The sequence below is a fragment of the Pelobates fuscus genome, chromosome 2, assembly GCF_036172605.1.
Source record: "Pelobates fuscus isolate aPelFus1 chromosome 2, aPelFus1.pri, whole genome shotgun sequence".
NCBI lineage: Eukaryota > Metazoa > Chordata > Amphibia > Anura > Pelobatidae > Pelobates > Pelobates fuscus.
This window is the reverse complement of record NC_086318.1, coordinates 418,880,959-419,025,137: the sequence shown is the minus strand read 5'-3', so window position 1 is coordinate 419,025,137 and position 144,179 is coordinate 418,880,959. Positions and strand designations below refer to the sequence as shown.

General features: G+C 45.3%; 1 protein-coding gene across 1 annotated transcript; it reads right to left on the bottom strand.

Annotated features, from left to right (window-relative positions):
• Positions 1-90,094: 90,094 nt before the first annotated feature.
• On the bottom strand, positions 90,095-143,902 carry ANKEF1 (ankyrin repeat and EF-hand domain containing 1). Its single transcript, XM_063441508.1, has 10 exons — positions 143,841-143,902; positions 109,780-110,156; positions 108,230-108,429; positions 106,331-106,480; positions 101,333-101,456; positions 98,740-99,562; positions 97,110-97,336; positions 93,036-93,238; positions 91,444-91,566; positions 90,095-90,558 (listed from the first exon to the last, which is right to left on the bottom strand). The coding sequence occupies exons 2-10, from the start codon at positions 110,135-110,137 to the stop codon at positions 90,397-90,399; spliced, it is 2,370 nt and encodes a 789-aa protein (XP_063297578.1). The 5' UTR covers positions 110,138-110,156; positions 143,841-143,902; the 3' UTR covers positions 90,095-90,396.
• Positions 143,903-144,179: the final 277 nt, after the last annotated feature.

Here is a 144,179-nt window from a genome sequence, read left to right as displayed (position 1 = left end):
TCCTGGGACATTTTAAGCATTCTGGCTTTCAGTGTGCCATTTATGCGTTCTACCTTACCACTACTTTGTGGGTGATAGGGTGTGTGAAAGGCAAGGGTCATCCCCCAGTGCTGCCCAGACTTCCCATAACTTCCGGAACTCAATACAGGCAGACAATTTCTGTGAGAAGATGCTTCGCCGTAGTCTTGGCTGTGAGGTTAGTAACTGGAAAAGCTTCTGGCCATCCTGAAAACATATCCACTATGACTAGTGCGTACTCATACCGTCCACTTTTTGGCATTTGGATATGATCAATCTGGATTCTCTGGAAAGGATAATGTGGTTTGGCCAGGTGGTTAGGAGCAGCCATGATAACCTTCCCAGGGTTGCATTTGGCGCAGATAGTACAAGATCTGCAATAATTTCGTGTCAGAGTAGTGATACAAGGTGCTTCAAAGTATTTGTCAATCAAAGAGTTCATCAGGTGTTTGGACAAAATGGGCTGGTCCGTGGGCCCACTTGACAACTGCTGGATACATGTTCCTGGGTAAACAGAACTTGAGGTTGATAGAGTAAACATGTTTTGAAGGGTTGCCCCTTTGTCCTTCCAGCTCTGTTTCTCTTGAGGGGTCGCTGCGGCTTGTTGTTCTCTCAGAAGTTTGAGATCCGTAGGTAGGGTTTGCATGGTGTAAATAGGGGTCTCTTCGGTGGCCACTCTTCGGTCCACTTTCCAGTCTTGCCGTGCCGCCTCCTTCGCGGCCTGGTCAGCCAGGTGGTTGCCCTGGGCTTCTTCTGAGTTCAACCTACCGTGGGCCTTTACCTTCAGTACAGCCACCTCTTCAGGGAGCAGCAGGGTATCCATCAATTCTTCGATAGCTGCACCATGTTTCACGGAAGTACCAGTAGCTGTAAGAAAACCCCTGGTTTTCCAAATTAGACCAAAGTCACACACGTGTGCCTTCTGACAACTTACATGCCACGGTGAGGGCTGTTAGCTCGGCCTCTTGAGCTGATTTTGACGGTGGGAGTGCAGAGGCCTGAAGTACTTGGCTTTCTTTAGTAACTGCATACCCAATATGGTATTGTCCTTGTTCATCAGCAAATCTAGAACCATCCACAAACAAGGTGCAGTCTGGGTTAGGCAGGGCGGTCTCATGCACGGTTGGTAAGTGAGTGGTTTCCATCTTTTCCATCATTTGTTCAAAACAATCGTGAGGAGCCTCTGGGTCTTGCCCTGCGGGCGGAAGATCCTCATATATCTCAGTGTGGTACCGAGGGTAACTGACTGTATTGCAGTTAACAATCTTTTTGGTGATTCCTGCCGATGCAAGTTGTTCTTGAGATGCAGTGCTCCATGATTTGGCCATTGGGCCTAGATCCTTCAATGAGAGGTCAGGGGACTTGGTAAGTGAGACATGAGGAACAGCCTCTTCCCAATGATGATAGAGATGTGATACTTCCATTGGTAGATAAACTAAGAGTACCATGTTGCCTTTGGAGTCACAGAATAAGTCTGTTAGCGTGATGCGTATTTCCACTAGACAGAACAGCTCTTCTTCGTAGTATGAGTTGGGGCCTGGAGTGTCTTTGTACCACAGGGTGCAGTGTAGAAGGTTCTCAGGTTGCTCATCATGTGGGACTGTGGGAGTAGGTATTTGAAATTCCATGCGGACATCAGGATTAATGTCCAAGCTGTACCAGTAGTGGGGTACTCCCCCCTTGGGAAGTGGCAGAAGAGTGGCCGGATTCAGAGTATAACATTGTTGAAGTGTAACATTATCAGGCAGTAGAAGAGAAGTCTGTAAACACAGGTGTCGTTGTGAAGAAAGGTGTTTAGGCTGGACTTGTTGCAAGATGGCAGAAATGTCATGTGGAGCAAGGACAGTCAGTTGGTGTCCAAGTACAAAGTCATTGGTTTTATCTAATAATGCACGGGCAGCAAAAACTGCATGGAGGCAGGAAGGACTACCCCTAGCCACGGGGTCAAGCATGCAGGAGAAGTAGCCAATTGGCCTCTGACAAAAGCCTTGTGATTGAGTAAGGACCCCAGAAGCATGGCCCATCTTTTCTGAAACAAACAGCTTAAAGGGCAATTGGTAGTTGGGAAGGCCCAGGGCAGGTGCGGAAGAAATTGCCTTTTGCAGGGCAGCATAGCAGTCCATTGCTTGGGATGATAGTGAAAATGGTTCGCTTTTCAGGTCATCATAGAGAGGTTGCATGAGTTGAGAAGCTTCCTGTATCCAGGCTCTGCAATAAGTAATCAGGCCCAAGAAGGCATGAAGAGTTTGGTGTGTAGATGGAGTAGCCAAGTTTAAGATAGCAAGGATTCTATTCCTGGTGAGATGACGGGTGCCATGGGAAAGACAATGTCCCAAGAAGACCACAGAGGGCCGGCACCACTGTAACTTTGACTTGGAGGCTTTGCAACCCTCGTCAGCTAGGAAGCACAGAAGAGCCTCAGAGTCACGTTCAGCAGTTGGAAGATCATCAGCGCAGAGTAGTAAATCATCAACATACTGGAGCAACACCACATCTGTGTGAGATTTTTGACAGGGTTCCAAAACAGGAGACATAGCCTTAGCAAATTGTGTAGGAGAATTTTGCGCACCCTGTGGCATGACAGCCACGTATACTGCTGGCGGTCATGAGTAAAAGCGAGGTGCTGACAGGAGGGATCCAAAGGTACACTGAAAAAGGCATTCGCAAGGTCAACCACCAGTTGGTGGGACCTGTGACAGCAATGTATGTGGATTAGGGACAACTGCAGTATCACGAACAGTGACGTCATTAACAGCACGTAAGTCTTGGACCATACGGTACTGATCAGGTTGGCCCTTTTCAGTTTTCTTCTTGACAGGAAACAAGGGTGCGTTACACTGGGATACACATTTCATGAGGGCCCCTTTTGCCAAGAGGCTATCAACTTGATTGCCTGTGCAGGTTTCAACGGGTACTGAGGTCGACGTGGTGGGGCAGCTTCTTGTAGAAGGGTGACCACAACAGGTGGAACACGGAGGCGGCCAATATCATCAGGGCCTGTAGACCACAGTTTAGCAGGGACCCTGTCCAGAGCACTGGGGGCATCTGTGACCCTTGCACTCTCTGTGGGGGATGTGAGATGCAACAGGAGGGGGAGGGAACAAAGGACAGAGGTGTCTTTGCATGATAGGGGTGTGAGTAGTTGGACTTGACTGTCTGCAGTGAATGTAATTGAGGCCTGAAGGCGAGACAAGACATCAGCACCTAGAAGGTTAATTGGACAAGTGGAGGAAACAACGAAACGTGAAACAATGTCAGAACCCACACGTAGGAGCTTAGTCAGTGGGTTGCTACGGGGGGTGCCATCAACACTTCACAGGATACATCGGTGTCAGACAGGCAAGAAGGGTCTGGCAGGTCTTGTTCTCTAAGAACACTGCGGGCTGCACCTGTGTCAACTAAAAAGGTAGTAGGATGTCCCTCAAGAGGCAGAACAACGGTAGCAAGAGGCCCCCCTATCCCCTGTAGACACTGCCATGACAGGGGTGTCAGACACAGGTTTGCCAGTTACCTATTGTAATAGATCTAAGTGGGCCTAGTCAGGGCCAGTGTAGTGGTGTGTGGATGTAGAAGGCTGGGGGACTGGGCGGGTAGTTTTGCTCTGGCTAGGCATAAAGCGCTCGTCATGCTGTAAATCATCTGTGTCATACCCGTCAGCAGGAGCTGGAGGATAAGTACGGGTATCAGGGGGAGGAGGGGGGGGCTTGGGAATACTCAGGAGGCGGGAAATATGGAACATTCACAGGTGGTGGTGATGGGGGGAAGTAACCAGGCGGAAAATAGCCATAGGCCGCTGCAGAAGGATTAGGGTATCTGTTGAGAGGTGGCCTACTCACTCTGGGATTTGGGCAATCTCTCCTAAAGTGGTCAATCTGATGACAATTATAGCAAGTTCTAGCCGGGGCCCGGGGGGCAGGTTGCATAACATGGATGGCTGTGTGGGGTAACCTGGGGGAACGGTGACAGGCCTGGTAATGGGACCTGAGGCAGCAAACATCACAGGATTATTTCTTCTCTGTGTGGGCTGTAACACTGACTCTAAACCCTTAGCAACTAGTAAAAGAGTATCTAAAGGGATTATGCGATATTCCGGGCGAGAGAGAATTAACCTTTTACGTATGTTTTCCTTCAAACCAGCTACAAAGGCAGCAGACAGCATTTGAGTATGAGCTTTATTGTGTACACTGAACCCAAGGTCAGAGAAAGTCTGAGTTAACCGTGAGTGATATTTCTCTAAGGATTCAAGTTTGTCTTGTACAATGTCATTTATACAGGTAGCCTGATCGGCCAATTTGTCCTGGGCCCAGGCACGGAGTTGTTCACAAAAGGTAATACCTGACTGGAAGTCCATGTCAGTGGTGAGCGGAGCATCATTGAAACTCCTTTCCATGATTGGCCAATATGCATCACCAATCACAGTGCTATGTGTCATTTTACACAGCGTGGGAAAATTCCAAAGCTCAGGGGTGCCCCCTTATTTTTAGTTTTAGGGTCCCCACCCACCGCTCAGGGGTGGGGGCCGGGGGGGGGGGGACAGTAGGTCCCCCCTTATTTTTAGTTTTAGGGCCCCCACCCACCGCTCAGGGGTGGGGGCCGGGGGGGGACAGTAGGCCCCCCCCTTATTGTTAATTTTAGGGCCCCCACCCACCGCTCAGGGGTGGGGGCCGGGGGGGACATAGGTCCCCCCCTTATTGTATGATATGGATGATGGGAGAGGATGGATGATATGGATGATGGGAGTGGATGGATTTGGGGATGGATTTGGATGATGGGAGTGAATGGATGATATGGATGATGGGAGTGGATGGATTTGGGGATGGATGTGGATGATGGGAGTGAATGGATGATATGGATGATGGGAGTGGATGGATTTGGGGATGTATATGGATGAAAGGAATAGATAGAAATGGATAGATAGAAAGAATTAGATAGATAGAAATAGATAGATATAGATAAATAGAAAGAAGTAGAAATAGAGTGTGTATGTGTTTAATAATATTTATTTATAGTGTGAGTGTATGTTTAACAATATGTGTGTTTGTATGCAAACACTACAGGGAGTGCAGAATTATTAGGCAAATGAGTATTTTGACCACATCATCCTCTTTATGCATGTTGTCTTACTCCAAGCTGTATAGGCTCGAAAGCCTACTACCAATTAAGCATATTAGGTGATGTGCATCTCTGTAATGAGAAGGGGTGTGGTCTAATGACATCAACACCCTATATCAGGTGTGCATAATTATTAGGCAACCTCCTTTCCTTTGGCAAAATGGGTCAAAAGAAGGACTTGACAGGCTCAGAAAAGTCAAAAATAGTGAGATATCTTGCAGAGGGATGCAGCACTCTTAAAATTGCAAAGCTTCTGAAGCGTGATCATCGAACAATCAAGCGTTTCATTCAAAATAGTCAACAGGGTCGCAAGAAGCGTGTGGAGAAACCAAGGCGCAAAATAACTGCCCATGAACTGAGAAAAGTCAAGCGTGCAGCTGCCAAGATGCCACTTGCCACCAGTTTGGCCATATTTCAGAGCTGCAACATCACTGGAGTGCCCGAAAGCACAAGGTGTGCAATACTCAGAGACATGGCCAAGGTAAGAAAGGCTGAAAGACGACCACCACTGAACAAGACACACAAGCTGAAACGTCAAGACTGGGCCAAGAAATATCTCAAGACAGATTTTTCTAAGGTTTTATGGACTGATGAAATGAGAGTGAGTCTTGATGGGCCAGATGGATGGGCCCGTGGCTGGCAGGGCCGGTGCTAGGATTTTTAGTTACACAGGCATTTTGGCGCCCCCAACCCTCATAAAAAAAAAAAAAATGCATCTTCACCTGTGTGTCTTTCCTCCCAAGCCACAGGCACACAGGCATCATTTTTCAGTCACACAGTCAAAGTCATACAGGTACACTGTCATACAAAGACAGCAATAATCATACAGAGACATACAGACACATACAGTCAGAGACATACAAGCAGAGACATACATGCATACAGAGACATGCAGGCATATAAAGACATACATGCATACAGAGGCATACCGTCATACAGACACATACATACAGACAGGCATACAGAAACATACATACAAAGACATTCAGGCACATGCATACAGACATACAGGCATAAAGAAACATACATACAGAGATATACAGGCATGCAGACACATACATACATACATACATACAGGCATACAAAGACATACACACATACAGATACATGCATGCATACAGAGACATAACGTCATACAGACACATACATATAGACAGGCATACAGACACATACATACATACAGAGGCATACCGTCATACAGACACATACATACATACAGAAACATGCATACAAAGACATACAGGCATACAGAGACACACAGACACACACATACGTACATACAGAGACATAAAGGCATACAGTTACATACATGCATACAGAGACATATATACAGACATTCAGAGACAAACATACATCCAGTTACATACATGCATACAGAGACATACAGAAACATACGTACAAGACATACAGGCATACGGACACATACATACATACAGAGGCATACCGTCATACAGATTCATACAGACAGGCATACAGAAAAATACATACTCACACACACACAAACTCACAGACACATACTCGAACACACACACACTGACAGACACACATACTCACATGCGCACACACACACTGACATACTCACACACACCGACAGACACACTCACTCACACACAAACTCATAGACACACTTACACACACACTGACAGACACACATACTGACAGACACACACACACTCACTCACACACACACACACACTGACAGACACACACAAACTCACAGACACACATACACACTGACATACACACTCACATACACCGACAGACACACTCACTCGCACACAAACTCATAGACACACTTACACACACACTGACAGACACACACACTGACAGACACACACACACTCACTCACACACACACACACACTGACAGACACACACAAACTCACAGACACACATACACACTGACATACACACTCACATACACCGACAGACACACTCACTCGCACACAAACTCATAGACACACTTACACACACACTGACAGACACACACACTGACAGACACACACACACTCACTCACACACATACACACTGACACTCACATGCTCACACACAGTAATTAATAAAGTAATTAATAATAAATTACATTTAAATGTCCCACCCAGCCTCCCTACCTGGAGGGCTGGCGTGGGTCTCTCATTGGTGGTCCAGTGAGGCTGCTGGGAGGCGTGCGGCTGAAGTTGATTAGGAGGCGGTGACGGAGCTCTGATCTCTCTGACCGGTTCCCTCGCAGGCTGTTTTCTGATGCCGCGGGAGCCGGAATATGACGTCATTGTAGCGGAGGGCAATATTAAAATCCCCGATATCCGCTGGTTCCACAGGTACGTCCACAGTCAGCGCTGAAAAGTAAGGCAAGTTCCCAAATCCTCCCAATAACCGGACGAAACACAGTCTGGGAGTCAACTAACTGGCTTTATTCACAGCTGGCATATTTATACAGTTCCCCATGCAAGGGGTTTCCATGCAGTAAATCCAGGGGATTTCTCCCATCATGCAATGTAATTTTCCCAACAGGTTGTGCTGCACGAGAAGGATACTCCCACTAAAATGGACGATTAAGTGGATTATCCCCTCATGCAGCAGAACTGACAATCTGTATTAAAATACGGTTTTCACATTTTATTCGGTAGAACGTTCGGCAGGTAGCTGGGACCTGAGCGCATCTTTTGGGAGAATACCGCTCAGCTCCCAGCTGAACTGACCGAACGCCGCATAAAATACACTTAACCATCGAGTTCGGTTTAAAACTACCGAACACCGATGGGGAACACAATGCGATGAGAGCGGAACTCCCGAACGCTCGGGAAGTCCAGCGGTGTTCGTATCATTGAGTAGCCGTTTTCAGTACCAGGCGCTCGACGACCGAACACCGCTGGAGAGACAAAGGATCCAAGATGGCCGACCGCCGCATGGTCGGTAGTCGAACGACGGCCACCTAGGAGAGCCTTTAATTACCGATTGCAACAATGTTGCAATCAGTTAACGAGCGCCACACGACTTCTAAGTGTGTGGTCCACCTGGGGAGCCCGTGTTCGGTTGGCGAACGGCCCGGATGGCCGCAATTCGTCAAACGAAGGGTTTGCATGCTGGTAGCTTAGGGCTGCCAGCATGCGAACGGTGATATACAATACACACATAATATAGAAGATACAGTCCCCCCTTACATCCTATGGACAACCTCTACGTATCATAGTCCAGAAGTGGCTAGGTTTGCCACAATGCTCCCCCAGAACCAAGCCGGCATACACAGTCTGATCCCAACGGATCGGCTTGGGGATGTCCGGGGGAGTACTCACAGATCATTTTTCAAGTTCAGTTTGTCTGGATAACCCGTCGGCGTTACCGTTTTGCTTCCCTGGGCGATAATGGATCGTAAAGTCAAAGGGCTGTAGCGCCAAGCTCCAGCGCAACAGTCTGGCATTGTCCCCAGCCACACGGTTCAGCCATACCAACGGGTTATGATCTGTGAGTAGGGAAAAGGGTTGTCCATACAAATAAGGTTGCAACTTTTGGAGGGCCCACACCACGGCCAGGCATTCCTTTTCAATGGCGGCGTAGCTTACTTCCCGGGGTAACAACTTTCGGCTTAGGTAAGCTACGGGATGTTCTCCGCCATCTGCTCCTACTTGGCTTAGCACTGCTCCCAATCCAAACATTGAAGCGTCTGTGTGAACAAGAAATCTTTTAGTTGGATCAGGAGCGGCAAGTACAGGAGCATTAGTCAAAGCAGTTTTGAGTTGTTGGAATGCCTGCTCACACTCTGGGGCCCAGACAACCTGTCGGGGAAGGTTCTTGCGGGTCAAGTCAGTCAGGGGTTTGGCCAGGGCACTGTAATTGGGCACGAATTTTCTATAGTACTGTAACGGACCGTTTCACTTACAAGAGGATAAAACCCAGTTTAGGCGATAATCCCCTTTCCAGATGCACAGGCAGCTACTGCAAACACCATTCTCCCGACTGGAACCACACGAACACTGGAACAGCTGAACAAGAAAAGCAGACATCGGCTTACACTCTTGGCAGTCAGCATACAATCCCATTCCCCCAAAGACCGAGACGACACATCGCTTTGAGGGTTAAGCAAGAACTCTAGACTGGGACACCCAGTCTGGCTTTTATTTCCAACTCACACAACAGGCCACACCCAGGGGGAGGCATAAAAGAACCAATGACATAGATGTTACCTCCCACACATCCCCTCCCCTTAGTGTGACACATAATCCCATTATGCATACAGAGTAAAATATACTTTTACACAACTTTCATAACTTTAAAACCATACATCACATTCACATAAAAATACATATCCACAATCAATCCATTCAGGGGAACAACATATTAAAAAATGGCATGAATCCGACCAGGGGTTTAAAAGTTACTAAAAGTATCTTTTGTTCCTTCTGGCTCAAACAGTAAAAGTAAAACATCCCCACAATGCATCCTGGCTTCCTCCCTTCTGCCCTGGAGATAATTGGAGAAGTAATCCAATTATCTAGGACTAGAGTCAGACTCCATTAACCACATGGTTGCAAAAAGACAGTAAAAGACATAAACTTACATACTGATACATTTAACACATAAAACCCACATTTCTACATATCCCCAGTTTAACTGAACACATAAATACCTACATAATATTTAAGACAGTATTACTGTGATATGTTACAAAGTCTTAAAGGGACATTAGTCCCAAAAGTCCCAATATGTCCATCGCTGATTTTAAAGGGCCAGTAGCAGCAATATAAATTATTACATGCCCAAATATAGTGTTTATAGAGCAATATGTCCATGGGCCGTAGTCGCAGGGCAGGAGGCTAGCAGCCAGGCCTCTCCAGTTCACAGTGGCGAAGCTGGTTTCGCCACATTTCTCCCCTTTGCCAATTAGACTAACAGGGTACCTGACTTTCTGCCGGTCAGTGCCCTGGTTAGTCCAGCAACCCACCCACGAAACAGAAATAACAGAGCAGCCCACCCACACTAACCGGTTACTACATCTGGGTGAGGAAGGATTTTGTCCAAGTTCTGGTGTTTCACCACTGCTGGGTGGGAGACGGGTAGCCTGCCTTGGTGGGTTGCTGAGGGGGCAAAGACCAGCGGTACTCTGTCCTGTTGCCAGCACTACCACGGGAGTAGTCTGGTGGGCGCCTGGTTGCTGGAGACTGGCTGTCTCCCCTTTAGGTGCACAGCTCGACTGCCGGAGGGGGAGACCGACTGTCTCCCCTTTGGATCCATCACACTGAGGCTGGGGAACAGGACCGACCGGGCCTATCCCTTGTGCTGTAAGTGCAGAGACTACGGTCCCATCTGCACAGTTGTGGGGCTTAACATCTCCCCTTGGTGGGTTAGGTTGCCGTGGGAGAGAGGGTGTAACAAGTTCCTCTCTCTGGATGGCAAACTGCCGCTGGGGAGAAAGGATGGCACCTTCTGCTCCCTGGGGTACACACTGCCGCTGGGGAGGAAGGACGACACCATCAGCTCCCTGAGACACACCCTGCCGCTGGGGAGGGAGGACACTGCTCTCCTCTCCCTTTACTTCACACTGCCTTCCTGGCATATCACTTTGCTGCTGGGGGGCAGGAACAGCAACCTCTGCCCCCTGTAACTCAGCCTGCCGTTGGGGAGGAAGGACGACACCTTCATCTCCCTGGGGTACACACTGCCGCTGGAGAGGAAGGACTGCACCTTCTGCTCCCTGAGGTACACACTGCCGCTGGGGAGGAAGGACGACACCTTCATCTCCCTGGGGTACACACTGCCGCTGGGGAGGGAGGACGCTGCTCTCCTCTCCCTTCACTTCACACTGCCTTCCTGGCACATCACTTTGCTGCTGGGGGGCAGGAACAACAACCTCTGCCCCCTGTAACTCAGCCTGCCGCTGGGGAGGATGGACGACACCATCAGCTCCCGGAGACACACACTGCCGCTGGGGAGAAAGGACTGCACCTTCTGCTCCCTGGGACACACACTGCCGCTGGGGAGGGAGGACGCTGCTCTCCTCTCCCTTCACTTCACACTGCCTTCTTGGCATATCACTTTGCTGCTGGGGGGCAGGAACAACAACCTCTGCCCCCTGTGACTCAGCCTGCCGCTGGGGAGGAAGGACGACACCTTCATCTCCCTGGGGTACACACTGCCGCTGGGGATCTGGGCCTGCTGCCCACCATCCCGTTGGGCCCGGTGGAGAGAACTCGGTCCCATCTCCACCTGCCTGTTGTGGTTCCTCACAGGACCCAGCTTGTTGGGTCCTCTGCGTCATTAGCAGCATGAGGTGTGCATGTACCTCGTCGTAGATCCGGCCTACCATATGCTCCGCTTGGGCTGGTGAGAAAAAAGCCATCCTTCTCCTATATTCCCTGATAAACTCGGATTCCTCCTCCTCCCTCGGAGGTGCTGCAGCAGCTGCGACTCTGTCTCCTTCCATTTTCTTATTTCCTTTGTAGCTAGGGTCGCTGTACGGATACTAGCGTTGCCCTCAATTTGTAATCCAGAAATGGTGTTGTCTGTAGCTGTCCCTCTGGTTGTAGGAACGATCCCACCGCTGCCACCAATTGTAACGGACCGTTTCACTTACAAGAGGATAAAACCCAGTTTAGGCGATAATCCCCTTTCCAGATGCACAGGCAGCTACTGCAAACACCATTCTCCCGACTGGAACCACACGAACACTGGAACAGCTGAACAAGAAAAGCAGACATCGGCTTACACTCTTGGCAGTCAGCATACAATCCCATTCCCCCAAAGACCGAGACGACACATCGCTTTGAGGGTTAAGCAAGAACTCTAGACTGGGACACCCAGTCTGGCTTTTATTTCCAACTCACACAACAGGCCACACCCAGGGGGAGGCATAAAAGAACCAATGACATAGATGTTACCTCCCACACATCCCCTCCCCTTAGTGTGACACATAATCCCATTATGCATACAGAGTAAAATATACTTTTACACAACTTTCATAACTTTAAAACCATACATCACATTCACATAAAAATACATATCCACAATCAATCCATTCAGGGGAACAACATATTAAAAAATGGCATGAATCCGACCAGGGGTTTAAAAGTTACTAAAAGTATCTTTTGTTCCTTCTGGCTCAAACAGTAAAAGTAAAACATCCCCACAATGCATCCTGGCTTCCTCCCTTCTGCCCTGGAGATAATTGGAGAAGTAATCCAATTATCTAGGACTAGAGTCAGACTCCATTAACCACATGGTTGCAAAAAGACAGTAAAAGACATAAACTTACATACTGATACATTTAACACATAAAACCCACATTTCTACATATCCCCAGTTTAACTGAACACATAAATACCTACATAATATTTAAGACAGTATTACTGTGATATGTTACAAAGTCTTAAAGGGACATTAGTCCCAAAAGTCCCAATATGTCCATCGCTGATTTTAAAGGGCCAGTAGCAGCAATATAAATTATTACATGCCCAAATATAGTGTTTATAGAGCAATATGTCCATGGGCCGTAGTCGCAGGGCAGGAGGCTAGCAGCCAGGCCTCTCCAGTTCACAGTGGCGAAGCTGGTTTCGCCACAAGTACCCTGCGGTACCTAGGAATGCTAACACTTGAGTTTTGGTCCTGGGGGTAGGCCACTTGGCCACAGCTTCAATTTTAGCCGGCTCGGGTTTCTGCTGTCCACACCCCACCCGGTGACCCAAATACTGCACCTCTGCCATCCCAATATTGCACTTTCTGGGTTTCAGGGTTAGCCCTGCCTCCCCGATACGATCTAGGATGGCCCCTATATGCTGTAAGTGTTCCTCCCAGGTCTGGCTAAATATGTCAATGTCGTCTAAGTACGCACATGCATAACCTTGGAAACCGTCCAGTAGCCGATATACCATCCGCTGAAAGGTTGCCGGGGCGTTTTTCATCCCGAATGGCATGACCCGAAACTGGTACAGGCCAAACGGGGTGACAAAGGCCGACTTGGGGATGGTATCATCGGCTAGGGGAATTTGCCAGTATCCCTTACACAAATCGATGGTAGTGAGATACTGGCCACGGGCCATCTTATCTAGCAGCTCGTCTATCCGAGGCATCGGGTAGGCATCAGACACGGTTTTGTCATTTAGCCTCTGGTAGTCGACGCAGAACCGCATCGTGCTGTCCTTCTTAGGTACTAGCACTACCGGTGATGCCCAGGGGCTATCAGAAGGCTCGATAACCCCTAGCTGCAACATTTCGTCCAGCTCAGTCTTCATATGTGCCCTCACTGATTCGGGGACACGATATGGAGCCTGCCGCATCGGCAGCTGTCCCTGGGTTTCAACTCGGTGGGTGGCCAGCGGAGTGTACCCAGGCAAATTGGAGAAGGTAGCCCCCTTAGCTACAATTAGCGCCTGTACCTGGGCACGCTCTTGAGGGCTTAGCCGCTCCCCCAGTTGAACCCCCTTGGAGGGCTCTGTCTGGGTCTCTGGTTCTAAGGGGTAGGGGTAGGGGTAGATTCTCTTGATCCTCCGAGGCAGAGGCGCATATCGCCGTCACATCCTCTATCCTCTCATGGTAGGGTTTGAGCATGTTCACGTGGAGCATGCGTCTTTTCCCTACCCCTGAGCAGGGGCCAATCACATAGGTGGTGTCACACTTCTGTTCCACCACCTGGTATGGGCCCTGCCAGATGGCCTGCAGCTTGTCTGTGCCGACGGGTTTTAAAATCAAAACCTTTTGTCCTACTTGAAAGCTGCGGTCTCTGGCCCCCCTATTGTACCAGCGGCGCTGGCGTTGTTGGGCTGCCTGGAGATTGGTGCGTACGGCCTGAGTGAGTGCCTCCAGTCGATCCCTAAACTCCAGCACGTAAGATACAATAGGGGTCCCATCGGGACTACTCTCCCCCTCCCAGTGCTCCCGAATTAAGTCTAGCGGGCCCCGTACCCTCCTCCCGAACAGCAGTTCAAACGGGGAAAACCCTGTGGACTCTTGGGGTACTTCCCTGTACGCGAACAGTAGATGGGGTAGGAACCTTTCCCAGTCTCTATGGGCCTCTCCAAATGTGCGGAGCATCTGTTTCAGCGTACCATTAAACCTTTCGCATAGGCCATTGGACTGGGGGTGGTACGCTGAATTTACTATTGGCTTAATGCCACAGAGTTTCCATAATTGTTGGGTGACCTCGGCGGTAAACTGGGTGCCCCTATCGGAGATAATCTCTTGGGGGAACCCTACTCGGGAGAATACCTTCATTAGGGCCTCGGCCACTGTTTCGGCATGAATGTTGGAGAGGGCTATAGCCTCGGGATAGCGGGTGGCATAGTCTACTACCGTTAAGATGTACTTTTTCCCGGAGGGGCTAGGGGTTGGCAAGGGCCCCACTATATCTACGGCCACCCGACTAAAGGGTTCTTCTATGATGGGAAGGGGCAGAGTTTGGCTTTATGTCGGTCGCCCCGCTTGCCGACCCGCTGGCAGATGTCACATGACGTGCAGTACTGTCTCACATCCTTAGAAATCCCTGGCCAGAAGAAAGCGTGGGTTAACCTATATCGAGTACGGGTCATCCCTAGATGGCCAGACAGGGGAATGTCGTGTGCAATCCTAAGCAATTCCTGCCTATACTTCTGGGGTACCACTAACTGTTTCGTCGTTACTGTGACTGACCCTCCAATTTCGCGTTCAGCAATGCGATACAGTAGCCCTTTCTCCCACATGTATCGCTCCCCCTCTGACCCTGCCTGGTCAGTGTGTACCCGGTCCCTGTATATCTGTAGCGTGGGATCTGATTTTACCTCGGCCTCAAACTTAGTCGGGGTATCCCAGGATAAACGTGTCGGGTGGGGGTCTTGGTCTCTTACCTGAGCCTCAGAGTGCGTTGGTGGAGCCATGGTGCGAGCCTGTTGCCGTGTGGTTACTGGGTGGGCTTTCGCAGTGGGTAGTCGGTATACAGCTCCCCCGGCTACCCGGACGGCCACAGATCCGCCAGTATGCGTTCCCTCGGATACCAAATGGGGTGCTATCAGGGTTAAGGTAGCTCCCGAATCCCGCAGTCCCTGAACCTCTTTCCCCTCAAGGGTTACCAGCTGCCGGTGATGCTGCCGGTTATCGGTGGCTCGGACCGACATTACCTCATGCAATATACCCAGGGGTTCCTCCGCATGAACACTCCACAACTCCTGAGTGGTTGGTTCCCTCTGATAATGGTGAGCAGCCACCCTGGGCACTGGGTTTGGACGCCCCTGATTCCAGGTGGGCTTGCCACGATTTTGGGTACATTCCCGGGCCATATGCCCCCATTGTTTACAGGAGTGGCATTGGATGTTGGCCCGCCCGTTGTATCTGGAAGGTGGAGGTACATTCCCTTGGGAAGGACGAAACGGGGCAGCTGTGTGCGCTGGAGGTGGTATAGCGCTAGGTAGTCCTGTGGGTCGGGAGTAGCTTTTGGCTATAGGCCCCTGGTGCCTCCGTGCATCAAAGTGTTGGTCGGCCAATCTAGCCGCTTCAGTTAGGGTGAGGGGTTTCCTGTCCCGCACCCATTCTTGTGCCCCGGGGATAGTCCATTAAAAAACTGCTCCAGCAACATCAGCTGGCGCAATTCCTCCATGGTGGTGGCTTCGCTGGCCTGTATCCACCCTTGGGAGGCTTGATCTAGTTTGTGTGCCCATTCCGCGTGCGAATCTCGCTCTGGTTTGCGCAAGTGTCTGAACTTGCGCCGGTATGCCTCTGGAGTAATGGCATACCTCTCTAAGATTGCTCGCTTCACCTTCTCATAATCCTTGCTGTCCTCACTGGGCACAGCACGGTAGGCTTCGGCTGCCCGACCTGCTAGCTTGCTTGCTAGCAGTTGCACCCATACTGTCCGCTCTAACTCATGTAAATCACACAGTCTCTCAAAGTCCTGCAAGTACCCATCAATCTCATCCTTTTCCTCGCAAAATGCTTTGAAGGCCTGGTACGGGATCTTGGGCTTTACCGGGTTGTAGAGGGACCCTGTGGTGGACTCTGTTCGAGTCAGTGTGTGCTGTGGGCTGTGTGCCATTACGTATTCCTGCACATTTGCCATCACCAGATGCATCATGGCCTCCGATATAGGCTGCAGCAAAAATGCTAGCCTGGTCCTCATCTCTCTCTCATAGAGAGTTTCTTCCATGACTGCTGGGGGTGTAGCGCTGCGGGCTTGGTCTCCCTCCATCAGCTCGGCAATTAGTACCGCCTTGGTTTTGCTGCTGGCTACTTTACCCCTGGCTTCCAGTAGTTCCTTTAACGTCTGTTTCTTTAGTTTAGAATAATCCGTCTCCATTCACTTCGGCAGTCGGTTCTTTCGTTGGATTCTGCTTGCCATTCCCTTTTCTCATTCGGCAGTTGCAATTTGCACGAATTGCGCTTTCGGCTGTAAGTTCGGATCCCGTCGCTTGCCACTTATTGTAGCGGAGGGCAATATTAAAATCCCCGATATCCGCTGGTTCCACAGGTACGTCCACAGTCAGCGCTGAAAAGTAAGGCAAGTTCCCAAATCCTCCCAATAACCGGACGAAACACAGTCTGGGAGTCAACTAACTGGCTTTATTCACAGCTGGCATATTTATACAGTTCCCCATGCAAGGGGTTTCCATACAGTAAATCCAGGGGATTTCTCCCATCATGCAATGTAATTTTCCCAACAGGCTGTGCTGCACGAGAAGGATACTCCCACTAAAATGGACGATTAAGTGGATTATCCCCTCGTGCAGCAGAACTGACAATCTGTATTAAAATACGGTTTTCACATTTTATTCGGTAGATTGAAATGACCGAACGTTCGGCAGGTAGCTGGGACCTGAGCGCATCTTTTGGGAGAATACCGCTCAGCTCCCAGCTGAACTGACCGAACGCCGCATAAAATACACTTAACCATCGAGTTCGGTTTAAAACTACCGAACACCGATGGGGAACACAATGCGATGAGAGCGGAACTCCCGAACGCTCGGGAAGTCCAGCGGTGTTCGTATCATTGAGTAGCCGTTTTCAGTACCAGGCGCTCGACGACCGAACACCGCTGGAGAGACAAAGGATCCAAGATGGCCGACCGCCGCATGGTCGGTAGTCGAACGACGGCCACCTAGGAGAGCCTTTAATTACCGATTGCAACAATGTTGCAATCAGTTAACGAGCGCCACACGACTTCTAAGTGTGTGGTCCACCTGGGGAGCCCGTGTTTGGTTGGCGAACGGCCCGGATGGCCGCAATTCGTCAAACGAAGGGTTTGCATGCTGGTAGCTTAGGGCTGCCAGCATGCGAACGGTGATATACAATACACACATAATATAGAAGATACAGTCCCCCCTTACATCCTATGGACAACCTCTACGTATCATAGTCCAGAAGTGGCTAGGTTTGCCACAATGCTCCCCCAGAACCAAGCCGGCATACACAGTCTGATCCCAACGGATCGGCTCCGGGATGTCCGGGGGAGTACTCACAGATCATTTTTCAAGTTCAGTTTGTCTGGTTAACCCGTCGGCGTTACCGTTTTGCTTCCCTGGGCGATAATGGATCGTAAAGTCAAAGGGCTGTAGCGCCAAGCTCCAGCGCAACAGTCTGGCATTGTCCCCAGCCACACGGTTCAGCCATACCAACGGGTTATGATCTGTGAGTAGGGAAAAGGGTTGTCCATACAAATAAGGTTGCAACTTTTGGAGGGCCCACACCACGGCCAGGCATTCCTTTTCAATGGCGGCGTAGCTTACTTCCCGGGGTAACAACTTTCGGCTTAGGTAAGCTACGGGATGTTCTCCGCCATCTGCTCCTACTTGGCTTAGCACTGCTCCCAATCCAAACATTGAAGCGTCTGTGTGAACAAGAAATCTTTTAGTTGGATCAGGAGCGGCAAGTACAGGAGCATTAGTCAAAGCAGTTTTGAGTTGTTGGAATGCCTGCTCACACTCTGGGGCCCAGACAACCTGTCGGGGAAGGTTCTTGCGGGTCAAGTCAGTCAGGGGTTTGGCCAGGGCACTGTAATTGGGCACGAATTTTCTATAGTACCCTGCGGTACCTAGGAATGCTAACACTTGAGTTTTGGTCCTGGGGGTAGGCCACTTGGCCACAGCTTCAATTTTAGCCGGCTCGGGTTTCTGCTGTCCACACCCCACCCGGTGACCCAAATACTGCACCTCTGCCATCCCAATATTGCACTTTCTGGGTTTCAGGGTTAGCCCTGCCTCCCCGATACGATCTAGGATGGCCCCTATATGCTGTAAGTGTTCCTCCCAGGTCTGGCTAAATATGTCAATGTCGTCTAAGTACGCACATGCATAACCTTGGAAACCGTCCAGTAGCCGATATACCATCCGCTGAAAGGTTGCCGGGGCGTTTTTCATCCCGAATGGCATGACCCGAAACTGGTACAGGCCAAACGGGGTGACAAAGGCCGACTTGGGGATGGTATCATCGGCTAGGGGAATTTGCCAGTATCCCTTACACAAATCGATGGTAGTGAGATACTGGCCACGGGCCATCTTATCTAGCAGCTCGTCTATCCGAGGCATCGGGTAGGCATCAGACACGGTTTTGTCATTTAGCCTCTGGTAGTCGACGCAGAACCGCATCGTGCTGTCCTTCTTAGGTACTAGCACTACCGGTGATGCCCAGGGGCTATCAGAAGGCTCGATAACCCCTAGCTGCAACATTTCGTCCAGCTCAGTCTTCATATGTGCCCTCACTGATTCGGGGACACGATATGGAGCCTGCCGCATCGGCAGCTGTCCCTGGGTTTCAACTCGGTGGGTGGCCAGCGGAGTGTACCCAGGCAAATTGGAGAAGGTAGCCCCCTTAGCTACAATTAGCGCCTGTACCTGGGCACGCTCTTGAGGGCTTAGCCGCTCCCCCAGTTGAACCCCCTTGGAGGGCTCTGTCTGGGTCTCTGGTTCTAAGGGGTAGGGGTAGGGGTAGATTCTCTTGATCCTCCGAGGCAGAGGCGCATATCGCCGTCACATCCTCTATCCTCTCATGGTAGGGTTTGAGCATGTTCACGTGGAGCATGCGTCTTTTCCCTACCCCTGAGCAGGGGCCAATCACATAGGTGGTGTCACACTTCTGTTCCACCACCTGGTATGGGCCCTGCCAGATGGCCTGCAGCTTGTCTGTGCGGACGGGTTTTAAAATCAAAACCTTTTGTCCTACTTGAAAGCTGCGGTCTCTGGCCCCCCTATTGTACCAGCGGCGCTGGCGTTGTTGGGCTGCCTGGAGATTGGTGCGTACGGCCTGAGTGAGTGCCTCCAGTCGATCCCTAAACTCCAGCACGTAAGATACAATAGGGGTCCCATCGGGACTACTCTCCCCCTCCCAGTGCTCCCGAATTAAGTCTAGCGGGCCCCGTACCCTCCTCCCGAACAGCAGTTCAAACGGGGAAAACCCTGTGGACTCTTGGGGTACTTCCCTGTACGCGAACAGTAGATGGGGTAGGAACCTTTCCCAGTCTCTATGGGCCTCTCCAAATGTGCGGAGCATCTGTTTCAGCGTACCATTAAACCTTTCGCATAGGCCATTGGACTGGGGGTGGTACGCTGAATTTACTATTGGCTTAATGCCACAGAGTTTCCATAATTGTTGGGTGACCTCGGCGGTAAACTGGGTGCCCCTATCGGAGATAATCTCTTGGGGGAACCCTACTCGGGAGAATACCTTCATTAGGGCCTCGGCCACTGTTTCGGCATGAATGTTGGAGAGGGCTATAGCCTCGGGATAGCGGGTGGCATAGTCTACTACCGTTAAGATGTACTTTTTCCCGGAGGGGCTAGGGGTTGGCAAGGGCCCCACTATATCTACGGCCACCCGACTAAAGGGTTCTTCTATGATGGGAAGGGGCAGAGTTTGGCTTTATGTCGGTCGCCCCGCTTGCCGACCCGCTGGCAGATGTCACATGACGTGCAGTACTGTCTCACATCCTTAGAAATCCCTGGCCAGAAGAAAGCGTGGGTTAACCTATATCGAGTACGGGTCATCCCTAGATGGCCAGACAGGGGAATGTCGTGTGCAATCCTAAGCAATTCCTGCCTATACTTCTGGGGTACCACTAACTGTTTCGTCGTTACTGTGACTGACCCTCCAATTTCGCGTTCAGCAATGCGATACAGTAGCCCTTTCTCCCACATGTATCGCTCCCCCTCTGACCCTGCCTGGTCAGTGTGTACCCGGTCCCTGTATATCTGTAGCGTGGGATCTGATTTTACCTCGGCCTCAAACTTAGTCGGGGTATCCCAGGATAAACGTGTCGGGTGGGGGTCTTGGTCTCTTACCTGAGCCTCAGAGTGCGTTGGTGGAGCCATGGTGCGAGCCTGTTGCCGTGTGGTTACTGGGTGGGCTTTCGCAGTGGGTAGTCGGTATACAGCTCCCCCGGCTACCCGGACGGCCACAGATCCGCCAGTATGCGTTCCCTCGGATACCAAATGGGGTGCTATCAGGGTTAAGGTAGCTCCCGAATCCCGCAGTCCCTGAACCTCTTTCCCCTCAAGGGTTACCAGCTGCCGGTGATGCTGCCGGTTATCGGTGGCTCGGACCGACATTACCTCATGCAATATACCCAGGGGTTCCTCCGCATGAACACTCCACAACTCCTGAGTGGTTGGTTCCCTCTGATAATGGTGAGCAGCCACCCTGGGCACTGGGTTTGGACGCCCCTGATTCCAGGTGGGCTTGCCACGATTTTGGGTACATTCCCGGGCCATATGCCCCCATTGTTTACAGGAGTGGCATTGGATGTTGGCCCGCCCGTTGTATCTGGAAGGTGGAGGTACATTCCCTTGGGAAGGACGAAACGGGGCAGCTGTGTGCGCTGGAGGTGGTATAGCGCTAGGTAGTCCTGTGGGTCGGGAGTAGCTTTTGGCTATAGGCCCCTGGTGCCTCCGTGCATCAAAGTGTTGGTCGGCCAATCTAGCCGCTTCAGTTAGGGTGAGGGGTTTCCTGTCCCGCACCCATTCTTGTGCCCCGGGGATAGTCCATTAAAAAACTGCTCCAGCAACATCAGCTGGCGCAATTCCTCCATGGTGGTGGCTTCGCTGGCCTGTATCCACCCTTGGGAGGCTTGATCTAGTTTGTGTGCCCATTCCGCGTGCGAATCTCGCTCTGGTTTGCGCAAGTGTCTGAACTTGCGCCGGTATGCCTCTGGAGTAATGGCATACCTCTCTAAGATTGCTCGCTTCACCTTCTCATAATCCTTGCTGTCCTCACTGGGCACAGCACGGTAGGCTTCGGCTGCCCGAACTGCTAGCTTGCTTGCTAGCAGTTGCACCCATACTGTCCGCTCTAACTCATGTAAATCACACAGTCTCTCAAAGTCCTGCAAGTACCCATCAATCTCATCCTTTTCCTCGCAAAATGCTTTGAAGGCCTGGTACGGGATCTTGGGCTTTACCGGGTTGTAGAGGGACCCTGTGGTGGACTCTGTTCGAGTCAGTGTGTGCTGTGGGCTGTGTGCCATTACGTATTCCTGCACATTTGCCATCACCAGATGCATCATGGCCTCTGATATAGGCTGCAGCAAAAATGCTAGCCTGGTCCTCATCTCTCTCTCATAGAGAGTTTCTTCCATGACTGCTGGGGGTGTAGCGCTGCGGGCTTGGTCTCCCTCCATCAGCTCGGCAATTAGTACCGCCTTGGTTTTGCTGCTGGCTACTTTACCCCTGGCTTCCAGTAGTTCCTTTAACGTCTGTTTCTTTAGTTTAGAATAATCCGTCTCCATTCACTTCGGCAGTCGGTTCTTTCGTTGGATTCTGCTTGCCATTCCCTTTTCTCATTCGGCAGTTGCAATTTGCACGAATTGCGCTTTCGGCTGTAAGTTCGGATCCCGTCGCTTGCCACTTATTGTAGCGGAGGGCAATATTAAAATCCCCGATATCCGCTGGTTCCACAGGTACGTCCACAGTCAGCGCTGAAAAGTAAGGCAAGTTCCCAAATCCTCCCAATAACCGGACGAAACACAGTCTGGGAGTCAACTAACTGGCTTTATTCACAGCTGGCATATTTATACAGTTCCCCATGCAAGGGGTTTCCATACAGTAAATCCAGGGGATTTCTCCCATCATGCAATGTAATTTTCCCAACAGGCTGTGCTGCACGAGAAGGATACTCCCACTAAAATGGACGATTAAGTGGATTATCCCCTCGTGCAGCAGAACTGACAATCTGTATTAAAATACGGTTTTCACATTTTATTCGGTAGATTGAAATGACCGAACGTTCGGCAGGTAGCTGGGACCTGAGCGCATCTTTTGGGAGAATACCGCTCAGCTCCCAGCTGAACTGACCGAACGCCGCATAAAATACACTTAACCATCGAGTTCGGTTTAAAACTACCGAACACCGATGGGGAACACAATGCGATGAGAGCGGAACTCCCGAACGCTCGGGAAGTCCAGCGGTGTTCGTATCATTGAGTAGCCGTTTTCAGTACCAGGCGCTCGACGACCGAACACCGCTGGAGAGACAAAGGATCCAAGATGGCCGACCGCCGCATGGTCGGTAGTCGAACGACGGCCACCTAGGAGAGCCTTTAATTACCGATTGCAACAATGTTGCAATCGGTTAACGAGCGCCACACGACTTCTAAGTGTGTGGTCCACCTGGGGAGCCCGTGTTCGGTTGGCGAACGGCCCGGATGGCCGCAATTCGTCAAACGAAGGGTTTGCATGCTGGTAGCTTAGGGCTGCCAGCATGCGAACGGTGATATACAATACACACATAATATAGAAGATACAGTCCCCCCTTACATCCTATGGACAACCTCTACGTATCATAGTCCAGAAGTGGCTAGGTTTGCCACAGTCATATTCCGGCTCCCGCGGCATCAGCAAAAGGCGCGCGAGGGAGCCGGTCAGAGAGATCAGAGAGCTCCCTCGCCGCCTCCTAATCAACTTCAGCCGCACGCCTCCCAGCAGCTCCGGGGATCCAGGAGGTGACCAGGCAGGAGGGAGCACTTCCCTCCTGCCGGTCACTGGAATTTTGCGCCCCCAGAGCCGGTGCGCCCTAAGGCGGCCACCTGTGCCGCCTTATGGACGCGCCGGCCCTGGTGGCTGGATTGGTAAAGGGCAGAGAGCTCCAGTCCGACTCAGACGCCAGCAAGGTGGAGGTGGAGTACTGGTTTGGGCTGGTATCATCAAAGATGAGCTTGTGGAGCCTTTTCGGGTTGAGGATGGAGTCAAGCTCAACTCCCAGTCCTACTGCCAGTTTCTGGAAGACACCTTCTTCAAGCAGTGGTACAGGAAGAAGTCTGCATCCTTCAAGAAAAACATGATTTTCATGCAGGACAATGCTCCATCACACGCGTCCAAGTACTCTACAGCGTGGCTGGCAAGAAAGGGTATAAAAGAAGAAAATCTAATGACATGGCCTCCTTGTTCACCTGATCTGAACCCCATTGAGAACCTGTGGTCCATCATCAAATGTGAGATTTACAAGGAGGCAGGGGCGGACTGACCACTCGGGCATATCGGTCATGGACCGAGGGCCCGAGGCAGCCAGGGGCCCGGCAGCAAAGCCATGCTCCAGCTGGAGAGATCAGAGATCTCTCCAACTGGAACGGCAAAAAAATAAAAAAAGTATTTTCCTTTATTAGGTTGCTGGGGCCCCTGATGCAGCGCAGGGCCCCAGCAACCTACCGCTCTTTAAATCACCCCCCTCTCACCCTCACCCGAGACCTGGCAGCTTCACCTCCTCTCTGCCAGGTCTCCTCCTTCCTGTCCCATGCGGCTCTGTGTGATGGGAGAGGCGGAGCCAGGAAGTGACATCACTTCCTGTATTCTCCTCTCACACAGAGCCCGATCACAGCCACCAGGGGAGGGAGCAGCAGCCTGGGAGAGAAGAGGGAGCAGAGAGACAGGTAGGCACTAATCACCCCCCCCTGTCACTAGTCACCCCCACTCTGTCACTAGTCACCCCCCTGTCACTGTCACCCTCCCTCTGTCACTAGTCACCCCCCCTCTTTCACTGGTCACCCCCCCTCTGTCATTGGTCACCCCCCCCCGTCACTAGTCACCCCCCCTGTCACGGTCACCCCTCCCTCTGTCACTAGTCACCCCCCCTTTCACTGTCACCCCCCCTCTGTCACTGTCACCCCCCTCTGTCACTGTCACCCCCCCTCTGTCACTGTCACCCCCGCTCTGTCACTGTCACCCCCGCTATGTCACTGTCACCCTCCTGTCACTGTCACCCCTCCCTCTGTCACTAGTCACCCCCCTCTGTCACTGTCACCCCCCTCTGTCACTAGTCACCCCTCCCTCTGTCACTGGTCACACCCCTGTCACTGGTTACCCCCCCTCTGTCACTGTCACCCCTCCCTCTGTCACTGTCACCCCCCCTCTGTCACTGTCACCCCACCTCTGTCACTGTCACCCCCCCTCTGTCACTGTCACCCCCCCTCTGTCACTGTCACCCCCCCTCTGTCACTGTCACCCCCCTCTGTCACTGTCACCCCCCCTCTGTCACTGTCACCCCTGCTCTGTCACTGTCACCCCTGCTCTGTCACTGTCACCCCTCCCCCTGTCACTGTCACCCCTCCCCCTGTCACTGTCACCCCTCCCCTGTCACTGTCACCCCTCCCTCTGTCACTAGTCACCCCCCTCTGTCACTAGTCACCCCCCTCTGTCACTAGTCACCCCCTCTCTCTGTCACTGTGTCACCCCCTCCCTCACTGCCACAAGTCACCACTCCCTCCGTCACTGTGTCACTAATCACTCACTCCCTCCGTCACTGTGTCACTAATCACTCCCTCCCTGTGTCACTGTGTCACCCCCACCCTCCCTCTGTCACTAGTCACCCCACCCTCTGTCACCCCTTCCCTCCCTCTGTCATTGTGTCACCCCCTCCCTCTGTCATTAGTCACCCCTCCCTCTGTCATTAGTCACCCCTCCCTCTGTCACTAGTCACCCCCTCTCTCTGTCATTAGTCACCCCTTCCCTCCCTCACTCTGTCCTTAGTCACCCCCTCCCTCCGTCACTAGTCACCCCATCCCTCCCTCTGTCACTAGTCACCCCTCCCTCTGTCACTGTGTCACCCCCACCCTCCCTCTGTCACTAGTCACCTCTCCCTCTGTCACTAGTCACCCCCTCCCTTACTCTGTCACTAGTCACCCCCTCCCTCACTCTGTCACTAGTCACCCCATCCCTCACTCTGTCACTAGTCACCCCCTCACTCTAGTGACAGTGAGGGAGGGGGAGGGTGTGACTAGTGATAGAGGGAGGAGATGACTAGTGACAGAGTGAGGGAGGCATAGGGTGACTAGTGACAGAGGGAGGGAGGGGGTGACTAGTGACAGAGGGAGGGAGGGGGTGACTAGTGACAGAGGGAGGGAGGGGGTGACTAGTGACAGAGTGAGGGAGGGGTGACTAGTGACAGAGTGAGGGAGGGAGGGGGTGACTAGGGACAGAGGGAGGGTGTGACTAGTGACAGTCACCCTCTCCCTCCCTCTGTCACTAGTCAACCCTTCCCTCCATTACTCTGTCACTAGTCACCCCCTCACTCACTCTGTCACTAGTCACCCCCTCTAGTCACCCCCTCACTCTGTCACTAGTCACCCCCTCACTCACTCTGTCACTGTCACTAGTCACCCCTTCCCTTCCTTACTCTGTCACTAGTCACCCCCTCCCTCACTCTGTCAGTAGTCACCCCCTCACTCTAGTGACAGAGTGAGTGAGGGGATGACTGGTGACAGAGTGAGGGAGGGAGGTGGTGACTAGTGACAGAGTAAGGGGGACAGTCACCCCCTCCCTCACTCTGTCACTAGTCACCCCCTCCCTCCCTGACTCTGCCTCCAGGTACCCCCTCACTCTGCCACCTGTCACCCTCTCCCTCACACACTCTGTCACCTGTCACATATGCATTCACACTGACACTACATCCAGACATGCACAAGTGCATTCACACAGACTCAAATACAAACATGCATTAATACACAGGTCTTCACAATATACACATCCAAAGGAATGCTGTATTATATGAGAGTTGTATTTAAAGGGACACTATAGTCACCCAGACCACTTCAGCTCAATGAAGTGGTCTGGGTGCCAGGTCCCTCAGGTTTTAACCCTTCAGATGTAAACATAGCAGTTTCAGAGAAACTGCTATGTTTACTTAGCAGGGTTAATCAAACCTCTAGTGGGTGTCATCCTGACGTGCAGAACGTCTATAGGAAAGCATTGAGAAATGCTTTCCTATGGACTGTTTGAAAGCGCACTTGCCGCGCATGCGCATTTCGCTCCACTCATGAGCTGACGTCGGCGGGGGAGGAGAGGTCACCAGCGCCGAGGGGGCCCGGTGCTGGATAAAGGTAAGCTGCTGAAGGGGTTTTAACCCCTTCAGCGCAACGGGAGGGGGACCCTGAGGGTGGGAGCACCCTTAGGGCACTATAGTGTCAGGAAAACAAAGCGGTTTTCCTGACACTATAGTGATCCTTTAACATTTATTTAATGCACATATATTTGTGCATTCAAAGGGCCTGGGATCTAATTTTGCCCGGGGGCCCCAAAGGCTCTCAGTCCGCCCCTGCAAGGAGGGAAAACAGTACACCTCTCTGAACAGTGTCTGGGAGGCTGTGGTTGCTGCTGCACGCAATGTTGATGGTGAACAGATCAAAACACTGACAGAATCCATGGATGGCAGGCTTTTGAGTGTCCTTGCAAAGAAAGGTGGCTATATTGGTCACTGATTTGTTTTTGTATGTCAGAAATGTATATTTGTGAATGTTGAGATGTTATATTGGTTTCACTGGTAAAAATAAATAATTGAAATGGGTATATATTTGTTTTTTGTTAAGTTGCCTAATAATTATGCACAGTAATAGTCACCTGCACACACAGATATCCCCCTAAAATAGCTAAAACTAAAAACAAACTAAAAACTACTTCCAAAAATATTCAGCTTTGATATTAATGAGTTTTTTGGGTTCATTGAGAACATGGTTGTTGTTCAATAATAAAATTAATCCTCAAAAATACAACTTGCCTAATAATTCTGCACTCCCTGTATATATAGAGAAATCTCTATATATAGTGTTTGCATGCAAAGTTTGGAGTAGGAGGGGGGCGGGTATAGAAAGCGAGCTGAGCTGTCAGTCAGACAGCTCAGCTCGCGAACGCGCATTCCGTGCACATGCGCGGTAAAGCGCTGAGTTTCTTCATAGGGTGCTGTCAATGCCGCTCTACGTTGAACGCGATTGGTGCAGCGTGAAGCCGCGCATGCGCACCACATCGCGTTGACGCTTCTCTCTGAGAAGCGTCCTATTGGGCCCCGCGATTTCGTCATTTTGACGAAAAAGGGGGCGCGGCATGGCTGGGAGCTCGGCGCTGGAATGGAGGTAAGTTTTTAATATAAAAACGCTCCGAAAATTATTTTAAATAAATTAAAGTTCATATAAAAGCAAGAAGGAAGGCTGGGGGACCTGTCTTTCTTGATTTTATATGTTGACTATAGAGTCCCTTCACTAAAAATTAGGTTAATATTTCATGTCCACAACATTTACGTTAGGGTTAATCCAGCCTCTAGTGGCTGTCTCATTGACAACCGCTAGAGGCACTTCCGTGCTTCTCACTGTGAAAATCACAGTGAGAAGACGCCGACGTCCATAAGAAAACATTGAGAAATGCTTTCCTATGGACTGATTGAATGCGCGCGCAGCTCTTGCATCATTCGGACGATGATGACGGAAGAGGAAGGGGAGTACCCAGCGCAGAGGGAGCCCGGTGTTAGAGAAAGGTAAGTGTTTAACCCCTTCCTCCCCCTTCAGCCCGGCGGGAATGGGACCCTGAGGGTGGGGGACCTAAAGACCCTATAGAGCCAGTTTGTTTTCCTGGCACTATAGTGGTCCTTTAAAAATACAACTAACAGGAAACAGAACATCACATGCAAAATACATGACCATATGTTACAGCTGTTTTTCAATGTTTTATTCAGTGTTTTTTAAATTCCAGAGAAAGTACAGATCCCCAGTTTTGTCAGTCACCTCCCTGACTGCCATCCATTCCTCACTTTAGTCTGGAACGCTCTGGCTATTACAGAGCACTCACTCAATATTACGCTCCCTCGTGCCTGGAGTGAGTATGATTCACAAGTAACATTTGGCACTATATATAATGTCCTTTATACTGTCTCTCTCCCATGCTTTCTCCTATTAGAGGATCTTGATGCATTGTATGTGATCTTGCTTTGACTGGAATTTGATACATAGTTATTTTTTCTTATTGTTTTACAGTTTCAGTATAGTCTCTGGTGCAACGACCGGCAAGCTTGAAGGGCCTCTCTAGTCGGACGTTGCAGTTCTTTAACAGTGCAACCAGGCCTGTCTCAGATCAGCAGTACTGGTAGACAGTGAGTGCAGCCAGGTCACTTCCTTCTTAGCTAACAGAGAGAGATGCATGGCGAGGCAGAGGAAGGAGGGGGATAGATCCCACTGGGCCCCAGGGTGAACATCGTTCTGCACTCAAAAGGAAGAAAGCAGGGGGTGGCTAAAATATGTAAATTATGACTTGTGTGTGTTTTTGTCAGCATGTGTATCTGTGTTTGTGTCAGTGTGTGTATATCTGTGTGTGTACATCTGTGTGTGTGTTAATGTGTATGTGTATCTGTGTCAGTATGTGTGTGTGTGGCAGTGTATGTGTGTATGTCCATACTTCCAAGCATTCAAACGCCAGCTAAATGTATACAGATACACCCCTGCTTTTAAACACCGATTCTACACACAAAGCACCCCTGCATTTAAACACCAAAACTACATGCAAACACACCACTGCATTCAAACACCAACAGTGCACACAAACGCAAAACTGCATTCAAACACCAGCATTACATTCAACAACACCCCTGTACTAAAATGGCAACAGAACATACACCCTACATTCACATACATGTACTCCATACAAAAACATGGGTACATTTAAACGCACAAACACTGCTCACCCCCCAAAACTGCTCACTTCTCGCACCAGGGCCCTCTCTACTTCCACCACTGTGTATAGTTTCAGCTTTTATTCCATTTTTAATTTTATTTAAAATGTTTATTTCATTAGACTTGTGTGAGTTATATTGCTATATCGTGTAACTGTTCCATTGTTTTGTCGCGTGGCAGGATATTGCGCCCTTCGCATACAATGTTGAAATTAAATATTGATGGATTAACATAAGAATTTTCATTCAATGATGAAGGAACATTTTTTTTCCTTAGCAATCCAATGTCAAAGTAATACTTGTTTTTTTTTTAATAACTGGCAGAAAAGGGAATGGGAATCATTTACCATAACATGTTTCCTATGTGATGATTAAATTAATTAAATATACTTTTTTAATTTTCAGATCTTGCTTGAGGCATGGAGCTGATAAAGGAAAAAAGGACAAGTTATGCAGCAAAGTGCTTTGTAAAATGTCATTTATATCTACAGAGGGTGTTTATTCCTCTCCCCTCTTCCTACGTTATTAGTGCCTTGATGTTTGCCCTTAGATGGGTTCCAGTTAGGTTCTTCTGGGGTTAAGCAGATTATTCCTATGTCTGTCTAGAACAGAAGGAGTTGTTATGCTACCATGGGTTTTTTGCAGAAACAGAAGGCTAGTGTAGGCTCTTGTTTCTCACAGGTTTATCTGCAAAGGTGAGAATTCAAAGAGTATTTTAAATGTAAGGCCGAAGTAGCCAAACTGAAAGCATAGCTAACTTTTGCAGTTTGACTATTTTTTTTAAATTAAATTTGAAATTCACTTTGAATTATTACTTTAGTGAATAACCCTGATTTTGTGAGAATATGGAAGACTCTGATTCCCTCTTAGGGCCGGCACTACCATAAGGCGGCACAGGTGGCCGCCTTTGGGCGCACTGTCCCTGGGGGTGCAACATTCTGTTTACCGGCTGCGGAAGCCCATTACTCCTGTGTAGCATGGCTGAGCCACAGACCAGGTTAAAAGAGCTTCTGTAACCTCCACCCAGGTCTCACAGGAAGTGAGCGCCAAACTGCTTCCTGTCAGACTGGGGAGAGGCTCCTGAAGCTCCTCTATCCCAGTCTGCGGCTCAGCCATGCTACACAGGAGGGGATTGAGGAGACACTCTGGGGGGGAGGGGTTGGGAAGTTGAAAGGGGGCAAGACACACGGGGGGAGGAAATGAGACAAATGGGGGAAGAACTGGGGGAATAAGACACATTGGGGGGCTGAAGGAATGAAATACATAAGGGGGCTGAGGGAATGAAATACATTGGTCAGGGTGAATAAATCACATTGCAGAGGGAAGGGGGAATGAAACACAACGGATGGGCTGTGGGAATGAGACACATGTGTCACTGGTTGAATGAGACACATGGGGGACTAGGGGATTGAGACACATGGGAGACTGGGGGAATGCGACACATAGAGCGGGGCAGGGGGAAGAAGACACATGGGGCAGAGATAATGAGACACATGGGGCGGCTGGTGAAATGAGACACAAGGGGAGGCTGTGAGTATTAGACACATGGGGCAGGGGGAATGAGACACATGGGGGGCAGGGGGAATTATTATTATTATTATTATTATTATTGCCATTTATATAGCGCCAACAGATTCCGTAGCGCTTTACAATATTTTGAGAGGGGGGGGATGTAACAATAAATAAGACAATTACAAGAAAACTTACAGGAATAATAGGTTGAAGAGGACCCTGCTCAAATGAGCTTACAGTCTATAGGAGGTGGGGTATTAGAAACATTAGGATAGGAAATATCAAGTAGGAGTGAAGCAGAGCTGGAGGAGAGAGCAAAGCACTATCCCATAGGGACAGGTATGTAAGGGAGAGATTACTCTGGGAGGCCATACGCTTTCCTGAAGAGATGGGATTTAAGGCCCTTCTTAAATGATTGAAGACTAGGGGAGAGTCTGATGGCAGTAGGCAAGTTATTCCATAGGAGAGGAGCCGCCCGTGAGAAGTCCTGCAAGCGTGAGTTGGCCGTACGGGTGCGAGCAGCGGTCAGGAGGTGGTCGCGGGCAGAGCGGAGGGTACGAGGAGGGGCATACCTCTGGATCAGTGAAGAGATATAAGAGGGGCTGGAATTGTTCAGTGCTTTAAATGTATGGGTTAGCACTTTGAATTGACTCCTATAGGATACAGGGAGCCAATGTAAGGACTGGCAGAGGGGCGAGGTGTGAGAGGACCGACTGGATAGGAAAATCAGTCTAGCTGCAGCATTCATTACAGACTGTAGCGGGGCAGTACGGCTTTTGGGGAGACCAATCAGGAGAGGGTTACAGTAATCCATGCGGGAAATTACTAGAGCATGGACAAGCTCCTTGGTAGCATCTTGCGTAAGAAAGGGGCGGATGCGGGCTATGTTTTTGAGTTGGAACCTACAGGACTTGGCAACAAACTGGATGTGAGACTCAAAGGTGAGACCAGAGTCAAGTATGACGCCAAGACAGCGCGCTTGTAGGGATGGACTTATGTGGATATCACTGACTTGAAGGGAGAGTGAGAGAGGAGGATCAGTATTAGGAGGAGGAAAGACAAGGAGTTCAGTTTTAGAGAGGTTAAGTTTGAGAAAGCGTGACGACATCCAGTCAGAGATGGAATGAAACAGATGTAGGGCTTGGGGAATGACACACATAGTGGGGAGGAAATAAGACACATAAATGGAGGGGCTGGGGGAGGAAATGAGACACATGGAGGTGCTGGGGGGCATTAGACACATGGAGAGGCTAGGGGGAGAAAATGAAGCACATGGAATGGAGGGGCTGGGACACACACAAAGAAACATAGGGAGGCTGGTGGAGAAAGAGACAAGATACAGGGGGAAAGTAACACAAAGAGGGCATGGGAAGGGGAGAAAGAGACACACAAAAGTGGCTGGTGAGAGGAAGAGACACACAGAGGGTCTGGAGAGGAACACAAAAACACAGAGGGACTGGGGGAGGGGCTAACTTTTAAATGGCCCGCAAAGGATGTTATAACTATCCAAATGGCCCTTGGCCCATACCCAAGAGAAAAGTGTGTTTTTTGCCCAGCATAGAAACCTCAAGTTGGGAACCATAAAATCACAGATGTTGCTTATGATGTTTGGATGTGAAAACTAAAGATACAATCTTTACCGATGACTTTGTAGAAGACAGTTGTTACTGTTTTCATGGCTATCCAATTCTCAAATACAACTTTCCAATATATCACTGGATGGATAACCTAAGATCAAAATGAAGATGGAAGAATATTTTGTGTCCATTTGGGCCAAAATGTGGCCCTCACCTGAGTCAGGCCAGCTTTTAGACACACGTTAACACTTTTGAAAATTGATTATCACATTCTATTAGTTGGAGAGTTCCTTTCACTTATTTCAACCACATGTATTACATATTTAATTTACATGGGCCTCTTTAATCGCTCGTGTAGCTTTATCTATCCTCGGAAAGTGACCCAACATAACATTTCCCTATGTTGTTCCTACACGCTCATACATTTATCTATGTTTCCAAATCCCCTATTAATTATTGATGTCAGTCTCCTGTTATACCAGAGACCAGTCAGGTGCAGGGCTTGATTAATACAAATATATACGGAGCTGCAGCTCCAGGCTCTTGCCCTTAAATAGCCACATGAACTGGGAAAAATGCTTGTCCATTTTAATTATGAAATATAAAGGGCGGAATGTACAGTAGAATATAGACACATACAGGATTATTTACTAAAGTGAGAATTCAGAGTGAATTCAAAGTATCTCTGCCCCTGAAACACTTCATTAAGCTGTAGTAGTTCACACCTAGTTCTACACCACAAACATACGGAAACAGCAGAGGATAGACTAACCACTGCCAGGTCCACCATGTTTCCTGGGCCCATATTACATACAATGTGTAAATTGTTGCCTTGTAGTATGTAAAATGTAAATCATGTAAATAATATATGAAGAATTCTGCTTTAGATTATACATTCTCAGGTTGTCCATCCAGATGAAGAAGTTGTGTTTATATGGCAACGCAGTTCGCAGTTTATATGGCAACCCGTAGAATGCTGGAGGGTGTCCAGACAGCTTGGTCTCACCTAAATTTATCCAGCAGTACTGCCAGAGTACGTTACCTGTATGTAAATAGAAACTTTTTACCCCAGACGAAATCTGAGAACCGACCCATTCACTTTGTGTCCCCAGAAATCAGAGGGTTTCTTTTGTCATAAATCTCTGTTAACTTGGAGATTTGTTTCAGACTGAACCGCAATTTGGCCGAATTTGGGCGGATCTGGTGTTTGGTCAAATTGTACCAGAATTATGGGCTACTAACCTAACCGTGCAATGTTGATCATATTCAGTGGAAAGGGGTATTCATATTCTGAATTCCATCCGTGTGGTGCCAAAAAGAAATTATTAATGGGAAAAAAGATGATGGATGGCTAGTCGATAGTCATTAAATGTTGATTTTATGTACAGGTCACGTGGAAGTGAGATATAGAGGGGAAAATAGGAGGCGCAAAAAGTAGAAACCTATATTTCTATTTATTTTATTAAATATATAACATAGATTTGTTTTAATGCTCCCAGTGTTTTCTGTTCTATTGCTCACCTCTCACTTGATATGTGATCCAAATAGCAGGAAAATGTTCCAGTTCTGAGAAATATTTTTATTATTATATTATGTATAAATTTAGCAGCACACTGATTGGCCCATTTTTGCTAATTTTTGGTTTACGCTCCTGAATCAAAATTCGGCAGAGTCAAACTGTCATTCAGCTGAATTTCAGTTGTCCAAAAAAATGTTCTATCAACGTAAAAAAATTAGTAGTGCCCAAATTTCTCGCCTTCCACAAGTGTGATAAATAAATGACACATTTTGAGAATATAGCAGCATAATTGCAGTGGTGTTACTATGCAAGTCCTATACCATGCACTCAAGCTCACACAGAGCCTCACTTGGAAGTGCCAGGTTTCCTAGACATAACTTACTTGTTATATTGGTGCTTGCATTGTATTTAGAATACAAAAATTGCATAGTCATAGTTGTCACATCATGCCATGTTCTGCGGAGATGTCTGGCCTTGGCTTCTGGTATCCAGTACTCTTTTTACAATTCTTGTTTAGTTTCCTTGTTTTTTCTGGTTTTCTATTCCATGTCTGGTTTTCTTTATGCTGGGTTTTCTGGGTTCATTCCTTGATTCCGTTCCTGGAATTCCCAGTCGTGTTTGTTTTATGTTGCCACACCCTTTCCTTTTCCATTAATCATTTGTTTCAGTTGGTTCCTGCAGGCAGTTGTTCCAAGTCCTCTGTCCCTTTCTTGCAGGTAAGTGCTGTGTGTGTTTTATTATTGTTTACTTAGTCATGCATATCTAGGCAGATAGGCTGCGTACATCTTGGCTATTTATGTATTTCTAAATCTCCAATGTTTTGCATATATAGTACTTAGTTATGTCTCCTCTTGTTTTGCCTTGCATATCTGGTCTTGTTTTATTTTGTATTGTTTTCCCAGTTCATGTACAGTCCTGTCCTGCCCTGTTCTTGTTTTCCTCATGCCTTGTGTACATGTTCTGGGTTATGCTTTCTGTCCTGCTCCGGTTCTGGGTTATCCTAGTTTTGTCTTGTTTTCTTGTTTGGTGTCTACTCTAGTCTTTCCTTGTTTCTGTACTGGATAAATATCTGCTGCAGAGCCTCCCTATCCAGTTCCTGGGAGGTCTGCATATCTAGCTCCTAGCTCTTGGTATCCGCAGAAGCTGCATCAGGGTCCTGGTATGTGGCCGCACAAACGCTGGTGCTCAACACCAGGGGGTGTGCGGTTACCCAGCACCAGGCCCTGATAATCCACTTCCACACTGAAGACTTCCATATCATAATCAGGCACTCAGGGTTCCCGTTTTCCGTACCGCCACCCGTGACACTAGTCTAGCAGGGTTCATATCAGCATATTCCACATGTGATAACTCCCACAGAGTTTAAGCATCCGTGTGATAGGCATAAGGCTATCCTAACTATAAGATAAGGCCAGGGACTAATGAAAGTATTTAGAAAATTGGGCAGACTAGATGGGCCGAATGGTTCTTATCCACCGTCACATTCTATGTTTCTATGTTTCTATGGTCCACAAACATGGAGATGCGATATGTGTTTGGGAAAACATGGTGCAGTTTACAGTTCTAGACATAACCCATTTGTCATATTTCACTATATTTGCATATATTATCAAATTTCCCATTTAAATGTTATTTCATACAGTTCAAAAATAACTATAGGGCCAAGGTTAGCCTCCCTTTTCTCTTTATCTGTTATCCCCATATCTGCCTTTCCTGTATCTGCCTTCAGACCTCCGCTATTGCCTCCTCTTTTCAGCTCCTCCTTGACTTTCCCCAGCTTTGATTTCATACATAAATCCCTACACTTATCTTACTTTTAATCAAGACTCCTTATGTTTAGTACACATGGGAGGTGGATACATTGAGAGTGAGAGTGTGAGGGAATGTTTGTACTTGCTGTTGTAAATGTGATGTATAAAGCTGGGAACTGAAGGTGCACAGCAATGAGCATGTTCCACCCCCTCTCTCCCCCCCCCCCCCCCCCCTTCAATGTTCCCCAGCATAAGTGAATGGGTGACATCACATAGCAGTTATTGGAGCAAACTGAGCATGTGTGAGGACTATACTCAGACTGGGCATTTTCCACAAACGAGCCTGACATGCCTAGCATCACCCAAGTAGCCTTGTCTACTGACAATACGCAAAAACATGTATTTTAAATATTTTAAAATTTTTAAATGGTTTGTGCAGCAACTTGAGCACATTGTCCTACTTGCGCTAATAACAATGGCATTTCATATGACAGCACTTATCCTCTGATCCTCAAAAATAAACCACAGATTTCTGGATTAGGTTTATAAATTAGATGCAGTGCTTAGAGATATGGCTTTGCAATGAAGAAGCTGAGCCTGTCCGAGAATGATGTGTGTTCCAGTCCACATGAACCTTGGAGCTACCTGCACGCTAGGGATTTGAGTTTAAGCAAGGCACAGTACATGCTCAGTACAGTACACATAAATGCAATATAAATTACCTAGATATAATAGACACACACATTCAATATTGTGACTTGAGAGACGTGTCACAGCCTATGAATTGGAACATAGATAGTACTTTAGCATTCTTTAGTAATTTAAATACATGTTCTGTGCTATAAATTCAAGCACTAGATAACAATATAAAACAGGGTTTATTTAGTTCATAGGGTCGGAATAATATTTAATCTTTGAAAAAATATAACATTATTAGAATGTATCCCTCGGTTCCCATAAAAATGCAGAAAACCTTACTGGCATAGAGCCAGCTACTAAAATGAGCAAGTCTTTAAACACATAAATACTACAGGGGGTGAGGGGTGTGCAAAGAGCCCATCTGGATATCAAACAGTTAATAGTTTTATATTATTATGCAATAAGCACTGGGTAAGAGGCAGCAAGATTTTAGATAGAAAAATATATATTTATCTAGTACAGGAGCATAATGTGTGTGGGATGCTGGCCTCCCACATACTGCAGAACAAATACTGTATATGCTAAATATCTGCTCACATCGCTAGTGTAGTTGTGTATCCCCTCAGCCTTAATGATAAGGTAGAGAGATGTGGGGATGATGTGACAATAAAAAACTGCCTTATACGTGAATGCGCTGTATGAGACTGTCAGGAGCAGAGGGGATAAAAGCAGAGACTGGTATATGTGATTGTGCATTTTTATTGATTGGCAAACGGAACACAGTATACCATTTAATGAGTCACACAGGGGAGTACCGCTGTGTCTGTTAACATGGCAGCTTTTAAAGAGCAGGGAAACAATGACTCATTTTTGGTTCCATTCCTTTAAGGATTATTTTTTTATTGTGTTTTATTCTGAAGAAAGGGATTGTTTATGCAATAAAAAATCAGATTTGGATATTTTCACACACTGGGATGTATTCACCGAAATGTGTTTTATAGTACTCTAGAAACAGCAGTGAGAACATTAAAACAAAATAGCTGCATTTGGAAAAACATCTGCAAACGTTGCAAACATTGATTATTTTAAAATAAAATGTGAAAAATAAATAAAAAAAATGTAATGTTCATGCATAAAGAAATACATTCTGTAAATCTCTTGTAAATGTTCATAAAGACTGTGTTAAAATTTCACTGAAATTCCAGTTCAGTCATAAGATATCATAGGACAAATTAGGGCGTGAGGAGCAGGAACGGACCCCACAGAATAAGATGGTGGTGGCCATGAGGGACATGTCGAGGCAAGTAAAACACACCTTTACTTGCACCCTGCGGCCACCTCACCATTGTTCGGCTGTCCTTACATCACTGTTCGTTTATCGAACCCCCTCTCTGTGTGGCCCCTTGTTCGCACCTTCTAACAACCGACCACCCCTGGCGGTTAACCACAAATTGATCATTAAGGAAAGTGTTTCCCCTGTGTGGCGACCGTTCGTATAACCGACCACCTGTTCGTGCGAGAACCCCGTAAGATGACCGGTTGTTGCCTTGTTTTCTCTGGAACTGTTTTGGAACCTCGTGGCCGACCTGTCAAAACTTCATTAGAATGGCGTTCACAAACCAACTAACGGATCTGAGTGATATTTTAACAAGGTATGTGCTCAGATCCAAGCTATTTGGTGATATGACATTCGTGGGGTTCCGAAGTTACTAAAATATAGTTTTGGGGTGTTTTAGAATATTGTTTATCTTTCTGTACCTGAGAGATAATTGAGTTATAGCTTTATCTCATGCGATTATCTTTCAGGCACAGAGGGTCCTGGGATGAAAAGCCCTGTATTATTGTATGGGAGACCCCATTAAGGGGGTCTGTGCATAAAAGCTGTGTCTGGCCAAAATAAAATCAGTTGACTCCCAGAACTATGTGTCCTCTAGTTGCTGGGGGGAAAAGATCTTGGAGTGTTATTCTGCTTATTTCAGCTACGATGAAGGAATAATGGGGATACCTATGCTGGGTATTGGAGCTCTGCTCAGGGCCAGATTAAGAGCCCAGTGGGCCTGGTGCTGACAATTCTGATGGGCCTAATTACAAAATCTTATTGACCAAAAACACTAAAACAGTCCTACCTCCTAAGCGTCATGTATCTGATGGAGATGGTGCTGGAGGGAAACTCATAGGATGCAGCTATGAGAAAACACATACCCTATGCTAATCTCATGCTTTCATTTTTCAAGTAAACCCATACCCCCTAACAGCAGTGTCCAGTAAAGCAGGAAGTCTATGGATGGGGTAAAAGGGTGGGCCTCTGACACAAATCACAAAAAAAGAACTGCCGAAAGGGGCAAACATACCTTGTCCCCAACATACCAGTCCTTAGTGTCTGTGTCCCCATTTCTCCCAGTGTCCCAGAGACATGGGGACACTGAGATACTAGGGAACTCTGGGAGACCTGGGGACACTGAGACTCTTGGGGACACTAGGAGACATGGAGACATGGGGACACTGGGTGACTTTGAGACACGAGGAGACACTGGGAGACATGGGGCACTGAGACACTGTGATATGTAGGGGACACTGGAGACTTGATAAAGACCTGGGCCTGGTGTCCAATAAACCTGGTGTCCAATAAACCTGCTTAAATCTATCACAGTGAGTGCCTGAGATTTTTTTATTTTAAATTAGGGGACACTGAGACACTTGTGGGCACTGTGAGACATGGGGACACTGTGAGACTAGGGAATTCTGAGAGACTGTGGTACATAGGGGACACTGGAGACCTGATAAAGACCTGGGTACAGGTCAAAACATTGTGGTGTCCAATAAACCTGCTTAAATCTATCACAGTGAGTGCCTGAGATTTTTTTATTTTATACTAGGGGACACTGAGACACTAGGAAACATGGGGACACTGGGAGACATTGGGACACTGAGACACTGGGAGACTAGGAAACACTGAGACACTAGGGACACTGGCACACTATGGACCAAGGACACTGGTGTTCATGGGGATACTGAGATACTAGGGACACTGGCTGGGATACATGGGGACACTGGGAGTGCCCCATGTCTCCCTGTGTCCACCAGTGTCCCCATGTCTCTGTGTCCCCATGTCACCCAGTGTACACCCTAGTGTTTGTATCCCCATGTCTCCCAGTGTCTCTTAGAGTCTGTGTCCCCATGTCTTTCAGTGTCCCGATGTCACTAGGACACTGGGTAACACTTAGAGACATAGGGACACCGTGAGACATAGGGACACTGAGAGACTAGGGGACTCTGGGAGACTAAGGACACCGACACTAGGGACACTGAGAGACACCAGGAACACTTGGAGACATGGGGACACTGAGAGACACCAGGGACACTGGTAGACATGGAGACACTGAGACAGTAGGGCCACTGGCTGGGAGACATGGGGACACTGAGAGACTAGGGGCCACTGGGAGACATGGGGCCACTGTGTCCCTAGTGTCTCAGGGTTCCCATGTTCCCCAGTGTCCCAATGTCTCAACGTCCCCAAGTCTTCCACCGTCCCCATGTCTTGCAGGCTCGGAGCTGCTGTCTGGACTCTCTGTGCAGAACTGCTCCCCCACGGATCAGTGAGTAGAGAGAGGCAGGGAGGGAGTTGCTGTAACTTCTTATCCATGCAAACAGTCCCCTACTGACCGGCACTGGTATTGCAGAATAATCTCTTAAATCAATGGGCCTATTCCATGGGCCTGGGCCTGGGCCTGGAGCTCCATCAACCCCTATGTTAATCTGGCCCTGGCTCTGCTACAAAGAATGTCTTCAATTGAGCATATTTCCCTCATATAGTAAATACAGTTACATCATATATTTCTAAAATAAAGATATTTCAAAATGCTATAGCAGTCTTTATCATTCTCTAGAAAGCTAACGTAATGCCAATATTAAAATTGTAGAGTATTTTTACTTCTCCCCAAACCCTGACTGTAGGATTGATATGACCCATTGAAACTTACTTTACTGTTTTAAAGCAGGGGGAGCTTACGTTTTCTGCAGATTATGGGCATTATATCAATAACTAGTGGCTTTGGGGGCGGAGCCTAATGCCGCACGGGAGCAGACGCCATTTCCCCGAGCTCCGTGTTGTTGTAACCTAATCCGGGGTAAATCGCAGCCATCCTACTACATAGACGGCAACAAGATACACCATCACCCGCGGCACACCCGGCGGACTCCGCAGATGCCATTCTTTTTGCCACCGGGCTCCAAAACTAGACGCCGAGGTGGCAGGGCCTACCTCGCGGGCGGGAAACAGCGAGACGTCGCAGGAGGGCTCCTGCAGTGGCACACACTAGATCCGGAGGAATAAATCCTCGTCACTCCACCTAGAGGTGAGATGGGACGCAAGGTACAAAAAATACCCCAATCAACCCCAAAACCTCAGCGGGACATAGGCCAACTACTGCAAATGCCAAACACAGCTAGGGCCCAGACCCCCCCGGGAGGCCTCACCCCCACCATCACCACCAGAAGATGGGGACCCACTAGACAGCCCTCCACAGAGCCCCCAACCCCTGGAGCCTTGTCAGGGCCCTCAGGACAACACACCTGCCTCCAAAAGCGACATCCAAGCGATGCTGACAGGCCTCCAACACAACTTAAGGCAGATGTGGGAAGCTGATCTGGCAAAGCTCTCTACTAAAGTGCAAGAAGTAACGGCACGAACTCAAGCGACAGAGGCCGAAGTAACAGACCTGAGACAGTGTCTCAACACAATGGAAGACAGTATACAACAACTGCAATCCACACAGGCAAATATGGCAAAACAAATAAACATACTTGACGACAGGGGCAGACGCAAGAACCTCAAAATCAGAGGGGTAAATGAGTCAATAGTGATAGAAGAGCTACCCCATTTTATGAGACGCCTGGTGGCCACGCTACTACCAATGAGACAGGCCAAAACGTTTGGGTTCAACGGGGTATACAGAATCTCCAAATCGCCAAAAGCTCCTCAGATAGCTCCTCGGGACCTCATCTTGCGATGCCACACAATGTCCGACAAGTTGGGACTGCTAGCTGCACTTCGTGGAAACACACCTTACGAATTCGAAACGTGCAAACTTTCCTTTTTCCAGGACTTAAGCAGGGCAACATTGGTGTGGCGCAAAACAATGCAACCCATAACCAAGCCCCTCCACGCAGCAGGAATCGCTTACCAATAGGCAACGCCAGGAACTCTGGGCAACAAAGGATGGACAACATTACAAGGCCACTGATCCTAAGGATGGCCCGGCACTGCTGGCAACACTGGGAATCTCCCAACATGCAGAGAACTTAATGCAACCACCCAGCCCTCAGACCACAAGTACTACCACGACAAACCAAGCACCCAGAGAGAAACGGGGAACCAAGAGCTGAGCAAAACCCCACCGGCAACATAAACCTCTCAAATATGTCCACAAAGAAATATGCACATATCCCATACCTCCATTGTGTTTAACCATTACCGCCTTACCTGTTACGAATACCTTTATGCCGCCACACAGTCACACAATAGGCTCAACATACACGATATGACACACCCTACACACACATCTCGCTGCTCAGAAGATAAACAATCCCCCCCCCAATGCCCCGGGGTCATGGGGTACAACTAACATAGGAGCCCAACCTCCCTGGATAGCGCTACGCAACCACACAGAGATGCTCCCCTCAAGCAGGCACTTTGCCGGGTCAGATAGACTAGATAAAGTACCCAAGCTCCTACATGACCGAAAGTCTACACATAAACTCTCACTAAACGACTACACCTCACCATTAGACCTAGTCCAGATTAATTGAAGCAACACTAACCAGAAATCAGCACATTATACACCGAAATGGCCCCTGGCAAGCCAAAACCACTGAAACCCAGGGACCAGCATCCCGATCACCTCAAGGTACCCGGCAGAGACACACTCTTACAGATCACTGCCCAGCCTAGACAACACTCTTACAAAAAAAAAAAAAAATATATATATATATATATAAACACTCAACCACAACGACCCTACTGGCTCCACGGCTAACCAAGTGGAGTGCTGATACCCTCACCTAGACGAGTGGTCCACACTCCCTAAAATCCAGACACACACCTCACTATAACCTATCAGTCCACAAAAAAAAAAAAAAGGGCGAACTTAACCACCACAATGTCTTATATTGCATTTGTTTAGTTATAATGCCACAGGGAACAACTGTTGTGGCTGTACCCGTCAGTTTGTTATTCTTTCGCTCGAAAAATTAAGAATTTAAAAAACAAAACAAAACAAAAAAACTAGTGGCTTTTGGAGAAGAAATGCATTCATCTTATGATCATAACTAGAGTATGCATGAGGGTGAGTGAGGCTTTATGGGCTGGATTCCATACTACACAATACAGGAAAATACAAATAAAAATGTTCAGTTTGGTTATTGAAGGGGTTAAACAAACATGTATTGTGTTTATTATTAAAGATTTTATTTGAGAGTGGGGTTATTAGAGACTATTCGGTGTTTATTATTATGTAGTATTTCAACCTGGTTAGGAAATATCGGTGTATAAGTACAAAACCATTTTTTTCATACGGTAGGTGTTAGGTCGGATGTTAGGATAAAATGAATACCCTGTTTGTGCGTTTATGTAGGAATCCTGCTGACGTTCTATAAGTACAGCTTTATAGATGCCATGAGACTGTAAATATGATTAACCTCACATATAATAAGTACGATAACCCAGTTACTTGTATCAGAGCCTCCCTCTAACGTCCTCCATCCTTGTCCTAAGGTTCTAGAATGCACAGTCACTGTACGGTACTGCAAGGTGCCTGAATTTTAATGTCCTTTTGCCAGAAGCAGAAGTGAGTAGGGCCAAGATTTAGTGATATACATTTCTGGCAGGAGACTTCTCCTTAAAATTCTGCCCATGTTTACAAGAGTTTAGGAGGGTATGGATTAATACCAGTGATTCACTGCAGGGATTTTGTATACGCATCAACGCAGGTCGCAGGAATATTGTCACACTTCCTTAATCTCACACCAGATCTTGCTTTTAGCACCACTAACACTAGGGGAGGGCTGGGAACTTTTGACATGGAATAAAGTAAAAACAAATAGCCATGTTTGAAGATCTCTTGGAGATCAAGTGAATGAAGACCCACAATAAATACATTGCAACAAGGAGAGTGAATGAGGATCCACAATAAATACATTGCAACAAGGAGAGTGAATGAGGATCCACAATAAATACATTGCAACAAGGAGAGTGAATGAGGATCCACAATAAATACATTGCAGCAAGGAGAGTGAATGAGGGCCCACAATAAATACATTGCAGCAAGGAGAGTGAATGAAGACCCACAATAAATACACTGCAGCAAGGAGAGTGAATGAGGATCCACAATAAATACACTGCAGCAAGGAGAGTGAATGAGGATCCACAATAAACACATTGCAGCAAGGAGAGTGAATGAGGATCCACAATAAATACATTGCAGCAAGGAGAGTGAATGAGGATCCACAATAAATACATTGCAGCAAGGAGAGTGAATGAAGACCCACAATAAATACATTGCAGCAAGGAGAGTGAATGAGGACCCACAAGAAATACATTGCCGCAAGGAGAGTGAATGAGGACCCACAGTAAATACATTGCAGCAAGAAGAGTGAATGAGAGCCCACAATAAATACATTGCAGCAAGAAGAGTGAATGAGAGCCCACAATAAATACATTGCAGAAAGGAGAGTGAATGAGGATCCACAATAAATACATTGCAGCAAGGAGAGTGAATGAGGGCCCACAATAAATACATTGCAGCAAGGAGAGTGAATGAGGGCCCACAATAAATACATTGCAGCAAGGAGAGTGAATGAGGGCCCACAATAAATACATTGCAGCAAGGAGAGTGAATGAGGGCCCATAATAAATAAATTCCAGTAAGGAACTGTGAATGAGGGCTCACAATAAATACATTGCAACACGCAGTGTGAATGAGGACCCAGAGTAAATACATTCCAGTAATGAACTGTGAAGGAGGGCTCACAATAAATACATTGCAGCAAGGAGAGTGAATGAAGACCCACAATAAATAAATTGCAGCAAGAAGAGTGAATGAGGGCCCACAATAAATACATTGCAGCAAGGAGAGTGAATGAGGGCCCACAATAAATAAATTGCAGCAAGGAGAGTGAATGAGGGCCCACAATAAATAAATTGCAGCAAGGGGAGTGAATGAGGGCCCACAATAAACACATTGCAGTAAGAAGAGTGAATGAGGGCCCACAAGAAATACATTGCAGCAAGGAGAGTGAATGAGGACTCACAATAAATAAATTCCAGTAAGGAACTGTGAATGAGGGCTCACAATAAATACATTGCAACACGCAGTGTGAATGAGGACACACAGTAAATACATTCCAGTAAGTAACTGTGAATGAGGACCCACAATAAATACATTGCAGCAAGGAGAGCGAATGAAGACCCACAATAAATACATTGCAACCCCAGCAGTGTGAATGAAGACCCACAGTAAATACATTCCAGTAAGTAACTGTGAATGAGGGCTCACAATAAATACATTGCAACACGCAGTGTGAATGAGGACCCACAGTAAATACATTCCAGTAAGTAACTGTGAACGAGGGCTCACAATAAATACATTGCAAGACGCAGTGTGAATGAGGACCCACAGTAAATACATTCCAGTAAGTAACTGTGAATGAGGACCCACAATAAATACATTGCAGCAAGGAGAGCGAATGAAGACCCACAATAATTACATTGCAACAAGGAGAGTGAATGAGGGCCCACAATAAATACATTGCAGTAAGGAGAGTGAATGAGGGCCCATAATAAATAAATTCCAGTAAGGAACTGTGAATGAGGGCTCACAATAAATACATTGCAACACGCAGTGTGAATGAGGACCCAGAGTAAATACATTCCAGTAAGGAACTGTGAAGGAGGGCTCACAATAAATACATTGCAGCAAGGAGAGTGAATGAAGACCCACAATAAATAAATTGCAGCAAGAAGAGTGAATGAGGGCCCACAATAAATACATTGCAGCACACAGTGTGAATGCGTAGCTGTGATTGCAGGTGGTGAGGGACAATCCTCAGTTTATTCATTGCAGCAGTTTATGCAATTGCAGTGATTTCAGATCACTTCCTCCCCGTACTTGTGAACAGGAACCCACACTGGAGTAGGTCCTGCCCTTGACCTGTACCTGGCCAGCCAGGTCCCCAGTAGACCCCAGGGAATCCACCCACACTGCTAAATATACACAAAGCTGCTGAAGAATCCTCCCGCTTATAGAAATAATACAAATACAAGCATCCTCACACATACACACACCAAACACACAATGTGACGTATAGTCTACACACACAATTCCACAAGCAGTCCCCATACGCAGCCCACATTCAGACTTACCATACACAATACCACAAACTACTCATGAACATATACAATGTAACAGCCCACATGCACACAAATACAATAATACAAAGCAACCACAGCACCCATAAATGAAACAAGCAGAATATGGCAAATACTCAACTTAATTTAAAATAATAGGACCTGTCTTCAAGATTGTTTTGTGGCACAGTACTTTTAAAAGGTTGCCTACCCCTCTTATAGACTGTAAGCTCGTTTGAGCAGAGTCCTCTTCAACCTATCGTTCCTGTAATTTTTCCTGTAATCGCCCTATTTATAGTTAAATCCCCCTTGTCCCCCCTTATAATATTGTAAAGCTCTAGGGATTCTGTTGGCGCTATATAAATGGCAATACTAATAATAATAGTATGTTTAGTTGGAGTTACGAAGAGATTATCTCTCAGTGTTTCAGCATGGAGGTAGCCATCTTGAAATTACATCACCATTTTCAAATTCTCAGTACTAGTTACTGATAAAAACAAGGCATTTTACTGTGAAAGAAAATCCCAACACTATTTTTAGAAAAACAATTTAAAGCATGTGATGTCAGCAGCCGATCAGAATCTGGACTTTGCTAAGCAGGTGCTGAATTTACACTGATCCGTAAAAGAAGAAAATGTTTTTTGAACTCTGTAACAATACTGCTAGTCCGGGCAAAAGCGCGGTTTAGTGAGAAATATCTTTCTAAAAAAAAAAAACTTCCAAAACGCTGATCTGATTATAAATTAATTGACACAAGGTATAGGCCAATTTTAAAGTGACAATGCTCGAAAAAAAAAATGACAGTGTTACAAATGGAAAAAATTGCAACCATTTATCACTGCTTGGCATCCAAATTACCTAAGTATTTGAGCAATTCTACATTTTGAGCCAATCTGCCCACAAATGGCATCTCAATAAAACATTGGTTCCACTCTCTTGGCATCCATTTACACTGACTGCCAGCATGATGACTAATGTTTTGTGCTAATTAATTTTATATGGTGAGTTCTGCATGAAATTAATTATTTTAACGCCTTACATACCAAAGACATTCTTTTTGGCGTTATAATGTGGTCCATACAGTTTCTGTGCTATCATGAAATGTCTTTCCTTTTTAGAATCCAGTGCTATATAGAGCTCTGACACCGTCAGGGTTATTCACAAAATTTAAAGTGAATTCTAAGAGAATTTCAAATCTTAGTCCAAAGTAACGGAACTAGAACCTTAGCTTCATAGCTTTTAGTTTAGATGTATTGGTCCTAAATGTAAAATTCATTTTTAATTCACTTTGAATTCTCACCTTGGTGAATAACTTTATTAAATAGTGGGACATTTCATTTCATCCCTCCCTTAAAGCCTATCAGACACTTATTCACTATCCAAATCTACTTATAATTCTGATACCTCACTACACAATGATTTAGGTGGGATTCGACTGGATAGTGCCTAGTGTGATGTCTTAGGAGCACCATAATGACCACACAGCGTCTGACCATTACTAGCAACTTAGCAGGGCTGGACGTTTGAGTTACCTTTTTCTTTATTTAATTTTACAAGCTCGGTTTCTTATGAACAAAAAGAAAAAAAAAGTAAATATCCAATATCTCATATGTACTATAACTGTTGTTGTCAACTCCCTGCTCTTGATTGATGTTACCATGCATGACATGTCGATGTTGCATTCTCAATAAAAATTGCATTTGAGAAAATTAGTGCGACATTGCAAGGTCGTCAAAGACACAGCTGGAACCCCAACTGGACACCAGAAAAGACCCAGATCTGAATTTATGACTGTTTTATTGTTAGCCCCGAGCCTCCTGACAATCTGTAAGCAGAGGTGTTATTTTTCTGTCATTTGTAATATTGAGAGAGAAATAACACCTCAAATTGCAGATTTTCCAATAACACTTTCCACTGACCCTGTCAGTTATGTAACCACAAATCCTCTAGTTATTTAATGATTTAGCAAACAAGTGGCAGAGTATTGAATAACAAACAAATAATAAATAGGAAAATTTACTCAGGAGCTAAAGTCCCAGGCCACTTAGCAACTCCGTGGATGATCCAATAGGGTATTTAAGGATGGTATTGTAATGAAGGCATGAACTATTATTGGCCCTTAAAGGGTCACTATAACCCTATTGAGAGGGGGGGGGGGGACCTTTTGGCGTAATATGTCTTACTGGGCACTGTTTGGAAGGTCTCACCTCCAATTTAAAGTAAAACCTGAATTAAATAGGCTTTTCTCACCTTGTTTCCAGCGTAAGGTGAAGCTCTTGGTGCAGCTCTTCGGCAGCCTTCCCAAAAAATCATTGGGGCAGCGCTCAGTCCAGTCACAGGCTTCTCATACAGAAGTCTGCGATTAACCCCTTAAGGACCAAACTTCTGGAATAAAAGGTTATCATGACATGTCACACATGTCATGTGTCCTTAAGGGGTCAAACCAATTGCTGACTCGAAGCGAATGCGCATGCGTCAGCCAGCAAGGGGTGGTGGAAGGCAGAGGAAGGAAGTGGGGAGGAGGGAGGTAGTTTCTTATTTTTTTTAAAGGGAAATGCAGAAGGAGGGAGGGCAATGTGGGAGGGGAGATAATTTATGCACAGAATTGATGTTAGGAATCCCAAAACAGAGTTCTGGAATGCTAATGTCATGTGTGCTGGGGGTGCAACAAGCCACCAGCACACAAGCAGAAACAATGCCCATACTGACTCTTGACACCGTGGACACTTTAAATCATAAGTAGTTATGGTGGTTGGAGCAACCCTTTAACGGGTCTCTTAGAAAATCATGATTTGCTTGTAATTTTTTTGTAACATGGTATTACAACATTTTGTACATGTATTAAATGGCACCATTAGTGGAGGCTGGAGAGATGTAATAGTAAATCATAGATAGAGATGGCACATTCCTACCTAGAGCTAACACCAGCATGTGTCGTGATGATTAAATGCTATTACTAGACTTTTACATTTCTTAGTCCTCTTTAGAACATGTGCTGGGTTATTTCCCATTTGCAGTGTCTGCTTATAAATCTTGCTGTAAAGTGCGTCATTGGTTCAATAACCCCTGGAGAAGAAGTGGTTAAAATGCATTAGACGCGTCATTCTTATCCTGCAATCATTACACTGCTGTAAAAATGTGCTCCCATTCCCGTACCACAAGCTTGCCAAGTAATAAGACAGGGGCATAAACAAGGTATGGAATTCTGAGCAATCCGGAATGAGCTGAAATAAAACAGAGATTGTGTAACTTAACCCTTTTATTCCAAGACATCTAGACAACATTGTCTTTCTATAAGACATCGAGTTACAATCAAGTGTATAACAGTAATAACAACATTGTAGTAAAATCATCTGCTCTAAATCACATTTTAGTTGCATAATTTGGTATTTGCTTATAATAGAATAAATTATGCGATAGAGGTTATCAATGTGTTATTTAATGCTTTTTAGTTTAGATTTTTAAATAAAAGTAAAAAAGGCAGTCATACAGTACCCACTATCTGTAAAAGATATATATTGTGTCACTGGTATAATTGTTATAACTGTAGTTCTACCATAAGATCATGGAAACATGTCTCTGCTTCTGTACGCTTCTGTATGTCGAAGAACCCTGTACTTCAGCGTCTTTCCTGTAAAGTTGTGCTGTTATTTAGGACTGTCCAAAAATAAATAAATACATTGTTATTAGTAAGTCACCTAAAATTTGTCAGAACAACCCCGCCCCGGGTCACACACGCACTCACACCCCTAAAATGAAAGTGTCCCGCTTTGTCCATTTGAAATGTTGGGAGGTATAAATATAAAATACTAATCATTCACAAAATCTAAATATGTCATATATAATTATTCCTCTAGTCCAGGGGTTCCCAGTCCTCAAGTACCCCGTACCAGTCCAGGATTTAGGGATTAGCCAGTTGTATCTAAAGTGTTTTTTTTTCTTTCTAATAACACCTTAGACACAACTGGGTAATCCCTAAATCCTGACCTGCTGGGGGGGACTGGGTTGGGAACCACTGCTCTAGTCTGTAGAGTGAACTGTTAATAATCAAAGAAATCTCAGCCGCACAGGAGATTAATTTAATCTAAACAAAAATCCCATTATTCGCCAAATGAAAAGATAAAAACATTTCTTCTTTATTTCCTATTTTAAAACATAGCCAGCTATGCATGAGAGTGCCAATATAGAGGATAAGAATTATAAAGAATAAAGCCTCACTCATTTTGATCTACAGTGACCTTATTCATAGGACGTTAAGCATGGCACTTCAGAGGTGATCATAAAATTCACTTCCTGGAAAGTAGACGTAAAAAACGAATCAATTGTTATTTTTGAGGAATTGTGGTTGTTTCAATGTTTTGCCATATTGCAGCATTTCAGAGTAATCTGCAGTTTGCACACGCATTGGAAAACTACAGAGAACATTTATTAGTTAAAAAAAGAAAAACAGAAGTTTAACACTGAAAAATCACTTTCATTTGTATTGGAAAAACAGCCACCACTTCTCTTTTTTCTTTGACTATATTTCCCAATTACTGAGAATTCTTAAAATGTAGAAATGTTGTTGACCAAAATATGGCATCAAAAATATTCTTATCCCTGCAGTGACTCACAATCAACAATACCAAAAATGTCCACCTATAAACAGCCACAGTGCAAGGTGAAAAATAAATAAAATAATAAGAATTTGTTTTTAAAAGAGTACAGCTTCCCAATGTCCCCTCCCTGTTGGTAACCACTAACAAGAATATAGATATACACATAATATGGGCTACAGTTAATTCATTTAAAAAGAAAAATAATAACACATAGTATAATATTGTCAAAAGATGAAAAATATAAATTTTTTTGGTAGCACTCACAATAATGTGAAATATTCAATGGCCTTAACGGTGCCTCCCCTGATGGCAGTGGGGGGCAAAGCCTCACATCTCCTTGTAGTCACCAAAATCCAGGAACCAGACTCAGGGATCCAGGGAAAAAGTCATAAATTGCTTTTATTATGGAAACAAAAGGTAAAATATGTAAAAGAAATAAAAAAATCTAATACAAAAAACAACCTACGCATTTCACTTTATAAATAGAACTTCCTCATGGACCATATTATCAAAACCAAATCATCAAATAATCAAATGCCAAAACGCAAAACGGAATGCCTCCTTCAATTAATAGCTGAAGGGCTGAAAAGATTCCTTGACGAAGTGAGTCTTTACAGATCAGACTTTGACAACAACAAAATGTTACTTGTATATGTCAAATGTAACGGGTTCAATGCTGTCCTATGGGATGTTTGAATGTGTGTGCATGCGCGTTAGGTACCCAATGCTCCTCTATGAGGAACATTGGATTGGATAATGGCATAGGAGGTCAGCCTTCCTCCGAGACGTCGCAGGAGGTGGAAGGGTAAGAAGCACTAAGGGAGCTTTGGAGCTGAAAAATGGTAATTAAATCATTTTTAAAATGTTTATTTTATTTTAATGAAACAGGGCAGGGGGACCTGACAACAAGTAGGGACAGGGAATACAGACTAATTTTTTTTAATGCTATAGTGTTCTTTTAAGGAGTTAAGAAAGAGCTGGGTATCACAATCCATCATTTTCAGCTATCAACTCAATCCGTCATTTTCAGCTATCAACTCTTTGCCGTCAAGTCTTTAATTATAATATATGATAACAAAGGGGTTTGCTATTTATTGTATAGCATTGCCCTCTCTGTCCATTTTAGATTTTTTACACAGCCACTAAACACATTTTGTGATTTTTTTTCTCTAAACCAGGAATTGTAACTTTCAACTTGTAAAATTGGAAGCAGGCCAAAGTGGTTGAGCTGGGAAATGTTTCCATTTTGGCAAGTTTGCCCTAAAGTGAGCAATTCCCAGTTGTGTGAATACAATTACTGAAAGTATAGATAACTGAGAGAATTGTTCAATTTTCCTGACCATAAAGTGTTAAAAACGCTCTCCAGACCCCGTGCCCCCCTAAATATAGTAAAATCTTGCTTTTATTCCAGTCTGCTGCTGCTGGCTCTGCACCTGATCTGCCTGCATGGCTGACATAATCAGAAGTGCTTATCTGAGCCAATAACAATGCTTTTACATAGGAAAGCACTAGACTGACTGAGACTGTCAAGGAGGCAGATTAGGAACAGAGCCAAACACAGTTCTGGCCAATCAGCATCTCCTCTTAGAGATACATTGAATCAATGCATCTCTATGAGGAAAGGTCAGTGTCTGCATGCAGAGGGTGGAGACACTGAATGTCAGTCACACTATGCAGCACAGCTCCAGGAAGCACCTCTAGTAGCCATCCTATGCTGTAATGTAAGCACTGCATTTTCTCTAAAACAAGAATGTGTTTACTTTAAAAAGCCTGAAGGAAATTATTCTACTCACCAGAACAAATGCAATAAACGGCAGTTGTACTGGTGACTATAGTGAATAGCTGTGTTAGTGTATTAAGACACAGAAACACACATATCTATTAATTAAACACTTGTGGTTTCTTGACAACCAACACATTGTGTTGAATCAAATATATGGCTAACATGGTCTAGTTTATTTACTCAATCATTAGTAAACTATACAGTAATTGTCTCTATTACAAGCGCATCAGACGATTCTCTGGGTTGTGTTTCCATTTACAGAGTACTTGACACAGGTTGTTTATATTGTGCGGGTGTGTACCTTGTGTTATTGGATACCACATCCTTCCATAAATCACGCTAATTATACGGTGAAAGTTTGCAGCCTTCGCAAAGCGCACAGCGTGTATACACTGAGCTAGAAAGAGGAGACGTCCTGTACTGCAATGAGACTGTAATCTACAGAGAGGAGGATTTCACAAATCAATGTCACGTGGCAGAATCGATTCATTGCAGCATTCAGCTGGCAAACTCAATGACACTTTGCTCTTTTTCCCCCTTTACTTTTACTGCAGTGTTCAGCTTCGTCAACTTGATCTTTCTCTGTTATTTCCTTGTAGCAGACCAGTTACTTTAATACGTTCATGAAGAACAGTACACTCTAAAAAAAAAGATAAAACACTTAATATTGTTCAGCAGTGGAATGATTTAAATTATAATGTATCTATATAGTATTGACAAGTGCCGTTGCTTTTATTGTTCTGTTTGCCCTGTTAGGATTGAATAATAAAATTATATTTAAAGGACCACTATAGGCACCCAGAACACTTCAGCTTAATGAAGTGGTCTGGGTGCCAGGTCCCTCTAGTTTTAACCCTGCAGCTGAAAACATAGCAGTTTCAGATAAACTGCTATGTTTACACTGAGGGTTAATCCTGCCTCTAGTGGCTGTCTTACAGACAGTCGCTAGAGGCGCTTCCACGATCCTCAATATGAAAATCACAGTGAGAAGACGCTGGACGTCCATAGGAAAGCATTGAGTAAAGCATTCAGATCTGATGTTGGCAGAGGGAGGAGAGTCCGCTGGAGAAAGGTCCGCTGGAGAAAGGTAAGTGGCTGAAGGGGTTTTAACTTCTTCAACCCAGCGGGAGCGGGGCCCTACGGGTGGGGTTGGGACCTAATGACCCTATAGAGCCAGAAAAACGAGTTTGTTTTCCTGGCACTATATTGCTCCTTTAACTCTAAAAGGGTCCAGTATTATATAAGAAAAGAAAATGGGGAAAATATCCTGAGGAGAGATCCCCATTGGGGTACAAAACGGTAAATAGGCGGTGACAAAATATACAACATATAACAATTAATGAGGATGAGATTAATGAGGAAGAGATACTATAGTAGATACGATATAGTGATGGTAGGATGACTATAAATCTAATAGGTTAACCAACAGGCTATATTTATTTGCCTTAAATGTATTACCCAGAAACACTCATATCCGTCAATAAATGGCAGAATGGTACTAATGGTATTAGTCTATTATGGCATAAAGTCTCTCAATTACAAACCGATATTATATTAGTCCATTTTCAAATAAGCCATCAGGAAATCTGGTCTGAATCGACCTTAAATTAATGGGCTTCTAATGAACCAAAAAACGGAAAAGAATGGTAAAGGGGGAGAGATTCGCTAAGGTGTTGACTTGTTCAAGTGTAAGGTAAGAGGTTGATATTATAGAGGAATAAAAGGCATATGGCTCTAAGGCAAAACCTAAGCAATACGAGGTAATCAGGCAGTCACCCAATTCAAGCGGGTGGATATCTTGAATGTAACTATAGTGGTCTAGTTAATAGAGTGCCATAAAAACTTATATAAACTGAAGGTATCTAGAGCGTTTTGTCACAAGGAGCACTGGATGCCGTTAGCTTGATGGCTGGCAGATCCGCTGTGCTGTCCCTAAGGCTCCTAAGTCCTGCTAAAATGCTCTCGGATGGGAAAAACACCCTGTTTTTGTTTAGAAATAGCACAAGTTAAGCTGCTTGTGAGATTGCATTTGTGTAGAGCAGGCTGTTTGTGGCGTAGTGTAGGGTCTGTTTGTTATGTACTGTATGGGGCTAGGAGCTGTTGTGTATGTTTCCAGGTTGTGCGCACATGTATAATGGCTGCAGAAATTGTGTGTGTGCACAGGGGAGGTGACCTAACAAGGGAGGAGTGAGAAACCACAAAGGGGGAGGGACACAAAGAGACACAGAGGAGACCGGGGAGTGGGTGGTATAGTGTGTGTTTATTTTAGTGTCTGTGTATGAGGGTAATGTGTGTGTATAGTGTTATGGTGTGTTTATTGTAGTGTTTGTGCATGAGGGTAGTGCATGTATAGTGGTATGGTGTGCTTCTTTTAGTGTCTGTGTATGAGAGTAGTGTGTGTATAGTGTTATGGTGTGTGTATTGTAGTGTTTGTGTATGAGGGTAGTGCGTGTATAGTGTTATGGTATATGTATTGTAGTGTTTGTGTATGGGGGTAGTGTGTTTAGGACTATGGTGTGTGGGAGGGGATGATGATCTCTGGTGGCTCAGTCAGCTGGTTATTTGGTCTGCACCTCTGCAGGGTATAGACCACGGCCATCCTTTGCGCAAGCTTAGGTGAGCCAGAGCATTGCCGCAGGTTACCACAGTAGCTCTCTGAAACCATCGTATTATCAAACGTGGCAAGATGGATAGACAGAACCTGCCTGGCAACCATTCCTCGGCATTAGCGTTCACTGAAGGAAACATAATGCCTCCACCGACCCATGGAGGGTCAGAGCTCACTCTTTGAGACAGTGCAGCCCTGCATGGCCTGGCAGGGGAGATCTTTTCATCTACCCTGTCGGCATTGGCCCATGGCCATCAGCCATTTGCCTAGTTTGCCTCATGGTCAGTTTGAGCCTACTTCCTGCTGTAGAATGTGTTACAGAGGTAATTACTAAAGTGAGAATTCAAAGTGAATTTTAAATTTAAGGCCAAAACTGAAGGGGATGTAGGGATGAAGGAAGGAAGAGTGGAATTATGAGAGGATAGATGGACTAGGGGAATATGATGGGATAAAAGAGACGAGGGGAAAGATGGAAGGAATGGCAATGGAAAAAAGTGAAAGGGAGATATGGAATGAGGAGGAAAAAATACAATTAGATGATTGAGTTAAATAGTAGAGAATGGATACAAGGTGTGTGTTTAAAATAATATTGGGGTGGAATGGGAGGAAATGGGGGGATGGGATGAACAGAGCCCAGAAAATATTTGCACCATCCCATGGAGGACTGGCTATGTGAGGGAAGAAGTAGGTAAGGTTAGGTTAGGAAATAAAACTTTTTTTAGAAAGAATACGGCTTCGTCACGGTTTAAGGGTGAATGAGGAGAATGATGACGAGTTTCCCTGGGTAAAAATAAAAGCAACATAATCAGATTGTGGTACTTACAATTGCTTTTAAATACATTTCATCACAATATATGTGATGCAATATGTGATTAATATCCTCTCCCATCACTCGGCTCTCGAGCCGCCACTTCTTTAGGCATTGGCCAGGGCAAATTCCACCAAATCCCAGATGTGACAATAAGTGAAATGACAAGAAACAGACCCCCTCCCTCCCCAAAAATATGGAGGAGAAAGGAAGGCAAGCAGAAAAGAAGGTGATATAAGGATACAGTTAGGGAATTGTAAAGCTATGATGGGGACTGGAAAAAAAGGTTCTACAGCTATGCTGACCAAAGTTCAAGATGAGGGTGGAAATAAATTGTAACAATTTAAAACCTGCATAAAATTGATGCAATGTTTCTGCCCAGTCCATGAAGGGCTTACATGGCTGCGCCTTAGGCATGAAAGGCAGTCATGGCCCATATCACCTAAATGGAGTACTGAACAGTATTGAATGAAGGTTAAGCTATTTACAGAACATAAATGATGGCCATTTCTGGTTTCTTCACTGTGTACCATATTTAATGTTCAATCCTGTCAGTGTCTACAGCTCAAGGTTTGCAATGAGTCACCCACCATACCATACTTCAGCACAGAGCATCTTTCTCTACTCTACATACTGCAACAGTATAGTATGGGACCCAGCTTTGTGTACAACAGGTGTGAACCCAGGTTATTGTAGGATAGAACCCAGCTTTGTGTATAACAGGTGTGAACCCAAATTATTGTAGGATGGAACCTAGCTTTGTTTATAACAGGAGTGAACCCAGGTTATTGTAGGATGCAACCCAGCTTTGTATATAACAGGTGTGAACCCAGGATATTGTAGGATGCAACCTAGCTTTGTGTATAACAGGTGTGAACCCAGGTTATTGTAGGATAGTGTGGTGGAATCTCGGTAAAAATAAATTTAGTAGGCCGAGATTACCACGTGGCATGTGTACGTGCATATGCTGACGTATCGATCAGTTGGTTGCACGAGGCAAGATACGATCAGTAGTGTACGGAGCATGTGCAAGAATACAGGATATAGTATTCCCCCTCCTCCATTGTGCTGGACAAGCCATGCGGTCAAACAGGAAGTTAATTCTTATTTGTGTTGATTGGTTAAGAGAATGTGCGGGTGGAGCTTAATATGGGAGGAGATATATGCCTATATAAGGAGCCTGCACTATTGTCCGGGGCTCAGAACTTGCTGTATTTTGGTGACATTAGTCCCTCTGAGTCCCGATCGGTGATCCAATAAAGAATCTCTTCCTTCCTGAAGAAACCTGTGTCCATCTCTCTGTGCTTGGCTTCCGTCAGTTTCTCCGGTATCATTTGGTGCATTGGCCGGGAAGCTCATCGTTCAACGGTAGCTGAGAGGCAGAGGCGTGAGACGGTCTATCTTTGCCCACGTTCTCTACGGCTGCACCCCTGAACTTCTGCGTGGACCTCCCTTCGTCTCGGCGCCACTGTTGTCCAGGAGATCATCGGCCTCTACGTGAGAAGTGCTGGGGTGTCCCCGTCGATGAGTGTGAACTCAGGTTCAGGAACGAGGAGGTAAGACAACTGCTGTTTTAGACGGCAGGACCCACTAGGGGTATACCGATTGTGCGGTAGGCCCAAAGGGGTTTTGAATCTGTGTATCTGCCCCCTCTGTCGGAGGGAAGGAGCGAAGGCGCACCGCTCGATCGAACGCTCTTTAGTCAGACCGTTTGATTCTGTTAGTCAGGCGGGGCGCTCTGGTGTAAAATAAGCCCTAGCCGGACACCGGTGTCTTGTCTAGACTAGCGTTCTAGGGTGTACATTTTGTTCGCTAGGTCGGAGGGACCGGGAGACTAAGCGGCGTCTGTGTAAATTCGGTTCGCTAGTTCTCATCCTATCTGGGCTAAGTGGGAAGGCGTGTAAATTTGGAACCCACTAGACTTTTGATAGTACGACTAAGAGGCGTCTGTGTAAATTCGGTCCTCTAGCTCGTTGTATAGTGCGACTAAGAGGCGTCTGTGTAAATTCGGTCCTCTAGCTCGCTATATATGTGGTTATTGGGCAGTGTGGCTAACCAAAACGTATGTAGATTGTTTTTAGGTAGTCCATTCAAGGTACTGGCCAATAGTTTAGTTGGGAATTGTAAATGTGTTAAAGATTGTTAGTAAAGTGTATATCTTGTTAGATAGCGCGAGCTCAGCCGTCTAGCGAGAGTGTTAATAGTGTGTTGCTGTATTATAGTGCACGGTACCATAACCCTGTATATTTACTGACACTGTATATAAGTACTAATCATTGTCGTCCATTGCATGTTTTAACACCATAACCACTAATAATTGTATTGTGACCTTAACTTGTGCTTTGACCTATGCTAACCGTACTGTAACCGCTATTTGTAAAAGACGATGTTACTGGGGTGTGTTATAGACGGGTAATTCGTATATAGAGAATTATAGCGTGGGTGACTGTATAGTTACGCCAAAGGGCATAATATTGATTATATAGTGACTGGTGTAACAGCTGTGTGTGTACGGGAATTCCCTGAGTGTTTATTGTGTTATTGTATACGTTTCACTTGGTAACCGTACCACGTGGTGCTGTTGCCAGAGGAAACGGGTGTGATTGTTGAATAGTACGCGTGTATAGTATTCGTTGTCGACGACGTTCCATTGTTAAGCATGGGTGCGTCGCAGTCAACGATTCCGGATCCCTTAGGTTGTATGGTGAAGAATTTTAAAAAGGGATTCAAAACGTGTGATTTTGGGGTTAAGATGTCTCCTGTGCGTTTAGTTACTTTGTGCACTAGGGAGTGGCCTACTTTGGTTGCGGCATGGCCGCCACGTGGCAGTTTGGATCTAACTCTGGTACAGCGCTTACACGTGGCTGTATCAGGTAGGCCTGAACTTTACGGCCAGTTTCCTTATATTGACTGTTGGAGACAGGCCGTAAATGACTCGCCAAAATGGCTCCAGACATGCCACGAGGAGCAGTGTCGCCTCATGGTAGCTAGGACTTGTTCGTCCACTAGGACTGGTGTTAGGCCCATTTTGGACACGCCCCCTGAGTCCGAGATCCCTTTGCCGCCCCCTTACTTCCCGTTAAGAAGAAGTGACGCAAACGCAGGAAGTCCTGCACCCCTCCCCTCATTACCCTCATCCACTTCCGCTTCCTCCTCCAGTACAGGATCCACCCCTCCTCGTACTAAATCTCCCCTTCCGGAACCAGAACCCACCCCCATTAGAAACGAATATCCTGATTTGGCGCCACTTCAGACTTCCGGTCAAGCTTCATCTAGCTCGGCTCGAAGTGTTTTATTCACAACCTTTTCCCAAAACCAACCTCCCACATCCCCATACCCTATCTCTCCCCGACCGGAACCCATGACTGACGCCTCTCTACGTAGCCCCATCCAAACCCGACAGTTGACTGGTGCCCAACAATTAAAGCACTATCAGATGCCTCTTCGCCTAAATCCCGGGTCAGCTTATATCGATGCCGCAGGTCAAATGGCACACGCTGACCCAGTCTTCGTATATGTCCCATTTACCACTACCGACCTTTTAAACTGGAAGACCCATAATTCCTCGTATACTGAGAAACCACAAGCCATGACTGATCTGTTCACCTCAATAGTACAGACGCATAATCCGACATGGGCTGATTGCCAGCAGTTACTAATGACTTTATTTAACAATGAGGAAAGGACAAGAATAAATCAAGCAGCCATAAAAGCACTAGAGGATAGAGCCCGTGTTTTGAACCAAGCTAATCCAGCAGCATGGGCCGCAACACATTATCCCAACACTGATCCCGATTGGAACGTAAATGGTGCTGATATGGTTCAACTCAGAGCCTATAGAGACGCTATAATTGCTGGCATGAAAGCAGGAGGAAAGAAAGCCATTAACATGTCGAAGACAGTTGAGGTGATTCAGAAAAGCGATGAAGCGCCCAGTGTCTTTTATGACCGATTATTGGAGGCATACCGCTTGTATACCCCCTTTAATCCGGAAGACGCAGACAATTCCCGAATGGTTAACTCCGCCTTTGTCAGCCAAGCATACGGAGATATTAAGCGCAAGCTACAAAAGTTAGAAGGGTTTGCAGGTATGTCCATCACCCAACTAATGGAGGTAGCAAATAAGGTCTATATGAACAGGGATACAGAAAGTAAGAAAGAGGAAGAGCGCAAGATGCGTAAAAAGGCTGATATGCTAGCGGTAGCGATCGCAGGCGTAGACAGACGGGGCCCAGATAGAGGCGATAGTAAGTGGAATGAGGAACCTCTAAGTAGAAATCAGTGCGCTTATTGTAGGGAAGAAGGGCATTGGAGAAATGAGTGTCCGCGAAGAGAACAGACTGAGAGAGACAGACCTAGGTCAGATTACGGAAACTTTAGAGGCAGAGCGAGAGGTAGAGGAGGCCCCGGAGGGAGTAATGGCTATAGAGGGAGTAATGGGAACAGAGGAAGTGTTAGGGAAGACAGGTATATTCCAGCAGCGCAAAGGTCCCGTGATAGAGAAGGTAGGGACTTCGTAGGATTGGCTGACACGGTCATGGAGGACTATTGATACCGACCGGGCTCCATCCCCCTTGGTCGAGCGGAGCCTATGGTCGATGTATCAATAGGGGGAAAAAGGAGTGCGTTCATGATCGACACTGGTGCTGAACATTCAGTGGTGACTAATCTAGTTGCTCCTCCATCTGGAAGGACTATTACTGTGATAGGAGCAACTGGAAGAAGTGCTGAAAGACCGGTTCTTAAAAGTCGACTCTGTACATTGGGAGGCCACGTAGTAAAACACCAATTCCTTTATATGCCTGAATGTCCAGTCCAATTGCTGGGACGTGATATGCTATCAAAATTACAAGCGCAGATTACGTTCCTACCAAATGGAACAACATCTTTAAAGTTTAATGGACCTTCAGGTATTATGACTTTATCCGTACCAAAGGAAGAAGAGTGGCGACTTTATACAGTGTTGACTAGCCAAAACCCTAGGAGTGATGAGACATTATTCAACATACCAGGAGTTTGGGCAGAGAACAACCCACCAGGACTGGCCCGCAATATTCCACCTATAAAAATTGAACTGAAACTTGGGGTTTATCCAGTGAGCCTAAGACAATACCACATCCCACAGAAGGCTAAGAAGAACATCCAATCCTATCTGGATAAGTTCATACGGTATGGTATCCTAAAATTCTGTACTTCCCCCTGGAACACCCCATTGCTGCCTGTTCAAAAGCCCGGTACAGATGAGTATCGACCTGTGCAGGACTTGAGAGCAGTCAATGATGCGGTTGTTAGTATACATCCAGTTGTACCCAATCCATATAACCTGCTTGCTTTAATTCCGGGCGGGGCTACTTACTTCACAGTCTTAGATCTCAAAGATGCCTTCTTTTGCCTCCGAATTGCCGCAGAAAGTCAATGTATTTTCGCTTTCCAATGGGAGAACGCTGTAACGGGCTCAAAACGCCAAATGACTTGGACAAGACTGCCCCAAGGGTTTAAAAATTCACCTACCCTATTTGGTTCAGCCCTAAGTCAAGATTTATTGGATTTTGAGTCTATCCCAGGAGAATGTGTATTGTTACAATATGTAGATGACTTGTTGATAGCAGCAGTTACAAAAGAAAAATGTCAGCAAGCAACGCACGATCTACTACATATTCTCTGGAAGGCAGGATACAAGGTGTCTAGAAAGAAGGCTCAGTTGTGTTTGCCAACTGTCAAGTATCTGGGATTCCATATCTCTGAAGGTCAAAGGATTATGGGGCCAGAGAGAAAAGAAGCTGTCTGCCAAATACCAATACCCAAGAATAGAAGACAAGTGCGAGAATTCTTGGGGGCAGCAGGCTTCTGTAGGATATGGATTCCCAGCTATGCGATACTAGCAAAACCTCTGTACGCAGCCATCAAAGGTACAGAGCACGATCCCTTCTTATGGACCCAAGAACAGCAAACGGCATTTGAAGATGTGAAGAAGGCTTTGATGAGTGCCCCAGCATTAGGTCTACCTGATCACACACGACCATTCTACCTATATGTACATGAGCAAAGAAGAATGGCTGTGGGAGTATTGACACAGTACTTGGGATCATGGCAAAGACCTGTTGCCTACATGTCTAAGCAACTGGATGCAGTGGCCAGCGGACTTCCACCTTGTCTAAGAGCCGTAGCTGCAGCCGCCCTGCTAGTAGCTGAAGCCGATAAACTCACTCTGGGTCAAGAACTTTATGTACGAGTCCCACATGCAGTACAGACGTTGTTGGATTACAAAGGAAATCATTGGTTTAGTAACAGCCGTATGACCAAGTATCAAGCAATGTTGTGTGAAAACCCAAGAGTGCATTTAGAGACTGTAAACACCTTAAATCCAGCTACCCTTTTGCCGCAACCTACTGAAAGTCAACATGATTGTTTGGAAGTAATGGATGAAGTATTCTCAAGTAGACCAGATCTTCGTGATTTTCCCATCCAGAACCCTGATGTTCAGTATTATACCGACGGCAGTAGTTATGTGAAAGAAGGGATCCGCTATGCAGGATATGCAGTAACAACAATAGACAAGGTGATAGAAGCTCGGCCACTGGCGAAAGGAACATCAGCACAAAAGGCAGAATTAATAGCACTAACACGAGCGTTACAATTGGCTGAAGGTTTAAGAGTGAATATCTATACGGACTCTAAGTATGCGTTTTTAACCACTCATGCCCACGGAGCTTTGTATAAAGAAAGAGGACTACTGAATTCAGAAGGCAAAGAAATCAAGTACGCAGCTGAAATCCTACAACTATTGGAAGCAGTATGGGAGCCGAAAGAAGTCGGTATCATACATTGTCGAGCGCATCTGAGAGGAGATGGTGATGTAACCAAAGGAAATCGGATGGCAGATAGTGCAGCTAAGCGTGCTGCTGAATCAGGAAGACAGGAGTATGTGGGGCATATAGCTGCTCTAATACCAACCCCACTGTCTCAATGGACTCCAGTTTATACAACTCAAGAAGAGGAGTGGTTAAAGACTGAACCGGGAAAGTATTTGGAGAACAAGTGGTATCAGCTAGAAGATGGAAGAATAGTCATACCAGCATCACTAGCAGTAGAAATTGTCCAAAATTATCATAACGGGACACATTCTGGGAGAGACAGTACTGAAGAATCTCTCAGGAAACATTTCTACATACCAAGATTGTCCAACTTGACTCAGGCCATTGTACGCAGATGTGTAACGTGTGCTAAGAATAATGCAAGACAAGGACCAGTAAAGCCACCAGGAGTCCAGTTTATGGGGGGACTCCCCATGTCCGATCTACAAATAGACTTTACAGTGATGCCTAAATCGGGTGGACATCGTTACCTGCTGGTAATTGTGTGCACCTATTCAGGCTGGGTAGAAGCATGTCCTACTCGTACAGAGAAAGCAGGAGAAGTTGTGAGATTCCTGCTACGAGAAATAATACCCCGATATGGACTACCCTGTTCTATAGGATCGGACAATGGTCCAGCTTTTGTTCACCAGTGCCTACAACAACTGACTCATATGCTTGGTATAAAGTGGAGGCTTCATACTGCATATAGACCCCAGAGTTCTGGTAAGGTAGAGAGAATGAATAGAACTATTAAGAACCAGTTGGCTAAAATGTGTCAGGAAACCCAACTTAAGTGGAACGTTCTCTTACCTATAGCTCTATTGCGAATTCGCAGTACCCCTACCAGAAGGATGGGCCTCTCTCCTTTTGAAATTATGTATGGGCGACCACCTCCCGTACTTGGTAACTTAAGGGGGGATTTGAGTCAGTTGGGAGAAGGAATTACTCGGCAGCAGGTTGTAGAGTTGGGTAAGACTATGGAGGAGGTACAGAAATGGGTACAAGATAGATTACCTGTGAATATTTATCCCCCTGTTCATAATTATCATCCAGGAGACCAAGTGTGGATTAAAGAGTGGAATAATGTACCGTTAGGGCCCAAGTGGAGAGGTCCTTATGTTGTTCTTTTGTCTACCCCTACAGCGATAAAAGTAGCAGAAGTGACTCCGTGGATACATCACTCCAGGGTTAAGCCAGCAGCAGTTGATTCTTGGCAAGTTACAGCAGATCCAGAGAATCCCTGCAAGATCCGGTTGAAACGCACTACTCAGTCGGAGTAACGAGGAATTATTGTGGATTACAAATTTTATTGTTACAGGTGTGAGTGAGAAGGCCATAATAAAGCCTGTCCGCTTACCAACACATAGTGTATAAGCCAGGAAAGTCTCGAAGAGACACCTGTGAAGACGAGCAGAACTCCATTCCCTGCAGCCCTCACATCCTGGAAGCTGAGGTTCCATCGCACGGACGAAGACTGAGGATGACGGCGAAAGATGTGCTTTTGATTGTGTTTATTTATATGTGTTTTTATATTCAGGAAGGTAGAGGTACCGACACTCCTAGCTGTGAGGTATGCATTAAGACTACGAGAACAGGTAACCATATTTCCCAAACCCTAATTTGGCATTCACAATACGAGTGTAAAGGAGATGTATCGAGATGTAGATACTTAAATATAGACTATAGTGTGTGCCATTTAGGAGTAGGAGAACCTAAGTGCTTCAGTCCAGAGTATCAACCTCGTACAATTTGGTTGACTCTCAGGAATGGAGATCCTCAGGGGACCCTAATTAATAAGACGGTGTTAGAATCCGTATATTCTTCGGGTGTTCTGCTATTTGATGCGTGTAAAGCGATATCGAGTGGTAGAAAGCCGTGGAATGTATGTGGGGATCTTAGATGGGAGAGGACGTATGGATCTAATGATAAATATATTTGTCCCAGTAGTCAAAATAAATATGTAAGTCCTAGATGCCCAAATAAAGACTATAACTTTTGCCCATATTGGTCTTGTGTGGGGTGGGCGACTTGGGGACAGACAGTAGATAAAGACATGATAGTGACTAAGTTGCCGACTAGCCCTTATTGTAAGTCTATGGAATGCAACCCAGTCCATATACTTATTAATAACCCCGACAAGTTCCTAGATAAGTATGGAAATTTATTTGGGTTTCAGATATACGGGACGGGTTTAGATCCTGGGACATTATTGTTTATAGGGATAGAGACTGATACGGTATCCTCCCAGACTCATCAAGTATACCATTCCTTTTATGAAGAGATGAGTATAGATAATAAGATCCCCCATAACGCTAAAAACCTGTTCATTGACCTAGCTGAAAGTATTGCCGGTAGTCTTAATGTTACCAACTGCTATGTGTGTGGAGGTACTAACATGGGAGACCAATGGCCTTGGGAATCAAAGGAGGTAATGTCTGGTTCTGAGGCAGTTGACCAACTAATATCTACACAAGCCGATTATCATTTGAGTGTTAGAGGTAAATCTGAGTGGAGATTAAAGACCTCCATCATAGGTTATGTTTGCATAGCAAGGAAAGGAATAATGTATAACACTTCTGTAGGAGAATTAACTTGTCTAGGGCAAAAAGCTTATGATGATGATACAAAGAATACAACTTGGTGGTCGGCTTCAAATGTCTCAGAACCATCTAACCCGTTTGCTAGATACGCCAATTTAAAGGATGTGTGGTTTGATCTATCTATCACATCTACCTGGAGAGCCCCAGCAAATTTGTACTGGATCTGTGGTAAGAAAGCCTATTCGGAGTTGCCACAGGACTGGGAAGGGGCATGTGTGTTGGGTATGCTCAAACCATCCTTCTTCTTGTTACCGATTGAAACAGGTGAGACTTTAGGTGTTAAAGTGTATGATGTGAATCATAGGAAGAAAAGGGGACCCATAGAGATAGGCACCTGGGAAGATAATGAATGGCCTCCCCAGCGTATTATAGACTATTATGGGCCAGCCACGTGGGCAGAAGATGGTACCTTTGGTTATAGAACCCCTATTTATATGCTCAACCGCATTATAAGATTACAGGCGGTGGTTGAGATTATCACTAATGAAACATCACAAGCGCTCAATCTCCTAGTGAAACATAATACCAGGATGAGGACAGCAGTCTACCAAAATAGATTAGCCTTGGATTACCTATTGGCAGTAGAGGGAGGTGTATGTGGGAAGTTTAACCTAAGCAATTGCTGTCTTCAAATCGATGACGAAGGGCAAGCAATAGCTGAGCTTACTAGCCATATGGTTAAACTAGCGCATGTGCCTACTCAGGTATGGAAAGGGTACAATCCAAGTAGTTGGTTTGGTAGCTGGTATGAGTGGTTTGGAGGGCTTAAGGCAGTGGTAGGTGGAGTCCTACTGATTTTACTGTTGTGTCTACTCCTACCGTGTCTTATACCCCTAGTAGTTAGGTCTGTGCAAAGCCTGATAGGAAGTATAGCAGAGAGGAAGGCTGCTGCACAGATAATGGCGATATATAAATATAAGGCTCTAGATCAGGGAGAACCAATACAAGAAGATGAATGTTGAAGATTCACATCATAAGATAAGTCTGGTCTGGTTCAAGGTAACTTGCGGTGTAAGCAAAACTAAGGTTATGTGATGCCTCAAGTAATTGTAAAATATCAAGAGGCATCAAAGGGGGGAATGTGGTGGAATCTCGGTAAAAATAAATTTAGTAGGCCGAGATTACCACGTGGCATGTGTACGTGCATATGCTGACGTATCGATCAGTTGGTTGCACGAGGCAAGATACGATCAGTAGTGTACGGAGCATGTGCAAGAATACAGGATATAGTATTCCCCCTCCTCCATTGTGCTGGACAAGCCATGCGGTCAAACAGGAAGTTAATTCTTATTTGTGTTGATTGGTTAAGAGAATGTGCGGGTGGAGCTTAATATGGGAGGAGTTATATGCCTATATAAGGAGCCTGCACTATTGTCCGGGGCTCAGAACTTGCTGTATTTTGGTGACATTAGTCCCTCTGAGTCCCGATCGGTGATCCAATAAAGAATCTCTTCCTTCCTGAAGAAACCTGTGTCCATCTCTCTGTGCTTGGCTTCCGTCAGTTTCTCCGGTATCAATAGAACCCAACTTTGTGTATAACAGGTGTGAACCCAGGATATTGTAGGATGGAACACAGCTTTGTGTATGACAAGTGTGAACCCAAATTATTGTAGAATAAAACCCAGCTTTGTGTATAACAGGTGTGACCCCATTTTTTTGGAGAATGGAACCCAGCTTTGTGTATAACAGATGTGAACCTAGATTATTGTAGGATGGAACCTAGCTTTATGTAGAATAGGCGTGAACCCAGGATATTGTAGGATGGAACCAAGCTTTGTGTATGACAAGTGTGAACCCAAATTATTGTAGGATAGCACCCAGCTTTGTGTATAACAGGTGTGACTCCATTATTTGGATACTGGAACCCAGCTTTGTGTATAACAGATGTGAACCCAGGTTATTGTAGGATGGAACCCAGATTAGTGTTTAACATATGTGAACCCAAATTATTGTAGGATAGAAGACAACATAGAAGAACGCAGCAGAGCAGGGAATCCCTTAACTCCTCACTTACCGACCAATTTGTTCTACGTCCGGGTCGTAGGAATGGAACCCAGTTGGTAAGCGAGGAGTTTCTGTACTTAAATCACCTGAACTAAAGGTAGACAGAATGTGGTGTAAGAAGTTTTGTGTAATGTATGTGAGAACAGTAAGGAGCTCTATGTGGGGTAAGAATAATGTATATGGGCTCATCTATTTGTGGCTGTACGGTCTGTTGTGGGTAGGCACGCTCTAGATACTCTTAGAATATAGTTTTACTTATCAAGAGAGATCTCTCTCTCTCTATCTATATATATATATATTTGTGCTCGGAATTTAAATACGTAATGGATAGTAACTGTGAGCAAAGTTGGTTGTGGTGTGCCGAAACCAACGTACGAGTGGGCCTGTAAATAAAAGAGGGCCCACCAAGGAGACTATAGTTGCAACAGGGTGTAGGTGGGAGGGGACAATCAGCTGAACGGCAGAGGTGAGTAGGGGCTGGGAGTTTAAGTAGGGGACTTACTCCTCCCACAAATTCAGGCCTCCACAAATTCAGTAACTGTGAGCAAAGTTGGTTGTGGTGTGACGAAACCAACGTACGAGTGGGCCTGTAATTAAAAGAGGGCAAAAGATAAATTCGAGAAATACACACTTTATTGCATTTTTTACAAGACCAAGTTCCTGAAAGCTTGGCGAAGCTCTTTCTCCGGCTGTGGAATATATGCAGTATATATGGAGGATTTCCACCGCCCCAGTCTCTTGATGATATGGACCGGTGTGTGAGTGCTAGAGGCTGCAGACGCGGCTCCTATACGGAAGGAGTGCCCAGAGAATGCAGTCGGGTTGTGTCCGAGCTTAGATAACAGAGTTCTGATATGTACCATCAATTTTGCGGTGGTTAACGGGTGCCCTTGTAGTGTTAGGAGCGGAGAGTCCGGTAGGTGACCGTGCAGAGTTGACCGTAGGTGGTCTAGTACTTTTACCGGACACCAGGCATTATCAGTCGGGAAGAGAGGAATTATTGTAGGGTGTAGTGACCGGTTGGTTTTAGTTGTAGGGATCGAAAGTAGGTAGTGATCCTCTATTTTAGTGAGGTGTGATATTTTAAGGCTTAGCTTAATATCTCCTTGACAAATCACGGTGAACTCTCTAGGTCTGAGAAAACCGTAGAAAGCGAGATATATAGCAGATTTGATCACCGTATTTGTGCCGATGTCGAATGGGGCTGTGTCAAGGAGATTGCTAAGTGACCTGAAGATAGGCCCATCTATAGGTAATCTAGTGGTAGTGAGTGGAGGTGAAACCTTTGATATACCTTTCAAAACATTTTTGATGGGGTATGATGACAGGAAAGGAGTGTTGTTAGGAAAATAGATGAGGCTGTGATGCTGAACCCCCGTGAGATAAAGTTTAATGGTGTTGTGAGATAGTTTAAGGTGTAGGTGGCAAAAAGAGGCAAAAGACACCATGGTTTGAATAGAGAAGTTGCCTTGTAGACCGAACTCTGCAGTGAATTTGTTAAATATATTAAGTGCCCTATTGTAAGTGATAGCCGTGTTGGGTGATAATGCTTGGTGAGTGAGTGCTCTAGCGTGATTCAAGAGTGTGCTTAATCCAGGATTAGTTCGTGGAACTGTGGTGTCCTGGATGGTTGTAGGTGAGCCGTTGGGAGTGCCTGAGAGAATGCCTGAAATTGAGAACGAGAAAGAGCATCAGCGGCCGTGTTGTGAATACCCGGGATGTGAAAACAAACTAAGTGAAACTGGCCGGATGCTGCCAACCAGGTCAGCTTGCGAATGAGCGCATGATGGTCAGGGAAGATGATCGCCCTTTGTTAACGATTTCGCAAGCTGCCGAGTTATCTGAGTAGCATTTTACTGCCTTGCCAGACCAGAGATGACCCCAGGTGTGTGCGGCCGCCACAATGGGATAAATTTCAAATAGTGCTGAGGTCTCTCTGAATCCTGGCAAGGCATCCGTCTCAGTGGGTCAATGGCCCCTGAACCAGTGGTTCCCGAAAATGGCTGCAAAACCGGTATTGGCTGCCGCGTCTGTGTGGATGATGGGTGAAGAGGTGGAGAGAGGGGGGATAAACATGGAGATTCCATTCCAGTCCTTCAAAAACTTCCCCCACATAGCTAAGTCAGCCTTGGCGTGGGGGTCCAAAGAAACTGTGCCAGAGTCCGGAACTCCGTGCATCAGGCAAAGAAGTCTGGATATGACAGATCTTCCCTGCGGAATGATGCGCATGGCGAAGTTCAGGGATCCGAGAAGGGACTGAAGTTCCTTCCTAGTGCAAACATCATTCCGCAGGAACAAGTCTATCTCCCCTCTCAAACGTGCCAGTTTGTCGTGAGGGAGGCTAGCTCTGAGGTTGACCGAGTCCAGTTCTATCCCCAGAAAGGTCAATTTAGTTGTGGGGCCTATAGTTTTGGCTGGGGACAAAGGGACTCCAAGTGTGGCAAATAGTGCAGTAGTGCTTATGATTGCTGTGGGTGATGGTGACCCTGGCTCTATAAGTAAAAAGTCGTCGAGGTAGTGGATAACGGAGTGACACCTGGTGATGTTCAGAAGCAGCCAGCATAGTGACTCTGCGAAAATGTCGAACAGTTTGGGGCTGCTACGAGAACCGAAAGTGAGTCGTGTAGAAAAGTAGTATTTCCCATGCGATTTAACACAGTGTAAGTGCCAGAGTGAGCGGTGCATGGGTAGTAATTTAAAAGTGTTTGTGATGTCCGTTTTGCTAAGCCAGGGTCGATTACCAGATGATATGATGGACTGTATGGCGTCGTCGATGGTTACGTACTGAAGTGAGAATTCATCTGCTGGAATGAGTGTGTTTATGCTTGGAACAAAAGAGGAGTGCGGTGCCGATAAATCAATAATTAGACGTTTTTTATTAGAATATTTGTGAATAGCAATACCAATGGGGTTAGTGCGCCAGGAGGAGAATGGTGAAGAGGTGAAGGGGCCGATCATGAAACCGTTGGTGATTTCCGAGGCAATGAGGGTGTCTGTGGAGACTGGGTCTAAACGTGCTGACTGGAGATTAGGGCATTCTAGTGTACCTGGGGGAATGGCTACTATACCCGTGAGAAACCCTTTAGTGAACCCTGTGGTGAGATAATCCTGCTAGGGTGAGACCTTAGATAAAAAACCAGGTTGTCAATGTTTATGTCGGTTAGTCATTTGTTTGGTGACAACCTGGCTGGGCACATGGTCTTGGTATGTGCCCTGAAACATATGGAGCAGATGTGCAATAATCTACAGGCGCTGAAACTGCAGGAGCCTGCGTTGAAATTATTGCACACCTGCGCCTTCGATAGAAAGGAGATGGGCCTACCTAGCTTATCCCGAAGACCACCCACTGATTTGTTGTAGGGGGTGAAAGTGGAGTGAGGTGTGAAAGTAGAGTGAGAGGTGGGAGTGGAGGTGGTAGGATCTGCTTCGACGGGACATAAGTCCGCCATGTGGGATGTCGAATTGCATATGGCACAAGCCGGGGGCCTGAGTCCAGCGAAGTGGTGACAGAACAGTTCTGTGTCCATCTGACCCCAGTTCATTTTAATATTGAACTGCTTCAGATGGGTCGCCGCCTTCGCTGACACTGACTTGTGGTAGTCATAGAAAGAGGAGCCCCCGTACTTGATGCCTAGATCCACCACCTTGTGCAAATAAAGGTCTAATTCTTCTCTCCTGTGGGGATACACCGTGCAAATAACGTCGCGGTATATCCCGAAGGCTATCACAAACTGGGGTATCGACAATTTTTTATTAAGCCTGGGATCCCTTGTCTTGAGCACCACAGAAATGTCACCATAGTTGAAAGCCTTGTTCTCAAGTACATCCTGAGAGGCTATGAGCAGAGACACCAGACACACGTCCTTCCCGTCTAGGATATCTTTCTTGCTAGAGTCAGGGACGGAGTGTGCTGGTGACTCAAATGGTGTAATGGCTGTACCTGGCGCTGGAGGGGGGAGTATGGGAGGGCATGTTGGTATGTCGGGTACAGCCGTGGTAGGGACTGGGACTACCGTGGTAGTACCTGGGGAGGAGATGGCGCTCTCCACCTTAGATAGCCTGCTATTGAGGGTCTGTAGATTGGCCAAGATATCTGCCAGGGTATCCTGGGTGGCCGTGCTGTAGCATGTTGGTTGTCCTTGAGAGCTAGTACCTGGCCTAGGCTCGGGGGCTTGGTGGGTAAGTAGCCTATAGAGTTCAGCCTTTCTGGCTGTGGCCGGAAAGGGGATTCCCCTAAGCCTAAGCTCGGCCGTAATTTTGGGAATAGTCCATGCTCTCAAGGACGTGGGGGTTGAAAGAGTGAGTGATCCACATGGAGACTCTGATCTGATTGGCGTAAATGGTGTTTCTTCTGTCAGTTCTTCGGTTGGAATTGGTTCTTGGGACATTCTAAAAGGAATGATTATGTGAAAGATATATTAGAAGGGGTGTAAGGTAAGTAGGCGGGGCATGTGGGGTGGTGTGCATGGAGGAACTGGACTGTAATGCTAGATGCCGAAGCGAAAAACTTAACTGTTGAATGTTTGGATAGGTGAGGCCCTGCTAATGCCGAGTGGTTGTGAGAGGCTCTACCTATGGTTTGGCTTATGACGTAGTTGCCACAGACGTGGTGGCGGGATGTTGGCCTCTCGGTGACACTAGAGAGAAATCAAAACGTGTGGTCGTGACAGGTGAGGCCCTGACTAGCGCCCTGTAGTAGGGCATGCGAGGTTTATAACTATGATTTGGGCGTGGGGCCGTACCTCCGTGTTGAGGTGGGGAGGGGATGGAAGGCCTCGCTGGGATGGATTTCCTGATAGGGTGAGCTAAGGCATTAGCCTAGACCCTGTAGCCAGTTCGATAGTAAATTTAAGGATAAGTGGGAGGACTGGAGTGTTGTGTAGATACTAACCTTGACTTCTTGCGAATGGTATCTGGAACCTTTTGGTAGTAATAAGTGTGGTAAGTCTTGTATTATGTTGTCCTTGTTCCGGAATCCTGAGGATTTAAGACAGATGTTGACGTATTTATGTGTATCGTGGTGACGTATGGTTTGAATTGGGAGTTGGTTTGTAGGGGGCGCAACGTGAGATCCTGCATTGAGGGTTCTGTGTGACCGGGATGAGTAAGATATTTTGTGAGAAGGCTGGAGGAGGCCTTGGGGTCGTGCATGGACGTATTTGGGTATAGACATAAGTACCTGAAGGTATGGCTGAGTACCAGGTCAGGTTTTGGTGTTTTCCGGAGCCTGATGGCTGTATGACCGTATGTCTAAGTAGAAATAATAGTAAAGAATTAACGTACCGTGGGCGTAAGCCTGTGGAAAAAGTAGTAATGAACTTGAGACCGTGTTAGGTTTTATATGAGGTGTAGAATCAAACGAGTCGTGAACTATACCTTGGTTTGTTGTACAAAAATTACGTTATGCGTAACAGGTTAACTGTGTTGAACCGAGGGAAAGCCTGAATAATACTGGAGCGAAGGGTTAACCGAAGAAATTCCATAGTTAGTGACAGATGTGAAGGTAAGTAATAAAACCCAATATGTAAAACTTTTAGGCCTATGACTTCATGATACAAAGTGATAAAATACCATACCTGTTCCTGTAATAAAAAGACTTTGAAATAACAACTTTAGCGCAGAAAAAGCGAGAAACCGCTGCAATCTGTAAATCCAAAATATGTGACAGTGTGATTATATGAGAAGTGAATAGTACAGATGTTGGTGTGCCGGGTATTATGTTTATACAAAGTATTATTTGTATATGTGACGTATGGCAGTCTGTATCATGATGAATAAAGATGAGGTGTTATTAGTTAAATATGTGTATAGGAACCGTATGTTTAATAATAGTAGTGGATATTTAAAAGTAGTAAAATGAACTGGTTAACATAGATAGAAGATCACAAGGCTGGTATACAAACAAGTTAAATATAACCCCAAACTGACGGTAGGTATCAGTAATAATATGACCGAACAGGGAATATATGTAGAAGAAATTAGAATTGCGTGTAATAGAACTTAGTGTAAACTATAGCCTATTGAATACGATCTAACCGCATATGGGTTAGAGCATGGAGTTCGTGCTTTAACCGTACAAAATTGTTTGGTCCTAGGTGACCGACCGGGAAAAAGGGAATGCCAGTAATAATATTAATGTATATGCATCATATTTGAAATCGGCAGTTTCCGTACGAATATGTAAATGATGTAAACAAGTGCCGAGTGTTCGTCCGTTTGGCACGAACGCTGAATTGTTTAAGAGAGCGTGTATTAGTACGAATATGATAGAGGGAGCCTACCCCTAAGTTTTTAGGCCCGAAACGGCGGGAAATAGCGGGACGCTATTTCCTACGCCTTACTTACGCGAACGTGCCGGTCTCGAGACCGGAAGTCGGGTACCTCAACCGGAAACCGCGTGGAAGGCCTCAAACGGACGGAGTACTGCACAGGACGTCTGATTGCTGGAACAGGAAAAAATTCTGTCGGGAAGCTGGACCGGAAGTGCTGGTTGCTATGGGGACAAGACAATCAGCTGAACGGCAGAGGTGAGTAGGGGCTGGGAGTTTAAGTAGGGGACTTACTCCTCCCACAAATTCAGGCCTCCACAAATTCAGGCCTTTTAACACACACACATATATATATATATATATATATATATATATATATCTCAAGAGAGATATTGTTCCTCCTCATTTTGAATTGACCCATTTTTACTAGCACTTTACCTATATTAACTTTTACGATGGTTTAAATACCAGTTTCAATCATACAAATATATTGTTTATGTCTTCTCTTCTAGGTTAGTTGTCTGGTGACATCAGTCCCTGTAGTATTCCCTGTCTGCTAGGTCTGGAGGGATATGGTATTGAGTCAGATAATTTAAAAATACAGCACTGTCTTACTGACAATCACATTGCTCATGGTAGTGTATATCACAATTGCAAACAGAATAAAGCAGACATGTTCAGTTTCCAAAAATTTGTCTTACTAGGACTGACCTGGTCTGTACTTTGAACACCCTATCTGGCAATGGTAAGGAAAGTCGAAGGGTCACTGTTGGGAGGTTGTTATATGTTGATAGAACACCACAGGAAAGCGATACCCAACCAATTACTCATGGCACTTGAACAGGTTAGGATTTCAGCTTTTCCAACTCTGTTGAGGACACTGGAAAATTCTGGACCATAGGTGAGCATTGAGGACTGGGTTGGGAACCACTGTACCAGGATATACATTTAAGCCACTTTAGTAATACATTTGAATATCATGTTTATGGTCAAGGGTGGGATGTGGAGAATGTTTTAGGACTTCATATTATAAAGGAATTGAACAGATTACTTACTTTGATTCTAGAGTTATGTAAGCCAACAGTTCAACAAACAACAAAAGTAATTGCAGCAAGCAAAGAACAAAATACCCAATCCTCTTTAACCAAAACATCGTCGTTATCTATAAAACGTGTTGTGCACTGATAAGTAGTCTACAATACTAAGAGTGGGACAATCACCATGTAAACTAATGGAACAAGCAGGCACCTTCCAATGGTGACCCCTCTACTTTTATACCTTTGTACCACAATTCAGAACAGGAAATGTTGTATACATAACCCCCCAAGGGAAGATTTAACTGTTGGAGGTGGAGTAGGCTGCAATATGTTTTCATTGTTACTGTGTTATTTATCCACACTTTAACAGTCAGATTAATGGGCAGCATTTGACAGAGAGAACATAAAAACCTACCATGCAATAACTGCCAACAAGATAAATGACACTAGACTTTCACATTCAGTTTCAAATTGAGATTCATCCAAATTTGGAGTTGTTCTTCGAAAACACTGTATAAACGAACCATGAAACAAAAACAAACAATCTGAGCAACGAATGTTTATTTTGTGATTCGCAAATCTAAATAACACTAATTAGAAACCACATCGGGGGCGGGGCCTGACAGCAGACATGGCCGGACGCACTTTTCGGGAGCTCCTGCAATAACGGACCCACAAGCGACAATACCGACAGGCAGGACAGCATAAGCGACAAACGGTGACTGGGAGCAGAAGCAGAACAGCACCCAGCACACGAGGATACAAACCCGGCACCGATCTGCCGCGGAAAAGCTGCAACAGGCCATGCGGCCTAACCTAATGCAGAGCATGAGGCCCGGGGAGGACAGCCGACCTCCCTGCACAGTACGAGCTCCTAAGCAACAGCCCAAAACAGCCCTGCTGCCCCCCCCTTTGGACCGGTGGGGGACATCCCGGTCCTCGCTGGGGACGATTACCCCCACAAGCATACCTGAACAAGCAGTGTACTCGCCCAGCAAAAGAAACCCGCAGGGCCCAGCCAAGATGGCGGCGCGGCCCCGGGTCAAGCAACCGTGCATCACACCGCCCGAGCACACAAAGGACTTTGTGGACTTGGTAAGATCTCACCACTGGGCAAGGCTGAAAGCGCGGATCCAACCCTACCAGAGGGTGATGAGAGCGGTGGCTGCGTGGATTCGCCCGACCATCCGGCGTACCTTACAATGGGGCCCCCCCTGCGGCTCCAGAGCGGCCTCCACGCGGGGCTGGAGCCCAGGCTCAAACTGGCGGGAAACGACGCAGGGCCTTCTGGACGCCAATTCTCACGACCCCACACAGCAGAAGCAGATCCGACATACCTCTCGCTCAGCAACCACAGACAACAACAACGGGCAGCAGAGCATAAGCCTGCACACAGCGGCCCATAAAGCATGGCGTGCCGACGACCGGACAGCAACGAAGCTGGACCCCAGGAGACGCAACAGGCAGCAAACCTGCTCACGACATACCGGGGTGGAAATCCAGAAGGGACTCTTACCCAACGGCACAAGCAAGGCTGCTAAAACGGGCATCGGGTGACACAGTAGACTCTCAAGCACCACACGGCCTACGGCCGACAACCCTGCCTATGAAGCAAAGACTGATATTTACAGCAGACGGAGGCAAGGCATTGCTATCATGCTTAGTGTTAGGCATGTACCCTAGCTACTCCTAATTTCATCTCAGATAACAAGCTACAATGATTACTGTTTATTTCTTAGCATTTACCTTTCCCATCAGAATCGGCCTACTCCCTGAGTTACTGGTAGTGCAGGCCAACATACTGCTGTGGTCCTGAAGTGACAGAATACCTTGGAAATGTTATGTATATAGATTTTATAAGTATATGAGCATAGCTAACATAGCCCTGTAAAACGACTAATGATACACAATTACACTAATCGGGTTGCCCATGGCAGGGTTATTGCACTATTCTAGCAATGCTATTGTGTATGAGTTTATATATATATATATACGGGCATAGCTAATAGATATTTTCCGTCATATGTACATGATTCCAGCATGTTACTATTAACGATATGCTATTTTGGTTTAATCCCTTATTTTATGCTGCTCACTACCACTCAAACGTGTTTCACTAATCCTGCTTATTGATGGCTTTACACCACGCATACGTATTTACAGCTAGCCTTACTATAGAGATGACGTAGCGGAGCCGACAGTAGCGAACACAGACATACATATATTATCCTTGTCACATAACAGGGCATTTCACACAAGGCCATGATATTCACCCTCTACGAGCAACCGATACATCCCCCACACTGCTTTATATAACGCAGCTAAGCGACTCGCCATCAGCCAGGGGGCAACAATGGAACTCAACACTGTTATTAATACATGCATGACTTATTGTCTAACCAGCTAGCCTTTTTTATTTCGGTTTGACATTTTTCTGTTGGGGTCACATACCTGCAGAGTTTACCACTATTAGGCTACAGTGCCTCAACTATAGGCTACAGTTAACAAACTTAACCGTACCAGCCTGACTAATTTAGCTGGCAATGTATAATTGTATTACTCGCGATGCCAACGATTTAACCTTCGCACTGACTAAGCCTGATTACAGCGTAAATGTACACTTAAAAACTACGCTAGATAGCTGGGTGATATTACACCATAACTTTTTATCGCTTCTATTGAGCGTAACTTATGTCCGGTTTCGCAACCAACACATGTTTCTTAATGTTTAATGTTATTATGTTAGTACCGTATACAAGCATATCTGGACCACGCTTTCATGTCCTTTATTTTAACAAAATCGTTAGATGACCCGACCTTTCCGCTTCAAAATATAAAAAATGTGCAGTTCTCTCATTTGCCATGTATGATAATGTACGATGATGTTATGCCTGGGACTGCTGTTATGGCACCACGGGCTTGCTGTTAAACCTTGCACAACAAAAATAAAGAATAAAAAAAAAAAAAAAAAGAAACCACATCAAAAGGAAATGAAACAATAGACGTCCTCTGGTTAATGGGGGCATATAAGCACTACCAATTCCCTCATCTTTATAGGGCTCTTCACCTGACCTTTTCTTCTTTTTGTCCCTCTCCGGATGCCCTTGTATTTCTTTATATTTTTAATTGTAATATTGTGTAATGTATCAGTTCCCTATCAGCACAGAAGCTGAGATCAGCACATGCAGAGGCTCTTCCCTGCCCGAAAACAAACAACAAAAAGCAATTTAGTAGCTAGACACCCAATGAAAAGATGTGTACATGTTTGGGAGGTTTACCTAAAAACAAGCCAACCCAATAAGTAACAGGACAGGTTGACTGATTGACAGCCATGACTTTGTAACAAGCTTAATGTAATCTGCAGCGTTTGTAAAATGAAATAAAGAAAACTCACTCTATAAACATAGAACACTTCAGCAAGCTAAAGTGCTTTAAGTGTGTGGAGTAGTCCTTGAAAGAATTAAGTTAGAGTTTAATGGGTATGTTTCGTTTCTGTAGCGCATGTTAACAAATTGTCCAAACTGCTGAATAAGTGGTGTGTGTTTTCCCATTGAGAAGCTTAAACCGTGTTTAGTCGCACTGAGATGAGGCATAATCTTTATGACATTACCCTTCCGTTTATTAATTAAAGTGAGACTCAAGGATGACATAGAATGGGTAATCAATTTAGCTCTCTCATGGGAACCTATGGGAGGAAAATAAATGTCTAGCAGCAATGTTTAACCCTCCACATTAACAATCACTAGCAGCTGTCAGTGAATGAGAGGGGTGAGGGGTGTTATCCCTTCTGCAGACATGTGTGTTAAATATCTTGTCAGGTGCCTAGACTGGGACCCCATCGTATATATCTGTGTGACAATACAGCTGAGTCTAATTAGCTCCCTGGGGTTAACGAGGTTCTTTCCATCGTACAGGTAATCACAGTGTAGCTGTGTGCTGCAACCTTGTCTCACAATGTAACAAGGTAAACTAGCCTGATAGGCTGTCTGTCTAAAACCCAGACTATGACTAATTCACCTGCTACCGGTCCATGCAGCGGCTCCATACAGTTATTTATAGTGAATAATAAGGCAATGAGGTTAATCCAGCTGTTATATGTGACCAATCCTTCTGGGTGATTAGACAACCCTTTTAGTATGAAACATTGCAGCTATAAGGCTGCATTAAATTCAGTGTTTCTCTATAGAGAAAGCTATTTATTGCTTCATTTAAATGAATTGTGTTGTTAGGGATTGCAAGCATCCTTCTTCTTAACCGTGAAATTTCATCTGTATGTAGCAACGAAGGGCCATTTCTTTAAGCAATAAGGCTTTGTGGTAACTTCCCTGGTGATATAGATAAGTGGTTCCACAATATGGTTTATAATATTAATATCAAAGTATTTAAACAGGAAAGGCACACTTAGCTTGCCGGCAATTTTCGAGCACAGCCTGGGTTCTACATGCTATTACTCTCCAATTTAGGTCTCCATTACATATCAGCCGATGTATCACGTGTATCAGCAGTTTTTCTCCTCCTAAAATCTCTCCAGATTTTAACGGTTCGGATCGATTTAATTACAGCAGTTAAATGCATATTGAGAGCAGAACATTTACCTTCAGATATTTAATCTGAAACTTATATTCCACATTGAAAACATGGGCTTCGATGCTTAAAATCCATTTAAGGGGTGAATCCCACGCAAGTCTCAAGAGTAGTGAGACGTGCCCGTCAAAGCACTCTGATAGGTTGGCCCGCAAGCCAAAATATTCTCAAAATAATGAATATAGGATTATAGCTTAGACTTCTTACTCAATCCATTGTTCATACAGACAAAACTGCTTTTGCTGTAGATTTATCCGTTACCCCTTAAGGACCAAACTTCTGGAATAAAAGGGAATCATGACATGTCACACATGTCATGTGTCCTTAATGGGTTAAAGGAACTCTATAGTCGTCCAGACCACATCACCTCAATGAGGTTCCTGCTCACAAAATGTATAAATATGGTCAGTGGAAACAGAATCTTGGGAGGGTACATCCACGAGTGAAATAATAAGACACTGACAAAACAGGCTATATTTAATAGACATAAAACATTATTATGCCCCTGACAAAACAGGCCACGTTTATTAAAGATAGAGAGAAGCTGTCTCGAGTTTGGCCAAAATGGCAATGTTCTTCCGACTGTATCCTTTGTTTCCAGTACTGCACTCATTATCCCCTTAAGGACCAAACTTCTGGAATAGAAGGGAAATGTCATGTGTCCTTAAGGGGTTAATCTCCCTGATACTATGTGTGTAATTTGCGACTAATTATAACATTGTTGAAGTACTGTTTACACAGTGAGGTTACATCACCACCAGCTTTCTTGCAAGCAAGTTTTCCATAAATTCTCTGGAGAGAAGAGATGGATGATTCTGTAAAGAGCATATGTTGTAAATGTGTAGTACAGTCACAAGGTCCAAATTGTAATATGCTCCAGAAAAGATGTCGACTTTCAGCATGCTCAAAGTAAGGTGAATTTTTTCAAAACCAACAAAATTCTCAAGGAGACTAAGTTAAAACCCTGAAATGTTTGGGTGAAACAGCTGCAGGAGCAGCTGCTGTCCACAATTTCAACTACTGAAGAACTGTTTATGGCAGGATTTAGCAATCTGCCGACCTGGGGCAGCATTAAGACTATCAGGGTCATTTACTAATCTCTGATTTTGTAGGCGTAAATTTGGAGGAAGTCATTTGGCTGTTTATGGTAATTTGACCTCACAATTTTAGATGAAATTTAAAACATTTCTCATATTCCCAAATTATCTAAACAGACTCTAATTTGAGCTTCTTCAAATGGAATCAAAATCAAAGTTACCCTGGAATTGAGACAGGAGTATATATAATCAATATTTAGGTTGTAATATATTCAAAGATACAACTTTCAGCCAATCGAGCCTGAGGAAGAGCTGTGAACATTTTATTACAGAGATGATAATGGGTTTATACACCACTGCTAATGAGAAAAAAACATAAGAAGATGCTTAATATGTGGAAAATGAGTAAGGGTGGTCTGAGTTAGGATGTCTGTGTCCATGGCTACAGGGAGAAAAGACGAGAATAGAGGATAAGCACCGGGTCAGGAAAAGCAAGCTACACGTAGAATAGTTTTGAAATGTCAGGATTGATAAGAGGTCACAAGACACAGGAAGAACGCACGGTGTTCAAGTCAGGTTGTCCTCTGCGACCATTGAAGCGAGATATGAGGAAAGCATCACAATGAGCATTGGGATTATGATGGAGCACCAATAGTCGGTGTTGTTATTAAAACTACTGAGAACATAGATAAGTGCTGAGAACATACACACAAAGTGCATGCGGCACTTTTTAGTATCATGCATAATGTATACATGTAAAACTGTCAGGGACTATAGACAATGCAAGACATATACCTTTTGGAGTTTGACCCAAAAGTCCCACATTACATTGACTTATGATTCTTGGTCACAACTCAATCTAAAAGTATCAGGCAGTAAGAGTTAAGGATGGAGATATAAACAATGTTAATGATAACTTTTCTGGGTTGAACTGAGTTTAATATACACTCCAGAATATACAGTCTTATTATGGATATAGGACTACTGTGCATTTCGTAGGCAATAGTTTTATTTAGTTCACCATGTGGAGATTGATATAGCTTTGTCCACATTACACTCCTCATAATACTAATCTTCTAATCCTTCACTCCTCTAGCAAGTTGATGGTATGCGCATCAACCTGTCCTTGCAAGCCAACTGTCTTGGAGTTATCTTTGAGTCTGGCCTCATCTTCATGCCTCACATCCCGTCTGTTGCTAAATCCTGCCAATTCCACGTTGTAATATATAAATATAGAATATTTATTACACATTCAGGATACTGGTTTGAGGTTACCGTGACTAATGAAAAAGAAACTAATGAATGGACCAGAGGTACATGCACACAGGCACACCTGAAGGTTTGCTGGACTTCTCTTGGATACATTGGGCCTGACAAATTACAGGTTTAATCACTACATTCTAAATTGTCAAAAAGATCATTAAAATATGACAACACTAAGCTGAAGGTTTTTTCCAAATAATTTTATTTTCTCTAAATTTGGACATTCCTGTTTAAATTTGTTACAATTCTTCAGAATTTAGTGATTAAACCTGTTAAGTGTTGGGTGTAGAAAGGGGATATTACCCACTATGCTCTGCTCTAAAGCAGGAGGGAGGGATACTTCTTGGGAACGTACATTAAAGGACCACTCTAGGCACCCAGACCACTTCAGCTTAATGAAGTGGTCTGGGTGCCAGGTCCTTCTAGGGTTAACCCATTTTTTCATAAACATAGCAGTTTCAGAGAAACTGCTATGTTTATTAATGGGTTAAGCCTTCCCCTATTTCCTCTAGTGGCTGTCTCATTGACAGCCGCTAGAGGCGCTTGCGTGATTCTCACTGTGAAAATCACAGTGAGAGCACGCAAGCGTCCATAGGAAAGCATTATGAATGCTTTCCTATGTGACCGGCTGAATGCGCGCGCAGCTCTTGCCGCGCGTGCGCATTCAGCCGACGGGGAGGAGAAGAGGAGGATCGGAGGAGGAGAGCTCTCCCACCGCTGGAAAAAGGTAAGTTTTAAACACTTTCCCCTTTCCAGAGCCCAGCGGGAGTGGGACCCTGAGGGTGGGGGCACCCTCAGGGCACTCTAGTGCCAGGAAAACGAGTAAAGAGAAATTCTTATGGGATAAGAACAAGAAACAAAAGATGAAAGCATTGCTCCAACACCAGAGACAAACAGTGGACATACACAACAAGCTAAACCAAGATAGAAATCAAAATATATAAATGAGTTTCTACACTAAACTGGTAATTGCATAGAATTTTAGGTCAAATAAGAATTATAAAAAAAAACAAAAAACAAGTAACTATTTTTCCAGTTTTGCTTTAACAGTTAGGAAAATCCTCTGTGAATTTTCCAATATAGCCTATTTAATGGATAACCCCAGACGTGGGCATTGAATGCAAATTGACTGTTTTATTGGCTGGCCAAACGGTATAACTAAAATGTTGGAGAGATGTTCCCATTTTTATCACTATTTCATATTTCTAGGTAGTAATCATTTGTTGACTGCTAATTTAAGTTTGACCACTAGAGAGCAGCAAATAATAGTAAAAGTGTCTCAGTGACTTGGACTGTAGAATAGGTGTAATGCACATACAAAACGTGTGTGTGCACTGTAATGCTATCATGTGATGGGATAATGTAACTGGTTGAGTAATATGGTAACAGACTGTTTGGAGTTCTTATAAAAGACAAGATACTTTTTTTTTTTTTTTTTTAAAGCCACTTAATGGGTCTCTGTGATCTATAAAATAGAATATCCTCTGTTTAGTCTGCAAATAAATCTAGGTTAGTGTTTGTGCTAGCTAATTGGCTAACACATGTATTTGCACATAATAAAAATTATTATGAATAGTGATGTCACGAACATAAAATTTTCAGTTCGCGAATGGCGAACCCGAACTTCCGCAAATGTTCGCGAACGGGCGAACCGCCATAGACTTCTATGGGCAGGTGAATTTTAAAACCCACAGGGACTCTTTCTGCCCACAATAGTGATGGAAAAGTTGTTTCAAGGGGACTAGCACCTGGACTGTGGCATGCCGGAGGGGGGTCCATGGCAAAACTCCCATGGAAAATTACACAGTTGATGCAGAGTCTGGTTTTAATCCATAAAGGACATAAATCACCTAACATTCCTAAATTGTTTGGAATAACCTGCTTTAAAACATCAGGTATGATGTTGTATCGATCAGGTAGTGTAAGGGTTACTCCCGTTTCACAGTGACAGACCAAACTCCCCGTTTAACGCACCGCAAACAACCGCAAACAGTCCATTTGCACAACCGCAAACTCCCCATTTGCACAAGGTTGGATACCAAGCTAGCCATGTCCCGTTCCTTGTCCTCACTGATGTCATTGAAGGTCTCTTCCTCCACCCAGCCACGTACAACACCAAGGGTCCCCGAAAGGTGACAACAAGCCCCCTGGGACGCCTGCTGTGTTTGGTCTTCCACCTCCTCAAAGCCACCTTCCTCCTCTGACTCCTCTCTCTGCGTTGCCTCTTTCTGCATTATTATAAAGGTGTGTTAAGTAGTACTATTCCTATCAGTTTAATCCCTGTTACGTCCCCTATAGGGGGACGTGTATATAAGGCATCGATTTTAGGAAGCGGGAGATGGAAAAAGATGCTTGGTCGGTCCTCCTACTTCAAATTTGGGGCATTGCGCATGCAATCTAATGTGCCACCAGATAGGAGTGGTGTGTTAAGTAGTCCCCCTCATCAGGCCTTTTTTAGTCGAATGTATCGCCCACTGTCAGTCCCTTCGGGATCCATCCCTCATTCATCTTAATAAAGGTGAGGTAATCTAGACTTTTTTGACCTAGGCGACTTCTCTTCTCAGTGACAATACCTCCTGCTGCACTGAAGGTCCTTTCTGACAGGACACTTGAAGCGGGGCAGGCCAGAAGTTCTATCGCAAATTGGGATAGCTAAGGCCACAGGTCAAGCCACCCAGTAGTCAAGGGGTTCATCGCTCCTCAGAGTGCAGATATCTGCAGTTAAGGTGAGGTAGTCTGCTACCTGTCGGTCGAGTCGTTCTCTGAGGGTGGACCCCAAAGGGCTGTGGTGATGCGTAGGACTTAAAAAGCTCCGCATGTCCTCCATCAACAACACGTCTGTAAAGCGTCCTGTCCTTGCCGGCGTGGTCGTGGAGGATTACTTTCACCTCTTCCCCTGTTAGATTCCCGTTGTGCTGTGACATCACCCTTATACGCTGTGTAAAGCATACTTTTTAATTGATTTTGGAACTGCTGCATCCTTTCTGACTTGCCGTAATTCGGTAACATTTCAGGCACTTTCTGCTTATACCGGGGGTCTAGTAGCGTGGACACCCAGTACAGGTCGTTCTCCTTCAGCCTTTTTATACGAGGGTCCCTCAACAGGCACAACAGCAAGAAAGACTCCATTTACACAAGGTTGGATGCCGAGCTACTCATGTCCTGTTCCTCGTCCTCAGTGATCTCTCTGAAGGTATGTTCTTCCCCCCAGCCACGTACAACACCACGGGTACCAGATAGGTGACAACGAGCACCCTGGGATGCCTGTTGTGGTTGGTCTTCCTCCTCCTCCTCAAAGCCACATTCCTCCTCTGACTCCTCTTCCTCACAATCCTCTTCCAGCGTTGCCGCAGGTCCAGCAAGCGATGCTGATAAGGCTGTTTCTGGTGGCCACAACTCTTCCTCGTCACGCTCATCTACGGCCTGATCCAGCACTCTTCGCAGGGCACGCTCCAGGAAGAAAACAAATGGTATGATGTCGCTGATGGTGCCTTCGGTGCGACTGACTAGGTTTGTCACCTTCTCAAAAGGACGCATGAGCCTACAGGCATTGCGCATGAGCGTCCAGTAACGTGGCAAAAAAATTCCCAGCTCCGCAGAGGCTGTCCTAGCACCCCGGTCATACAAATACTCGTTAACGGCTTTTTCTTGTTGGAGCAGGCGGTCGAACATTAGGAGTGTTGAATTCCAACGTGTCGGGCTGTCGCAAATCAAGCGCCTCACTGGCATGTTGTTTCGCCGCTGGATATCGGAAAAGTGCGCCATGGCCGTGTAGGAACGACTGAAATGGCCACACACCTTCCTGGCCTGCTTAAGGATGTCCTGTAAACCTGGGTACTTATGCACAAAGCGTTGTACGATCAGATTACACACATGTGTCATGCACGGCACATGTGTCAACTTGCCCAAATGCAATGCCGCCAACAAATTTCTTCCGTTGTCACAAACCACTTTGCTGATCTCCAGTTGGTGCGGAGTCAGCCACTGATCCACCTGTGCATTCAGGGTGGACAGGAGTGCTGGTCCGGTGTGACTCTCTGCTTTCAGGCAAGTCAACCCCAAGACGGCGTGACACTGCCGTATCCGGGATGTGGAACAGTACCTGGGGAGCTGGGGGGTGCCGTTGATGTGGAGCAAGACGCATCAGCAGAAGAGGACTCAGCCGAGGAGGTTATGGAAGAGGATGGAGTAGGAGGAGTAGAGGAGGTGGCAGCAGGCCTGCCTGCAAGTCGTGGCAGTGTCACCAACTCTTCTGCAGAGCCACGCATTCCATGCTTGGCAGCCGTCAGCAGGTTTACCCAATGCGCAGTGTAGGTGATATACCTGCCCTGACCATGCTTTGCAGACCAGGTATCAGTGGTCAGATGGACCCTTGCCCCAACACTGTGTGCCAGGCATGCCATTACTTCCTTTTGCACAATCGAGTACAGGTTGGGGATTGCCTTTTGTGCAAAGAAATTTCGGCCGGGTACCTTCCACTACGGTGTCCCAATAGCTAAAAAATTTTTGAACGCCTCAGACTCCACCAGCTTGTATGGTAAAAGCTGGTGGGCTAAGAGTTCAGTCAAGCCAGCTGTCAGACGCCGGGCAAGGGGGTGACTTTGTGACATTGGCTTCTTACGCTCAAATATGTCCTTGACAGACACCTGACTGTGGGCAGATGAGCAGGAACTGCTCAAGGCGAGAGACGGAGGGGCGGATGGTTGAGAGGGGGCAAGGAGGACAGCAGTGGTTAACGTGGCTGAAGATGCTGGACCAGGAGGAGGATGGCGGCTTTGAGTTTGTGTGCTGATCCCATAGACGTTTGTGATGTGCGATCATGTGCCTTCGCAAAGCAGTTGTACCTAGGTGGGTGTTGGACTTCCCACGACTCAGTTTCTTTTGGCACAGTTTGCAAATGGCATTGCTGTTGTCAGAGGCAGACACACAAAAAAAATGCCACACTGCTGAGCTCTGCAATGACGGCATTCTGGTGGTGGCAACAGCATGCGTTGATTGGCGTGCTGTCTGGCTGACCCCGGGTGCCGATGCATGCTGTCTGACTGTGCCACTAGCTCCTTGCGACGACCCCCCCCTGCTTCCAACTCGTCTCCTCCTCCTCTCTGTCTCCCCATCTGAACTTTCCCCCTGTTCTTCTTCTCTTCTAGCGAGCACCCACGTGACATCCACGGACGCATCGTCATCATCAACCGCTTCACTTGTATCTGACAACTCAGCTAAGGAAGCAGCAGCGGGTACAACATCATCATCATCACACCGTACATGTGTAATGCTGCCTGATTGAGACATATCCCTGTTATCTACATCCTCTGGCAATAATGGTTGCGCATCACTCATTTCTTCCAACTGATGTGTAAATGACAGATCAAGTGAAGTGGCTGTGGTGCTAGTGTTGGTGGTGGCGGCAGGCGGGCGAGTGGTAACTTGAGAGGTGCCCGAAGCTAAGCTGGAGGAGGATGGTGCGTCAAGGTTCCGAGCGGAAGCTGTAGAAGATTGGGTGTCCTTTGTTAGCCAGTCAACTATATCCTCAGAACTTTTCAAGTTCAGGGTACGTGGCCTCTGAACACTGGGCATTATTCTAGGGCCAAAGGGAATCACAGCACCATGACCACGACGGCCCCTGAGGGGTGGCCTGCCTCTGCCTGTCATTTTTTTTCGATTAGTGGTACTATGCGTGCAAGCTACTGTGACAACAGATATGAGTGGCACTGATGTGACACTGTGCCCTGTCAGGCCCTGAAACGCACGAAGGAAACTGACTGCTATTATATTACAGTCCAAAAAGTTTAGTTTTTTTTAAATGCAAGCTATTGGGACACCAGATATGAGTGAGTGGTGGCACTGGGCAGGCCCTGAAACGCACACTCTTGAAGGAAACTGACTGCTATTATATTACAGTCCAAACAGTTTAGTTTTTTTTAAATGCAAGCTATTGGCACACATATGAGTGAGTGGTGGCACTGGGCAGGCCCTGAAATGCCAAAAATGGCCAAAAATGAGTAGCATATCACTATTTATTTTGACTATAGCTTAAACGTGGGCGCCGACAACATTTTTGTTTCGTCCAAATAAATTCGGACGGGAAAAATTAAAAAAATATTTTCGTCTGTATGTTCATTTGCTTTCTGACTAAATTTTACTACTATTTTTGTTTTGGAATTTCATGTAGACAAATTAAATTTTGCAATACATTCCACAGCTGCTTTTTCCAGGCATTTAGCAGATAACTCCTTAAATTGGTACCCTTGTGGGATTGCCATATTCAAGGCCAGCCAATTAGGGAGCTGTTTAGCAGATAGCACCTTCTTGGTATCCTTATGGCAATCCCACATAAAGGGAGCTATTTACTAAGAAGCTGAAAAACCAAAATTACAAAAAGTCCTTTTTCCTAAATGTTGGTCTTTTAGATAACGTACTAATACTTAGTAAAGAAAAAATACTTAATATTAGTAAATAAGGAAGTTAAATCCTCCCCCATGCCCCTACCCATTGTGTCTACTGAACAGCGAGCAGCAGGTGGATCTCGTGTTCCCCTCCAGCCCACACAGGTGAGGGCTAGTAAATAAACTGAACAAGTGTCCACCCACCCATTGGTGGCAGTGGAGGGCCCTAAATAATAAGGGGGGTAGATCTATTGTCCCCCCCAACCCTAATGCATTGGAAGCAGGTTGGGGCTCTAAATAATAAACAAATAATATTGTTGCCCCCTCCCATTGGCAACAGGGGGAGCCTAAAATATAAGAGGGGGTAGACTCTTTATCCACCCAAGCCCCACTCATTGGCAGCAGTGAGGCCTAATAATACAAAAAACTATCGCTTTGAGGAAAAGGTCATGTATTCCTTCAGCACGGTGCAAACAAAGTTAATGATGTATGCTCAGTGATACGTGCTGTAGTGAATGTTGGGTAATAGATGCAGTGTTGTTGAGTGTCTGCTTTGGGGGGATCGGGGCTGTAGTGTGTGTTTGGGGGGATAGGGGCAGACGTTAGGTAAGAAATTGGACTATAGTGAGTGTGTGTAGTTAGGGGATGAGAGAGGCTTTAGTGTGTGATCAAGGGAGATCGGGACCGTATTATGAGTTCATCTGTGCTTTGGGGATAGATAATGTAGTGTGTGTGCTTAGGGTGGATTAAAACAAAAGTTACCCCCTGGCTATTACTTACATTTAGCCATGGAGTGGGGAATACAGATTCCTGAGGGCCTCGGTGATCTGGTGGGAGCAGCATGTGGTTTGCAGCCCTAACAGAGTGCAAGCCCAGTCCAGACCTCTTCTATTGCTCATTAATTTATGCTAATGAGGGTATGGGGTGTTGTCACGGTAACTCGCAACATTGCTCTGATTCACTGGCGATTCATGTTCCCTGGCCGCCGGCATTGCACTGGGCTTACCGCTAAGAGAAATCTTTCATCTCCCAGCCAGCTGCTGGGCCATCTCTTTGGGACGGCATTGGGTAGGTGCAGGGGCCGACTGTGAATATCCCTTGATCTCCTCTGTACGCCTTGACCCTCGACAGCAAGGCCGGGCCTGGAAATAATGATCTCATTGATCTCATTGTGTATCAGAGTGTAGCTGTGTTATGTGAATGTTAACTTAAACTTTTATGTAATGTCGGATAAACATGAACTTTAACGTAACTTTGTCAGAGTGAAACACAGTGCTCTATAAAGTAATAATAATATTAATACAAAAAATGCAAATACGACCAGAGATTCCTTCAGCAACCCAATACAATGTCTGTTTAATTGCACAATAAAAGCAATCAAAGAGTAAACATAATGAAGGTATTTAAGGTCTAAATTGTCGCTATAACAGCTTGGTTATCGAAGTGGCAATCTGATTATCATTTTTTTAACCCAGCCTGATTCACTTCCCCTTTTAAGGCAAAACTGAAAATAACTTCTGTAGAATTTACATATAAATCAGATCTTCCGTTCACTCAGTAGCAATTAAAGGTATATGTAAAAGGTTTAATGACTCTCTGTTCAGAATACATTTGTAGATTAGTAAACCAGTAACTTTTTTTATTAGAATTTAGGAAATGACTTTATATTCATTTATAAAACATTGTTTTACATAAAGTAGGAAACACAATCAATTCTGACGTTCTCAATCTCTGGACTGTATTAGTGTTTTTTTTATGTAACCAGAGGTAGTTAATGAAACAACAAATATACGATACATTTACTATGAACATGGCTATTAGAAAGATTTCTTCTATTTCAATCTGGCATTAATATAAATGCTTTTATTCATTTTAGTTGTTAAATAAAAAAAAAAAATAATTCTTAATGAACAGGCAAGCCTCATTTTTTGGGGAGGTATGATCATAAAACCTCACAAGCTATGCATTGCTTAACATTTCTCTTACAGTTTATTTTATCACTTAATTTTTTTTTTTAAGATCTCTAAAAAGTAGAAAAGGAAAAAAATATATATAAATTTTCTACTCCTACAGACTACAGATTTTTGTGTGTGTCTTTTGTAAAAAGTCTGCTATGAAATTAGGTAAATTAGCGGCACAGAATAATACCAGATCTTTCAGATTTCTGTGTGTGCCAATGAGACTCAACGGCCCCAGAAGGAATAAACAAGTAGCCATTTCACGAAAACATTCATGTTGTAATTAAAAGTAAATTTTGTAGCACATTATAATGATAAAAAAGAGAAATCTGACATTTAAAGTGATTAGTGATGTCGCAAACATAACATTTTCGGTTCGCGAATGGCGAACGCGAACTTCCGCAAATGCTCGCGAACGGGCGAACCGCCATAGACTTCAGAATTAATCTAAATTGTATGCTGTCTAGGAGGTGGGAGGGTCTGCTGCTGATTGGCTGGAATGTGTCTGCTGACTGTGAGGTACAGGGTCAAAGTTTACTCAATGATGACGAATAGGGGGCGGACCGAACATCGCATATGTTCGCCGTCCGTGGCGAACACGAACAAGCTATGTTCGCCATGAACTATTCGCCAGCGAACCGTTCGGGACATCACTAAAAGTGATACATACATGTGCTAATACTGTGTATTAAGATTTGATACAACATTTTTCCAAGACAAATTATTCTTAAATATACTTGCACTAGTTATTCTTTGATTCCATTCTTTTTTTATTTATTTTTTTAAGGTCCTTAAAATTTAGGTAGGTCATCTAATGTAGCATATGTTAATGTTTGACAGATAAACTCCATTAAAAGGTTTACTGGATTTACTAGATCAGAAATGTTAAAACTTTTCGAATTGACAATAAAGGAAGTTCTGGAACCAGTACAGCTTTCTTCTCCCTTCTACTTTCTCTAGGATCTCCGGAGGTGGTGGTACACTACCAATTGACATGAGTGGTTCTTCCACTCAGCAAAAACCATACATTACAGTAAAAAAAACTATTTTCTGAATTACAAAATGTATTAACTTAACAGACCATGGTGTAAAAATTACAGAATAAATACTGCAGGTTTAATTTCTACATATTGGCAAATACACAATTATCATCAAGGCTAAATCTTATAAACAGCAGAGCCTCTATCAGGCTGTAAACTTCACCCTCTCATTAATTCTAAGCACAAACGTCCGTATCTGTTAACCCTGTAGATTTCTTCATCAAGTTCTTGTTAAAAGGCATCATGAAATCATCAAAATCCACTTCATATGTCAGTCGTTCACGTTGCAGTACCCTGCTCCTTATTCGTTCCATAGTGTTGGGATGTGGGACCCAAACCTAAAGATATAGTAAAAGTAGCATTTAAATTTCTAGAATTAAGAGAAAGTAACACATAGTATGAGAGAGGAGAGATAACTGCATTTATTTGCCACTCTAATAGGCTCTGCTAAACCTCATGGCCATTAATTAGAAAGAATTTTAAGGTAAACTTAATATCACTTATAGAACAGAATAAATACACTGTAGCACAATGGATGCTCTAGCTACACTTTTATTCCCTATTGGCCGGCTGTCCTAACACCCCCCGTTCGTTTACCGAACCAACTATGCCAGACCACTTTAAACCAGCTGGACTGTCCCTTTTAAATCTCCCATCAGCCCTTGCTATTGTCTGACCCCACTGTTCCTTATACTATAGTACTCTATAGACCATTGTATGTAAATGAGACTGTTGGGGGCATAAAACATGTGTGCAATATCTTGTAAAGTCAGTTTCTGTTTTAACCTTCACCATGTGTCATCTGATGTTTGGGGAAAGGGATATAATCTGCTTATTGAAAGGGTGTCCAGGGCTGTAAGCACATTAGCCTGGTCCAGGGTGGAAAAGGTCATCAGTGATCCCAGACATGCCTCGGTGACTGGATTTAAGTTGCTCCTAGGTCCCTGATAACTAAGAGGTAGCAGACTTGGCGGAGGTACACGGTCAGAGTACTGGAGCTCCGTCACATAAACTTTAAAACAGCATTTGCTACCTTTAAACAGATACACTTCATTTACAATTCTTCATATTTTCATATAAAAAGATATTCCAAAACATTTTTGCACAACCCACATTATGACATGTGACAATTCGAACTTAACAAGCACAGAGAACCTTCTCTATAGTAGTCCATCGAATATTATTTGGGTCTATAAATAAAATGTATGATTTATTTGTCTTACCGATTTAGGTACAAATGCTAGGTCAATTTTTTTGGCTTCTCCCGTGGCTATGAGATTGTTCAGTTGAGCAATTTCATTCTTTTTTTCCTTATTGGCAAAAAGCTCCTCACTGGTTGGCTGGACCTGCACAGTAAACGGTAAATACATTATGATATTTCAATTATACACATTTTCTTTTGGTCAAGGTCTTTTTGGCCATTTTTATTATACACTGCTTATAAAAAAAAAAGCACATAACACATGTTATATTTTTTTAAATGACAGATTAAATATACTAGTCTGAATTTTTATTTTTTTAATATTAAAGGGTTATTTTAAGTACCACAGCCACTTCAGTAATTTGAATTAAGTGGTTATGGGGCTCTGAGTCTTTCAGTTCAAAATGCTGCACATACAGAAATATCTGAGGTTGCAGCCAGTGGTGTAACTTCACCTCCAAGTCCAACAGTGTCATTACCAACATGAGAGTCCTGGGATGGCTAATCTTTAATCTGTGCATATCAGGCATTTGTCATTAGCATGTATTACATATTGCTGTCTAACCTGTGCCACCCAACTTGTCCCTCGGCACATCCTCTGGGACATCTCTTTACTTGCAGTGGTGGGGAATGATGTCAACAGAGGAGGATTAGACTGAGCAAGAACTTGTCCTGGGTGTGGGATAGAAGGGGGGGTGTTATGCTTTATTTTGTTTTTGTTGTTGTTTTTTGCAGGGTGGGTCATCCCAGCAAAGGACTACTCTTGAGACCCCATACGGCAAATTAACGCAGACCCAGGAAACATGTCCACTGAGTGGTGGCACATAGAAAGAAAAAGGTCAAGTACTTTCTACTTTGCAACCACTATGTTTTTCCTTCCTTATATCATGCTAGAAGCTTCATCACTATCATTTTCTTGCAACTGTAAATGTCAAGGTTCTATGGAAAATCAGAGAACACTGAACCCTCATGAAATCTTCTCACACATGCATTGCACAAAGAGATGTCAAGATGCCAAAGACATCTGGTGCGTACTGCGTGACATGATACTAAATAAAAACTCAAGACAAGACAGGCAAACCTAATCAATATTGATTTTTTGTTTGTTTTGCCGTGTCCAAAGGTATTCATAAGAAAAGGTACTTCCAGCAGTGATGCGTATTTTGTGATTGTGAGGCAATATTCCATTTTCTTTATTTATGAAAAACATAGAATTAACAGGCCCACTTCAATTTCTGAAGCTTAGTCACTTTATTAAATGGAGCATGTCAGTCATTCATGTACGTCCAAAAGCACATGAGTGGCATTATAATTAATAGACATCAGCGAATCTCCTTTGGGTCAAAAAACTCCAGAAAACCAGGATTAAGGAGTTCAGAAAAGTCCCTTCAAACCTGGTACAGTTGGCAGGTATACAATGTCAAACATCTTTTTCTACCACCAAATGTCCTAAATTCAGATGCACATGTTAAGAAGAAAATATACATATAACAAGTCATAGAACAATCTTTGCAATATATTCTAAATTGCATTTCAGCTCCTCATCCTTTTCCTATTCTAGATTGCACAATAGTCAGTCGTATTTAAATTCTGTAACAGCCTAAAATAACATACCGCTGGTCTTATCTGTGCTTCCTCTTTGATTCCAGGAGTTTGGGGTTTGGATTCAGCTTTTCTTTTGCCTTCCATTCCACCTTTTTTGTCTTTTCGTCTTTTCGTGTTGTCTTTTGGTTTTGGCAAGCTATCCAGCTTAGCTTTAACCACCTCAATCAGCCTGTAGTCTCCATAAGCATTTGCAATATCTAAAACATTTTCACCTGTTAACGAAACATAAAATACATACATTTTAAGGTTCTGCTTAACCTCTTGTAATCCAATGCTATCTTTGACCCAATTACCAGAGTAATGTTTGCATTCCAGCTATGTGCAGCAGTGACTCTGATGTTAGATATGGCATTTCACACACAGCAATGTCTGGAGCTATGATTCCCAACCCAGTCCTCAAGGCACACCAACAGTACTAATATTTCCCAAATCTGTTGCTGACCATGCGTATGGCCAGTCTAACCATTCTTAAACAGGATACTGCTTTATGACACAAGCACGTCATCTGCAATGCCTTCAGAATATGTCAATGGGTCCAGATCCAATGACCAGATCTCCACCCACACCAAAAAAACATTGTTCAGGGGGGGCGGGGCCGGGCCGCCGAGCTGGACGGTCGCAGGCAAGAGCAGCTCCTGCTCCAACTCAAGGAATAAACTGCTAAAACAAAGCCTTTTATTACCCAAAAGCAGACAGACAGCGAGGATGATTATAGCAAGGGGACTGTTGGATCCAGGGAGAGGCTGGCTCATCGAGCTTCAGTCCCCTGGCGGAGAGACTCTCGCGGCCCCGACTGAGGCCTTCTCCGGCGGTGAGTGGGGCGGACGGCCGCTGCCCCACTATCCTGCTTCACAGACCCCGACCAGAAACGCAAACCCGGACGGTCCCGGCTCTGTTCCCCCCCCTATGGACTGGGGGGTTGATCCCGGTCCTCACCCTGTGGCCTGGACCGAGACATCGCAAGCGAGGCCGGGGGGCCCGAGCACTGCACCCAAGATGGCGGACGCCATGTGCATGGGGGGCCAGGATGTGGCCTGCTCCCTCCCCGCGCTTCCAGACCACAATGCGGCTCCAGTCCTCTGACCCGACCACACAGAGAGGCGGAACAACCCTCACCTGCACCCGCGGCAAATCAAGCCAAGCTATGCAGGCTGCCTACGCAAGCGGACAAAGACGGCGGCACTGGGGGGACGGAAAGCTGTGCAAAAAACGCTAACGCCAGCTACAACCAAGCCAGCCATCACGCAAGGTATTCCTGCGGGACGACAGACCTCACACTCACCCCCTATCCAGCCTGCACCAAGCCGACCCAAGAGGCTGCGAAACCAGCTGGACGACACCAAGCTCCCTTATAAGGCAAATACCGAACTCCAGAGGCACAACAGCAGCAAGCTCAGCAACCCACAGCAGCAGCCTAAAGGACCCCAGCGTACACCATGGAAGGACTTGATACCTGCTCTGATGGACGCTCGCCCTCTGCTACCCAGAAATAGCAGAGCAGGTATCGGATAGATATGGGACTCCCCCCTGTCAGTGAGGTCTCGGCGGCTCATTTCCACCAGAGCAGCGCAGGCATCAAACAGGGTGCCCACTCTCTTGAAGCGGTATAGCTTACCCCAGCTTGAATGTTTTTTCTAGAGAATGTTATACTACAGTCTGAATGCACTAGCCTGTTTTACAAGTATTTGTATTCTTATGCCTTAACTACCAGATCGTGAGCTTACCAATGCCTACCCTTCTGTTGTACACTCACCGCTTGGGCAGACACATAAGACATATAACTGTTTAGCTAATCAGCCCTGGCATACTTTTGCTTATATAATCTTGGGGAACAGACCCTGAATAATGTAAGTTGAGTAAATGCATTGATTGGAAAGTTCGTAGCACAGTTTATGCACTGATTTAGCCTAATCCAATTTACAATCTACAATCTGACTCGAGTACTTAAACCTGAAAAAACATAATGCATATTTTCTATACTTAAGTTTATATTAATCTATTGCTTCCTGTTACTTAAAAAAAAAAATGTGCTGTACTAACTGCCAAGACTTGAAATTTTATATTTACTGCCTGCAAATGCTGTCTTGGCTATGTATGTTTGTCACCACTCATAGCACAAGAAAAATAAAGAATTAAAAAAAAAACAAAAAAAAAAACATTGTTCAGATGTGGTGGAATAGGAAATTCACTGAAAGAATATAAACCCAACAAATCTGCAGCAAATACATGACACAGTCATGCCCTGACATCTCTCATCAACAGTTGCTTAGCAGACCTCATAGAATGGATAAATGCTAGTTAGCTAAAAATGAACTCAGACAAAACAGAGTTATTCTTGGTGAGAGGACCCCGAGCAGCAAAAATATCTCATGATAACCCAACCCGCCTTAAACTTGGACTCTCTGAACTCCTTCATTTAACAAAGGTACGGAATGTTGGAGTATTGATGGACTCTGAACGATCATTTAAACAGCAGGTTTACACCATAATAAAATCTGCCTTCTTTCATCTAAGAAACATAGCTGGGATCCAAAACGTAATCCCACTGGATGATATGCCAACATTAATCCATTCATTGTGTCCTCTCGTTTAGACTACTGTAATGTACTCTTCTTGGGCCTCCCAGAAAAAGAAATCCATCGCCTACAGGCAGTACAAAATGCAGCAGCCAGACTACTGACCAACCAAACCCAATCATGTCACTGTGGCATTACTTACCTCCGCCGAGCTGCGCATGCCCCCCCCAACACGCGACCGCGCGGCACACTGAGGGAAACTCACCTTTCACGATCCTGGTCGACCTTCTGCCTCATGATCAAATCGCTCCGTGACCATGCGGTATACTGAGGGAAACTCACCTCCCTCAATCCTGGTCGACCTTCTGCAGCACGATCAAATCGCTCTGCGGCCACGTGGTATACTGAGGGAGACTCACCTCCCTCGATCCGATCCGACCTCCTACTGCCACGTGGTCTGACTGAACTACGCGTTCGCATGGCAGAACGTATATATATATATATATATATATATATATATATGTGAAGCCCACTCTTAAAGTGACCACATCATCATTGCGATCCTAATCTGTTTTGGATCGCAGTGATGGCGTGGGCCTTTTAGAACATAGGTAAGCCTATTTAAGGCTTGTTTTAGCCCCCATTCATTGCCCTATCGTGGTTTCTGTTAGAACCTTGTTTAGTGCTCCTAGTGATTCTCTTGTGATTTCCTGTGTTTGACCTCAACTTCGTATTTGACTCGTGATTCCTGGTATCCTGACCTCAGCTTCATATTTGACTCGTGATTTCTGGTATCCTGACCTCAGCTTCGTATTTGACTCGGGATTTCTGGTATCCTGACCCTGGCTTCGTATTTGACTCGTGACTTCTGGGATCCTGACCCCCACTTTGTCTTGACCCTGAGTATTCCTGTTATTCCTGTCCTTGATTTATTCTTGACCCTGATTCTTGTTGTCTAGTTACGTTAAGTCCGGCCATTCTAGGCTCGGTAATACATCTTTTGTATCCACCTTTTGTGGATTCCTCTTTCCTGCGTGTTGGGTTATGACTACCGTGACAGTCACATAACACCTGTTCTCCACACCCTGCATTGGCTTCCATTGGCTTTTGAATGGTGAATATATTTTAAAACTGCCCTGCAGACCTTTAAAACCTTAAACAATCGAGTCCCACAATACCTGAAAGAACTCCTGACACCATACACTCCATCTCAATCACTTTGGTTAGCCAACATAGCCCTCCTGTCAGTGCCCAGAATAAAGACAAACTCAGGTTCCCAGGCATTAGCCACGCTGCCCCTACCTTCTGTAACTCTTTACTGTACTCAGAGAGGCACCGTCCTTACAGACTTAAAAAAAAAAGAAGCCAAAGACCCACCTCTTTTATCAGAAAGTCTTAACTGTTATGTCGGTGTTATATATTTGTAAAGTGCACTTCGAGCCAAACAAGGAGAAAAGCTAAAAATCTCAAAATATGTCAACTACATGTGTGAAAATTAGTATTAGCATTTTTTTACATTGACCTTTATATCTAAATGGTTGATCTCCTTTGATAATTAGCAATTTACCTTTTTTGTTCTCTATTTTTACATTAGCTCCAGATTGTATTAAATACTGAACGCAGTTGAAGCATCCACTTTCGACTGCTCTCATAAGTGGTGTTGAATTATTAAAAGTCACTGCATTTATCTGAGATCCAGATTTTATCAGGAGATCAGCGATATCTTCCTGGCCAGCGTGACACGCGTGGTGCAGCGGCGTCCAGAAAAAATTATCCGTTGCATTGACATTAGCTCTGTAAACATATGAAAGAGATCACACATGTAATCACAGCATGCGGTAGAAGAAACAGTCACTAAAGAACAAATGCAATTCGAATCAGCAATATATTCGTAAAATAACCAAATTCTAACTGAATTTGCCAATTCGCATAATTACTTACATTTTGTCAGGTTAATTTATTTAGTATTACATTTGGTTATTTCACCTGAATGATCATATCTCATTCAGTGCCATCTGGTGTCTGCTTTAAAAAGCAGTACATCTTACATGCAAATCCTAAATAAAATGAATGATTGGTCTATTTACTAAGTACCAAATATTGACTCTAAACACATCTGGTAGAAGGCAGGTTTGTAAAAGAAATTCACCTGCTTTTTGTGGGCAAACATACATAAATCTGCAATATTTGTCCACTAATAATCTGGACTGGGTGCATTTGAATTTTAGTGAATTATCATGAAAATCTGGAACTGTGGAGAATTGGCAAAGTAAGTGCACATTCACCAGATTGGTTATATCAGAATAAAATGTTTCGATTCCTTGTGAATTCTCCACAATGTATGAAATAAGTTCTCTGCTCTCATTCTGTTTTGCTAGTGTAAATAGGTAGGTTCCTAAAGTTGAAGTGATCTAGTTAAGAACTCTTAAATTATCTTAATATGGAATTGAAGATCACTCACTGTAGAAGCAGTTAGAGACTGTACATTTCCTGTTTTCTTCTTGAAAAAAACAAACAAAACAAGCAAATAAAAAAAAGGCAAATCGGCCATCAGCTAAGAGATTTTTTAACTCCATTGCCAAATCTCCACAATTGCTGGAATAAACCCAGCTCCTTGTCTTCACTTCGGAAGAGTCTGTACGTACGTACATGCATAAAATCCACCAATAGATGGTGACCTATTCGAGACTTGCCTTGATAGTGATATATTTGAGTACTTATCTAATTATCTTAAAGTGGAACTGAACAACTCCCAGTGCAGTGAGAAGATATACCCACACATATTGCTTGTTTGCCTTCTTTTTAACAATCCTTATCAAATCTGGGAGAATATATTGTGAAACTACAAAGCACAAATAGCCCTAAAAATGTCAGGGGCTTAATTTTTTTTTTTTTATAAAACATTAAAGTTTATTGACTCAACAATGACAGAAGGTGAAGGGAATACCCAAGTGGAAAGCAAAACTGTGAGATTAGTTGTGAGATTAGTTTACAAATAAGCTCGCTTGTCTTTAATTTTACAATTTGGCATTCAATCAACTAAAATTCACTTTCACTTTTTAGTGAATAAATTCCATTAAAAAAGGAATCTGTCCCTGAGACAAAAATAATTCCTTTAACGTTTACAATGGACACATTCACACAAGCTCAAACAGAGCAATAATTAAAACATGCAATAAATAATAAGAATAGCATACCCCTTTTTCAGAAGAAACTCTACGACCTTTAAATTCCCACATGCGCAGGCGTACATAAGAGGTGTTTTATAAAACATGTCCTTGACATCCACTGGTACGCCCTCTTCAAACGCCTTCCGCAGAGAGTCCAGGTCTCCGGATTTAATGGCACTATCGATGGGAATGTATGTCTTTTTCAACTCATCCACATACCATCCAGTATCATCAGTCAGTGGATTTTCTGGAGGGTGGTCACAGTCAAATCGGTTGACATCGGTAACATTCTGAAACTTTTCGATCATAAAGTTTGGAGGGCCACCATCTGCACGGCGTGAGACCATGTTACTTGGCATTACGCATATTGGCATAGGAAGAACGGACTTTCTTTTTTTTCCTTTCTTGCCCTTTTTACCTTTTTTCTTTTTTGGTACATAGGAAGACATCAGGAATGCTTTTTCGAGAAACTTGGAGCCCGCCAAAAATTCATCTATGCTGATAGACCCAGCACCTCCTTTTACATGAAGTTGTATGAGACTGTTAAGTTGCTCTGGGTTGATGGGTGCCATTGTCTTCTGAAGGACATCGGCAAAATCTTCTTTGCTAATAGTTCCATCAACTGTTTCCATCTGCTCAAAAGATTTCCGAAGAACTGCTTGATGTTCAAATGACCAATCATGCAACGGAATTGCCCATGGCAGGTTGGAATTTTTCACCCCTGGCTTGGAGTATTTTTGAACAAGACGTGTTGCTTTTCCAATTTCCTTCATTGCTGCTTTAAAACCACATTTTTTGGCAACAATTTTGGCTGTCATGCTTTTCAAGTTTTTCCATGTTGGATTGCAACCTACAATTAATCAAATGTATTTCGGTATGATTATAAAGTATATTCGTTCTTTTACAGTAGAAATGACTAGATTGTAGTTATGAATGTTTAGATTCGGTTTTTTTTAATTGAAAAAAAAAAAAACACCTTTGGGTTTCCAGTATAAAATATCACCATATTTATGAATAGCATAATGTGGTTAAAGAAGCATTAGTAACATAATGTACTTTATTTTCAAAATATATGTAGTCCTGGGCCAGTCACTTGGCAAGCCAAATGAACTTCCAAGCAGTCACTTATTTACGGAAGTGTTACATGTGCTATAGTGTTATTATATCATAATTTATAAAGAAAAGGCTCATTAGGGTACGGTTTACACTGTACCCGGTGGTGTAATGATGCCGGGTAAGGTAGTTCACAACATGCTGTAGTCCTACATCATCACAGTAGAATAGGGGGATACAAGGTTATAAGTGGGTTAGAGTGAGGGAAATGAGACTCCATTTAAGAGCTTGTATCAAATAGCTTGCAAATCCACTGTATCACCAAGATGTATAATTTGTATTAAAGGGAGACTCTAGCAAAGGGGTAGGCATCTGATGCACTCCAGATATTGTGGAGTGCGAATAGTTGCCTACCCCTTTGTTATAATGCTGGCAAACCATCAGGGGAGATGTAATCCATCACATCCAGAATGCCTAAAGTTGCCTACCCTTACTCCAGTGTTAGGATTAAGCAAAAACATGTATTCTTAACGCTAGATTACAGGGCCCCCTAAACTAAGAAAAATAAAGTAATTTACTTACATTATTTCCCTTGGAGCTCTGGTCTTGCCATAGCTGCCCCTCCTCCTTCCCTCACCCCCTCCCATAAGGATGCTTTGGGATGATAGTGCCCGTGCGTGGCAATCACCACATTGCGCCAATCAGCATCTTCTTATGTAGGTGCATTGACTCTAGAGTGTGGAGACATCGAACGTTGGTCTTCCAATCTAGAAAGTCCCTCTAATGACTGTCCAAGTGACAGCCACTAAATGTGGTGTTAAGCAGCAGTGTAAACACTAAGTTAAATACAAATGAGGGTGATCTAGAGAACACTGGGTGGAGGTAAGCAGCTCAGCAATCCAATCAGGAGTCTCTCTAGTCCTGTAAACGGAAGTTTATTTAAGGAAGAGGTGGAACTAACACCTTGATATGTCCTTAGGTGTTCGTAATATGAAAAAATAGGACAGAGGAGAGCTTTATAGTGTAGTATGTCACAGTCACAATAGAAATGAGATTAAAAAAATGCACATACAATTTTATGGAGCTTAAAATAAGCACCAAATCATGCACTTGAGCAGTACAATCCCCACTTATGGATAACAATGTATATACCTTGGTCCAAGCTTAGTGTCTTGTGGAATATGTAAAGAGTCAAACTGAGAACAGAGAGGCACCAATATAGTGTAGTATGTTAGTAGAATAAGTGTTGAATCGGTAAGTAAATAGAAAAGCACTCACATTATATAGAGCCTCTTATAAATTGGCGTAAAGTGGAAGAATCCCCACTCTGGTAAGCAGGCTTTATAGGATGATGTGTAGGAGCCAATTGGAGGTTTTATATAATGTGAGTGAATATACCTCCTTCTTCAATACAGCAGAGTGCACATAGTGTGACACTGCTCAGCCTGCACGGACAGCCCTTATTCCTCCAGAACCACTACATTAAGCTGTGTCCCTTTATTGGAGTCATATTTCACATACAGTTTAAAACAGATGGACATAAAGAACACTTTAAATGAATACCAACCTCTTTGTACTAAAAACTTGCAGCAGTCTGCAAACCCCCCTAGAGCTGCATGATGAAGAGCTGTGTTTCCTTCCAAATCAAAAACCCCCATGTCAGCATTATACGCTGAGAGTACTTTAAGAACCTGAAAAACATAAAATCACTTTCAGGCAGGGTCATGATGAGTGGATCATAGGTTTACATTTTTCGTTTTTTTTGTTGTTTTTTTTTAAAGAGGAACTGTGAGTGACGGGGTGCAGAGAGACACGAAATCTAGAGGAACAATTTTTTACTTATTTTTTATTTGGGGGTAGGTGCCAAAAGGCAGTTCCACCATGGATGCCAAATACCTTAAGTACAGCTCTATTTAAATGTATTTCCAAAATGTAGCAATTGACTTCACAATCCAGTATATTCCTGGCACAGCCAGGGCACACATTGCTTTGGGGGAGGACAAACAGAAACATTGTATCTCTTTCTCGGTTTCCACTTATTATGTTGAATGATACAAAAGGACAGACCTTGTGACAGTGATTGACAGGGAGCGAAGATGAAGGTTCTCAATTCAATGGCTTAGGTAACATCACTGTTGTGGATTTACACATTTTATTGTATTTTTCAAACTTCACAAGTAAATGAGTAAAGATAATATTAGAAATCCTATGATGCCACAATTTGACTTTAATAATTATTATATATGTGATGCGCTTTCTCCAGCAGTTCCACAAAGTATAGTGATAAAATGCTAATCTTTCTCAGTGTTCTCACTTCTCATCCTTTTATATCCTACTATTGCTACGCAAAGTTTGATGAGCTAACATGGACAGAAGAGGGGCCAGGCTGTAGGTTCTGTGTGAGTCCTGTTTTTGACAAACCTGACACATACTGAGTGGAAAGGCCTCCACAGTCTTTTTACCTAAACAAGCAATACTGAACCTATACCATGCGTGCCACTTTGGGCACACAGAGGCCTTTCTGCTGGCAAGCAAGCCAGAGGCTCGCCATATAACAGGTATTTCGAGGGAGGGCACTACCATAAGGTGGCACAGGAGGCTACCTTAGGCACACCGGAAGGGGGGCTCAATACAGTTGCCAGGATTACTAGCCTGTGCTCTGACTTCCTCACTGAGCTCTTGATCAGAAGAAGCGATTAATATGGTCTGCACTAGGCGGAGGTGCAGACTATGCACTCTACCACCAGACCTCCAGTTAATCGTTATTAAGACAAGTGGACCATCAGGAGTTTATTATTATCCGAACTGTTGCTCAACCTAACTTACCTGCTGCTGTGATTGTTCTGTGTGAATCTGCAATTGCAGGCAACTTAGTTTGAGCAGCATTTTGTCAGATAAAAGTAGTCTGACCCAACAGTTGTCTTTTAAGTGCCCTTCTAGCAAACATATTAAAATAATTACTATTTTCAAATGTACACACAGTGCAGCTTTACTGGATTCTAAGATACTTAAAGCAGGGCTCGAGTCCTGCAGGAACGCGTGGGAACGGCGTTCCTGCACTTTTTCCACAGCAGGAACGCCGTTCCCATTACTAGTCCTGCAGGACCCAGGGCTGGCACAAGCGGCTGCGAGAGCAGGGGGAGCACAAATCCGAATCCCCTGCCTCTGACTGGGGACTCGGATTTCTAAACTCACCTCTCCCCCTGCAGTCAGTGGAGTCGTCCAGCCTCTCCTGATGATGTCAGTAGGAGGGGGCGTGACTTTCTCTGCTCTTCTCACAGGACCGCTGGGGAGCAGAGGAAGCCACGCCCCCTCCTCCTGACATCATCAGGAGAGGCCGGCTTACTCCACTGACTACAGGCTGCAGGTTCCAGATCCTGTCACAAGGTAAGCCTCAGGGAGGGGGGAAGGCACTTTAGGTTTTTTTTTTATCCCTTTCCTCAGTCCCTGTCCCCCTCCCCAGTCCCTGTCCCCCTATTTAAGGCCCTGTCCCCCCTCCTCAGTCCCTGTCCCCCTATTTAAGGCCCTGTCCCCCCTCCTCAGTCCCTGTCCCCCTATTTAAGGCCCTGTCCCCCCTCCTTAGTCCCTGTCTCCCTCCTTAGTCCTTTTCCCCAGTCCATGCCCCCCTCCTCAAGCCCTATCCCCTTACTCAGTCCCTGTCCCCCTCCCCAGTCCCTGTCCCCCTATTTAAGGCCCTGTCCCCCCTCCTCAGTTCCTGCCCCCCTCCTCAGTCCCTGTCCCCCTGTTTAAGGCCCTGTCCCCCCTCCTCAGTTCCTGCCCCCTCCTTAGTCCCTTTCCCCAGTCCCTGTCCCCCTCCTCAAGCCCTATCCCCTTACTCAGTCCCTGTCCCCCTCCTCAGGCCTGTCTCTTTCCTGAGTCCCTGTCCCCCTATTTAAGGTCCTGTCCCCCCTCCTCAGTCCCTGTCCCCCTATTTAAGGCCCTGTCCCCAGTCCTCAGTTCCTGCCCCCCTCCTCAGTCCCTGCCCTTCTATTTAACCCCTTAAGGACCAAACTTCTGGAATAAAAGGGAATCATGACATGTCACACATGTCATGTGTCCTTAAGGGGTTAAGGCCCTGTCCCCCCTCCTCAGTCCCTGTCCCCCTATTTAAGGCCCTGTCCCCCCTCCTCAGTCCCTGTCCCCCTATTTGAGGCCCTGCCCCCCCCTCAGTCCCTGTCTCCCTCCTTAGTCCTTTTCCCCAGTCCATGCCCCCCTCCTCAAGCCCTATCCCCTTACTCAGTCCCTGTCCCCCTCCTCAGGCCTGTCCCATTCCTGAGTCCCTGTCCCCCTATTTAAGGCCCTGTCCCCCCTCCTCAGTTCCTGCCCCCCTCCTCGGTCCCTGTCCCCCTATTTAAGGCCCTGTCCCCCCTCCTCAGTTCCTGCCCCCCTCCTCAGTCCCTGTCCCCCTATTTAAGGCCCTGTCCCCCCTCCTCAGTCCCTGTCCCCCTATTTAAGGCCCTGTCCCCCCTCCTCAGTTCCTGCCCCCCTCCTCAGTCCCTATCCCCCTGTTTAAGGCCCTGTCCCCCTCCTCAGTTCCTGCCCCCCTCCTCAGTCCCTGTCCCCCTATTTAAGGCCCTGTCCCCCCTCCTCAGTCCCTGTCCCCCTATTTAAGGCCCTGTCCCCCCTCCTCAGTTCCTGCCCCCCTCCTTAGTCCCTGTCCCCCTCCTCAAGCCCTATCCCCTTACTCAGTCCCTGTCCCCCTCCTCAGGCCTGTCCCTTTCCTGAGTCCCTGTCCCCCTATTTAAGGCCCTGTCCCCCCTCCTCAGTCCCTGTACCCCTATTTGAGGCCCTGCCCCCCCCCTCAGTCCCTGTCTCCCTCCTTAGTCCTTTTCCCCAGTCCATGCCCCCCTCCTCAAGCCCTATCCCCTTACTCAGTCCCTGTCCCCCTCCTCAGTCCCTGCCCCCATCCTCAGGCCTGTCCCTTTCCTGAGGCCCTGTTCCCCTTCCTCAGTTCCTGCCCCCCTTCCTCAGTTCCTGCCCCCCTCCTCAGGCCCTGCCTCCCTCCTCAGGCCCTGCCTCCCTCCTCAGGCCCTGCCTCCCTCCTCAGGCTCTGTCTCCCTCCTCAGGCTCTGTCTCCCTCCTCAGGCCCTGTCTCCCTCCTCAGGCCCTGTCTCCCTCCTCAGGCCCTGTCCCCCTTCCTCAGTCCCTGTCCCTTTCCTCAGTCCCTGTCCCCCTCCTCAGTCCCTGTCCCCCTCCTCAGTCCCTGTCCCCCTCCTCAGTCCCTGTCCCCCTCCTCAGTCCCTGTCCCCCTCCTCAGTCCCTGTCTCCCTCCTCAGTCCCTGTCCCCCTCCTCAGTCCCTGTCCCCCTCCTCAGTCCCTGTCCCCCTCCTCAGTCCCTGTCCCCCTCCTAAGTCCCTTTCCAGAGTCCCTGTCCCCCTATTTAAGACCCTGTCCCGTTACTCAGTCCCTGTCTCCCTCCTCAGTCCCTGTCCCTTTCCTCAGCCCCTGCCCCCCTCCTCAAGCCCTGTCCCCTTACTCAGTCCCTGTCTCCCTCCTCAGTCCCTGCCCCCCTCCTCAAGCCCTGTCTCCCTCCTCAGTCCTTGCCCCCCTCCTCAGTCCCTGTCCCTTTCCTCAGTCTCTGTCCCCCTCCTCAAGCCCTGTCTTCTTACTCAGGCCCTGTCCCCCTCCTCAGCCCCTGCTCCCTTCATCAGCCCCTGCCCCCCTCCTCAGCCTCTGTCCCCCTCCTCAGCCCATGGCCCCTTCCTCAGCCCATGGCCCCTCCCCTCCTCCTAAGCTCCTGTCCCTCTTCCTCAGCCCTGCCACCTTACTCAGCCCATGGCCCCTTCCTCAACCCATGCCCCCCCCTCCTCCTAAGCTCCTGTCCCTTTTCCACAGCACTGTCACCTTACTTAGCCCCTGTCCCCCTCCTCAGCCCCTGTCCCCCTCCTCAGCCCCTGTCCACCTTACTCAGCCCCTGTCCACCTTACTCAGCCCCTGTCCACCTTACTCAGCCCCTGCATACGAGCATCAGCCCCTGTCCCCCTCCTCAGTCCCTGCCCCTCTTCTTCAACCCTGCCCCTCTTCCTCAGCCCCTGCCCCTCTTCCTCAGCCCCTGCCCCTCTTCCTCAGCCCCTGCCCCTCTTCCTCAGCCCCTGTTCCTCAGCCCCTGTCCCTTTCCTCAGCCCCTGTCCCCCTCCTCAGCCCCTCAGTTCCTGTCCCTTTCCTCAGCCCCTCAGTTCCTGTCCCTTTCCTCAGCCCCTCAGTTCCTGTCCCTTACCTCAGCCCATGTCCCCTTCCTCAGCCCATGCCCCCCCCCCCCCCACCCTCCTAAGCTCCTGTCCCTCTTCCTCAGCTCCTGCCCCCCTCCTCAGCCCCGTGCCCTTACTCAGCCCCTGCATACAAGCGTATAATTTTTTGGGGGTGAGGGGGGGGAGGGGGCGGGGAGTGGATCTGGGGTGAGTTCCTGCACTTTTTTACCCAGGACTTGACCCCTGACTTAAAGCATTCCTTTTGTTGGGTTTAGTCTTTAACAACGTTAAAAAAAAGAGAGACCATAAAATAGTACGAACTATGTTTCTGCTTTAAAGAAAACAAACTAATTGACAAAACTAAAGGTAAAACCTACCTCCATAAAACCACCTTTGGCAGCATAATGAACAGCGTTATAACGTAACTTATCGAGCACATTTACATCTCCTCCATTCACGAGGATGGCCCGAACCACTTCGACTGTCCCTTCTCTAGCTGCTTCCATCAATGCAGTGCGACCTGTAACCTACGTTAAACAAGAGAACTTCAACAAGAGGCCGTGGTATAGCGCAACCGGACCCCTTTAAAAAAAAATAAAAAATGTAGTCGCAGCAAGTGCTGCTGGGAGGAAGTGGTCAACTACAAGAAACATCTGACCTCTGTGATTGCCAACAAGGGTTTTGCCACTAAGTACTAAGTCGAAGGGGTCACATACTTATTTCACTCATTGACATGCAAATCCTTTTATAACTTTTTTGACATGCGTTTTTCTGGATTTTTTTTTTGTTATTCTGTCTCTCACTGTTAAAATACACCTACCATTAAAATTATAGATTGATCAATTCTTTGTTAGTGGGCAAATGTTTAAAATCAGCAGGGGATCAAATACTTTTTTGCCTCACTGTACATAATGGATACAAAATAACATAATGTACACAAATTATATACCAGAAAATAGGAGCTATACCTTAAAGACCAATAAACCAAAATTTAACACCCTACACAGTCTGATTTATATATCTCAAAAACCAAGAAAGTTATGGTGGGGGAAAAATTGTGATTCCATATATAGACATGAGAAAAAAAGATAAGAAAAGAAAAAAAAAAAAAAGTGAATTACATACCAATGAATAAACTGCAAAAAATAAAATAAAATAAATAGAAGAAGAAAGGCAATCATAAAAAAAAAAAAAAAAAAAACCTCCAACATTTCAGCTGTAAGCCTTTCTCAAGGGGAGAAACATGGGGGGTATTAATTTTGGTGCTTTCCCTTTCTTCTACTACATTCACGTCTTTTTTTTTTTTTTTGTATCAGTCTGTGTAGGATTAGGGTTCTTTAAGGTATACAGTACTTATATTGCTATTTTCTGGCACATCTTTTGTGAATATTGTGTTTTCACTATGTGCAGTAGGCACCTGCTTACCCGGACGGCAGTTGCATACCCTGCCTGAATGTGCTGTTTCCAGATTGGGGGAATGAAGGCGGGCATCGAGGAAGTGCTAATGTCTGTGATCTTCTGCCACTGCTCACCCACACCCCACACACGGTGATGCTGTGAGCTGGGTTATGATGTCATTCCGGCGCAAGCATCACTAAACAGCGCACGAGGGAACAGTGCTGGAAGAGCACAAAGATTACCCAAGCCCTACACTAGACCCTGGGGAAAGGATCCACTCCAGCTGTCCTAAAGGTTTGGAGGCTAGGTGGACTTAAATATAAATAAGTAAATAAATAATTTGTGAATGTGTATGACAGAATGTGTGTGTTTGTCAGTGAGTGTGTGTCTGTCCGTGTCTGTCAAATCAATGAGTTTGTCTGTCAATGTGTGTCAAATCAGTCTGTGTGTATGTCAGTTTATGTGTGTGTATCAGTAAGTTCGTCTGTCAGTATGTGTCAAATCAGTGAGAGTGTGCGTGTCAGGCAATGATTATGTGTGTTAGGCCAGGGCCAGTGCTAGACTAATTTGCGCCCTCTGCAAGACCAGCTACTAGCACCAACTCCCCATCCCAAAATAAAAAAATAAATTGGCAAATACAAATTTGTAGAAAAAAATTTAAAGCATAAATCTTGAAACTACGATGTTCCACCAGCCTTCCCGTGTGTCTCTTTGCCTAGTGGTAGCGCCGGCCCTGTATGAGCTGAAGACAAAGGACTTTCCCCCCCCCCCAAGATTAGCTATTTTAATTTCAATTTTCCCATTTAATTCATTAAACTTCAATGCTAGAGTGTGAATAATCCTGTGAATCCTTGTTACGATCGATAAATGATACGCACTGGGTGAAAAGCATTAGGATTGGCTCCTTTTCCCAATAGTCCCAGGCACATTTCTTGACATTCTCGGGCCTGTTCGCAAGCCACCAGTAGAATGGGTATCCCTTCAGACGTGCAGTTATTGACATCAGCGCCCTGATCCAGCACAATACGCAGGCAGTGTAAATGTCTCTTGCTAGGAAAAATACAGTAAAACAAAACTCCTGCAGAAACAAAAATAAAAATACAAGAAATACCATTACTAATCAGTCCACAGATCGTTACTATAACAAGTTTAAGAGCCTTGGCACCCTGGTACCCAGGTTTGATTTCACCTGCTTTTTAAGGCTTACCTGCCAGTATTGGGAGTTATTATATTAGGGCATAAGGCGATAGAGGACATCCCAGTAATGCATTGTATGTTAACATGTACATGTAATCTATAGGCAACCGTGCAAGCTAAGTAATGAGGATTGCTCACATAAAGAGCCTAGTGGAATCATTCTTGTATAGGCAGAATTGCCATAATTCATCGATATGAGCTGGAACTTTAAAGTTTACAGTTATATTGTAACAGGTCTCTGGATTTAAGCTTTAATGATTTTGCTGGGGTGCCCTGGTGCCCTCTCAAGGTAAGTAGTCTATCCCTTTGAGAATGGGTTGACAACTTACATGGGGACAATACTTACAACCGCCTCCTCTGTGATTAGCCTGCAGTTGGAGGGACGCACTCATTGCCTATGAACACTCAGCTGATGCTCACAGCCAATGAGCCAGAGCTGCATGGCAGGTCTTAACTTAATTGAGCTAACAGAACCTCCTGCAAGGAGAAGGTGACCTGGGCCTGATAGAGCTTGGAGTGTTTCTTCAGCTGCCAAGAATATGGTTACACAATATACGGTAGTTGGTGCAAGGAGTCTATGGATGCAACCTCCCCACTTTAAGTTACTATGGGGATTATATATTAAATGAGAATTCAAAGAGAATTTAAAATATAATGCCAAAGTAGCTAAAATGCAAGCATAACTGAATTTGGCTATGGTGACCTTATTTAAAATTCTTACTTTAATAAAAAAAAAAAACAGAAGTTTATTTGACACCTTAACCCCACCCCTCTGCCTCTGAATGCACAAGGAGGAATTTTATTTCCTTGTTATGTGTACAAATATTTGAATTCCATGAGCATGTATTGATTAATCATGCTGTGAAAGGATAGGTCATGAGTTTAAGGTTATAGCGGGATTTGCCTGAACCAGATTGCTGCATTCTTTGCTTATTGTAAAGCGCTGCGGAATAAGCTGGCGCTACATAAATACCAATAATACCAATAATAATAATAATAACCTTTTCAGTCAACTGCGATTTGGTGGCTTAGGAAGAGCAGCAGTGATTTGTACAGATAATGAGAAAATGAAAATCCATATTTAGCATATCAGAGACAGAGACGGTGTAATTACTGAGCAGAGTAAGCCTTTAAAACCATTTTACCAAAAACTCAAAGCCACTTTTCCCCATAAAGTCAGAATATCCTGTAGTGGTGATGGTGCCTACGGTGTAAATTTTAGGCAACTTACCTTTCCCTTCCTTGTTGACAATAGTCATGTCAGCATGTGCGTCAGCTAGAATCTCCAGCACTGAGTCGTGTCCTAGCTCGGCCGCCTTCATTGAAGGGGTACATCCATCTAGGTCCTGAGAATCAGGGTGAACTCCTAAACTAAGTAGAAATTTGCACATATCCCCGTCATTTTCTTCTACAGCTACATGCAGTGCTCCGAGACCGTGGCGTGGCTCTGTGAGTCTGATTAGGTTTGGAACACCAAATGTAACAAGGTTTTCGATCTGCTGTGTGTCCCGCTCGCGAACACACTGTAGAACTTTGTAGATTTGTAAGGTTTCAAGTCTTCCTTCGGCTGTGGTCATCTTTACGACCATTCAGATCTTTTTACCAGCTCTAGAAAAAAAATCAAAAGATGTGCTATTTAATTATACATGGAAAGAAGATTGTTACATTTTATTAAATTCTTCATCGCACAATAAATGATTTAGGCCAGGGATAGGCAACCTTCAGCACTAAAGATGTTTTGGACCACACCTCCCATGATGCTTTGCCAGCATTATGACTGTAAAAGTATTTAGGGAGATGTAGTCCACAACATCTGGAGTGCCGAAGGTTGCCTATCCCTGATTTAGGCTATTAAAATCATCCTTCCAATAATAATGCTATTTAACTAGAAATGCTTCAAAAGTTATTTTTGTGTTTACATATTCTAAGTATTAGTTCAAACAGTGTGTTTAACCCCTTAACGCCGTTACGGCGTTCTATGCCGTCCCCATTTAAATGGGCTTTAAAGCCGCTGCGGCAGCATAGAAAGCCGTAACGGCTAAAGCCCCCACGAGCCTCCAGCCACTTACCTCCGCCGCGATCCTCTTCGGGAAGACTGCCTGACAGCCCAGGCAGCCCTCCCCCTGCAAATCAAGCTCCCGGGGGCCATATGATCACTCTCAAAGAGCGATCACATGGCCCCCTATAGCTAACTGTGGATCTGCCAGCAGAGCGACTGTCTGAAATGTCAGACAGTCCCCCTGCTGGTGGGAAGTATAAAAATAATTATTAAACATGTTTAAAATTAAATAAATGTGTATATATATATATATATATATATAATATATATATACACATCTTATATATATGTAACGTCATACGTAGTGTATTTTAATGTTAATATAAGTATATATATTAGTATTAAATTACACTTAGAATTACTTACATATATATATTATATATATAATACATCTATATATTTTTTATATTTATATATACACACGTATAATTACAATAATAAATAAATAAAATAATAAAATATTTGTAAAAAAATGTAATAAATTATATATAGATATGTAATTTCCTTCTAACTGTATTTTGTTATTAATATATATATATTGGTAACAAAATACACTTAGAATGACATTCTATATATATCTATCTAGATATAAAATACAAATAACCACAAATATGTATGTATATATATATATATATATATATATTATATATATATATATATATATATATATATATAATTACATAAGTATACACGTAGAACATAAATACATATATATTAAAATTCTACGGGTATTTTTAGGTAATCTTTTAACATAATTATGTGATTTAATTAATTAAAATGTGATTGACATGCCTGACAACCCAGGCAGAAAGTGCAGAGAATTTGAATTGTAAGCACTATATTTAACCCTGTAACTTTCCAAGACACCATAAAACCTGTACATGGGGGTTACTGTTTTACTCGGGAGACTTTGCTGAACACAAACATTAGTCTTTCAAAATGGTAACTTGTATTACAAGAATGATATTTTTAGTAAAAGTGACTTTTTTTCACACATGAACAGCACTTTTACTGATGATATCATGGTTGTAATATGTTTTACTGTTTTAAAACACTTATTTTTGCGTTCAGTGTCTCCCAAGCATAACAGTACCCCCCATGTACAGGTTTTATGGTGTTTTGGAAAGTTAGAGAGTCAAATATAAGGCTTGCATTTAATATTTTTCACATTGAAATTTGCCAGATTGCTATGTTGCCTTTTGCGACCGTATGGTAGCCCTGGAATAAGAATTACCCCCATGATGGCATACCATTTGCAAAAGTAGACAACCGAAGGTATTGCAAATGGGGTATGTCCAGTCATTTTTAGTAGCCACTTAGTCACAAACACTGGCCAAATATTAGTTTTTTGCTTTTTTCACACAAAAACAAATATGAATGCTAACTTTGACAAGTGTTTGTGACTAAGTGGCTACTACAAAACACTGGACATACCCCACTTGAAATACCTTGGGTAGTCTACTTTTGCAAATGGTATGCCATCATGGGGGTAAATCTCATTCCTGGGCTACCACAAGGTCTCAAAGGTAACATCACTAGCAAATTTCAATGCGAAAAACCTGAAAAATGGATTGTGCCATATTTGACCCTTTGACCTTTAACTTTCCAAAACACCGTAAAAACTGTTAATGGGGGCTACTGTTGTACTCGTGAAACTTTGCTGAATCCAAATATGTGCTTTTACAGCTAAATGACATTTACAGCTAAAATGTGAGGCAGAACTACAAATTTTTCAAAGATTTTTACATTTCTCACAGTTTTTTTTATTTTATTCATAATAAATTATGTTTCATATATGAATAGTTCATGTGAAATTAAAGCCCTGTTTCTCCTGAACGAAATGATATATAATAAGTGTGGGTGCACTTAATATGAAAGAGGTGAATTACTGTTGAACAGACATAGCGCAAATTCCAGTTTTTGTTTTCATTTTGTTTTGAACGGGTACTATTGACTCCGTCCTGAAGGGGTTAAAGGACCACTATAGGCACCCAGACCACTTCAGCTTAATGAAGTGGTCTGGGTGCCAGGTCAAGCTAGGTTTAACCCTTTTTTTCTATAAACATAGCAGTTTCAGAGAAACTGCTATGTTTATAATAGGGTTAACCCAACCTCTAGTGGCTGTCTCATTGACAGCCGCTAGAGGCGCCTCCGCGCTTCTCACTTTGATTTTCACAGTGAGAAGACGCCAGCGTCCATTGGAAAGCATTGTGACTGCTTTCCTATGGACTGGCTGAATGCACGCGCCTGCGCATTCAGCCAAGGAGGAGGAGAGTCCCCCGCCCGGCGCTGGAGAAAGAGGTCAATTTTATCACTTTCCGCCCCCTAGAGCCCGGCGGGAGGGGGGCCCTGAGGGTGGGGGCACCCTCAGGGCACTATAGTGCCAGGAAAACGAGTATGTTTTCCTGGCACTATAGTGGTCCTTTAAAGTGCTACTCCAACCAAAAATGATTAAAACAACGTTACTGGGTGTAGTAACCCTTGCAGGCATAATCCTCCTGTTAAAAATAAATAAATAAAAAAATAAACGTACCTGTGATCCCACACAGAGGCCAAGATCTCCCTGCAGCTTTGGTGATGTCAGTGAATTAACTATAGCCAGCCCAGTACATAAACACACCAAGCACCAGGATAATTCAAATCACTGAATTGGCCATGGCTTTTAAATGTGGGGTTCCTGCATTCAATGTAATGTAGATTGCAACTCCAAACAATCTGATCTAGGTTAGTAATTGGATCACCCTCCTCCTTTTTTGCTGATGAGTTTACTATTCATTACATTCACAAAATAAATAAAATGAGAAATATTCAAAGAAAAAGAAAGACGCATTTGCAATTTAAACAGATTTTTTTTAAAATTCTTAAACAAAAGGAGCACCCTTTAAAGATGCTTACCTGTTTTAGAAATTCCCCTGACACTGGTGGAGCATTTTGTCGGAAGAAAAAAAAGAGCACTTTTATACCACTTTTTTTATACATTTTTATACATTGAGTTATACATTTGTGAATTGGAAAAAAAAAAGAACCAAAATGGAACTGGGAAATAAAGTGATGAAAGAGGCGCAAAAGAGAATATTTTGGTGTAAATAAAGGAAGAAATAGGCCCACTAGAGGGACTTCCTGTTCGATGTCCTGCAATCTTCAAAGGACCTACATTCAGCGTCTCCAGGGATGCATTGATTCAATTCACTTCTATGAGGAGATGTTGATTGGTGCAGAGAGGTTATTCACTGCGCATGCACATGAGAAATGATGTGATTGGCTGAGATCATCAACACTGATGCTCTCAGCCAAGAAGGCGGGGCTGACAGTGTGGAGACTAGTGCAGTGAGGGGCTGAAAGGTATTCCTTTAATAAATCAGACGCATATAAAAATTCTATATATTTTACATACTGCACGGCAGAACTTTTCATGTGCTTTCTATCAGACAAAGAAACAAAATGTGCCCGTCCTGGTGCACTGTCAATTTAATCAAATCTAAATAGAACTTCACTGGGGAAACGGCTACATTGGTCTGACTGAGCGATTCGTGCTGAAGACTTTGAGCCAAACAAACGCTGGATCGAGTTATTACGTGGCATTGCCTTTTCTGCTTTTATGAACATTATCTATTTGTTTTAATTTGATGTTCAATAAATATTTACCTAAGGAAGAACGGTTCACATTTCCAGTACAATTAATTGGATCCATCGCAATCGAAGAGCTGATCCTTCCAACGCTTTTAGAGTGAGAATGGCACTCATTCCACTCTGATACTCTGCAGCCCAAGGACATTTAAAGTGACACACTCCCAATAAGTATTTTTTATACATTTTTACTATTTATTTTATATAGGTCTGCACACCAACTTGTGTATTTTTTTTTTTTTTTTTAGACAATACATGAGGATATTGGCTTTTATTCTGTGTTGGTTGCTGCACTGTAGTATGCACTGTATTATAAGCAAAATTGTACACAGTGTGTTTTGGTTGACATGTAATGTTATGCATCTTAAAGAGATATCAGCACATTTTGTTTATATACTTCAGTTTTAATAGTTATTACTTATCAGCGCCTGTTTGTATCCACTGTTTTAGTTAGCTGCTTTAATTTTACCTCTGAACGCCCTCTGCAAACTCAGGCTGAGTGTAATGGGTGTTGCAGATCCAGGAAGGTAGTCTTTGGCATAATTAAAGGTAAAGGAAAATATAGCTCCCACCATGGTAGTCCTGAGATCAGATTAACATGGTGAGAGTCACAGTCAGTATAGCTTGACATATAACCGCAGGCAGCCCTATCACTCCAAGCTTTATCACTCTCAGCCACATCACTCCCATGTCTGGGATGGGGGGAATTATTGGCTGCTAGGCTGGTCCAAGCAGCAAGCTGTCAACTGAGCTGTCAATCCTCCAGCCGGCTCCTCCCTCTCCCCAACTGATTGGTCTAAAATAAGAAGATGCAAATCTTAGACAGCCCCTCAGAATCATCATAGGTTTCCCTTGGTTTGCAGCCAATACGTGCTCCCAGAGGGACAATTCAGCGCTGTGCATGCTGGGAATAGAACGCAGGAAGGAGAGATTAAAAGACACAGGCAGATTATAGATACATTGACACAGCAGCCCTCATATAACCTCATATAGCACAATACAGCCCTGTGTATCCTCATATAGCACAATACAGCCCTGTGTATCATCATATAGCGCAATACAACCCTGTGTATCCTCATATAGCACAATACAGCCCTGTGTGACCTCATATAAACACAATACAGCCCTGTGTATCCTCATATAGTACAATACAGCCCTGTATATCCTCATATAGCACAATACAACCCTGTATATCCTCATATAGCACAATATAGCCCTGTGTGACCTCATATAGTGCAATACAGCCCTGTGTGACCTCATATAGTGCAATACAGCCCTGTGTATCCTCATATAGTGCAATACAACCCTGTGTATCCTCATATAGCACAATACAGCCCTGTGTATCCTCATATAGCACAATACAACCCTGTGTATCCTCATATAGCACAATACAGCCCTGGGTATCCTCATATAGTGCAATACAGCCCTGTGTATCCTCATATAGTACAATAGAGCCCTGGGTATCCTCATATAGCACAATACAACCCTGTGTATCCTCATATAGCACAATACAACCCTGTGTATCCTCATATAGCACAATATAGCCCTGTGTGACCTCATATAGTGCAATACAGCCCGGTGTATCCTCATATAGTGCAAAACAGCCCTGTGTGACCTCATATAGCACAATACAGCCCTGTGTATCCTCATATAGCACAATACAGCCCTGTGTGACCTCATATAGCACAAAACAGCACTGGGTATCCTCATATAGTGCAATATAGCCCTGTGTATCCTCATATAGTGCAATACAGCCCTGGGTATCTTCATATAGTACAATACAGCCCGGTGTATCCTCATATAGTGCAATACAGCCCTGTGTGACCTCATATAGCACAAAACAGCACTGGGTATCCTCATATAGTGCAATATAGCCCTGTGTATCCTCATATAGTGCAATACAGCACTGGGTATCCTCATATAGTGCAATATAGCCCTGTGTATCCTCATATAGTGCAATGCAACCCGGTGTGACCTCATATAGCACAATACAGCCCTGTGTATCCTCATATAGTGCAATACAGCCCTGGGTATCCTCATATAGCACAATACAGCCCTGTGTATCCTCATATAGTACAATACAGCCCTGTGTATCCTCATATAGTGCAATACAGCCCTGGGTATCCTCATATAGTACAATACAGCCCTGTGTGACCTCATATAGCACAATATAGCCCTGGGTATCCTCATATAGCACAATACAGCCCTGTGTATCCTCATATAGTACAATACAGCCCTGTGTATCCTCATATAGTGCAATACAGCCCTGGGTATCCTCATATAGTACAATACAGCCCTGTGTGACCTCATATAGCACAATATAGCCCTGTGTATCCTCATATAGTGCAATATAGCCCTGTGTATCCTCATATAGTGCAATACAGCCCTGTGTGACCTCATTGTAACGGATCGCCTGGCACCCCGACTGAGTACCTCCGTTAATGGATGCTCCTAGCGCTCCTGAGGACTTCAAGCACTGCAGCAGACACCACAACCACCGACTCTGAGAAGCATAGAAATCCTCTCTAGCATATGAATGCTGTATACAGCCGAATAGGAAAAACCATACGATAGGTTTACACTCCTAGCAGTCAAACTGGAACAGCATACAACAAATCCTTCCCCCCAATAACGAGACGACACATCACTTTGAGGGTAAAACAGGAACTCTGGACTAGCTCATCCAGCCTGGCTTTTATTACACTTGTACACTTACAGGCCACACCCAGGGGGAGGCATAAAATAACCAATCACATACATGGTTCAGCCCACACATCCCCTCCCCTCAGATAACAGTAAACCCAATTATACGGCACACATTTTTAGCCAGGTTCTGGATGTACCCCCAAAACAGGGGGTACACCTTTAAATCCAGCATCGCTGGATAGCCCTTATTCATGGGGACAACATATCCAAAAATCAGTTCATTCGGATAAACGGTTCGGGAAATATGGGGTTCCAAAGATTTGACCGACCGCATGGGTAAAGTATACGAAAACAGTTCCATGCATTTTGGCCCTGCGGTCGGTCACAAACAAGGGAATGAAAACAGACGAATTGCCTTTGTTATAGAGCCTGGAGAGGGTTTGAATGAATTCCCTTGTTTGTGGGGTTCTTTCTACCGAACGGCGGGTCATTCGGTAGTTTCTATACGAATTTCTGGAAGTATGGAGGTCTCAGCGGTGTTTGCCTAGTCAAGTGTCCGATTTTAGTTCCAGACACTCGACGGCAAAACACCGCTGTTCGGTAGTTTAAGATGGCCGCCGCCAGACTGGGCTCTCTCTTCCCGGCTGGACCCTCTGCTGCTGGGGAATGGAGACTGGGCTCCCAATTCCCGGCACATCCCTCGGCCGCTGGGGAATGGAGACTGGGCTCCCAATTCCCAAAAAATCCTGCTGCTGCTGGGGGGGAAGGACGACACCTTCGGCCCCCTGGGGTTCACACTGCCGCTGGGGAATGGAGACTGGGCTCCCAATTCCCAACAAATCACACTGCCGCTGGGGAATGGAGACTGGGCTCCCAATTCCCAACAAATCACACTGCCGCTGGGGAGGAAGGACGGCACCTTCTGCTCCCTGGGTTACACACTGCCGCTGGGGAGGAAGGACGGCACCTTCGGCTCCCTGGGTTACACACTGCCGCTGGGGGTCTGGGTTGGTTGCCCAGCATCCCTGTAGGGCCGGTAGAGAGACCTCGGTCACATCTCTACCTGCCATCTGGAGGTCATCGCAGGACCAGTCAGTGAGGTCTGGTTCTGCTTGTCGGGTAGGTTGGGGCTGCACGAAGCTGAGCAGGTGTTGGTAGTCCTGCTCCAGCTCCCACTCCCTTGTTACCAGGTGGGTCATGTCTTGGCTCACCTCGCATTCGTCAGCCCAGACATACATGCCCATCCGGTAGTCGTAGATGTCCCAAAACCTAGACCCCTCCGTGCTGCCGAAAACATATCCATGCATTTTGGCCCTGCGGTCGGTCACAAACAAGGGAATGAAAACAGACGAATTGCCTTTGTTATAGAGCCTGGAGAGGGTTTGAATGAATTCCCTTGTTTGTGGGGATCTTTCTACCGAACGGCGGGTCATTCGGTAGTTTCTATACGAATTTCTGGAAGTATGGAGGTCTCAGCGGTGTTTGCCTAGTCAAGTGTCCGATTTTAGTTCCAGACACTCGACAGCAAAACACCGCTGTTCGGTAGTTTAAGATGGCCGCCGCCACGTGTTTGTTTCCCGAATGGCGGCCACCCAGAGGACAAAGAATACATTACACTGATTGCCAATTACCCGTTTGCAACATTGTTGCAAACGGTTATTGGAGGCACACTTAGTCCTGGGTGGTCTGGTTGTTCGGTAGTTTCCCTCAATATAATGAATGGAGGGATTCTACCGAACAATCAGATGAATGCTGCATACATATCGGAGGTAAAACTGAACACAGTATAACATATATAATATGAAAGGCAATATACTGAAATATGCTCCAGAGTCTTAAAGGGACAGTAGTCCCAAAAGTCCCAATCTGTCCATAGATGATTTTAAAGGGCCAGTAGCCGCCATATAAAGTACAATATGCCCCAAATAACCCAGGGGCCATAGTCAGTAGGTAGGAGGCTAGCAAACAGGCTTCTCCAGGGCCCAGTGGCGAGGTTGGTTTCGCCACACTCATATAGCACAATACAGCCCTGGGTATCCTCATATAGCACAATACAGCCCTGTGTATCCTCATATAGTGCAATACAGCCCTGTGTATCCTCATATAGCGCAATACAGCCCTGTGTATCCTCATATAGTACAATACAGCCCTGTGTATCCTCATATAGCACAATACAGCCCTGGGTATCCTCATATAGTACAATATAGCCCTGTGTGACCTCATATAGCACAATACAGCCCTGTGTATCCTCATATAGTGCAATACAGCCCTGGGTATCCTCATATAGTACAATATAGCCCTGTGTGACCTCATATAGCACAATACAGCCCTGTGTATCCTCATATAGTACAAAACAGCCCTGTGTATCCTCATATAGTACAATACAGCCCTGTGTGACCTCATATAGCACAATACAGCCCTGGGTATCCTCATATAGTGCAATATAGCCCTGTGTATCCTCATATAGCGCAATACAGCCCTGTGTATCCTCATATAGTACAATACAGCCCTGTGTATCCTCATATAGCACAATACAGCCCTGTGTATCCTCATATAGTACAATACAGCCCTGTGTATCCTCATATAGTGCAATACAGCCCTGTGTATCCTCATATAGTACAATACAGCCCTGTGTATCCTCATATAGTACAATACAACCCTGTGTATCCTCATATAGCACAAAACAGCCCTGTGTGACCTCATATAGCACAATACAGCCCTGGGTATCCTCATATAGTACAATACAGCCCTGGGTATCCTCATATAGTACAATACAGCCCTGTGTATCCTCATATAGTGCAATACAACCCTGTGTATCCTCATATAGCACAATACAGCCCTGTGTATCCCCATATAGCGCAATACAACCCTGTGTATCCTTATATAGCACCATACAGCCCTGTGTATCCTCATATAGCGCAATACAGCCATGTGTGACCTCATATAGCACAATACAGCCCTGGGTATCCTCATATAGTGCAATACAGCCCTGTGTGACCTCATATGGCACAATACAGCCCTGAGTATCCTCATATAGCACAATACAGCCCTGTGTATCCTCATATAGCACAATACAGCCCTGTGTGACCTCATATAGCACAATACAGCCCTGGGTATCCTCATATAGCACAATACAGCCCTGGGTATCCTCATATAGCACAATACAGCCCTGTGTATCCTCATATGGCACAATACAGCCCTGTGTATCCTCATATAGTACAATACAACCCTGTGTGACCTCATATAGCACAAAACAGCCCTGTGTGACCTCATATAGCACAATACAGCCCTGGGTATCCTCATATAGTACAATACAGCCCTGGGTATCCTCATATAGTACAATACAGCCCTGGGTATCCTCATATAGTACAATACAGCCCTGTGCATCCTCATATAGTGCAATACAACCCTGTGTATCCTCATATAGCACAAAACAGCCCTGTGTGACCTCATATAGCACAATACAGCCCTGGGTATCCTCATATAGTACAATACAGCCCTGGGTATCCTCATATAGTACAATACAGCCCTGGGTATCCTCATATAGTACAATACAGCCCTGTGTATCCTCATATAGTGTGTAACGGACCGTTTCAGCATGAAAGGGGAAAAATCCGTTTAGGCGATAATCCCCTTTGCTAGAGACAGGCACAGCTACTGCAGAACACCAAACTCCCGATCTGGATACAAATAACACTCCGAACTGGAACAGCTGAACAAGAAAAGCATACAATCCGCTTACACTCTTGGCAGTCAGCTTACAATCCAATTCCCCCCAAGAACGAGACGACACTTCATTTTGAGGGTTAAACAGGAACACAAGACTGGGACACCCAGTCTGGCTTTTATTACCAACAAGTACATACAGGACACTCCCAGGGGGAGGATGAAATTAACCAATCACATGGATGTACCTCCCACACATTTCCTCCCCTTAGATTAACACTTAACACAATTATACTGTACACCTTTTTCCCCAATTCCTGGATGTACCCCAAATACATATGCTACACCTCCAAAACAGGTATCCCCTGATAGCCCTTATTCAGGGGGACAACATATGCAAGAATCAGCCCATTCGGATAAATGGTTCAGGAGTTATGGGACTCCAAAGATTTGACCGACCGCATGGGTAAAGTATCCGAAAACAGTTCCATGCATTTTGGCCCTGCGGTCGGTCACAAACAAGGGAATGAAAACAGGCGAATTGCCTGTGTTATAGAGCCTGGAGAGGGTTTGAATGAATTCCCTTGTTTATGGGGTTCTTTCTACCGAACGGCGGGTCATTCGGTAGTTTCCATACGAATTTCTGGAAGTATGGAGGTCTCAGCGGTGTTTGCCTAGTCAAGTGTCCGATTTTAGTTCCAGACACTCGACGGCAAAACACCGCTGTTCGGTAGTTAAAGATGGCCGCCGCCACGTGGTTGTTTCCTGAATGGCGGCCACCCAGAGGACACAGAACACATTACATGATTGCCAATTACCCGTTTGCAACATTGTTGCAAACGGTAATTGGAGGCACACTTATTCCTGGGTGGTCTGGTTGTTCGGTAGTTTCCTCAATACAATGAATGGAGTGATTCTACCGAACAATCAGATGAAGGCTGCATATATATATATAACCCAGGTTAACTGCATACATAAATACATATACAATATACAGGCAGTACAATAGAATATGCTTCACAGTCTTAAAGGGACAGTAGCCCCAAAATGTCCACCGCTGATTTTAAAGGGCCAGTAGCAGCAATATAAATTATACATGCCCAAATATAGTCTTTAAAGTGCAATATGTCCAGGGGCCATAGTCGCAGGGCAGGAGGCTAGCAGCCAGGCTCCTCCAGCCCACAGTGGCGAAGTTGGTTTCGCCACATAGTGCAATACAACCCTGTGTATCCTCATATAGCACAATACAGCCCTGTGTATCCCCATATAGTGCAATACAAACCTGTGTATCCTTATATAGCACCATACAGCCCTGTGTATCCTCATATAGCACAATACAGCCATGTGTGACCTCATATAGCACAATACAGCCCTGGGTATCCTCATATAGTGCAATACAGCCCTGTGTGACCTCATATGGCACAATACAGCCCTGGGTATCCTCATATAGCACAATACAGCCCTGGGTATCCTCATATAGTGCAATACAGCCCTGTGTATCCTCATATAGTACAATACAGCCCTGGGTATCCTCATATAGCACAATACAACCCTGTGTATCCTCATATAGCACAATACAACCCTGTGTATCCTCATATAGCACAATATAGCCCTGTGTGACCTCATATAGTGCAATACAGCCCGGTGTATCCTCATATAGTGCAAAACAGCCCTGTGTGACCTCATATAGCACAATACAGCCCTGTGTGACCTCATATAGCACAATACAGCCCTGGGTATCTTCATATAGTACAATACAGCCCTGGGTATCCTCATATAGTACAATACAGTCCTGTGTATCCTCATATAGTGCAAAACAGCCCTGTGTGACCTCATATAGCACAATACAGCCCTGTGTATCCTCATATAGCACAATACAGCCCTGTGTGACCTCATATAGCACAATACAGCCCTGGGTATCTTCATATAGTACAATACAGCCCTGTGTATCCTCATATAGTGCAATACAGCCCTGTGTGACCTCATATAGCACAATACAGCACTGGGTATCCTCATATAGTGCAATATAGCCCTGTGTATCCTCATATAGTGCAATGCAACCCTGTGTGACCTCATATAGCACAATACAGCCCTGTGTATCCTCATATAGTACAATACAGCCCTGTGTATCCTCATATAGTGCAATACAGCCCTGGGTATCCTCATATAGCACAATACAGCCCTGTGTATCCTCATATAGTACAATACAGCCCTGTGTATCCTCATATAGTGCAATACAGCCCTGGGTATCCTCATATAGTGCAATACAGCCCTGGGTATCCTCATATAGTACAATACAGCCCTGTGTGACCTCATATAGCACAATATAGCCCTGGGTATCCTCATATAGCGCAATACAGCCCTGTGTGACCTCATATAGCACAATACAGCCCTGTCTATCCTCATATAGTACAATACAGCCCTGTGTATCCTCATATAGCACAATACAGCCCTGGGTATCCTCATATAGTGCAATACAGCCCTGGGTATCCTCATATAGCACAATACAGCCATGTGTATCCTCATATAGCACAATACAGCCCTGTGTGACCTCATATAGCACAATACAGCCCTGGGTATCCTCATATAGTGCAATACAGCCCTGTGTGACCTCATATGGCACAATGCAGCCCTGGGTATCCTCATATAGCACAATACAGCCCTGGGTATCCTCATATAGCACAATACAGCCCTGGGTATCCTCATATGGCACAATACAGCCCTGTGTATCCTCATATAGTACAATACAACCCTGTGTATCCTCATATAGCACAAAACAGCCCTGTGTGACCTCATATAGCACAATACAGCCCTGGGTATCCTCATATAGTACAATACAGCCCTGGGTATCCTCATATAGTACAATACAGCCTTGTGTATCCTCATATAGTGCAATACAACCCTGTGTATCCTCATATAGCACAATACAGCCCTGTGTATCCCCATATAGTGCAATACAAACCTGTGTATCCTTATATAGCACCATACAGCCCTGTGTATCCTCATATAGCACAATACAGCCATGTGTGACCTCATATAGCACAATACAGCCCTGGGTATCCTCATATAGCACAATACAGCCCTGTGTATCCTCATATAGTGCAATACAGCCCTGTGTATCCTCATATAGCGCAATACAGCCCTGTGTATCCTCATATAGTACAATACAGCCCTGTGTATCCTCATATAGTGCAATACAGCCCTGGGTATTCTCATATAGTACAATATAGCCCTGTGTGACCTCATATAGCACAATACAGCCCTGTGTATCCTCATATAGTACAATACAGCCCTGTGTATCCTCATATAGTGCAATACAGCCCTGTGTATCCTCATATAGTGCAATACAGCCCTGGGTATCCTCATATAGTGCAATACAGCCCTGTGTGACCTCATATGGCACAATACAGCCCTGGGTATCCTCATATAGCACAATACAGCCCTGTGTATCCTCATATAGCACAATACAGCCCTGTGTGACCTCATATAGCACAATACAGCCCTGGGTATCCTCATATAGCACAATACAGCCCTGGGTATCCTCATATAGCACAATACAGCCCTGTGTATCCTCATATGGCACAATACAGCCCTGTGTATCCTCATATAGTACAATACAACCCTGTGTGACCTCATATAGCACAAAACAGCCCTGTGTGACCTCATATAGCACAATACAGCCCTGGGTATCCTCATATAGTACAATACAGCCCTGGGTATCCTCATATAGTACAATACAGCCCTGGGTATCCTCATATAGTACAATACAGCCCTGTGCATCCTCATATAGTGCAATACAAGCCTGTGTATCCTCATATAGCACAAAACAGCCCTGTGTGACCTCATATAGCACAATAAAGCCCTGGGTATCCTCATATAGTACAATACAGCCCTGGGTATCCTCATATAGTACAATACAGCCCTGTGTATCCTCATATAGTGCAATACAACCCTGTGTATCCTCATATAGCACAATACAGCCCTGTGTATCCCCATATAGTGCAATACAAACCTGTGTATCCTTATATAGCACCATACAGCCCTGTGTATCCTCATATAGCACAATACAGCCATGTGTGACCTCATATAGCACAATACAGCCCTGGGTATCCTCATATAGTGCAATACAGCCCTGTGTGACCTCATATGGCACAATACAGCCCTGGGTATCCTCATATAGCACAATACAGCCCTGGGTATCCTCATATAGTGCAATACAGCCCTGTGTATCCTCATATAGTACAATACAGCCCTGGGTATCCTCTTATAGCACAATACAACCCTGTGTATCCTCATTGTGGCAGAAGCAGCCACCAGAAACTCATATTTACATTGTTATTTGTCCCTAAACCTATATGTCCATGCATCTTATATATGGTACCAGCATGTTAAGGAAGAATAAATGTGCACCTACCGTTATTGGGTCCGTGGGTGGCCGCCGTTCGCCTAATCTCCACGTGGCGGCGGCCATCTTAACTGCCGAACAGCGGTGTTTGGTCGTCGAGCGTCTGGAACTAAAATCGGACGCTCGACTACCCAGACACCGCTCAGACCTCCAGGATCCCCAAATCGTATGATCCAAACTGCCGAACGGCCCGCCGTTCGGTAGTTTGTATTCTCCAGTTTAGGGGATTCATCCGAACCAAAGATTGGGGTCGGATGGCTGAGCTATTCGGCACTTTCTAGGCAGTGAAGTAGACCGACTACGGGGCCAGAATCTATGGAGCCGTTTTCGGCTACTGTGTCCCTGCAGTCGGTCAAATCTTTAAATACCTGTAACTCCCGAACCCCTGGTCTGATCTGGGTGAAATTTGAATATGTTACTCACCCAGAGCAGACCTACCAGGGGACCCCTCATTTATCCTCGTACCCCCCGTATTTAGGGGTCATTCAGAAACTGGGGAAAACTCGGTTCCCTCTAATTAATTTACCTGCTAATCTAAGGGGAGGAGAGGGAGGGGAGGTGATTGTGAGGTGATTGGTTGTTTTGAGTTACCTCCCTTGCATGGGAAAAAGCCATAAAAGAAATTGTGTGAATAAAGCTGACAGTTGACCTCCAAGCTATGTGTCGTCTAGTTCTTGGAGGGAAGGGATTGTAACCACGCTACCCGTTTGATACCTGTATTGGATTGCTGTTCCTGTCTACCAGCGGAGCTACCTTGGATCGTACCTCTACTCCGCTACAATTGGTGGCAAGCGACGGGATCGTACTACACAGCAAGAGGCATTCAGCAGGAATTAAAAAGGACTGAATGGAAACAGATTATACCCTCTTGAAACGGGACACGCTAAAAGAGTTACTGGAAGCGAGAGGGAGGATAGCAAGCAACAAAACAAAGGCTATCCTAATCGCAGAACTCATGGAAGGAGACAGAGTCGCAGCTGCTGCAGCACCTCCAAGGGAGGGGGAAGAAACTGAGTTTACCAGAGAATATCGGGCCAGGATGGCTCTATTCTCACCAGCCATGGCAGCACAGAAAGCAGACCAGGTGTACAACGATGTACAGGCTCTCTTTATGCAGCGATCAGCGCAGGGGAGCGCAACAGCGGCCCCCACCCCGCCAGCGAAAGCTAAAATACCGTACCAGGTATTCAAAGCATTTAATGATACCGAGGGGGACATTGATGGCTATTTACAGAACTTTGAACTTTTGTGCCAGCTACATGCCATTAGCACTGAAGAACAAGTACGAGTGCTAGCGGGTAACCTATCCGGCCGCGCAGCAGATGCCTACCGAGCTATGCCGGCAGAGGATATCAGGGACTATCAAAAGGTAAAACAAACCTTGCTCGCACGGTATGCCCTTACACCTGAAGCATACCGAACACAGTTCCGGCAATTACCCAAATCAGAAAAAGACTCACATACAGAATTTGCGCACCGCCTACAACGGGCCGCTGACGGGTGGCTTGAGGCAGCCAAAGCCGTCACGGCCCAAGAGATCAAGCAATTGATGATGCTGGAGCAGTTTTACCGACGTTTGTCTCCACAGTTACAGATCTGGGTAAGAGAACGTAAGCCCCGTACTCTGCATGAGGCCGCTCAACTAGCCGATGAGCATCTGGACTCCCGGCGGGAACAGCATTTCTCCAGTAGAGTGCAATCTACGCCAGCTGTTCCCCAGCTTACCCCAGTAAATCCGCCCCGACCAGGGGGGACCTACCAGTCCCAAACCCCCCGGTACAACAACCGGGCATCGGTCCGGTGCCATGCATGTAACCAGCTGGGTCACATGCAACGAGACTGTCCCCAAAACCGGGCCAGACCAGCCTGGAACCCTCAACGACCACCAACCACCCCCCGAGCCGCGGTACACTGCTATCAGGGCAGGCCCTGGGCTCAACCTTCCACCTCTACCCAAATAGAAGAACCCTTGGGCACCCTCCATGAGGTAAACCCGGTCCAGGCGGCCTCAGACAACCGCCAGGGCCATCGACAAGTGGTCCATGTGGAGGGCAAGCGGCTGGAGGGGTTAAGAGATTCCGGGGCCACCATCACTCTGGTACGGAACCATTTAGTGGCTCCGAACCATCTCACTGGGGATTGCATTGCAGTTCGAGTGGCAGGGGGAGCTATCTACAAGGTACCCACTGCTAAACTACATTTGGACTGGGGAGCGGGGGCAGGACAAATTGAAGTGGGGATGATGCAGGATCTACCTGCCGATGTGATTTTGGGGAACGATTTGGGGGAGCTAACTTCCGCTTTTGTTACCCGGCCTCCTCCACAGGAAGCTTACCCGGTCGTCACCCGCCAACAGGCTCGCACCACGGCACCCCACCTTGACTCTGAGGCTCAGGTAAGCACAAACCCCCCTGATCACACTGTATTACCCTGGGCTGCCCCATTAGAATTTGGTAGCGAGGTCGCCCTGGACCCGTCCCTACAGGTTTACAAGGACAGGATAGATAAAGACCAGACTGGCAGAGAGGGGGAGAGATATGCTTGGGATAAGGGGTTACTATACCGGTATGCCGAAAAGGTAGTAGCCGGATCCATTCCTGTACCCATTAAACAGTTAATTGTGCCTCGAAAGTATCGACGAGAGTTAATGCGAATCGCCCACGACATTCCCATGTCCGGACACCTAGGGATCAGCCGAACCAAACATCGGCTGTTACAGAACTTCTTCTGGCCAGGGATATCACAGGATATTAAGCAGTACTGTAATACCTGTGATACCTGTCAGAGAGTAGGAAAGCGGGGGGACCGATACAAGGCCAAACTACACACCCTGCCCATTATTGAAGAACCCTTTAGCCGGGTAGCGGTAGACATTATCGGACCACTGAGACAAAAAAGCCCGTCCGGTAAGAAATACATATTGACCGTGGTAGACTATGCCACTAGATACCCCGAAGCAGTAGCCCTGACGAATGTACACGCAGAGACCATAGTAGACGCCCTCATGCGTATATTTACCCGTATGGGGATCCCCCGGGAGATCATTTCAGATCAGGGTACCCAATTCACGGCTGAGGTCACGCAACAGCTGTGGAAAGTATGCGGAGTCCGAGCTATCCTTAATTCCCCATACCACCCCCAGTCCAATGGCCTCTGCGAACGGTTTAACGGGACCTTAAAACAAATGATCCGCACGTTCGTAGCCACTCAGAAGAACTGGGAGCGGTTCTTACCCCATCTCCTGTTCGCCTACCGAGAGGTGCCCCAAGAGTCCACTGGGTTCTCTCCCTTCGAACTGTTGTTCGGAAGGAGGGTAAGGGGACCCCTAGACCTAATAAGGGAACACTGGGAGGGGGGAACGACCATTGACGGCACCCCTATCGTACCCTATGTGTTGGAGTTTCGGAACCGCCTGGAGGAATTGACCCGGGCTGTGCGCAACAACCTCCAGGCGGCCCAGACGCGCCAGCGCCAATGGTATGATAAGGGAGCCAGGGACCGCAGCTTTCAGGTCGGCCAGAAAGTACTAGTCCTGCGCCCCGTCCCTACTGACAAGCTGCAGGCTTCCTGGCGGGGCCCATTCAAGGTGGTAGAGCAGGTCTGCGATACCACCTATATAATCGGCCCCTGCGCCGGGACCGGGGACAGACGCATGTTCCATGTGAACATGCTGAAGCCCTACCACGAGCGCACAGAGGAAGTATCCGCCATCTGCGCCTCGGCTGCAGAGGACACAGATAACCTACCCCTCCCTGACATGCTGGCCCGAGGAACGCTACAAGAGGACCTCGCAGCCGTACAGCTAGGAGACCGCTTGAATCCCCAAGAAAAAGCTCAGGCCCAAAGTTTAATTAGGGAAAAAGGAGCCACTTTTTCCAACCTCCCGGGGTATACCCCGTTAGCTACCCATCGGGTAGAAACCCTAGACCCGATCCCACTCCGTCAACCGCCCTACCGCATTCCCGAAGCAGTGAGGGGGAACATGTACAAGGAATTGAAGGAAATGTTGCAGTTAGGGGTAATTGAGCATTCCGATAGCCCCTGGGCATCCCCCGTAGTACTCGTGCCGAAGCGGGATGGAACTACCCGCTTCTGTGTAGATTACCGGAGGCTCAATGATAAAACCATATCCGATGCCTATCCCATGCCCCGGATAGACGAGCTATTAGACAAAATGGCTAGGGGGAAATACTTAACCACCATTGATCTGTGTAAAGGGTATTGGCAAATTCCTCTAGCCGAGGACGCCATTCCCAAGTCGGCCTTCGTCACCCCATTTGGCCTGTACCAATTCCGGGTCATGCCATTTGGGATGAAGAACGCCCCGGCCACCTTCCAGAGGATGGTGGACCGACTATTGGACGGGTTTCAGGAGTACGCTTGCGCCTATCTAGACGACATAGCCATCTTCAGTTATTCCTGGGCCGATCATCTAGACCATATCGGAGCAGTACTAGACCGCATCCGGGAAGCCGGACTGACCCTCAAGCCCAGTAAATGCCATATAGGGATGGCCGAGGTCCAATACCTCGGACACCGAGTAGGCAGCGGCCACCAAAAACCCGAACCAGCCAAAATAGAGGCCGTAGCTAAATGGCCAACCCCCCGCAATAAAACCCAGGTACTAGCCTTTTTAGGGACGGCAGGATATTACCGAAAGTTTGTACCTAACTACAGCGCCCTAGCCAAGCCCCTTACCGACTTGACCCGCAAGAACCTTCCCAAATTAGTAGTATGGGCCCCAGAGTGTGAACAGGCCTTCCAACTCCTAAAAAATGCCCTTGTTAATGCCCCTGTGTTGGCTGCTCCCGATCCGACTAAACGCTTTCTCGTCCATACAGACGCTTCAATGTTCGGATTGGGAGCAGTACTGAGCCAGATCGGAGCCGATGGCGGTGAACACCCCGTAGCTTACCTCAGCCGAAAGCTTTTACCCAGAGAAGTAAGCTACGCCGCCATCGAAAAGGAATGCCTTGCCGTGGTGTGGGCCCTCAAGAAACTACAGCCCTATTTGTATGGACAAACCTTTTCCCTGCTCACAGATCACAACCCGTTGGTCTGGCTGAACCGGGTGTCAGGAGACAATGCCAGACTGCTGCGCTGGAGCTTAGCGCTTCAGCCCTTTGATTTCAATATTCAATATCGCCCGGGGAAGCTCAATGGAAATGCTGACGGGTTATCCCGACAAACGGAACTAGACAAGTGATCTGTGGGTACTCCTCCAGACATCCCCAAGCCGATCCGTTGGGATCAGACTGTGTATGCTGGCTTGGTTCTGGGGGAGCATTGTGGCAGAAGCAGCCACCAGAAACTCATATTTACATTGTTATTTGTCCCTAAACCTATATGTCCATGCATCTTATATATGGTACCAGCATGTTAAGGAAGAATAAATGTGCACCTACCGTTATTGGGTCCGTGGGTGGCCGCCGTTCGCCTAATCTCCACGTGGCGGCGGCCATCTTAACTGCCGAACAGCGGTGTTTGGTCGTCGAGCGTCTGGAACTAAAATCGGACGCTCGACTACCCAGACACCGCTCAGACCTCCAGGATCCCCAAATCGTATGATCCAAACTGCCGAACGGCCCGCCGTTCGGTAGTTTGTATTCTCCAGTTTAGGGGATTCATCCGAACCAAAGATTGGGGTCGGATGGCTGAGCTATTCGGCACTTTCTAGGCAGTGAAGTAGACCGACTACGGGGCCAGAATCTATGGAGCCGTTTTCGGCTACTGTGTCCCTGCAGTCGGTCAAATCTTTAAATACCTGTAACTCCCGAACCCCTGGTCTGATCTGGGTGAAATTTGAATATGTTACTCACCCAGAGCAGACCTACCAGGGGACCCCTCATTTATCCTCGTACCCCCCGTATTTAGGGGTCATTCAGAAACTGGGGAAAACTCGGTTCCCTCTAATTAATTTACCTGCTAATCTAAGGGGAGGAGAGGGAGGGGAGGTGATTGTGAGGTGATTGGTTGTTTTGAGTTACCTCCCTTGCATGGGAAAAAGCCATAAAAGAAATTGTGTGAATAAAGCTGACAGTTGACCTCCAAGCTATGTGTCGTCTAGTTCTTGGAGGGAAGGGATTGTAACCACGCTACCCGTTTGATACCTGTATTGGATTGCTGTTCCTGTCTACCAGCGGAGCTACCTTGGATCGTACCTCTACTCCGCTACACTCATATAGCACAATACAACCCTGTGTATCCTCATATAGCACAATATAGCCCTGTGTGACCTCATATAGTGCAATACAGCCCGGTGTATCCTCATATAGTGCAAAACAGCCCTGTGTGACCTCATATAGCACAATACAGCCCTGTGTGACCTCATATAGCACAATACAGCCCTGGGTATCTTCATATAGTACAATACAGCCCTGGGTATCCTCATATAGTACAATACAGCCCTGTGTATCCTCATATAGTGCAAAACAGCCTTGTGTGACCTCATATAGCACAATACAGCCCTGTGTATCCTCATATAGCACAATACAGCCCTGTGTGACCTCATATAGCACAATACAGCCCTGGGTATCTTCATATAGTACAATACAGCCCTGTGTATCCTCATATAGTGCAATACAGCCCTGTGTGACCTCATATAGCACAATACAGCACTGGGTATCCTCATATAGTGCAATATAGCCCTGTGTATCCTCATATAGTGCAATGCAACCCTGTGTGACCTCATATAGCACAATACAGCCCTGTGTATCCTCATATAGTACAATACAGCCCTGTGTATCCTCATATAGTGCAATACAGCCCTGGGTATCCTCATATAGCACAATACAGCCCTGTGTATCCTCATATAGTACAATACAGCCCTGTGTATCCTCATATAGTGCAATACAGCCCTGGGTATCCTCATATAGTGCAATACAGCCCTGGGTATCCTCATATAGTACAATACAGCCCTGTGTGACCTCATATAGCACAATATAGCCCTGGGTATCCTCATATAGTGCAATATAGCCCTGTGTATCCTCATATAGCGCAATACAGCCCTGTGTGACCTCATATAGCACAATACAGCCCTGTCTATCCTCATATAGTACAATACAGCCCTGTGTATCCTCATATAGCACAATACAGCCCTGGGTATCCTCATATAGTGCAATACAGCCCTGGGTATCCTCATATAGCACAATACAGCCATGTGTATCCTCATATAGCACAATACAGCCCTGTGTGACCTCATATAGTACAATACAGCCCTGGGTATCCTCATATAGTGCAATACAGCCCTGTGTGACCTCATATGGCACAATGCAGCCCTGGGTATCCTCATATAGCACAATACAGCCCTGGGTATCCTCATATAGCACAATACAGCCCTGGGTATCCTCATATGGCACAATACAGCCCTGTGTATCCTCATATAGTACAATACAACCCTGTGTATCCTCATATAGCACAAAACAGCCCTGTGTGACCTCATATAGCACAATACAGCCCTGGGTATCCTCATATAGTACAATACAGCCCTGGGTATCCTCATATAGTACAATACAGCCTTGTGTATCCTCATATAGTGCAATACAACCCTGTGTATCCTCATATAGCACAATACAGCCCTGTGTATCCCCATATAGTGCAATACAAACCTGTGTATCCTTATATAGCACCATACAGCCCTGTGTATCCTCATATAGCACAATACAGCCATGTGTGACCTCATATAGCACAATACAGCCCTGGGTATCCTCATATAGCACAATACAGCCCTGTGTATCCTCATATAGTGCAATACAGCCCTGTGTATCCTCATATAGCGCAATACAGCCCTGTGTATCCTCATATAGCGCAATACAGCCCTGTGTATCCTCATATAGCGCAATACAGCCCTGTGTATCCTCATATAGTACAATACAGCCCTGTGTATCCTCATATAGTGCAATACAGCCCTGGGTATCCTCATATAGTACAATATAGCCCTGTGTGACCTCATATAGCACAATACAGTCCTGTGTATCCTCATATAGTACAATACAGCCCTGTGTATCCTCATATAGTGCAATACAGCCCTGGGTATCCTCATATAGTACAATATAGCCCTGTGTGACCTCATATAGCACAATACAGCCCTGTGTATCCTCATATAGTGCAATACAGCCCTGTGTATCCTCATATAGTACAATACAGCCCTGTGTATCCTCATATAGTACAATACAACCATGTGTATCCTCATATAGCACAAAACAGCCCTGTGTGACCTCATATAGCACAATACAGCCCTGGGTATCCTCATATAGTACAATACAGCCCTGGGTATCCTCATATAGTACAATACAGCCCTGTGTATCCTCATATAGTGCAATACAACCCTGTGTATCCTTATATAGCACCATACAGCCCTGTGTATCCTCATATAGCACAATACAGCCATGTGTGACCTCATATAGCACAATACAGCCCTGGGTATCCTCATATAGTGCAATACAGCCCTGTGTGACCTCATATGGCACAATACAGCCCTGGGTATTCTCATATAGCACAATACAGCCCTGTGTATCCTCATATAGCACAATACAGCCCTGTGTATCCTCATATGGCACAATACAGCCCTGTGTATCCTCATATGGCACAATACAGCCCCGTGTATCCTCATATAGTACAATACAACCCTGTGTATCCTCATATAGCACAAAACAGCCCTGTGTGACCTCATATAGCACAATACAGCCCTGGGTATCCTCATATAGTACAATACAGCCCTGGGTATCCTCATATAGTACAATACAGCCCTGTGTATCCTCATATAGTGCAATACAGCCCTGTGTATCCTCATATAGTGCAATACAACCCTGGGTATCCTCATATAGCACAATACAGCCCTGTGTATCCCCATATAGTGCAATACAAACCTGTGTATCCTTATATAGCACCATACAGCCCTGTGTATCCTCATATAGCACAATGCAGCCATGTGTGACCTCATATAGCACAATACAGCCCTGGGTATCCTCATATAGTGCAATACAGCCCTGTGTGACCTCATATGGCACAATACAGCCCTGGGTATCCTCATATAGCACAATACAGCCCTGTGTATCCTCATATAGTACAATACAGCCCTGTGTATGCTCATATAGTACAATACAGCCCTGTGTATCCTCATATAGTGCAATATAACCCTGTGTATCCTCATATAGCGCAATACAGCCCTGTGTGACCTCATATAGCACAATACAGCCCTGTGTATCCTCATATAGTACAATACAGCCCTGTGTATCCTCATATAGTACAATACAGCCCTGTGTATCCTCATATAGTACAATATAGCGCTGTGTGACCTCATATAGTGCAATACAGCCCTGGGTATCCTCATATAGCACAATACAGCCCTGTGTATCCTCATATAGCACAATACAGCACTCATATAACCTCATATAGCACAATACAGCACTCATATAACCTCATATAGCACAATACAGCACTCAGATAACCTCATATAGCACAATACAACCCTGTGTATCCTCATATAGCACAATACAGACCTGTGTATCCTCATATAGTACAATACAGCCCTGTGTGACCTCATATAGTACAATACAGCCCTGTGTGACCTCATATAGCACAATACAGCCCTGTGTATCCTCATATAGTGCAATACAGCCCTGTGTATCCTCATATAGTGCAATACAGCCCTGTGTGACCTCATATAGCACAATACAGCCCTGTGTGACCTCATATAGCACAATACAGCCCTGTGTATCCTCATATAGTGCAATACAGCCCTGTGTATCCTCATATAGTGCAATACAGCCCTGTGTGACCTCATATAGCACAATACAGCCCTGTGTGACCTCATATAGCACAATACAGCCCTGTGTGACCTCATATAGCGCAATACAGCCCTGTGTATCCTCATATAGCACAATACAGCCCTGTGTAATCTCACATACACCCTATTCCAAATTATTATGCAATTATATTTTTCTCATTTACCTAAATAATTGATGTAAATAACAGTCAGCATAATTCTCATGTTATCAACTAAGAGTACAATTTAAATTTTATTGAACAAACCTCCTAATGATAACAGTATTTTTTTTAAACATAAAAAACGTACAATGCACTGTTCCAAATTATTACGCACAGTGAGTTTCAAAACACTTTATAGGTTGTTGTGGCGAAACCAGCTTCGCCACTGTGAACTGGAGAGGCCTGGCGGCTAGCCTCCTGCCCTGCGACTACGGCCCATGGACATATTGCTCTATAAACACTATATTTGGGCATGTAATAATTTATATTGCTGCTACTGGCCCTTTAAAATCAGCGATGGACATATTGGGACTTTTGGGACTAATGTCCCTTTAAGACTTTGTAACATATCACAGTAATACTGTCTTAAATATTATGTAGGTATTTATGTGTTCAGTTAAACTGGGGATATGTAGAAATGTGTGTTTTATGTGTTAAATGTATCAGTATGTAATTTTATGTCTTTTACTGTCTTTTTGCAACCATGTGGTTAATGGAGTCTGACTCTAGTCCTAGATAATTGGATTACTTCTCCAATTAACTCCAGGGCAGAAGGGAGGAAGCCGGGATGCATTGTGGGGGATGTTTTACTTCTGTTTGGGCCAGATTGTGCCATGCTGCAAGCCAGGGCCCAAAATATACTTTTAGTAACTTTTAAACCCCTGGTCGGATTCATGCCATTTTTTAATATGTTGTTCCCCTGAATGGATTGATTGTGGATATGTATTTTTATGTGAATGTGATGTATGGTTTTAAAGTTATGAAAGTTGTGTAAAAGTATATTTTACTCTGTATGCATAATGGGATTATGTGTCACACTAAGGGGAGGGGATGTGTGGGAGGTAACATCTATGTCATTGGTTCTTTTATGCCTCCCCCTGGGTGTGGCCTGTATGTGTGAGTTGGAAATAAAAGCCAGACTGGGTGTCCCAGTCTAGAGTTCTTGCTTAACCCTCAAAGCGATGTGTCGTCTCGGTCTTTGGGGGAATGGGATTATATGCTGACTGCCAAGAGTGTAAGCCGATGTCTGCTTTTCTTGTTCAGCTGTTCCAGTGTTCGTGTGGTTCCAGTCGGGAGAATGGTGTTTGCCGTAGCTGCCTGTGCATCTGGAAAGGGGATTATCGCCTAAACTGGGTTTTATCCTCTTGTAAGTGAAACGGTCCGTTACAATTGGTGGCAAGCGGCGGGATCGTTCCTACAACCAGAGGGACAGCTACAGACAACACCATTTCTGGATTACAAATTGAGGGCAACGCTAGTATCCGTACAGCGACCCTATCTACAAAGGAAATCAGGAAAATGGAAGGAGACAGAGTCGCAGCTGCTGCAGCACCTCCGAGGGAGGAGGAGGAATCCGAGTTTGCCAGGGAATATAGGAGCAGGATGGCTCTATTCTCACCAGCCCGAGCGGAGCGGATGGCAGACCGGGTCTACAACGATGTACAGGCGTACCTCATGCTGCGAACGACGCAGAGGAACCAACAAGCTGCGGGATTGTTCCCACAGCCAGAAGGACAGCTACAGAACACCAATTCCTTGGAGTTACAAATTGAGGGCAACGTTAGCATTCGTGCAGCGCCCCTGGCAGCAGAGGTATCCAGCGACTTGGAGCAGACAAGTATGGAAGGCTCTGACGCTGAAGATGATTTTATGGCCAAGGTGAGGCAGCAAGTGGCCCAGTATGGGGGTTATATATCCATGGACACATTCCAGGGGATCTGGAACCAGGTCATGGCTGAGCAAAACTCAAAGATGGACGAAGAGTATGATGAGCAGGAAGAGTGGTACAGCAGCAGAGTAGAGGCTGCATCCGAGGAGGTTAGCCGCCCCCCCCCGAGGCGGCAGGAAGAACCCGAAGTAGGGGTCCTCATAGATTGGTCCTGTGAGGAACCACAACAGGCAGGTGGAGATGGGACCGAGGTCTCTCTACCGGCCCTACAGGGATGCTGGGCAGTCGGCCCAGATCCCCAGCGGCAGTGTGTAACCCAGGGAGCTGATGGTGTCGTCCATCCTCCCCAGCGGCAGAGTAAGTCCCAGGGAGCTAAAGGTGTCGTCCTTCCTCCCCAGCGGCAGATTGTATCTCAGGGAGCTGAAGGTGCCGTCCTTCCTCCCCAGCGGCAGTGTGTGTCCCAGGGGGATGAAGGTGTTGTCCTTCCTCCCCAGCGGCAGGCTGAGTTACAGGGGGCAGAGGTTGTTGTTCCTGCCCCCCAGCAGCAAAGTGATATGCCAAGAAGGCAGTGTGAAGGGAAGGGAGAGGAGAGCAGCGTCCTCCCTCCCCAGCGGCAGTGTGTGCCCCAGGGAGCAGAAGGTGCAGTCCTTCCTCCCCAGCGGCAGTGTGTGTCTCCGGGAGCTGATGGTGTCGTCCATCCTCCCCAGCGGCAGGCTGAGTTACAGGGGGCAGAGGTTGTTGTTCCTGCCCCCCAGCAACAAAGTGATGTGCCAGGAAGGCAGGGTGAGGTGAAGGGAGAGGAGAGCAGCGTCCTCCCTCCCCAGCGGCAGTGTGTACCTCAGGGAGCAGAAGGTGCAATCCTTCCTCCCCAGCGGCAGTGTGTACCCCAGGGAGCAGAAGGTGCCATCCTTTCTCCCCAGCGGCAGTTTGCCATCCAGAGAGAGGAACTTGTTACACCCTCTCTCCCACGGCAACCTAACCCACCAAGGGGAGATGTTAAGCCCCACAACTGTGCAGATGGGACCGTAGTCTCTGCACTTACAGCACAAGGGATAGGGACGGTCGGTCCTGTTCCCCAGCCTCAGTGTGATGGATCCAAAGGGGAGACAGTCGGTCTCCCCCTCCGGCAGTCGAGCTGTGCACCTAAAGGGGAGACAGCCAGTCTCCAGCAACCAGGCGCCCACCAGACTACTCCCGTGGTAGTGCTGGCAACAGGACAGAGTACCGCTGGTCTCTGCCCCCTCAGCAACCCACCAAGGCAGCCTACCCGTCTCCCACCCAGCAGTGGTGAAACACCAGAACTTGGACAAAATCCTTCCTCACCCAGATGTAGTAACCGGTTAGTGTGGGTGGGCTGCTCTGTTATTTCTGTTTCGTGGGTGGGTTGCTGGACTAACCAGGGCACTGACCGGCAGAAAGTCAGGTACCCTGTTAGTCTAATTGGCAAAGGGGAGAAATGTGGCGAAACCAGCTTCGCCACTGTGAACTGGAGAGGCCTGGCGGCTAGCCTCCTGCCCTGCGACTACGGCCCATGGACATATTGCTCTATAAACACTATATTTGGGCATGTAATAATTTATATTGCTGCTACTGGCCCTTTAAAATCAGCGATGGACATATTGGGACTTTTGGGACTAATGTCCCTTTAAGACTTTGTAACATATCACAGTAATACTGTCTTAAATATTATGTAGGTATTTATGTGTTCAGTTAAACTGGGGATATGTAGAAATGTGTGTTTTATGTGTTAAATGTATCAGTATGTAATTTTATGTCTTTTACTGTCTTTTTGCAACCATGTGGTTAATGGAGTCTGACTCTAGTCCTAGATAATTGGATTACTTCTCCAATTAACTCCAGGGCAGAAGGGAGGAAGCCGGGATGCATTGTGGGGGATGTTTTACTTCTGTTTGGGCCAGATTGTGCCATGCTGCAAGCCAGGGCCCAAAATATACTTTTAGTAACTTTTAAACCCCTGGTCGGATTCATGCCATTTTTTAATATGTTGTTCCCCTGAATGGATTGATTGTGGATATGTATTTTTATGTGAATGTGATGTATGGTTTTAAAGTTATGAAAGTTGTGTAAAAGTATATTTTACTCTGTATGCATAATGGGATTATGTGTCACACTAAGGGGAGGGGATGTGTGGGAGGTAACATCTATGTCATTGGTTCTTTTATGCCTCCCCCTGGGTGTGGCCTGTATGTGTGAGTTGGAAATAAAAGCCAGACTGGGTGTCCCAGTCTAGAGTTCTTGCTTAACCCTCAAAGTGATGTGTCGTCTCGGTCTTTGGGGGAATGGGATTATATGCTGACTGCCAAGAGTGTAAGCCGATGTCTGCTTTTCTTGTTCAGCTGTTCCAGTGTTCGTGTGGTTCCAGTCGGGAGAATGGTGTTTGCCGTAGCTGCCTGTGCATCTGGAAAGGGGATTATCGCCTAAACTGGGTTTTATCCTCTTGTAAGTGAAACGGTCCGTTACAGTTGTAAAGAACTGAAAATTGTCATTTGTTGTGTTTGCAGCATATTTACTGAAATCAAAAGCTATTTCAATCAAACTTATAACATTTTAACTTTTTAAACATTTTAACAGGTCACGTTACATTTTAACCTAGGACCCCTTATTTGATAGCACCTTCACAGGTCTTGCATCCATTGAACTTGTGCGTTTTTGGACAGTTTCTGCAAGATCTCAGAATAGCCTCCCAGAGCTGCTGTTTGGATGTAAACTGCCTCCCACCCTCATAGATCTTTTGCTTGAGGATGCTCCAAAGGTTCTCAAAGGGATTGAGGTCAGGGGAGGATGGAGGCCACACCATGACTTTCGCTCCTTTTATCCCCATAGCAGCCATTGATGCAGAGGTATTCTTTGCAGCATGAGATGGTGCATTGTCATGCATGAATATGATTTTATTACAGAAAGCATAGTTCTTCCTTCTGTACCAGGGAAGAAAGTGATCAGTCAGAAACTCCACATACTTTGCAGAGGTCATCTTTACACCTTCGGGGACCCTAAAGGGGCCAACCAGCTCTCTTACCATGATTCCGGCCTAAAACATGACTCCACCAACGCCTTGCTGACGTCGCAGCCTTGTTGGAACAGGGTGTCCGTCCACCAACCATCCACTACTCCATCCATCTGGACAATCCAGGGTTGCATGGCACTCATCAGTGAACAGGACATGTATTTTTCTGCCCAATGCAGCCGTTTCTGCGTGTGAGCATTGGTTAGTGGTGGCCGAATAGAAGGTTTATGCACAGTTGCAAGACTCTGGTGGACTCTACACCTTGATGTCCGTGGGACTCCAGAGGCACCAGCAGCTTCAAATATCTGTATTCGATATTTTAGCAGCTGCTCTCTTGAGCCGATGCATGGATCTGGCAGAAATCTTCCTCAATGTGCCTTTATCTGCACAAACCCATCTGTGCTCTGAAACAGCCACAAATCTCTTAACTGGGTGCCTGGAGTGTCCCTTTAAGGTGAACAGTCTCTTTAATTTGGAGGATTTGTACTGAAGTTACCAGATAAGTGGATCAGTGTTTTCCAGGAGAGTTGCAATCAATAGCATGGTTAGTAAAACCCAGGCAGGTTAGATCCAAACCAAATAAGGAATTATAGAAAACAAAGTCCAGTTTGAATTAAAGGATCACACCGCTTTGTTTTCCTGACACTATAGTGCCGCGCACGCTTTCAAATTGTACATAGGAAAGCATTTCTCAATGCTTTCCTATGGACGCTGTGCACGATGGAGGCGAAATGTGCCTCCAGCATCGCAGATGCGCCTCTAGTGGCTGTCCGGAAGACAGCCACTAGAGGCTGGATTAACCCCAAATGTAAACATAGCAGTTTCTCTGAAACTGCTATGTTAGCATCTGAAGGGTTAAAACCTGAGGGACCTGGCACCCAGACCACTTCATTGAGCTGAAGTGGTCTGGGTGACTATAGTGTTCCTTTAAAGAAGGATGTTTGGATGGATCAAAGGAAATCAGAGTTGAGCAGGTTTTATCAGGAACAAGTCTGAGCCAGGAACAGATGTCTTGTCTGTATCAGACCATAAACAAGTACCAGAAAGAGCCAGGTGCAGAACACAACTTCTCTCAATGTAAAGGCCTTGTGGTAAGTTGGGTGTAGCCTTTTGTAGGATCTTAATTAGTTCAGGCAGGTGAGGATGATAAGGTGGCTAGGGAGGCCACTAGAGGTGAGAAACAGGTATTGCAGTGATAAAACAGAATAAAATAAAACAATATCTTGGTTGTCAGGGGAGCATCAGCCGGAGTAAGTTAATTAGAATGTTTTTTCACTGCCTGATTTAGAATACCTTTCGAAATTTTAAAGCAAGTTTGAAAGGGGGTTGAGTGGGAAATTGTATCTCAGCTAGCGAACACATCAAGTATAAAACTAAGGACCAGATTTACCCAACTTGGGGAGATTAAACTTCAGAAAGCGATTTGCTCCATCGGTTTTTGGAATATCTGTGAGCATTGGGGATTTAGAATGTTCCTGTAACAGAAAGCAGTTGCACTCATGGACAGTGGTCGTTGGACATGACAATAGCTGCTGGACAACCAAACAGCAGGCTACAATCTCTTCTTCTCATCCCAGCTCAGGGGGCCATCATTAGGAGGCAAAGTAGGTTCAGACAGGTCAGCAATGGCCCTTTCAGAGGAGCTAAATCATGACCTGTATTGCAATTTACATATCACAAGTAATGTCACTGAAACGCATTGGAAATCACATAATATCTCCCCCCTCCCCCCCCCTCCACAAATCAATCAAATAATTCTACCTAAATCCGTTACTTAACTTGGTGTAAGTATAAAACAGGCAGTGGATAGGCACAGCAGTAACATAACCAGTCTCACACCAAGCTCAATTAAACTGGCTATATTTAGCTCCCACTGAGAGTGTCACTGACAGTAGCTAGTCAAGATGAACTTTTTTTGTTTTTTACTGAACACACTCCAAAAACTTGACTTTCTGTCTACAAACAGTTTAAAAAAAAAAAAAAAAAGATCTCTCAAACTTTACACTGGAAATGTGAGTTGGTGACCGGACACTGGCAGTGACTAAGCACAGCAATGACCTAACTAGTCTCACACTAGGATCAATGAAACCGGCTATCTATTTACCACTCTTGGTATAAGTGGCACAGGCAGTAGCTAGGGCAGCCACAGCAGCAACATAAACCTAACCAATCTCACACTAGGATCAATGACACAGGTTATCTGTCATTCCCTCACAGGCACAGCAAGGATAAATGCTGGCCTGTCTCACTTAATAGCAGACGTCAAAATGTGTCAAAGTATCCTGCTTGGAAATATAGCTGTTTTTTTTCCACCTTTTGATTGGACAGGAGATACAGTCCACTTAATTTAAGGGACACTATAGTCACCAGAACCTCTACAGCTTAATGTAGAGTTTCTGGTGTGTTTAGTCTGTCCCTGGAGGCAAAACAATGTAAACACTGCCTAGTAACCAGTCTAGATGCAGTCACTGAAACGGCCACTAGAGTTGCTTCCTAGTCCAGTGTGGAGATCAGTGTCTCCACGCTCTGCCTGGAGGGGCCGAAACTTCTCCATAGAGAATCAATGCGTCTCTATGAGGAGATGGTGATTGGCGTAGCCTGGTGTTTTTTGGCGCATGCACAATAGCCTCTCAGTGCTTTCCTATGGGAAGTCATTGAATTGGCTGAGGTCATCAAAACATGGAGGTGTGGCCAGCTATGGCAAGACCAGCGTGGCATGGGAAAAAAGGTGACTAAAAACACTTTCCCATGTGATCTAAGGGAGGTGGGGGGTAGTCACCTAAATAGGTAAAGACTGTAATGTTCCTTTAAGCAGACATCCACCATGGCAAACTAAGTTGCTTATTTCCCCCCTCCCACCCCCCAACCCTACCCCACTTCCCGTCAATTCTTCTCCATTCTGAACACATTTTTTGGAACAGAATTACTCCTTTTTCTGGTTGCAGAAACGTTACTCCATATCACAACTCAAATAAACAAGCACATTGGCCATGTTGTTGCTCTGTCAGTTTTACGTTCACATATCGCTTCAGAGTTACAGAATTCAGAAGACCCATGATTCTGCCTAAATTCTGACAAATTGCAATTTGACCAAAACCAAATATGTGTATGAATATTACAGAATTCTACATGAATACAACCCTGGCCTGGATTTTTAAAAAGGTGAATTGTGAGAATTTCAAAGTAAATTTAAAATTTTACTGAAAACAGAGCTGACCTGAAGCTATTTTGCTCTGAAATTTAAACTTGTAAAGTCACAATTTATTGAAAAACCACACAAGTGTATCTAAGAGCTACACAGCAAGTCTGTGTGTACGTAGCAAGTAGTGTCCATTTACTAGGTAATACCGATTTATAAAGGCATCAGATTATACTACAACATTCTAAGTGACGGGAAAAAAATAACACTTCCACGCAGTGCAATATTTTACCTGCTGCTTTTATCGCCTTTGCATTCATGCCAATGCTCCTAGATTTCCAATGACAGTCCCTAAATATATAGTCTATTAACTCAGACTATATATATCTCTATAACAAATTGCATACTGAGGGTAATCACTAGAGTGAGCATTGCTGGAAATTCAACATGGATTCAAAGGTAATTTCAAATACAAGACAAGTGAAAGCTTAGTTGACTTGATGCATTATTCCAGATCAGTTATTTGGGCTTTAAATTTGAAATTCAGTTTGAATTCCTGATGATTCTCACTTTAGTCAGTAGCTTTCCATAACATAATTAAAACCCAGGACATACTTGAAAACAAGAGAAATCTCAATGTATCCTACCTGGTAAAAAACAGTAAATAAATAAATATTAGAAAACAATGATAATATGGGCTGTCGTGGTTGGCTGGACTACAGAACTAAACTTGCCGTCAGACCAAAACTTGCCCACCTTTTCAAGATAAGTTAAACAAATTACATGAAAAGACACTCCAACTTTTGTGGACTCCATTTACCATAATGCTCAGCCACAATACCTGCTGCACCAAAGAATAACCAACATTTCGGTGAACCACCAATATCAAAACAAAGTGTGATTGTCAACATCTGACAGACCAGCTATTGTGGGCTTCACCTCTTATCACCCTCAGACAGCCTGGGCAATAACAAAGTGTTAAATAGGTATTTCGTATTTAAAAAAAAAAAGCTAGACACTGTGTAGAAAGCAGCAATATGTATTTACATAGATGGATTTATTATTTTACCTGGTGTTGCTAAGTCAGCTGGTAGACCTGCTTGTTACAGATGATTGTTAGAGAAGGATGCAACATACTATCTCCATGGGAACCATACAACGTAACACACTGGGGCGTGTGCATGAATGTGTGTGTAGCAGCTGACTGCTGTGACTCCACCTTATTCTCAATTTACATATGACAAGCCATCCTGACTCGCAGCTACACCCTCCATTCTAGAAACACTGGATGTGTGTGACATTGCTCGGGTGTCTTGTTCTGCCGACTCTGAACATGTATTGACAGGCACACAGATTATATTCATGGGATTAGTTTGGTGACCCATTGTTCATGTGGAAAATTAACGCA

What these genes read in the sequence shown, in the direction of transcription:
- ANKEF1 (XM_063441508.1), bottom strand. Translation starts at nt 110,137, where the DNA reads ATGGTCGTAAAGATGACCACAGCCGAAGGAAGACTTGAAACCTTACAA. An exon ending in CCAAAGGTGGTTTTATGGAG is followed by an intron (nt 101,457 to 106,330) that starts GTAGGTTTTACC and finishes TATGTTTTTCAG; the next exon opens with GTTCTTAAAGTACTCTCAGC. An exon ending in CAAGTTTTTAGTACAAAGAG is followed by an intron (nt 99,563 to 101,332) that starts GTTGGTATTCAT and finishes GATTAATTGTAG; the next exon opens with GTTGCAATCCAACATGGAAA.